Source organism: Vigna angularis, chromosome 10 (assembly GCF_016808095.1).
Source record: "Vigna angularis cultivar LongXiaoDou No.4 chromosome 10, ASM1680809v1, whole genome shotgun sequence".
Classification (NCBI taxonomy): domain Eukaryota; kingdom Viridiplantae; phylum Streptophyta; class Magnoliopsida; order Fabales; family Fabaceae; genus Vigna; species Vigna angularis.
The window spans coordinates 9,150,170-9,264,142 of NC_068979.1; the positions used below are offsets into that span (position 1 = coordinate 9,150,170).

The 113,973-nt window shown below is 33.6% G+C and overlaps 6 protein-coding genes across 8 annotated transcripts; 4 read left to right on the top strand and 2 right to left on the bottom strand.

Annotated features, from left to right (window-relative positions):
• Nucleotides 1-1,031: 1,031 nt before the first annotated feature.
• LOC108335355 (uncharacterized) lies at nt 1,032-4,810 on the bottom strand. Its single transcript, XM_017571359.2, has 5 exons — nt 4,615-4,810; nt 3,377-3,494; nt 2,748-2,847; nt 2,202-2,288; nt 1,032-1,409 (listed from the first exon to the last, which is right to left on the bottom strand). The coding sequence occupies exons 1-5, from the start codon at nt 4,673-4,675 to the stop codon at nt 1,260-1,262; spliced, it is 516 nt and encodes a 171-aa protein (XP_017426848.1). The 5' UTR covers nt 4,676-4,810; the 3' UTR covers nt 1,032-1,259.
• Nucleotides 4,811-14,287: 9,477 nt separating this feature from the next.
• Nucleotides 14,288-18,687, top strand: LOC108335075 (MLO-like protein 10). Of its 2 annotated transcripts, none has more exons than XM_017571012.2 (15): nt 14,288-14,795; nt 15,401-15,458; nt 15,566-15,792; nt 15,860-15,976; nt 16,208-16,268; nt 16,387-16,475; nt 16,655-16,729; nt 16,825-16,913; nt 17,019-17,068; nt 17,157-17,197; nt 17,280-17,453; nt 17,761-17,796; nt 17,891-17,958; nt 18,049-18,109; nt 18,190-18,687. In XM_017571012.2, the coding sequence occupies exons 1-15, from the start codon at nt 14,580-14,582 to the stop codon at nt 18,625-18,627; spliced, it is 1,800 nt and encodes a 599-aa protein (XP_017426501.1). In that variant the 5' UTR covers nt 14,288-14,579; the 3' UTR covers nt 18,628-18,687. The 2 variants fall into 2 exon arrangements, with proteins under 2 accessions (XP_017426501.1, XP_017426504.1); XM_017571015.2 differs by having other exon boundaries at nt 18,163-18,299.
• Nucleotides 18,688-38,128: 19,441 nt separating this feature from the next.
• Nucleotides 38,129-39,284, top strand: LOC108335227 (RING-H2 finger protein ATL8). The gene has a single exon (XM_017571195.2). It carries the CDS (start codon nt 38,539-38,541, stop codon nt 39,190-39,192), a length of 654 nt encoding a protein of 217 aa, XP_017426684.1. The 5' UTR covers nt 38,129-38,538; the 3' UTR covers nt 39,193-39,284.
• Nucleotides 39,285-60,252: 20,968 nt separating this feature from the next.
• On the bottom strand, nt 60,253-64,067 carry LOC108336068 (monosaccharide-sensing protein 3). The gene is made up of 5 exons (XM_017572379.2): nt 63,740-64,067; nt 62,900-63,460; nt 61,929-62,806; nt 61,261-61,448; nt 60,253-60,949 (listed from the first exon to the last, which is right to left on the bottom strand). The coding sequence occupies exons 1-5, from the start codon at nt 63,816-63,818 to the stop codon at nt 60,496-60,498; spliced, it is 2,160 nt and encodes a 719-aa protein (XP_017427868.2). The 5' UTR covers nt 63,819-64,067; the 3' UTR covers nt 60,253-60,495.
• A 32,577-nt stretch (nt 64,068-96,644) lies between these two features.
• LOC108334733 (mitochondrial phosphate carrier protein 1, mitochondrial) lies at nt 96,645-101,120 on the top strand. Of its 2 annotated transcripts, none has more exons than XM_052869900.1 (6): nt 96,645-97,023; nt 97,411-97,760; nt 97,857-97,900; nt 98,452-98,666; nt 98,756-98,880; nt 100,447-100,750. In XM_052869900.1, exons 1-6 carry the CDS (start codon nt 96,889-96,891, stop codon nt 100,463-100,465), a joined length of 888 nt encoding a protein of 295 aa, XP_052725860.1. In that variant the 5' UTR covers nt 96,645-96,888; the 3' UTR covers nt 100,466-100,750. The 2 variants fall into 2 exon arrangements, with proteins under 2 accessions (XP_052725860.1, XP_017426154.1); XM_017570665.2 differs by lacking the exon at nt 100,447-100,750 and adding an exon at nt 100,757-101,120 and having other exon boundaries at nt 96,651-97,023.
• A 5,000-nt stretch (nt 101,121-106,120) lies between these two features.
• On the top strand, nt 106,121-110,698 carry LOC128194374 (uncharacterized). The gene is made up of 4 exons (XM_052869960.1): nt 106,121-107,309; nt 107,628-109,309; nt 109,439-109,826; nt 110,202-110,698. The coding sequence occupies exons 1-4, from the start codon at nt 106,121-106,123 to the stop codon at nt 110,696-110,698; spliced, it is 3,756 nt and encodes a 1,251-aa protein (XP_052725920.1).
• The last annotated feature ends 3,275 nt before the right edge of the window (nt 110,699-113,973 follow it).

Sequence of the window (113,973 nt, forward strand, 5' to 3'; positions counted from 1 at the left end):
GCGATTTCATGTTAATTTATTTATAACAACATAATGTATAATAGAATTTCCTAATTTATGTTCAATAATTATTTCGGTAATTGCTTTACTAGAAGAAAGAAGATTATAGGAAGAAGATAGAGGTAAAATAATCTTTTTACTTGAGCTATGGGGGTGCAAGAAGAAACTATGGAGGTGCAAGGAAAAACTATAGACATGCAGGAAGAATGGCCCCAAATCTAAGTGCTAATATTCCTTTTATAACAGTTTTTCAGCTGTTTTGTAAATGTTGTAAATGGATTGGAACACTCCTAAGTTAATATATATTTTTTATTTATATATATTTTTCTGATGAAGAAATTCGCAGACATATATATAACTTATTATTTTTTTCATTCTTTTATTTTTTATTTTATAATAAAATACTGATATAGATTGATAAATAGGATTCCATTAGAAAAAAATTTCTATGAAATTTGAGAAAAAAATCATAAATAAAATTAATTTATATATAAGTTAATTTGTAAGATAAGTCTTCATATTACTTTTTTAAAATCTTATTTTCAGTTTGTGTGTATCTTAATTTTAACTAATGAAAAACTATTTTATTTTTCTTGTATTTGTTAAAAGTGTATATTAAAATTTTCATTGGATTATTAAAAAAGCATTTAAAAGACTTCATATTAGTTTCATAAAAATACCCATAGATACTGTCAAATGGTCAAGAGTGAAGCAGACAAGCATATAAACGTGGGACAATATTATTGGTGACTATAAAAGAAGAAAATCATAATCATCATATTCTTTCAATTGTTAGATTCATGAATACGAGGTATCTGCTTGAAATGTTAGTAACAATACAAGTTTTCGACCAAAATGAATTATTGGTATAAATTTGTCAATGTCACAACCTGAGATGTGAACATTAAAATAAATCCAAGATTCTGGCATATGACCCCATCCAATAAATACGTTTGCTATAATCAACTTGTGACAACTGCATACATTAATATATTCAATTATGAAAAAGCAAGTTATGATCATCAACTTCACAACCACAATGTGTTTATACTTTATAATTCTTATTTCTCTCACAATAAACAAAAGTTTCCAGTAGATATATCCTGTACGTAAACAATGAACCATTATAAGATGAAATAGTTAAATGAGATAACCAAATTTAACTCCTAAAACTTAAAACCAATAACCAAAGTTCATATTTTCTTGACTAAGAAAAGGAGAGATGATGATATTTTGAGCTCAAATATCATCAAATGATTTCATTGTACTGAAGCTTCCATTTCCTCTGAGTTCACTGCCAATTCATCTGGGTCTTCGTTTGGGCTTACGTCTGACCTCAACTGTGCAGAAACACCATCTATGGCAGAATTTAGCTGCGCTATTTTCTCAGTCAGCACCTTGCGAGTCTTCTGTTTTCATCACACACAAAAGAAAAAAAACAGTAATTTAACTATATTAGTTTGTAAGACCAAATGAGATGACAAGTTAATAGATAAGTACAATTGTCACAGGTTCTTTTTCATCAACAAATGCGTATCAATCAATAATGATATATCATGTCACTCTTTTTAAGGAAAAACAATATCCAACCACACACCATAAACTCGCAGATATGTTACTGAGTCATTTTCTTCCCCAAAAGATGTTTAACACTCCACAACCACTATAGAAACACTTATATTGTATCTCAGAAATGCACATCCCTCGCCCCCCATCTTTTTCCCTGATGTGGTTTCATAGTTACTTTTAGTTTCTGATATATTTCATAATTTATAAGGATTTACCTTCACTACCTTCATAATACAAATATATCAATGTAAATAAGTTATATTAACAATGAATTTAGCTTATTATATCGTGCTTTTTATGTCAATGTGATAGTTTTAATAAAAGTTACTTATGTGTAAGTATTGTCCTCGGTCATGCAGATTTTCTGATTTCATCACAATTCATATTTTGGTCATTGATTTCAGTTGTCGGATATACTCGTGAGCCTATACAAGGCACTAATTTTTGGTAATGTTTTTCCTTTTTCCTTTTTGTGTTGACGGGGGGGGGGGGGGGGGGGGGGGGGGGGGGAGTGAATTTAGTATAATAAATATAACTAGGTTCTTCCTTTTCAATAATAAACATTCAGACACACTCAATGAGAAAAATGTTCAACTTTCAAGTACAGAGTAACAGCAGTGAAATTTGCTGACCTCTAAAGCTTTATCTTCATCGTACACAAATTTTGGAAGTTTCCTCATCAAGTCTTTACGGTCTGCTCCAGCTATTGCCATGCTTATCTGCAAAGTTAATATCACAGAAGTCAAAGATAATCTCTTTCCTGACCTTACATTCAGTAAACAATCTTTCAAGTTAAAAATCGACATATATATATATATATATATATAAAAGACCATTGCAAAAAATTGTTGAAAAGCAAGATAGATTTGATGATTCCAAAGAAAGCTGACATAAATAGATGCATATTGAAATTTGATACACCTATTAATAATGAAGGGTACTACTATCTTGCAACTTTACAAGAAAAGAATGATGGAAATTAAGTAATACAGAATTCAATGTGTAAATGATGTTACGATTATATTCACATCTGATTTGAGCAAAACTAAACTTTGACCTAAGTGAAGTAAAGTACATTCTTCACGAGTTAAGCAGACAATATTACACGATATGGATAATGATAAATCAAAAGAAATAAGAAGAGTTAAAAAGGGAAAATGTTGGTTCTGCAGACATACCTGAGGTGCATAAATACAACCCAATGCTCCAACAATTAGTCCTCCCAATACAAAACCACCAACAAAAATACTTCCACTTATTGATCTTCCACCATCACCACTGTTCTAGCAGAGAGATTAGAAACACTATAAAGTTACACAATGCCAAAAGGTATACCAACTTGTTTAAATTATGCTCAAGCCAATATTTTAGACAACCAAATGAGTTAAATGTAAGGTACAGTTGATGATCACGGCACTGTTTAACTAGAAACACAAAATGAAACAACGAGAATAGCTGTAGCTTAATAATATTTGTGATACCCGATAAAGTCATCTGCTTTTACTATTTGTGCTTTTTACTTGGTTCATTATTCTGTTAGCTAAGGACGGGAAAATAGGAGTCAGTTTCTTTTTATCAATTAGTCATCCATGATAAGGTGGCTCAGATATTGTTTTCTGCTTCATGTACTGTAGGTTATTAAGACAACTGCTGTACTTTTTCAGTATTTAGAAATAGCATTCTCTTTGAAAATCTGCATGTCACTTGTTTTATTTTAACATCCCAAATCATCCTCTAAATTTATACCAAACAGTCATGTAACTCCAACCCCAGAGAAAGAATGCACAAGAAGGTTAACTCATCCTACCCAGCTCGAATAACAAGTGGTTGGTTACGTGATGTTTTAGCTCTGAAAGAGGAGCCTGGAAATTGTTCACCAGAGCTGATTTTCAAGAAGCATTTGTCCATCGGCATCAATGAGGAACCTGACATTAATCTGAGTATTAGATTTCTGGAAAATCATTAAAAAGGGGGTGTTGTTGGATATGTTGAACTTTAATAAGTTACCATTATAATTACAGTAGCAAGGATCAAACACCATTCTTTATTCCATGAATTTTGCTTAAAGGTTTTTCATTAAGATATTTGTCACACGAACAGATATATAAAAATCTCTAAAACCTGTAATGATAAAAAGACCCATATAATCACTGCATCCCCTGGCATCACAATTATGTTCTCCAAAATTATATTAACATATAAACAGACTTCAACACAATTACAAAAGGCAAAATAAAACAAAGAGCAAATATAAACTGATCTTCGAAAGAGGTTACTTGTATTTTTTGGTCTTCGAAGATTTTCTTATGCACAAATTGGTCGTCAAAATGTTGGCTTGCTAAAAAGTTCACTCTACCAATGTCCTATAAACTTTCTAACAAGTTCACATCTATGGGGATCAATTTCTACTTATGGAAACTTTTGGGGACCAGAACAACACATCACACAATAGCATGTTTTGCAGACGAATTATATATTTCTCTAAAACAAAACATAAAAGAAGGCAGCATGCATGTATCATCCACCTCCTCGAAATGAAATATATTTTCAGTATGCTATAGTAGGTTAGAATGAAAAAATTAGCAATGTACATTAGCAATATACACAATAATAAAGTTTAGTTCACATTCTCATCTTCCACAATTTCATTTCACCCCCAAAACAAACATAGACTAACGAAAGAGGAATCTCTCAACACAATCCAACTAAATGAATCTAATCAAACTTTCCCATAATTTGGGAACCAAACACCAAATTCACACACAACTAAAACCATTCCAAAAACACTTATCACCTCCATTTTCATTGAACCCAAAAAAAAAAACAGGGACTCACGGAATATCCGAGAATTACAAAATACACAGGCACACATAAATAAAAGTGGCAAACTTGATATAGTGAACAACCTCAGAAAAATCTAAAGGAAAACAGTGGAAAGTGCAACTGAGAAAAAAAATGCAAGAAAAAAGGGAACAGCTTTTTCAGTTTAGAGTGGTGCCCTTTTGGTATGGAAATGGTAATGATGAGAGTGATGGAAGTGATCACCTGAGAGAAAGTGGGTCTTAGGATTCTTCGGCAAAGCGATGAAGCTTGATAGAGTAGCCATTTCTGCAAAGCCAAAATAAAACTCTGATTTTCTTTCTTCCCTCCTTTCCTCTGTTAGTGTTGATTTGCTTGTCGTAGAAACCAATAGGGACAACAACAGATCCTACTACTTCTAGTGTTGCGCTTCGATATTGTCGCTAGATCTCGTTTTACTTTCGTTATTAACAAGACCGTTAAAGAAGTTGGGCTTTGGGCTCGTTTCTCTCTGCCATGGCCCATTAGTTTACTTTTATTCTGTTTTATGGACATCTATCTTTTTTGTCGTTGTTAAACTAATATTTACATTTCAAATTTTATACAAATAAAATACAAAAAAGTAAAGTTTTTTTTTCTTAAAAAAAGTAAAAATTAACTTATACCAATTATAAAAATGATATTTTATTAATTTATTTCAAAATATCATTTTACCCTATACATAACTTTCGTTTAGTTTATATTTTTTTAAAATTTTTAAAGTATTTATAGAGAATTGGTTAAATATAACCTTAATTAAATAAGAAAAGAAGAGGGTATTTCTATCTACTTCAAACCAAATCAAATCATCTTCTTCACTACAATAACATTGGTATTGTTTTGAAAATACCATTCAAAACCTAATTATTTATTTGTTTTATTTACATGGTGAATTAACGGATAAAAAAGCACTTGCCATACGTTACCGCACACTGATTGCTATAATTAGAATGAAACGTTAAAACCTGAACGAACTGACTGGTGTTGAAAGTTTCGTGGACCATTTTTCATTCGTAAAAGTAAACCTGAAATCCAATAAATTCTGTTTATTTTTCTGTAAATATTTTGAAGAGAAAAAAAAACAAGAGTTTCATGTATATATGTAGGTAATAAAAAAATTCTCATTCAATTTTGAAAAGAATTATCTTCAATATGGACACAAATTAATCTTAATATACTAAAAATAATTTACTTTTAAATTTTTTTTTTAATATGCTGGTGTTGACATGATGATTTAATAATAGTTGACTTCGACTGTAACTAGTCAGTCAAATGAAATTGTCATAGATTAAAATTTAAAAAATCTTAAGTTATTTTTATTTTAAAAGAGTACTTTTTTTTCTTTTTAGAGTATCGAGATGCTTTTCAATTTTTAACCAAAATCTTACCCAGTTATCTTGTCATCTTTTTTTCCGCGGAGACGAATTTGATAGTTAAATTACAAAAAATATAGTTTATAAATATAAAATTTATGGTTTATATTACTTATTATATTTTTTTTTATGATTGATTATTTCCTTAGCACAAAAATGTATAACTTATTATACTAGTATATAAGTAAAAGGGATAGGAGGAAGGTTTAGGGTAAAAATAGTAAAATGAATATATAAATAGGATAAAATTGTTAAGATTCAATGTGTATCTAAAGTCTTTCATAATAATTATAAAATCTTTAGTATAATATGACTATTATATAAGGAGAATGATTTAAGATTAGAAGGGTTCAAGGAAGGTATGAATTCAATATAAAAATAAGTAAGATGGCAAATATTCAAGTAAAAAGACTCAGAAACCTAATAAAAAAAGGTTTTTAGGTTTCAATAAGTATAATCTCTCGTATTGGGTAAAAGTGAGTGAGAAGATTAATAAATAAGTAAAACGGACCAAATGGTTGAGGTCAACCGACTAAATCGTAAGAATAAGACCGATTAACTAAACTGAGTTGTCAAGACTGAAAAGTTCACAAAGAAATCAAGGCCAATAGGTTGAGGTCGAAATGTCAAAATTGAAAAAGTCAACATATAAATTCAGGTTGAATGGTTGAACCCGAATGAATGAGAATGATTTTAAATGTATTTATTTTGCATCATAAAATAAAATTAAAAACATTCATTTATTTCATCAAATAAATGTTTCATTTAATAAAATTTATTTCAAACAATAAGAAAACATTTAAAAATATTTAATAATTAAAATTTATACAAAATAAAAGAAAATGCATTCTTGAAACAATCCTTAAGCCCCTAACTGATATGCATCAACACCATCATCTACAACATTATTTTTTGCTCAAGTATAACACAAGTCATACGATCATTACAAACGACAATTATAATCACAAACATATAAGCATGGGCTAACTTAAAAGAAAACATAATAATTAAACTTATATATATATATATATATATATATATATATATATATATATATATATATATATATATATATATATATATATATATATATATATATATATATATATACATATATATAGTAACATGTCTTAACACGCCTCATTCAATATTTCATTAATTCATACAATAACACATAATAAAATAATAATTACTATTGTATCATCCAACAACAATGAATATGCATGTAGACTCGGCCCAAGAGTGTCAATAATCAACATAACCCTTGCATGTAGCTTACCATCCAAAACCATCTTACCTCTAAAGTTAAAGCCATTCTTCCTTCCTACTACCTAGGAGTCTTCAAATAGAGCTTACTTATGTTGCTTTTCCTTGAACCTTACGGGCAAATCACACAGGTGTCACTTCTCACCACTCTTCCAAAGAGCTTCATCGACAAAATTCACCTCTAGTAACGATATATCAAGTCCACCACTCCCAACTACTCTCCTAGAGACCATAGTTGAAGTCCTCAAGGTCAGCTCCCAAAGACCTCTCAAGGTTAGCTCTCAAAGCCCCTTCACTTTTTGCTAAGGCACATGCCTTCATTCCTTGCTGCTATCCCAAAGACCACAAATGGAATTCTCAGAGTCAGCTCCCAAAGCTCCTCACCTCTTGTTGAGACACATGCCTCCACTCAGCCCAAAAGTGTCATTACTAACAAGATCAATCAGAGCACAAAAAGCTAAAATTACATTCCCATCACCAAACACAACATTTCACACACTTTAGCCACCGAAACTTAGCAAATAAAAAACATACGTTGAAAGCATCCTATTGCTATTTTACATAATAATATTAAAAAACCATTATAATTTTAGAGTTTATAGACATAACTAAAGAAATAAATCTAAATAAAAACATTATAGGTAAGACTTAAGTTACATACTTCACTTTCCAACATAAGGCTTCTAACAAACCATCATAATATTTTAATATAGGTTTAATAGGTTCGGAGGTCCCTATATTTGTGAGTTCGTTTCAATTGGGTCCTCCAATTTTGAAAGTGATCAATTTGGTCCCTAATTTAACAAAATTGAGTCAATAATACCCTTTCCGTTAAATGCAATGGACGACATTAACTTTTTAAACATGTGGTATGTTGAAGCATCCTTCAAATAAAACTGTGCAACCTGCAAATAAAAGGATGCCTCAACATACCACATGTTTAAAAAGTTAACGTCGTACATTACATTTAACGGAAAGGGTATTATTGACTCAATTTTGTTAAATTAGGGACCAAATTGATCACTTTCAAAATTGGAGGACCCAATTGAAACGAACCCACAAATATAAGGACCTCCGAACCTATTAAACCTTTAATATAATAATAATGATGATAACAAGAACAATAATAAATAATAACAACAATAATAATTTAAATACATATTGGTAGTTATTATATATTCTATCTCATGTAAATATTTTTCCTGAATTTTACACGAATAGTTGAGGTTGAATGGGTGAGACCGAATAATTGAGGCTGAATGAGATCGAATTATTGAACCAACATTTCAAGATTGAAAAGTCGATAAAGAAATCAATGTCGAGAGGTTAAGACCAAATGATAGGGGTCAAATGGCCGAGCTGAATTATCAAGGTCGAATGGCCGAGTCGAATGGTTGAGGTCGAATGATTGAGCCGAATGGTTGAGGCTAAATGTATGAATAGACCGGTTGGTTGAGGCTAAATGTCTGAATAGACTGGTTGGTTGAGGTCGACTGAATAAGGCCGAATGGTCATGGCAAATTCTATCTGTCAAAAATAAAAAGTCGACAGAAAAATCGAGGTTGAGAGGTTAAAGCCGAAAGGCTAAATTGTCAAGATTGAAAATTTGACAAATAAATTCAAGCTGAATGGTTAAGGTTGAATAGTCGAGCCAAATAATTAAGTCTGAATGATTAAGGTTGAATGGATAAGGCTAAATTGTTGATATGTTGCTCGGTGACGTCTTCCACTACTACATGATTTGTGATGTTCCTTGTGATTAGTCGGAGATTAAAAAAAAATGCTCACTAAGCCCAATGTTGAGCACCAAAATATTTATGTAGGATCTGTTGAGTACTCTTAATTGTTTGTCTTGAATCTCTTCTATCTCTTGTTTGTTTGGTGTCTAAAATCTCCCATATTTTCAAAACTACTCAAATGATACCGTACTCTGATTTTAAAGTCAGTAGGTAACCAATCACTATAATATTAAATGTTATAATGCATATGTCAACAACTATACATTAAACATTTATTTATAGTAATTATTATAAATTTTACCTTAATCAATAGTTAGGTATTTGTGATTACCATTAGTTGATTTACCAATCAATCAAAAAATGATTAACCAAAATGATCGAAAATTTTATTTATCATAATGATCTACCAATGTGATTGACAAATATAACCAACAAAAATATCGAAGAGAGTGATCAATCCATTAATATATTGATCTGTCTGCGTGGGCCAAAGGTATTTAGCATACATTATTTATCAAAAGACCTAAGTGTAATCACATTTTAACATATTTTATAGAATATTTTAATGCATATTGCTTAGCCGAATCTCAATTTGTTATCCTATATTTAATTGATGGTTCTGAGTTAGTTCTCACCATTTTCGATCGTCGTGAAACTCACGTTTTCTTGGCTTTACCCAGAATTATTAGATTATTAAAGAATAGGAAATGAAAAAAAAAATACACTCCACTATATATTTAGAAACAATTTTTTAATTGAAATCTATTTAAAATATATTTTTTATAGATATCATATACCATTCAACGAATCTCGTGTCGTTTTACAATTTTTATTTTGTAGTGAATAGAAAAAAATGTGTTAAAATAGTTTGAGTTAGATATTAAGAAAAATTAATAATGTGATGAATTCTTCTCCACCATGTCACGGCACAGTTACAGATCTCATTTGGTGAAGTTTGCATCCCAAACAATATTAATTATAAATGTTATATAATATTAATTTACAGCAGATCATTTACCATGTTTAGTTAAACAAAACAATTCAAATAATGTTGCAGTAGCAATTCATTGGATCAAGTGTAACAAATATAAATATAAAAGTCATTTGAAAAGTAGTGACTTCAAGATATACTTTCTATATTTAATGAAATTTTATTTGTAATGGCACGTTTTTTAAATGTTACACAATTAATACTGGTTTTTTTATCAGCACTAAGACTGTAATTTTGAATATATTTTATATTTTTAATTTAATTCTATTATATAGCACATGAGTTGAAGAAAGAGACTACAAACTAATTTGAATATAGTGGGTCCAATTTTAAAAAACATTTATGATCATCATTAAAATAACTGAGTTGAATCTTTGCAGATTTAACAGAATAGTTTTACCAGCTTACCACAAATTTTATTAAATAAATTTCCTTCGAAAGATCTTAAATCTTCATTTAAAATATTTGAATCTTGAAAGAGGCAGTCATCAGAACAAGCTAAACTTATTTTTTTTCACATTTTTCTGACAATTATTATTGACATTTGGGAAAATTTACAAATTAGACTTCTTTCTCTTATGTTTTTCAATAATTATAAATAGTCAAAAGTTTTCTTTTCACATTTTCCGTTTTTCTTTATTTTCAAATAGAAATAAAAAGTTAAACATTTACCTGAAATTAAATTAAAATTAATTTTTTAACGACAAAGATAAATATATGTTGATACTCGAGGTATAAAGGTTATTCAACTAAAATATATTTACATATAACATATAATAACATCTTACATTAAAAATCCTCAAAGAAAGAATGTCATGGATACATTAGAGTAGGACTAATGTCATCTTTTCTTCTTTTTTAAACATGAAAATAAATTAAATTGTGCAAAAAGATATATTAACTTAGTTTTTCTTTTTTTTCTATTTCACATCAATTGACATTTTTTTACTTTAATTTTTCTCTTTGGCTTATCTTTTTCCTTTTGGTTTTTTAGAATATAGAGAAAATAAGTTATTATTTGGTACGACAAAATGAAAACATATTTCTTAACAGACAAGGAGAAAAGAAAATAAATGACAACACAAACACTTACAATATTTTATGAACCACAATAAAATAAATACAAAAAAAAAACTTAAAATGAGTTTCATATCATTTCACATAAATGTGATAATATAAAAAATTACTAATATTATCTTACAATCAATTAAAAATTAAACCTTAAATTTATTCCTAATTTAAATATATTATTCATTTGTAAAAATTTATAACCAAAATTGTAAGACCCATGAAAAATATTTACTTTAATAATAATAATTTTATTACTAGTAGTAATAAATTTCTTTGTGAATGGAAAATATATAAGTTTATAAAATGTGGAAAGATTAATAAGAAATTTTGGTAACTTAATTTGTAGGACCCATAAAAAAAATATTTATAATAGTAAATTTTAGCATTTTATTAGTAATAATAATTTTAATGGATAGAAAAATGTAGATTTTTGGATATAAAATTATAGTAATTCTAGAGGAAGAGCTTCAAATTTTTGATAACTTATTTAGGATTTTTTAAGAAAAGTGAATAGTGAATAGTAAATAGTAAATAGTGAATAGTGAATAGTGAATAGTGAATAGTGAATAGTAAATAGTTAAAAAAAAATATATTAAAATAAATTGTGGAAGAAAACACTCCACGTAGAATGAATGATTCAGAGATAAGAATGGTGAATAAAAAAATAATTTTTTGAATAGTAAAAATGAATAGTAAAAGTGAATAGTAAAAATGAATAGTAAAAATGAATAGTAATTTTTTTGGCTATAAATAGCCAAGGGGGGAGGCTGAAAATTTGCACCAAAATTCTAGAGAAATTGTGAGAGAAGAGAGTTGGAGGAAATTATAGTTGAAGAGGGGAAATTCTGGAAGTTTCTGGAGAACGGTTTGAGAAGAGGAACCTAAGTCTGAAATAGAGGTAAGGGGAGTTATATTTTGTTTGGTATTATTTTGAGTCTTGTATATGTTGTTTTTGGTTGATCTTAAATCTTGAGTGTGAAGTATTTTGTTTCTGTATGATTTTGAATTTGGATGAGAACATGCTTCTGTGTTTAGATCCAAATGTGATAGTTGTAAAATGAGATGTTGATTATGTTATGTCATATGTATGCTATTAATTGTTTATGGATGGATTAGAAGTTGTCTAACCGGCTCTGCCAGATTCAACTTCTTATTTCCCCAAACCTGTCATTATTCTTATTATTTAATTACGTTGTATTCCTGGAAGGATTAGAAGTTGTCTAACCGGCTCTGCCAGATTCAACTTCTTGTTTCCTCAAACTATTTATTGCTTTACTTATTTATTTTATCGCATCTTTGGAAGGATTAGAAGTTGTCTAACCGGCTCTGCCAGATTCAACTTCTTATTTCCCCAGACATGTATTGTTCTTGTTATTTAATTATATTGTATTTTTGGATGTATTAGAAGTTGTCTAACCGGCTCTGCCAGATTCAACTTCTTATTTCCCCAGACATGTATTGTTCTTGTTATTTAATTATATTGTATTTTTGGATGGATTAGAAGTTGTCTAACCGGCTCTGCCAGATTCAACTTCTTGTTTCCCCATGAATTTTTATATTAAGATTATTTTTATGATTGTCAAATATTGTATTCTTCTATGACCATTTATAGTAATATTTTATTATTATTAATTGTTTATAATTATCTTGTATGAATTCTATTATGAATGTTTATTGTGATGTTTGATATGAAATTATGCATTTGAAATATAGTATGAGTCTCGGGGAGAGACTCTATAATGACATGGTATTAGTGTATATGTTGATGTTGAGGGTCCTGTTGTTGGTGGTGATCCTAAAACTCTAATAATTTTCCAGTCTCAATTAGAGAAGGATGTGTTATGTGGTGAGAGTAGTAGGAGGTCCTAGTCTATGTTTATAGACATTAATGGATTAACCTTGTGGGTGATATGATATATTCTATTTGGCCAAAAATTTTGTTGTTGAAATCACCACAAGTGCATGACCACCCGAGACTTCCATCAACATTATATCCGGATAATAGAGTCTAGTATGATAATTGCATCTTGCATGAAATTATGGTGAATGTATTACGTATAATAATAGTGTAATGTTTTCCTTTGAATGTTGCATGGTAACTCACCCTTACTTGTTTGTTTGTGCCGGAAAAATCTTCTTTTTGCGATGATCGTATAATGTTTTTGTTATACGGGAGTAGATGAGAGAAAGACGTCTGAACCAATTCAAGTGAAGGAGGAAGCAGCAGAAAAATGAAGAATATTTTAAGAAGAAGAAAAATAAAATAAAATAAAATTAAGAGTGTTTTATTTATGTGTGAAAATATAATGTATTTCTAGTGTGAACTATGTTACTCCTAAAAGGAGGATTGTAATATTGTACGATGTTTTCTTTATTAATGAAATAAATTTGGGTGTGAGATGTTTTATATTTTGGGGTGTTTTATTACTAAAATAAAACAATGAAATCAAGAGTCGTGTAAAACTTTTTTTTTTGTGTCAAAATCATTATTTCTGTTGCCTGTAATAACTGTCATGATCAAAGTTGGCTCCATTATTATGATGCAAACTGTGAAACATGAAATCAAGATAACGATTCAGCGTTTTTGGCCCTTTAGTGTGTCGTTTTGCAAAATACTATTGAACACGTACCCTCGGCATAAACTATTTTCTGACTTTCTTGTTTTTAATCACTATTAAAACACTATATGAAAACATTGATCATAAAAAAATGGTTGCATACATTTTCAAAGAGGAAAATTTTATGTAAACAAATGGTGTAACGTATTTTTTTATCTATAATAACATCATACGAGCATAACCCCACTTGATCATATTATTTAATTCTCACATCAAAACCCATGCATATACAGAACGTGTAAAAAGAAAGACACTAAAAATTATATCAATTTCAGGAGACAAAGATAATTAATTCAGTCAACTTTTGGAACTTATAATAAACATGGAATTGTTCCAAGAACTTTTGTTTATACTTAATCAATCGCTTGAACTTTTTTTAATAAAGTAGAATAATGATAGATGATATATATTTACATTTATTTAATACATATTATAAAAAAAATAATTATAAAAGATAATTTTTTTTTGTATTTTTAGAAGAAAAAATAAAAAAATAAAAAAATAATATCAAATAAATATTCATAATTTGTATGTATATCATTTTTCATAAAAATAAGAATAAAGTTCATTTGACTGTTTTATTTTATTGATAAATTAAATTGTTCTTGTCAACTTAGTTATGTTCTTTCAAGTTTAAACCAAGAAATTTACTTATTTTTCAAAAAAAAAAAATTGCATATAAAATAATAAATCAGAGCAGAATTTGTTTTAGCAAGAGCACCGAATTTAATTTAATTTTTTTACGATTTAATTTAATTTTAAATATTAGAAAAGACCAACTTGTGTTTATATTTATTATTTAAGGTGATGTCTCTACTAAAGAAGAGAGAGAGACATAATTTGTACTCTCTCTCCTTAAATTCTATAAACCATCTGAAGCTGGCGGAGGAGCCCGCTACTACTAACGGCACATGCTTCTTCTCCGATCTCCGCTACCCTTTTACGCGCCTCTCGTGTTACTTTCATCCTTTTAACAGACACTTATAATCCCTGCATAAAGCCTCTTTCTTTACATCCTTTCCCTTAGGAACACCGACACCTAATTCCCACGTGAAACATTAAAAAAAATTCTTTTTTTTCGCAACCCACTTTTCCCCTAGTTCTAATATTTTCCATGAATTGTTCAGAGTTTAGAAAGCTGTTTTCTTGTGTGGTGGGGGTGCTGCCTTTGTGGTTATTATGGTTTGGAGGTTCGGCCATGGCAGCGAGTGAAAGTGGCAGCAGTTCCAGAGAGCTCGACCAGACACCAACGTGGGCCGTTGCTGTCGTTTGCACTGTTTTCATTTTGATTTCCATAGCACTCGAAAAAAGTCTCCACAAAGTTGGGACGGTACGCAATTAATTAATGAATGAAACTCTGTATCTCTCTTTTTTTAGTTATGGCTTTCATTAATTCTCTCGCTGTGCGTTTGCTATTGAATTCAACTGTCTTTTCTTCGTCTCTTCAATCCGTTTCAGAAATAAAAAATACTGTACCTCTTGCCTTCAATTTGTCTCCTTCAACTTAATTTCTTATATCAATGTTTTTTTTTCTTTATTTTTTATTTATTTCTTAGATCAATGATTAGTAGTTAGCTGTGACATTATGTGCCTTATCACGTTTTTGTGGCTCCCTTGATTTTTATCTGTGAGAAATTTTCAAAACAAGAATCTGAGTTGAAATTTTGTCTTCTTCCGTACAGATAATTGATTTACTCAAAATTAAGAGTTTTCTTATTCAATTTATTGTTATAATAATTCATGCAAGTTTGTTGTTACACAATTTTAAGTAGATGTTTTTGTTCGTTAGGGTTCTGTTTTTTGTTTTAATAGGAGTGAATTTTTCTATTTGTCTCTTTTCCCACTTTCCTTGTTGTGATCAATGATTATGATGGGTGTGCTTTGGAATTCTCTAGTTGTGGTATTCTGTCTCTCACCTTCTGAAAATTTGTTCAGTGGCTTGGAAAAAAGCAAAAGAAGGCTTTGCTCGAAGCTCTGGAGAAGGTCAAGGCTGGTAATGATTAAAGTCAAAGGCTTATTTTCAAGCTTTATTTATGTGAAACAATAATTTCACTTGTCATATTTTAGTATATTTTATTCATTCTTTTTTTTTTCCTGCAGAGTTGATGATTTTGGGTTTCATTTCACTGCTTTTGACTTTCGGGCAGAGTTACATTGTCAAAATATGTGTTCCTGAAAAGCTGGCAGACAAGATGTTACCATGTCCATATAAATATAAGGATGCTGAAAAGGCATCAGACGATGGAGAGAAACATCGTAGAAAACTTTTGTCTTATGAACGTAGATATTTAGCTGCTGATACTACCTCGTTTAAATGCAGCAATGAGGTATAAGTATGTTCCCTTATTCTTTGTTCCCTAAAATAGCTGTTTGTATAATTGTTGATGGTTACAGGGACATGAGCCACTATTATCCGTGAATGGTTTGCACCAGTTACACATCCTCATATTCTTCTTAGCAGTCTTTCATGTGCTTTACAGTGCTATCACAATGCTTCTTGGAAGACTGAAGGTCTGATTGTTACTTTATATCTTTTAGACTAATTCATGTTTCTTCCATTCCTGTGCAAGGATATTAAGTCGGATTTACTCAACCTTTTGCCTTTTGTTCTTGCTTTCGAAATTTTAGTCTAAAAGATTTATATATTTATGGCTGAAATTGATTTAATTTTGAATTTTCGATGAAACTAAATGCCGTTATAGTTCTGTAAAAGTTCCAAACATCAGAGTTTTCTTTCTGCAGATACGTGGATGGAAAGCATGGGAGGCAGAGACTTCAACTAATAATTTTGAGTTCGCGAATGGTATGGTTACAACACTGTGTATGTTTACCTTCGATTTTACTTGCAAGTTTAATCTTGTAAATACCATTATGAAAAAACCTCATGCATATATTTGAGCATTTCCTGTTTATGTGTGCAGCTGCTTCAAGATTTAGGCTTACTCATGAAACATCATTCGTGAGAGCTCATGCAGATTTATGGACAAGGATTCCCATTTTCTTCTATATTGTAGGGTCAATCTTACTAATCTCTAGTCTAATTTTTCTAACAACATTAGGCACCATCATAGGCATTTAATATTTATTAAAGAAACAGACAAATTAGAAAATCAAATTGGTCGCCAATTTTGCATGTCAAATGATGTATACCTTGTATGATGTAACCCATCTTTCATTTTCCAATTTCAGAGATGCTTCTTTAGGCAGTTCTATAGGTCTGTAACTAAGACTGATTACCAGACTTTGCGGAACGGGTTTATCACTGTGAGTCAACACTTCTTGTAGAAGAGGATGTTCTTTTCGTTGTGGATTTACCTTTTCTTCTATATTGACGATGAATTATATATAAATATACATAGGTGCACCTGGCTCCTGGAAGTAAATTTAATTTCCAAAAGTATATCAAAAGATCATTTGAAGATGACTTCAAGGTGGTAGTGGGAGTCAGGTAACACTAACAACGGTAAAATTTACATGCAGCCTTATATTATTATTATGTAAGGTTATTTTTTTCTTGTAGATTTGACATGTGAGCTAACTATGTTGTTGACAGTCCTGTTCTCTGGGCGTCAGTTGTAGTTTACCTTCTCGTCAATGTTAATGGTGAGTAACTTGTTTGTCTTTGGTGTTCTATGGAATTTGTTGATTTTTTAACTGAAAATTCAACTAAGTTCAATAAAATAATTTCCAGGATGGCGTACTACACTTTGGGCAGCCGCAATTCCTGTTGTTGTGAGCATTCTATTCTCTGTGTATTAAATTCTGAACTTGGCTGGCAGGGATCTACAGTTACAAGTCATTTGATTGGTTGCAGATAATTTTGGCAGTTGGAACAAAACTTCAAGCCATATTGGCAAAGATGGCGATTGAAATCACCGACAGACATGCAGTTGTCCAAGGAATACCTCTTGTCCAAGGCTCAGACAAATACTTTTGGTTTGGTCAGCCACAGTTAGTCCTTCACCTTATCCATTTTGCTTTGTTCCAGGTATTCAATGGATTTCCTGTTAGTATTAGAAACTAGAAGAATTTTTGAAAACCATTTTACTGAAACAAAAGAAAAAAACCATATTTTCACATAGAGGCTCTCAAATAAGCCTTCACTTGTAGTTGAATGCAACCTTATCAAGTTCAGGAAAATCATATTCTTTTCTGATAAACTATGAAGCAGCATAGGAGCAATGACATTTTCCAGTTGTTTGAATTTGCAAATTCAAATTCAAATGTATATTTGAAGGAGCTTTATTTCATGTTTTAGAAAAGTTAACCGCTAACTGATTTTCTTACACTTGCAGAATGCGTTCCAAGTAACATATATCTTGTGGATATGGGTAACGAAGCTGACGACACTATATTGACTATTGGCTTATGTGTTTTTGTTGTCTATTTTCTTGAATAATCAAAGAACACTTTCTTTACTTGCAGTATTCATTCGGGGTGAGAAACTGTTTCCGTAATGATTACAAGCTTGCAATAATGAAAGTAGCTTTAGGGTAAACCTTTTCTTCTGAAATTCTCTTTGCTTTTGAAAATATCGGGCAGAATCATAGTTAATTTGATTAATTCTGATGGGTTTTATTCAGGATTGTGATGCTATTCCTCTGCAGCTACATCACCCTCCCATTATATGCTCTTGTAACTCAGGTATACCTACACGTTTTTGTTTCATTAAATAATATACATGCTGTTGATGACAGTAAACATACATGGACATACACACGCAGATGGGTTCAAGGATGAAAAAAGCGATCTTTGACGAGCAAACAAACAAGGCTCTAAGGAACTGGCACATGGCTGTGAAAAAGAAGCAAAGGGTGGTGAAGCTAGGAAAGTTCAATGCAGAATCTGTTGATGGAAGCCCCGCTGCTTCAACTTCAGCAGTGCACCCTTCTGGGCCTACACTTCACCGTTTCAAAACCACCGGCCACTCCACCCGCTCCCAGTCGTACGAGGATCAAGATCATGAATACGAGTCCGATGTTGAGTTGTCTCCTGAGTTGTCCCAAACAGCCAGCTTCATTGTGAGAATGGATCATGCTGATCACCAACAACTACAAGAACATGAACATGAACATTCTGATGAAGAAACCAACTCTAGTGAAGAAGCTGAATTCTCTTTCAAACCTAGTGATCTTGTGGAAAAACCACCACATAGCTTATAATCATATATTCATCTTTTATTGTTTGATTTATATTTAGATACGTCATACGCGGATTTTGTACATTCTTCTTCTGCGTAATTCACTTTCCCCTGTTCGCTCTTGCATTATACATCTGTGTTTTCGAAAATAATTGACACACTTCTATATTTATTTTAATACATATTATAAAGATCAAATAGTCATAAAATAATAAATTTTTATATTTTTAAAAAATAAAAAAATTAATATCAATTGAATACAAAAAATTTAGATATGATAAGGTACATTTCTCATATATAATGCTCTAAGAATTAAAGAATGGATCTTTTAAATAAGGGTAAAAAAGTATTAAGCTTAATTGTATTTTTTATTTATGGGGAATTGCAATTGTAATATTTCATCTCTTATATTATATGTGTATCTTATATTATACATGTGTAAGAGTAAAATGATATATTGCTGTTATATTGAATCTTTGTTAGAGTTAAATGTGTTTTTATTCTTTAATTAAAAATTGGAATTATTATTATTTTTTAAATTTTGATCTAATTTAATTTTTTAACTTTAGAAAATATGAATTTAATTTTTTTTAACTAAATTGTGTTAGGTTATTTCACATTGAATTTAATTATTTTAAATATGTTTTTTTTAAACTTCACATCATGACATTTTAGAAATGGTGGTAGTTTAAAAATAGTGAGATTCAGTTATTTTAATATTAAATGGTTTATTTATAAATAGTTTTGTTATAAACGAGTTTTATTATTTTAACACGTACCATCTCTCTAGAAAACACTTTTATAGAGTTCTGTACCTTATCTCTAAGAGTTCTAACTCCCGAGTCATCTCTTTGAAGATCAGGAAGTACCTAATCAACCATGGCAACGAGGTCTACGTTTCTACACAATTAGTTTCTTCAATAGAGCAAGTAAGTTTTGACTCCTTTTCCCTTTCGTTCTTAGTTTGAGATCATGCATAATGATATTTGTCGCATGTGTTTTTAGTTATCTTGTATGTGTTTCTAGAAATTTCTTGCGTTTTAAGCAATCAGTGAGATGTCTTTAGAGTTTGATAGTATTCTTTTAAGGTAAGGGAAACTAAATATCTAAGTCTAAATTAATATTGTTTTAAGTTTGGTGGTTGTATGTTTAATTACTTGGTAGAGTACTAATTTCAATGTTATGCTATATTAATTCAATGAAATAATGTATATGTTTTGGTATTGTATGATTGAAATATGATGGGATGCAATTTGGTTGTTAATGTGGTCATAAATTGCAATACATGGAATGATATTGATGTTTGTAGTTGATGGTAACGTTTTTGAATTGAGGAGTGACCAAAGTTATGGTTTTAGTAGCTAAAAATGGGGTTTTAATAGTCAAATTGGTGAGACAAAGGTTGGCTTGGTAAATATGGCTCTTTTAGGTCTGTTATGGGGCCAATTATAATCTGTTAAAAGCATGGTTAGTGTGGAAACTATTTTAGAACTAAAGAGGATGGTTCATGGTTGGTGTTTGAGTGATTTTTAATGTAAATGAGAGGTTAAGATGGTGAAATTATGAAGTAAAGTGTTGGAACAAGTTTGGGGCTTATAATTAAGTCAATTAGAACTTGTATGAGCCTTTAGTTTGCTATTTTGTTGTATGGAGTGATATAATTGAGTTTAGGTAGTCTAGAATAGTTGGTTGAGGTTTGGAGTGTTCATTTGAGTTAGAGGTTTGTTCTTAGATGTTTCTCAGCGCCTAAAAGGTTGTATAGAAATCATTTAATACAGAGAGTCATCAAAGTCAGAATAAGAGAGTTTTTCAACCTGTTGCAGCTTCCAAGCCATTTTTCGTGCCTAGTATGGGTATCAAGCTACTATGAAGAAAATTTGTGTTATTGTGTGATTTTGGATAGCTTTTAAGAGTGCTTCTAGTTCTTTAATGTATGATCAATAGTTTCATGTATTGGTATACTATGTAAAAGTGAAAGGAAATGTGTATAAATTATCAAGTGGATTCAAAGTTATGAAAGTTAGTTCAAAGGTGGAACTTCGTGGTGTGGTTTCAAGTATCATGAGTCTGAATGTAGGGAGCTCAGTCTTGGGGCTTATCCTGACACTCTAATGGTCATGCATTCTAAAAAAGAGACGATTGACACATGTGGTGAGGTGAGAGTAGCAGGAGGTCTTAGTCTTAGGTGCTTTTAGTATAATTCAAGGCATGGAACAAACTAACCTTGTGAGTATAGTAGGGTGAAATTCATTGGCAATGACTTTGCAAAGCAGTAGAAGCCACCACAAGTGCATAACCTGCCATAGCTCGACATTCATTCTAAGTCCAGACAGTCCAGTTAAAGTATGGTCATGCGTAAAGTGTTTGGTTGGTTAAATTGTGTTATATGTATCATGTGTGGAATGTTTAAAATATTTAAGTATATTATGAAATATTTTGTATCACTAGCTTACCCTTGCTTTTTGTGTTTGTTAGTCTATGTGTTGTTTTTTCTTTTGCAATGATCACCTTAACCGGTTAGGAAGGAGACATCTTTTCAGTTGACTTAGCAGTTGGTTGAGAGAGAAGCGACATGATAAATAGTTTTTTGTCTTCAAGGGTAGAAGCTTCTACTCTAGTAGTATCAGGTTCCTTGTAAGTTATCATGTATGTACAATTTATTTTAGTAGTTTTACACTATTAAAATGAGATATTACATAAATGTGAAACCCCAAAAATGGTATCAGAGCAATTTGTCCTTAGGATGACCTGCGGGTTGTGGGTTTGTCGTGCCTTTCCTGTGAAGAGTTGAGTCTAGGTGACATGAGTTTTCATGGATTTCTAAGTTTTAATCGTAGAGTTGGTGTATCTAACTGAAAGTTTTGAGAACAGAAAACGTCTTGATAGGTAATAAGGGTGCACACTCATGACTCGATATCAGAGATGTTTTTCCTTTCTTAATTTTGAAGGTTTGGGGAAAGAAAGGGTTGCAGTTTCAGTGTTGTTGTCTATAGTGATTCTTGTCTTGTTCTTGCCTTTGTGGGAGTGTTTTATACTATATAATGATAGAGGGATGCAAAATCAACGAAAATTTGACCTACCTTTATTAACTTTGGTTAAAGCCTTTGAGACAATTTTCCCCCCTCAAAGATAGGGAGGTGTGTGGTGTGTTGGAACTTAGGAGTTAGAAGATAAGAGTTTTTGAGTTTGCAATGGATGAGGAAAGATGTTGGAGTTTAGAAGCACTGTTTTCGTTGGAAGGTGTTTCAAGAACCAAGTTAGAGGATCAGATATCACAAGTTTTGCAAGAGAAGTTGGATTCAGAGTCTAGAATAAAACATAAGGTGTTAGTGTGCACTAGTGTAACAACGTTTGAGAAGACAACATGGTTGTGCATATCAGTGATGCTTGAAGATTTGAAGAAGAAAAATGGTGGAAAGTTTGAAGTTGAAGTTAAAAAGGGAATATAAGGCAAAATCAATCTTTAGAAAAGAATTATAAGGCGAAGAAAAGTTTGAGGAGCAGTTTGTATAAGACAATAAAGTGGATTGAGGGAGAGTTTGGTAAAAGGAATAATTTCCAAGTTGAGAGAACATGAGGTCTTTGGAGAAGAATTAAGTATTTTAAGGATCTTAAGCTAAGTAAAATGATTGAAAGGAGATGGTTAAATTTTCTCAAAAAGTGGATGCATCAAAGTCAAGTTTAGAGGGATGTTTCAATATCAGTGGTTTGCACATAAGGAAAGGTTTGACCTTAGGTGAGGTGAAATATTTCAAGCACAGAATGAAGAGGTACATCAGAAAGCTATTGTTGTAGAAAAGGTAAGGTTATGTAATTAAGAGTACGACGAATGAGGAAGGGAAAAGAAAGGCCTTGAAATAGATGAAAAAGCGCATTTATTGTACAAGCTGATGAAGTGGTAAGCAAGAATGATCAGAGAGTTGGAATTAGTTGAGATGTCCTGTGTTATGAAGTTGTGGATTGAGTTTGAGGTTTATTTCATTAGATGTAGTAGCCCAACTATATCTAATGATTTTCTAAGTGTGATCGAGGAGGAAACAATTGCTAGATCCTAGTCTACAGAGTACAGTGAGACAGTTTGGTACATGTTAGGTTAGAGTGTTTGAGATAGAATCGGATGATAATAGTTATGGGATTCTAGACGACAAAAGTTAGTTGAGAAATAGACATAGAATGGGCTAATGAGTTTATGATGAGTCATAAGATGTGTTGAGATTCAGAAGCAGAGTGTCAATTATATAGATAAAATAGAGTAAATATATTTATTCTTGAAAAAGATTTTAAGTGAAATTGATGATGTTTATTTAATTTTATTAAAGATTAGAATGTTTTTGTAAGAATAAAATAATTTTGACGTCTAATTTATATATTTATTTAATTACATATCACTTTACTTAACTATAATTTTACAATAATATTTATTAAAATAGTTAAACAGTCTAATTACACTAATACAAATAAATGAATCGAGTAGATCTATCTTAATTACACTACATTAATTATATAAAATAAGTTTTGAAAATTAAACATCTTTGATGAGTCAATTCATTAATATATAATGGATAAGTTGAGTTAAAAAATTTATAACTAGAGTGAATCGAATTAAACTTCCTCATTTTAAATTTAATCCATAATTGACTAAGTCTTATAAATCAAGTTGAGTCACTTTAATACCATATTAGAATGGAAGGTAAGTGGATGGTTTCCAATGAAGTGTAATGATCACTTAAATATCTTGGACATTGGTGGGATTGATGGGATAAAGCAGAAAGAAAAAGAAAGGAAACCGTAGAGAAAATGACCATTTCAATGTGCGTTGAATTTGAAGCCAAAATGATAGGTTAAGAATGCATATTCAGATTAAACGTCGACGTTTTCTGTAAAGAAAATGTTCCCAATCTGTGAACAAAATTCTAGTCCTACGGTCATATTATAGATGTTTTTATTGTTGGACATAGTTATGTTGTATAAAAAATATGCGATCTGATAAAATATAAAGTAGCTTTACCTAATGCTAAATGTTTTTTGCAGCTTCTTATATTCGCACTGTGAGATATGAATCTGATAAAATGTTCCAAGTGGCGAAATTTTAGTCAAAGAAACACGGCGGGAGGTGAACTACACAGTCAGAACTGTGTAGTTTGGTGAGACCTTTCTTTAGAAAAAGTCTTCGTCTTTTTACCCGTTTATGTGTCACACTTCAAAGGTTAGGTATTAATACAAATCATACATAGAAATTAATAATAAGAAAATGTATATAATTTTCATAAGCAAAATTAAATTACATATGTTTATGTAACATCCCAAAAATACAGTTTAAAACTATATGATAGAATAATTACATTGAATAATATTACAGATCAGTCTTACATTAAAAGAGAAGTACACTTGTGGCCGAACGACCTTCCAAAGAAAGACAAGAAATTTAAAGCTGCACAGGGGTGCAATTCTGACCGAACGGTTTACAAAAGCCCATACCGAACGGTCATACAAAAGCAAAGGAAAAAAGTGATCGAGCGATTACCTTACTATCAGACTATACTACTGACCGAACGGTTCTACTGTTCGGTCTTAACTTCTACCTCGACTAAGTTTTCTTCTTCCAGCGCTTCTTCCAGCAGCTCGTCTCCTTCTGCTCACATTCACATGGATGATTATTGCAACAGAAAGACAACCGAACGTACAAAACAGACAAGACAGAAAGACATAGGGTAAGCTTATGTAATTCAATTCATGTATATATATATATATATATATATATATATATATATATATATATATCACATAATCAACCAAACAAGATAATTCATCACTCGCTCATGCAAAGCCTAATACTAGACTGTCCGGACTGTATGAATTCTGTGTAGCTACGACGTTCGTGCACACGGGTGATGTAGTAACTGGGATACCCTCAACAGCTACCACCCGAGGTTAGTCCTATCTGTCCAAATTAACCATAAGGACTAGGACCTCCTGCCGTTCCCACACATGACTTACCCTCCTCTACGTGAGGACGAGTAATCACGGAACATCAAGATGAACCGCCAGCTTAGCATGCCCACATTCATACTTTACAAATTCCAATATACATTCATGAGCTATTCTTCCCCGGAACGCTCGTCCATAATCCAAAACATTTCTCAAGATTTAAAAGGATCGAATGTTATTTACAAGGTGAGTCAATTTGATGAACTGACCCATGAGCGTTTAAACTGAACAGCTTAAAGCCTAGACCGAGTACTAAGACTCTAGGCAGAAACCAATGGAGACAGACACCGCAAGACATTCAAATAATAGTACATAGAAGACTCATATGAAGAAATCGAACGCTTATAAATACTTAGATTACTTATAAATTTATCCTCAAGAAAATCGAATACTAGTCAAAGACCGATCACGGTAGAGGTGAACACCATTGAGGTTGGACAAACGCTATTTTCATCCAGATAAATTATAGAAAAGAGACTGAGCGCTTGGTGTAAGACCCAGCACTAAATCGTACGAACGCTTGGAATATAAGATATTATTTAATTAATATTCAAGAACGAACGACTATACTACTACCTATGGACATACTTAAATTTATATCAAAATGCCAAGAAAAGAATATCCTTGGTGGAATGCCTGTACACAAACTGTACTAGACGAAGACGCTCGTCCTCAACATAAATTCCTTCCAAATGAAAGAATCCAGTTCTAAACGAGTCCCCGAGAAAAACCGAACGGTCAAAGACCATTTAGTAACGAACGTACATTATCATAGGGAATTTCATACTTAGAATTATTTATCTAAACTCATTTCTCAACATTTATTTTCATAATTTCATACATTCATATCATAGTAAATTTCCATACTTCATACAATCAAAACATAGCAACAATCATATTTCATATTAATTCAGTCAATTCAACGAACGTACAAACAATCCAAACAAACATACAAATCAAATTATATAAGCTTCTCTTACCTCTGAGCGTGACCGAACGTTCACAGAGACAGAATGCAATTCACACCACTACAAGTCCTTCTACCCTCAACGCTCAACAATTCTGCAAAACTAAACCAAGTAAAATCAAAACACTATCAGAACTACAAAATTTAGAAAGTAAACAACACATGAAACCAGAACTTGGTTTGCATGTCCAGAAAACCGCACGGATGAGTGAAGAGAAGAACTTACCAGCTCAGCTTCACAAACTGATCGGTTCAATCAAAAGCTCTTGACACCGGGAGAGTGGAAATGGTGCCTGAGTGATGATCGAAGTAAGAAATAGTGAGGCTTTCTTAGAGAGAAGATGAAGGAGATGTAGTGAGAAGGAGGAGAAAATGAGATTTTTCAGAATCTGGGGAAGAAGGGTGCATGCAGAGAGAGTGGCGTGAATTTCTGAAAAATCAAGTTTTCCTTCCAACGTCAAAACGAGCGTCCGCTCATCTGCCAACACCTGCCTTCGCTCATCTGAGTGTCGAACCCTTCGCTTGACACATGGAATCCACTAAAACGGCACGTACGTGGATTTGAGTGGTTCTGACAATAAGCTTTTAATAATAATCATTTTCAGTCGTTATAAATTGATAGTTCCTAATTTTTGAAATTATATTAAATAAAATAAGCGAGAGATAGGTTGGATATCCTTATTTGATCTTGTTGGAATTATATAATTTTTAAAAGGTCCCATTTCATTCGAGAGAAACGGGATAGAAATAAAAAAAAACACTTAAGTTATAAAAAATCATACTACTTTATTATTTCAAATAATAGAATAAAAGTGAAAAAGAAAATGTATTTTCGAATAAAAAGTTTATTTAGAAAAGCTTTTTTTATTTAATCTCAAGAAAACATTCACAGCCATCCTTTAAAATACGTGTAATTAAATAAATAAAATTTGGTTATTTAGCAAAATTATGTTATTGATTAATTTCTATAAGTAAGGATTTTGAAAGTCAAATTAAATATGATTGAAAATTCCTTTTATTATCAAATATCCAATCATATTAATTATGTATTTGTTATTCTTATAATCTGAACTACTTTGGCATTGGAGAAGCTTTGATAGTTATTACTAATCGGTTTTTGAAGGACATGACTTTGATTTGTGAGACTAATTGGATATGAACACTCGACTCCATACCTGAAAAGTTTTGGCATCCACCGTGGAGTTGAGAGAACAACTTGTTAATCTCATGGTAACTACAAGAAACATCACGAGCAACATAATTGTGGAAGTAATGGATAGCCAACCTAATATGATAAAGATGATGAGAAACTTGCAAAGATAAATGGAGGAGATGCAAAGAAAGTATGAAGAAGAGTTGAGGACCCTTTGTGTCGAAAACATAGTCATTCCCTAAGAGTAGAGTGCTAAGAATCCTATGCCTCCTGGACCAACTTAGTTCGTGCAAACTAGGTAGCTCGAAGAATAATGCCACATTTTCCATGAGGGCAATTCAGGGGCTAGCAAGGATAACGTCTATCGCAACTATGAATATGATTGTGATGCTTCCATTCACACCAGGAATAATAGAGAAGCCTTTACTAAACAAGTGGACGATGCCCGTTTCTTATAAGTACGATGGTTCTACCAATCTTGATGAACATCTTAGAAATTTCATTATCTCTTCTAGTGTAAAGTCTTCTCCATCTTGCCAAAAGGGAGATACTTTGGCTTAGTTCCCCTTGCTAATGTCAAACTCCATAGATAGCATTGCCATCATCCATTATAAGTTTAAGGTGCAGTTTGTGACTAACTGACCACGTTATCTAACAATCACTGCCTTGGTGAATGTTAGGCAAGAAAAGGACAAATCACTCCAAGCATTTATGGAGAGGTTTGGAAATGTGGCAAGAAAAATAGGAAATATTAGTCGTGAAGTGACTATGCATCACATGATTACGGTCTTATTGTTAGGATCATTCATTGATAGTCTTTGCATGAAACCTGTAGAGAATGTGGATGAGCTGAGGCAAAGGGCCACCGAGTTCATGCAAGTGGAAGAAATGCATAATTTCATAAAACAATGTGAGCAAAAGCCTCGTTTAGTGATAAGAAAGCTAGAAAAAAACCACATGGTAAAGAGAGTGATGCACGATCCAAGGATGCAGTCTAAGGGCCATGATTTTACTAGTATACTTCTCTCAACACACTCCGAGCGAATATACTTGAAAAATCTCTTAGCGTTGAGATAATACCTATTTGCAGGAGGAAGCCCACTTCTCCAAATGTTGATGGGAATAAGCATTCCCTATACCATAAGAACTTCGGGCATACAACAGAAGAATGCACAACCCTACGTGAAAAGATTGAAGAGTTGATTCGATGTGGGGAACTTGAAGCAGTTTGTCAAAACCAAGTGGGTATAATCGAGCCCCCCTCGTATGCATAACCCTAAATGAAGTTTTTCGATGGGAGTCGAGAACATACTGCCGTAGAGAACCATCCCGATGCAAAAGTCGAAGTCAAAGCAAAGATCGATTGCTCAAGGCGCATATAAGTATAATCTCTTGGGAATTTGTGGGAGGCGAATCCTCAACAATCGCTCGTAAGAGTGATAACGTTGTCGTTGACGCAATCAAATTAGTACTACTAAACTATAGCAACTTCAGTATTGCTAAGATAGTAGCCAACAAAATAAAAAGAATAAATTCAACCTTAAGTCATCTCCTAACGAACACGAAAATAATTCTTAACATATTAGTTCTTACAAAAACTATACAAAAGGCTTAATAAAACAAAAACAATAAAGAATATAAAGATCTAAAAGATTAAAGAACAAAATAACAAAATATAGATAAAAAAATAAATTTATAAAAATATTTAAAAAGAGAAAAACAATGATAAAGAAAATAGGTTGATTTCACTCCTTTTCAAAATAGGATTCATCATTGGTTATCTAAATACTATTGTTCAATTAATTATTGTCTTAGATTTTTAAATTAATCAATGTAAATTCTCAATTAATTTGTTGGGGTTCTCGCTCTTAACCAAAGTACATTATTCTTAATTAAAAGCAAGAACTTAGTAGATTAATCATAGTAAATTTAACCAAAGTACATTCTCAATTAAATATTACTACGCCTAATCATGTTTATTCTTTTACCTCTTATATCAAGTAAAAAACTAATTAACCAAAGTACATTCTTGATTAATTCTTTTTACCTCTTATATCAAGTAAAAAACTAATTAACCAAAGTACATTCTTGATTAATTCTTATTAAAGCTTTTACCACTAATCAAAGTACATTCTCAATTATTGGCAAAAACTCATTCAATCACATGAAAGTTTCTAACTTTAATGAGAGTAATTCTCAATTGAAAATAAAAATTCTTGGACTCATATGATTGATATGTTATATAGATTTAACATCATGCTAACTTGTTATAATATAAAAATCATTATTTTTACTTTATTAAGAAGCAAAAGACATAAATAAAAATAAATCATAACAAGAATAAAAAAGAATAAACAAATTTATTCATCAAAAAGAACAAACAAAAGAACAAAACTGCGTTTATCACTAAACGTTCTAACTTTTGTTATGAGGTTATGTCGGTGTCAAAAACGTAATAGGACAACCTATCAATGCCTCATGGATAAGATTTTTCATCACTAGATGGGAGCTGCATGAAAGCTTATATCAATGAAATTACTGTGAGATCTCAGTCGGTCAATAAGCATGAGAATAATTTATAGAAGGTATTTGGACAAATGTGGCGGTATAACATGTAGTTAAGCCCCTACAACTGCATCTTTGGGGTAGGAACAGGTAAATTTTTAGGCTTCATGCTCACCGCTTAGTGCATATAATCAAATTCAAATAACTACATGATAATGCTAATTCTTACCATTATCTAAGCATCATTTTAGTAGCAAAATCAACTCTTCTTTAGCTTATTACTTGCTTAAATCCTCTCTTTTATTTAGTTTTAGTATTTATCTATATTTTGGGCTACATTACGTAAATAATACTCTAATCCCTTGTTTTCTTTGATCTATTTTGATGTTAGGAAGATCCTCCATTACATTGAAGAGCCTCGATGATCCAGGAAGTCATTGATTTAACAGTCATTTTCGCTTAAGTGAGAATAATTTAGCTTAAGCGAGAATGACTATCTTCTCCAAGAAGAATTCTCGCTTAAGCGAGAATAATTTAGCTTAAGCGAGAATTCGGGCAGTATATATACTCACGAGGCAGAAAGAAAAAAGGGTCTTTGGTTCTTTGGAGGCGCGATTTCACGTCTAGAGCTCATGGAGGGCGCGAGGAGCTTGTGGGAACATCTCCTCCTCTTCCTTTGGGTCTCCTTCTTCTTCCATCTTCCATGTTTGTAAGCTTTAGGGTTCTCCATGGAAATGGAGAACCAGATTCATCTTGTTAGGGTTAGATGTAGCCTATGAACTCTTGTGTAATGAATGATTGTTTCGTATTTATAAATGCATTTTCTATCTATTACTAGTATTCTTATTTCCGATCTTAAAGCTTGCATGTAATGGGGACGTTCATGACTTGATTTTGGGGTTTCATTGAGCCAGGGATGGGATATGAAATCTTGAACTGAAACAAGAGTCCTTGTGGGTCATTGAGCCAGGGATGGGATATGATTCACATGTTGTCTTAGATCCTAGTTCTTAATGCGGGTTTGCTTGTTAGATTGTCCAAGGGATTGGAGTTTGATAAGGAAAACCTAGGCTCTTTCACCTAAGGGATTAGGGCTAGAGTGTTTTAGTGGATTGACTTTAGTAAATTGATAGAGAGGAGATGAAATTGGTTAAACACAAGAGTGCATTGGTGAAAACTAACCTTAACAATGTCATTTCATACCATTTCTAGTCTTTTCCATTTCCAAGTGCCTTCAATACCAAAGTCCAACCTTGTAATTACTTGTGAATTTATCTTTTTGCACATATTCTTAAATGATGAGTTGTTCTTGAGTCTAGATGAGTTGTTAATCGCACAATTTTCTAGTATTACGAGTCTCTTGGGAAAACGATACCTGGTCTTACCACGGTTTATTACTTGAACGATTTGGTGCACTTGCCAAAGAGATTAACAAGTTTTTGGCGCCGTTGCCGGGGATTCGTGTCAATACTAGACTTTTGTGAGGTTTCTAACTTATGTAGACTTGATTTTGTATATAGAACTAACTCTTTTGTTGTAAATAGATTTTCACTTTTATTTGGGCTAATTTGTGGCTTTAGCCTAGTTGTGTCTAAGTGTATGCAGGGAGATGTTCACATAAGGAGGACTGCAGCCTCAAAAGCATCATGAAGACCCTGAGATTGAAGGAATTATAGGACACAAGGAGACAACTATGTTGAGCATCACAAGCTGCCCCAAATTCTTCCTCCCTTGAAGATGCTCCAAGTGCTAAGTAAAAGATAAACAAGAAAGGGAGAAGAAAAAGAGAAAGACTAGTCACCACCACCCTTTGATGAGAGGCAAGGAACTCAAGCCTAGCAAGCCAAAGTTGATCAAGAGGATTGAGTGTTTTAAGATTTCAAGGTAGTGGAAGGGCAAAAATGAAGATTCTTATGCTATGAGAATTGATTTGGTGACTAGAAAGTGATTCAAGAAGAGTTGGTGAAAGGAGCACACCAACAACAACATTTGCACTTCATTGAGTAAACCGTCAAGCTAATGACGTTAAACAAGCGCTTTTGGGAGGAAACCCAATTTTCTTACCCTTTTTACTTATGTTTGTGTCATTTTTGTGTCATTTGCATTATTGGTTTATGTTATGTATGTTGTGTTTGGTTGCATTTTCGTGATTTTTGAGTTGTAATGTTGTTTTTGTGGTTTGTATAAGTGTATTATGTTAGTTTTAGCTTGGTTTGTGTGTAAGTGCATTGAATGAAGGTGTAGAAAAAAAAAATCATAGGGTGAGTGGCCAATCTCGCAAGAATCTGCATTATTTTCGCTTAGGCTAAACTTTCTCGCTTGGGCGAGATATGCAGAAAACTGAAAAATAAGTTTTGCTGATATTTTCGCTTAAGCTGAAACTAAGTCGCTTGGGCGAGATTTAGACTGAAAGTTGGGGTGCCACTGGAATATTTTCGCTTAAGCTAAAACTGAGTCGCTTGGGCGAGATTTAGGCTGAAAGTTGGGGTGCTACTGGAACATTTTTGCTTAAGCTAAAACTTTCTAGCCTGGGCGAAAAATTCTTCTGTGAATTTAGCTTAAGCTAAAAGTTTTTAGCTTAAGCGAAAAACTGATATGACGCCCAACACCTTAAAAAACTGGTTCTGCACCTAATTTTTGTTGATTGATTTTGAGTTTTCTCTTGCTTTGCACTCTTTCACACACTTCTTTTGATGTGTTTTTAAACCTTTTTGTGTTGTTGTACCTTTGGGAAGCTTAATTTTAAGACTTCCCTCTATGTTCATGTACTTTTGTCTTTGTTTGTTTTGACTTTCATTGTTTTGTTTCTTTGCTTTCTTTTGCACATTTCTTTTAGTATGTTTTTGGACCTTTCTCTTCAATTGTTGACTATGAGATACTAATTTTACTTTGAGCTTTCTTGTTACAGGATAAGATCTTCCTTAGGAATTAAAGAGTTCAAAACCACCATTGGTCAACCTTTGAGGCATGCCTGAGCTAAGAAACATATGACTTGAAGATTTTGCTGCTCGTGCAGCATGGCCTGGGGGCCAGGCCCCTACTGATGGGGGAGGTGGAGCAGTTGCGGAGTATAAGCTACTGGAGGAGGAAGATGTTACATATGAAAAGTGAAGCTAGTGTTCTACACTGTTGGAGCTGCAAAGAGTCCATTTTGATCGGTTTTTCAGTTTTAATTTCCAGTTCTTATTTACTTTCAGTTTTTTTGTTTTTGATTTCTTTTTGACTTGCCTAGTAGATAGTTCTTTTGCAATTGGTTTGGTGATTCGAGTGAATCATATGTTATCCTTGAATTGAATACAAATCTTTTGTGCTTGCTCTTTATCTATGAAAATTTCTTTGAAAATTTAATTGAGATTATGTGGTTAAGTTTGTTGAATAGAGGTTGTGGTTGCTTGTATATGTTTAGATGGATGCTTGGTTTTAATTGTGATCAATATTCTTGGCATGATGTTTATCAAACTTTGGAACCCTGAGTAAACCTGTGAGATGTTGTGCCCAGAGTTTATTGTTGAGTGCTATCACTTTGAAATCACAGTTGATTTTGCCTGAGTTTCTCTATTTGAACTATTTGCTTGCTTGTTACAAATGATCAAGGCCATCTTGTTCTTCAACCTCTTCTACATTTTTGAGCCTAAAAGCCAATGCAAAACACTTGAACCTTGAAGAAAAACTTTCTCACCCCTGGAACCTTAAGCTTATTGAAAAATCCTTAACCTCCTTACCTTGAGTTGAGATGAACATATATGTTAGGATAAGGAGAATGGTTTAAGTTTGGGGGAGTTTTTGAAATAAGGGAGCATTGAAAAAATAGCAAAATGAGTCAAAAAGAAAGAAAAAGAAGAAAGAAGAAGAAGAGAAAGAAAAATGAATTCATTGAAAAAGAATTGGGAAATAAGTTGAGAAGTGGTTTATCCAATTGTGAAGCAAAGAGAGAGACTGATGCTATATCATGAAGTAAATTGTTTTATCTCTTAGCTCAAGGTGCTTTGTTGTCTAGAAAAACTAATTTTTCTTCTTAGCCCAGCCACATTACAAGCCTTAAAAAGTCCTTGTGATGCTAACTTGCTTGTGAATGTGTTTGATATTGTGAAATGAACGGCAAGTTTAATTTGTGTAACACTGTGATAGTTGAGAGTTAGACACACATCCTTATACACCATTGTGCTTGAGTGAAACACTTTTCTTGGTGAAGGATGGTTCCATGCATTCAATGAAAACATCTTGCCACGTTTGTTGATCTATCAATTACATCTATCTTGTGATTTTAAATTGTGAGCACCATGATTGAAGTTTAGCTTGCTAAGGCCATTTTATCTCTTGAATGTAATTTCCAAGTTGAGCAAGCATGATTGATTTTGTTTATTTGATTGAAACTATGCTTGAGTTGCTAGACTATCGTGATTGAATTGTTTACTACGTGAAGTACTTTTGCTTGAGGACAAGCAAAGTTGTAAGTTTGGGGGAGTTTGATAATGCTAATTCTTACCATTATCTAAGCATCATTTTAGTAGCAAAATCAACTCTTCTTTAGCTTATTACTTGCTTAAATCCTCTCTTTTATTTAGTTTTAGTATTTATCTATATTTTGGGCTACATTACGTAAATAATACTCTAATCCCTTGTTTTCTTTGATCTATTTTGATGTTAGGAAGATCCTCCATTACATTGAAGAGCCTCGATGATCCAGGAAGTCATTGATTTAACAGTCATTTTCGCTTAAGCGAGAATAATTTAGCTTAAGCGAGAATGACTATCTTCTCCAAGAAGAATTCTCGCTTAAGCGAGAATAATTTAGCTTAAGCGAGAATTCGGGCAATATATATACTCACGAGGCAGAAAGAAAAAAGGGTCTTTGGTTCTTTGGAGGCGCGATTTCACGTCTAGAGCTCATGGAGGGCGCGAGGAGCTTGTGGGAACATCTCCTCCTCTTCCTTTGGGTCTCCTTCTTCTTCCATCTTCCATGTTTGTAAGCTTTAGGATTCTCCATGGAAATGGAGAACCAGATTCATCTTGTTAGGGTTAGATGTAGCCTATGAACTCTTGTGTAATGAATGATTGTTTCGTATTTATAAATGCATTTTCTATCTATTACTAGTATTCTTGTTTCCGATCTTAAAGCTTGCATGTAATGGGGACGTTCATGACTTGATTTTGGGGTTTCATTGAGCCAGGGATGGGATATGAAATCTTGAACTGAAACAAGAGTCCTTGTGGGTCATTGAGCCAGGGATGGGATATGATTCACATGTTGTCTTAGATCCTAGTTCTTAATGCGGGTTTGCTTGTTAGATTGTCCAAGGGATTGGAGTTTGATAAGGAAAACCTAGGCTCTTTCACCTAAGGGATTAGGGCTAGAGTGTTTTAGTGGATTGACTTTAGTAAATTGATAGAGAGGAGATGAAATTGGTTAAACACAAGAGTGCATTGGTGAAAACTAACCTTAACAATGTCATTTCATACCATTTCTAGTCTTTTCCATTTCCAAGTGCCTTCAATACCAAAGTCCAACCTTGTAATTACTTGTGAATTTATCTTTTTGCACATATTCTTAAATGATGAGTTGTTCTTGAGTCTAGATGAGTTGTTAATCGCACAATTTTCTAGTATTACGAGTCTCTTGGGAAAACGATACCTGGTCTTACCACGGTTTATTACTTGAACGATTTGGTGCACTTGCCAAAGAGATTAACACTACAACACCATTTTGAAGATGAGAAGCACACAAATTTTAAAGGAAGTGCAAAGGCTTGTTGGTCGACTAACGTCCCTTTCAAGGTTAATTTCTAGATTAGTAGGGAAGTTCAAACTGATCCTAAAAATAATGAAGAAACAAACCTCTGAAAAGTGGGACGATCGGTGCGACCTATCTTCACTAAAGTAAAGACCATATTGGCTAGCCATCTTGTAATGTGTTGACTGGTCACTACACATGAACTACAAGTATACTTGGTGATAACGGAGGAAGCCATAAGTGCACCTTGATTCAAGAAATTTTTGAACAAAAGCTTCTTTATTTCTTTAGTAGGGTCTTGCAGGATGCTAAGACGTGTTACCAACAAATTGAAAAGGTAGCGTTGACACTGTTAACAACGACAAGACGGTTAAGGCCATACTTTTAGAGGTATCAAGTGCTTTTTCGAACAAACCACCCAATTGCAAAGATCTTGAGAAAACTTGACTTAGCCGGTCGATAGTCAGCTGGTTCATGGAGTTGTCAGAGTTTGACACTCGTTTTAAACCCGCAGCTTGGTCAAAGGTCAAACACTTGGCAGATTTTCCTATTGAATTGCAAGTCAAGGCGACCATCAAAATCAAACATGGAAACTTTATGTTGACAGATTGTCTGATAAGAAGGGCAGATGATTCCCTAGTATTCAAGTTTAATATATCTAACAACCAGGTGAAATATGAAGCCTTGATAGTCGGTCTAGCCTTAGCAAAGGATATGGGAGCTTGTAACATTGATTGTAAGATTGACTCCCAATTTGTTGTCAGAAAGATGAAGGGAACATTTCAATTGGAAGATGACGAATTCTTCCTATATCATCATAAAGCTACTCAGCTAATAAAAGACTTTGAAGCAGTCGACACCCAACATATACCTCGAAAGAAAGTGTCAGGATCGACGTATTGTCTAAACTGGCAAATTGAAATGAAAATAGACAATGTCTACCGTGATAATACAAATGCTAACAAAATTTACTTTGGAATACATATTTGCATCAGTGGTCGGACGAGAAGACTAGAAGAAAAAGATCAAATCACTGATGAAAAATCAGGATGAAGACAAGAGAATAAATTTGTTAGATGCATAGAAAAGAAGTGACAAACGTTTAGACATAAACATACAAAAAAAATAGTAATGAAAAAATAAAAAAGGAAATCAAATGGAGAAGTTTCAATTTAAAAAACCTAGTTTGGAAACAAACAAACAAAACTCTAAACAAACTTGCATATTACAAGTTTACACTGAACTTAAAAAAACCTTCAAAATATATAATTATGATTCATGAAATTTTCATGATTTATAGCATTATATGTAGTATAGACTATGATTCGAAATCCTAATTTTAAGCTCCACCTTCTTTACTATACCACAGTATATTATACTTAAACATAGTTTAACTTCAAAAAGTATCTCCTCACTTCACTACTAATTAATTTTAAATCCACAAATCCATTATATATTTATTGTTAGTTAAAAAGAAGAAATTAAATAAATATTGAATTTGACCTATTATGACTAAACATTGTTTGTTTCTTATTTACTTACACCCTCTGCTCTGCTGCATCTTCCTTGGTGCTTCTTCCTTCATGGATCTCTGTTTGCCCATTCCTGAGAAAGCGCCAACCCTTTTCCTTCACCAATGACTTCCCTCCATCATGCAATGGAACTATTAACTCCAACAAATATATATATATTCAAACATCTTTTTTATTATTCGTATTTTTCGTACCGAAGGACACATGGTGAAAGAGGAAACGATGCTGCTTTTTCTGCACTGTCACGCATCCACTGCCCAATTCAGAAACAAATAATGGGACTCACATTACTTCACTCCCTGTCAATCATTGATTTGGAGTTCCAACATCATTAACTATTCAAATAATTATTATTCTTCTGCAACAAATGTTGTGAAGAAGTAAAAGGTTGTTCCGACCTTGCCCCCACCCTCCCCACCCTCGCAGACACTTGCACATGTTTAACGAGTCTTAGTGCCATAACCAAAGTACCAAAAAACAAAAGCCTACTAAAAAACAAACCCTTCAAAAGACGCACTGCTTCAAATTCTCACCTCCTTCCCACTTTCTTTCTTGTCAGGGCTCCAACTTCATGTTACATTATGTTAAGTTACCATATACCCATAGGTTTATAATTTTTGCCAAACATACACAACCCATTAGGGGAACATTTTTTTTATGTCCAATCAATTCCACCCATCTTTTAAAGTGTCTTTCTTTTTCTCCCAGCAAAAAGGGGCAAAAAAAATTCCTTGTATGAGAAACCGAATTTGGCTGAAGAGATGGGGTGGATTAGTGTTGGGATTAGACATCTCTCTACTCGTTAAAACAACACCCTGTATTTCAGGTCACATTTACATCAACTTTCTCTAAAGCGCAATACTTTCTACCTGTATTCAGAATCTATGATCTTCTTCTGATGTTAACATGTACACATATTTCACATACATAAAACAAATCACAAAAACCTATAAATTTTTAATTATTGGATTTGGTTTTAGGGGTAAATTCATGAAATAATAATGAAACAGAGTGAGGAAACTACAAGGGACAGAAAGCTTGAGGAATAAGGAATAGATACGTAAAAATAGGTTTTGTTGAGTGTGTACCTGCAGCGTAAATGTGCAGTGTCAAGTGGGCAGAAAGAAGAGTGTTGTGTTGTGTACTGAGTAGTTTATGTTTTGTTCCAAGAAACACGAAAAGAGAGTGAGAAAGGGCCACTTGCTACTTACAACTATTGCTTATTTTACATTATCAGCACTCTTTTTAAGAACTCTAAACTAAGGTAAACTTGTGGTTTTGAACGCCCACAAGTTGATCACACAATCAGGATGCCAAGATACAGCTGCAAACTCCCACCTTTTAAACCTTTTGCCGCAATTGGCTAAAAATTAATCTTTCTCTTCCTTAATTGGGCTGCACCAATTTTAAATGCCCCAACTCCAGATTCGAATATATTTCCTCCATGCCTTTAAAATTAACTTTTCCCCCTTTTTATCATAAATAATATCTTACTTTATTCTTCAATTCAAATATTAAATACCACTAAATGGTTTTACTTGTAGTCACGTGCTTCGATGCGGGGACTCGCAGTGATCTGGTACAGTACAATTATAGTGATAATTAGATGAGATAAAAAGGGAAAAGAAGTAATATTGTTTTTGAAAACATAGGGCTTAAGGGATAAGGGAAGAAGAATTGGGAAAGGGTTAAGTTATGTGGAGTTTTGTCCCTTAGCTCCTCGGCCACTTGCAGAAGGGGCCACATTGTTGTACCTACCAAAGAAAGAAAGAAGTCCTTCACTTCATCTTTCTCTTTCTATCTTCCTTCTTTCTAGTCATGATCTTGACTCAAGTCTTCTTGCAACCCTTAATCCCTTATCCTCAACCGCACTAACCCCAATATTTTCCACTATCAACCCCAAACCCTCCATCAATGCAACCTATTAATACCTACCTCAATTATTTAACCCTCCCAATTCCTCACCAAACCCAAAACCCAAAACTTCACTCTCTCTTTCTCTTCTTTTTCTCTCTCACTCTTATTCTTTCAATTCAAAACCTTTCTTCTTAACCCAAATGACGCGCATGCTCAGAATTCTCAAATCTGCCGACAACGCCACGGCTGTTGCAGGGGCGGCTCCGCCGCCGGAGGCGGTGGCCCTGGAGTCCGATTTCGTGGTGATTCTGGCGGCTCTCCTGTGCGCTTTAATCTGCGTGGTGGGACTAGTAGCCGTGGCGCGGTGCGCGTGGCTACGGCGAGGGCCGGGTGGAGGAAACTCGCCGCGGCAAGCGGTGGTGAACAAGGGGTTGAAGAAGAAGGTGCTGCAGTCGCTGCCGAGGTTCGCGTACGTGGACAGCAACCCGAGCAAGTGGGTGGCGACGACGGAATGCGCGATTTGCCTCGGTGATTTCGCCCCCGGCGACGAGATTCGTGTTCTTCCGCAGTGCGGCCACGGCTTCCACGTGTCCTGCATCGACAGGTGGCTGGGGTCCCACTCCTCCTGCCCTTCCTGCCGCCAGGTCCTCGCCGTCGCCAGGTGTCAGAAGTGCGGCCGCTTTCCGGCCACCGCCTCAAGAAGCGGCGCCAGCGAGCCCGAATTAAAGTCCAGAGAAGACAGCAATGCTGCTTCGATAAGTAATTGCAGTAATAACAACGGTGATGGCGGTGGAAGTGGTAATCACGCGAATCATCACCATAGCCACCACTCTGACAGTGGGTTCTTGCCGTGAACATAATTTCTGTATTTATTAGTTTTTCTTTTTACTTTTGTACCTTTTAATCCCTTCAAGTTAGTGGATCAAAGAGATCGGAATTCTGGCAATTTTTCTCTCTTCTTCTTCTTGTGTATCTTGCACAGATTAGATTGGCTGGCGTAAGATAATCATGTGAGACACGACGTAATTAACCAGATGGAAAAAGTTGAAAGTGTGAAAGGGAAACACTGTTTTCTAAAAATTAACATTGCATCACTCTTAGGTGGAACTTAGATTCTGTGTTGGTGTCTAAAATTACAGTCATTTTGTTTTTATAATGTGATGGCATAAAAATACTGTTTTTTTAATACCCATTTTAAACTATATTATAAGACAGAAATGCAAGATTGTGTAAGAATGAAAAGTGAAACCCTGATCTTTTTAATATGGAAATGATTGGAGTTCAGTCTTTTTAATAATTTCAGAGAACAAAGTTAAAAAAATGTGTAGGGAAAAAGATGGTTTTCCTCGTTGAGTGTTTTTTTTTTTTGCGCCCTTTTTTATTTATCAGTGAGTGTTACTTTTTTCTGACAAGGATAAGTTTAGTAGGAAAAAGTTGGTTAAATTAAATATTTTATCCAAAACTTACTATTAGTGTTATTTTATTCCTTTTAGGAAGGATTATTATCTTATCTAAGAATTTAATGTTGTAATTGTCATTAGTAAGAGCATTTATCAATTTTGGACAACAAGAAGATCTTTTTTCTACAGTTGAATTTAGATATTTTTACTAAAGGAATCAAATTAGATTTTATGAACATTCACTATTCACGCATTAATTGAGTGATATTTTTCAGAGTTAGATGAAGATATTTTTACCAAATGGGTATCAATTTATCTAATTCTATCTTCCTTGGGATGTTTATTCATTAGGAAGAATTATCGTTCTTACTAGTTACAGATATTACCCATGTGTAAGTTTTTTTCTCTTTCTAGAGTTGAAAAAGTGAGATGAACTTTTTGTTACAAAAGTTTACCCATTTATAATTAATTGGTGTACCATGAAAATGAATTAAATTGTTCCATTGATGACATGATGGTGTCCATTTTGACAATGTCCAGAATCTTCGAGTTGCAATGGTGCGCAATGTAAGGCAGAGCATTGATTTTGTCGTTTTGACGAAACAAAGTTGAAGGTACAAAATACTGTAGATGTCTTATCAAGTACACAATAACAATAGTAATACGTTTTTAATATACAATAAAAACAGTGAAATTTAAACTTAAGACTATCAGGTAAATTTTTTAAAATTTTCATCACTGTGTAACATCCTATCTAAAAATATAAATCTAAACTATAAGTAAGAGTTCTTACATTTACAATAAAATAAAATAGTTACATGAAATAAAGTTAACTTACAGTTATCTTAAAATAACTATAAATTAAAATTTTTACATAAACCTATACTAATACAAATCATAAGAACAGATCAATCGGTTATACAAGAGGTGTATCAACCGAACTGTCATACAAACAGTGTATTATACCGAACGGTCCTATACTAAAAGTAAAAACAAGTACAAGACCGAACAGTCTTATTCTTAGCGAAAACCCTAATCTCCTGTCAGCGCCTGCTCCAGAATATCTTATTCACACTCTGCTCACAACCAAAAGGGTGATCATTGCAAGGACAAAGACGACCGAACAGACAACATGACAAGACATGAAAATAAGGGTAAGCTAGTGTAATTTAATTAACTATGTAAGCATACAATTCATACCAACATATAAACAATCATACATCTACCAAACTCATATAAGCATCTTATACCTGACCACTTTTCACTAAGACTGTTTGAACTGTATGAATTATGTAGCTACGACGTTCTTGCACTCGTGGAAAGGTAATCTGGAAAACCATCAGAATTACCATAGATGGAAACCCAAGCCGCCACACGAGGTTAGCCCTTCATCCCTCACTGTAGCTGGAAAACCAAGCCTACACATGAGTTTAGCCCGATAGCTGGAACCCCAAGCTATACGCAACCAGGCCTCCTACTATTCTCACCACATGCGCCATCATTCTCTACTTGAGACTCGGTGACCATTAGAATGTCAGGATGAATGACAGTTTAGTCTGACCATATTCATACTTTACAATTTCATAACCATTTCTGAGATATTCCTCCTTGAAACACTCGCTCATATCCATATAATACAATCACATCATACTGTAATGCCATCATACTTCTTCATATCCATATAATACAAATCACGTCATACTGTAATGCCATGATACTTCTTCATTTCCATATAATACAAATTGAATAGTAAAACAACACCACCCTTGAGAACGACCGAACAGAAAGATCCACAAATCTTTATGAACAAGACCGGACGGAAAAATCACTACCCATATGATCATGACCGAACGGTCATTTAAAGAGCAAGACTCAAGCATAAGCCGCACACGAATTTAGGGTCGAATACTAAACAACCAAATACTAAAGCCAAAACCCGAGCACTTAAATCTTAGACCGAACCCTTATGATTTAGAACGAATACTATTGCCTTAGATCGATCACTATTGGCCTAGGTCGAACACTATCGGCTTATGCCGAACACTATAGAATTTAAACCGAACACCAATACAGACCGAGTGCTAGTACAAGACCGAGCACTATTAAGATCGAGTGCTGGTACAAACCGAACACTCTTCAAGAAGCCGAGTGTCAGTACCAACCGAACACTCTTCGAGATACCGAGTGTCAGTACAGACCGAGCACTCTTCAGAAGTTCGAGTGTCAGTACAAACCGAGCACTCTTTAAGAAACCGAGTACCAGTCTAAGACCGAACACTCTTTAAGAACCTGAACAGTCATGAACTAGAGAGTCTCTAAAGAGACTGACCTAGTTATGACCGAGAGCAAAACAAGGCCGAACGGTCAACACTAACCATTTCAGCATTCTGCAGAACTTCTGCAGAATTATGAACAACACCCAACATGACTATTTCTAAACACTTTGGCTAACTTCAAATCCTCAAAACTTGAATCATATATCAATTCACACCTAAGCAGATATACTTAAACTTCAAAAACACCAAACTAAAGAGTTTCATGAGAGATTTCACCTCAATTTACACAAAATAAGAACCCAAGGACCCAAAGTCATATTTCTCACTTTTCATACCCTACAGAAGAACTTAAAGGCTCTAACAAGTCTAACTAAACATGCTCAGACACAATTCATTACCTAATTTCATTTTTAGCTTCAACTTCTCAATTTCACTCATTCACTTTCTCCAACCAAGAACATACCGAACATTATATCAGCAGAAACCAAACGGTTCACAGATCTCGATCATACACACAAATCAGCAACAAAATCATTCAATCATACATGCATACATTTAAACAACCAATTCCAATACAGAAAACGTAATTAAATTACTAGCTTCCCTTACCTCTTAACCGGATCGAAGGAAGACCTCTCACTGAAATGGCTATCCCACACGCACAATCACCGCCTACAAATCTTTGGATGGTTGAGAAAACAACATTCACCCACCCCAGAACTAAGAATTAGACCTAGAAGAGTAGTTGATGGACACATGCAAGTTATAATGCTTGCATGTAACAGGAAATGTAGAACTTCAAAGGACAAAGGAATTTAACTTACCAATTCCAAAACAATAACTTGATGGGTGAAAAGAGAGGCTTTTGTCACCAGAAAAGCTTAGGCAGAGCCTGATTGTTGATCAGGTGAAGAATAAGGTGAGAATTTGTATAGAGAGAATGAAGAGAATTGTAGAGAGATGGAGTATAAAAGAAGAGAGAAGAAGTTTATGAGAGAAAGAGTGGTATCAGAAAATGGAATCAATATTTACATCTTTCATCATATAATAATATTATTTTATTACAAAAATATTCGGTTCCATTATTCTCACACACCTGCACACTTCAAACCTTGATAATTTCTCAATTCTTATATCTGTCACTCCTTTCCATATGTCATTTTCAGGATTTCACATACTGTTTTTACTTCTAATAAAGTTATATTTTATTAAAATTAATAAAAAAATATGTAATATTAGCATTATAATTTCAACGCTAAGATATGGATTTTAAGGGTGCTACGTTTTAACACGATTTTTATGTCGTTATGTTTTGCTTATTTAGTAGTGAGTGAGGACGATTAATACTTCAATTTAAATTTAGAGATAAAAGCTTGTTTTTTTTATTAGCTTTATTATATTATACTCTAGTTTGCAAAATAATTACAGTAGTGAAATAAAAAGATCGTATAAATTATTTATAATTGAAGTAGGTGTGCGTACATACTTATGTGTGATTAACAATGAACTAAAACTTAGTACGTTTGATGGGTATATGTTCTTTCATTATCATGTTAACAAAAGATATGCAAATTCCATTTTATCTACTAATCCAATTTTATTCTATATCAATTTGGGTTTAAATTTTGAAATAAGAGTAAGCCTATTTTAATTATGAATTTAAATTATATTTCTAGTAATTCAAATGAAATAAGTGTGTCATGTTTTCATAAAAAAAAAACTATATATGTCATGTATTATTAATATTTTTTTTATCAATAAACCATTTTAAATTGTATCCTCTATACAAAAACTCAGAAAATTAACACATGCATTCGTGTAACAACTCATTTAATTAAATAAACAACTCTACAAAGCGTGACCCTTTTTTAATTTAGTTTGGACGAAAATTTGTTCACTTTGAACAAAAATCACCAAAAAATGAACCTCTATGTAAGACCTACAAGGAATAGATACACATATGTAATACTTGCGCCAAAATGATCTAACCAATACTTACAAGTTTTATTTTAATGGTGTGAATTCTTGTAATTTCTGTAGTTAAAAATGATTATTAATATACATTACTTTCAAAAATTAACTTGCTGAGACGTTTAATTCAAAAGTGATATAATAAATTAACCTGCCCATTAAATAGAAAAGTTTGAAAAAATTTAGAGATAACAATTCTAATATAAACTAATTCTATTTGCTGAATGAATTTTCCTATTGTTTATTAAAACCAAGTATGGTACAGTAAAAAAATCAATAAAGTTGATGATAAATTATAAGTTATATCTTTGCTACACTTTTAGTTAATTATAACTTTTGTGTACTAATAACCACATAAATTAGTCATAAAACTTGTTTTTTTTTTGGGGTGAAAAGGATGTGTTATGCTGTGATCTAAAGGTAAGTGTGATGAAAGAATAGATGATATTTTGGGTGTTGAAAAGTGACGTGAATATAGCATTTAAATGAGTCACGTCTGAAGAGTAATTAGAATTGGTGAGTGAAGAAGTTGAGAAACAAGTTACGAAAAGGAAAGCTGGTATCTGATAACACCGTTTTCTCTTCTCTATTTCTTATATTCTATTCTTTGTCTCCATGTATATGTATGTTAGGATTTAAAATGTAGGTGTATATTTCACCTTGAACAGAAATGAAAATGTATGGTATAATGAAAGGTTAAAAATTTATTAACTTATTATCTTCAGGTTTTGGATAAAGAATAATATTGATCATCGTAATTAACTCATATTTCATTGTGTCTTCGTAATAAATCTGCTTCTGACAGATCCAAGAGTGTCTCTCTTTCCTTTCTTTTATTACACATGAAAACCCTAATACACTTTTCCCTTTTTGTTGGCTAGTGAGCATTAGCTAGTAAGAAATCAAAGAGCCATAGCATTTATGCCCATCATCGGTGACATAGGAAAATCAATGGTATTAATGATTTTGGTGTTTGGTTTGAAGAAAGAAACAAGTGGTGAGGTTCTACTTCCACATCAACCTTCCTTCATTTCCACTATCTCTCGGATCTCCATTTTTAACAGCAAAAGGAACAACAAATCACACTTTCTTTCATGGATGGCGGCAAAATAAATATACATACATGTAAAGGGAAGATAAGACAAAAGGGTGACATAAAGGTGTTATTTTATTTTAGTTATGGCCTTCAAATAAAATAAAGTGAGATGCCCTTTCGCAACAAGATGGTCCTCTTCGCATATTTCCCAATTCGCATCTTCTAATGAGAGGGACTATAACACTCTATTGATGCCATCTTCCGCTCTCTTTTTTTTCAATTTTATTTTGGTGGGCCATGTGTGACTCCTTACTGGGCCCCACACACTGTTTTTCTTACTAGGTTATCCTCTCCTCTCTTCTTCTTGCCCATTCACACCTCACCACAAATGCTCAAAGTTAACGAAACTTGGGAAAAGCATACCCAACTCAATCTCCCCTCAATCCTCCAGATTTGAAAGCACAAAGGTCCTACATATTACACCATTAGCTTTATCGAGTCCATGTATTAAGGAGTCTTTATCTAACTTGAAAGTTGGGATTTTAAAGAGTTTCAAGATCTTTTATATATATATATATATATATATATATATATATATATATATATATATATATATATATATATATATATAGTTATTAAAGATAAATTTAATTTATAATATATATAAGTATAAATTTTATTTTATAAATCAATTCTATGGAGTTAAGTTAGATTTAAAATATATTTCTTTAACAAAATATGAAATCATCAATTCAAGTCTATTTCAATAAAATTTGTTGATGGTAAGGTATATTGTTATAAAACTATCAATCAATATATAATCTTATGCTTAAGAGGTATATGTTTTGACACAAAGAGATAGGTTGAAAGTCTCATATTTATTTAAAATAAAATTAATTTATAATATATATATATATATAAATAAAATGAGTGTTAATCTTACCTATTTTATAAAATTAAGTTTGGTTTAAAGTTTATTTTTTAGTAATATAAAATATTTTAACATTATTTTTAAGCTAAAAAACAATATATTTGTGATCTATTAATATAGCTAAGGATGAAAAATATACCTAACTACTTTTACTTTTTTGTAATCGAGAAGTGATGAGGACTCAATAACTCTTAATAACTAACTATTTTTCCTACTTTTGTTTTCATTTCTTTTCTACCTTTGAAAGCTTTAGCTTGGTACATGAAGGTGACTTAGGAGAAGGTGACATCTTTATAGGAAACTTGTTGGTTTCTATTGTATTGGTGAAAGCAATTACTACCTATATTTTCTCCAACGACGACCTAAAAATGCGTCAAAAATTTCAAACTACTTTATCCCTTTTAAGTGTCTAACATGAGTCAGTTAAAATTGTGGATCCTTGCAATAGTGGCTCTACACTTCTAACCATATGTATGGACAATGAATAAGGTAACTATACCTGAGTACTTCCCTGCTCCTACAAATTGTTCTTTCCTGTTATCTTTTTAAAGATTAACTTTGTTAGAAATTTAGACCACTTCAATTTACAAAAGTCAAGACCCTAACTAGGTTAAACATGAGTTAACCAACTTTCGTGTCAATAAGAACCAGATTAGATCGAATGTGTTTCTCACTTTGTCCTATTTTTCGTAAACATATAAATTAACTATGTGCAATACTACGTTTGGTTTGGTGGTTATGAGCAATAAAATATTGGGATGTTTTCTTCTCATGAGTTAAGTATCACCTTTCTTTTTTCTATTTCAAGTTTTTTAATGCTATACAAAGAATGATTCACTTTGTTTGTCTTCTCGTTAACATTCACTAATACAAAAACATCGTATAACATCGGTGTTTTTTGACCTTTCACGTCGAATTCGAGGTTGACGTCATATCTGCAGACGTTAAATTGACGTCGAACATAGAACAACTCGACGTCAAACAAATTAACATCGAATTTTGTCAATATTCAATGTTAATAAATTGTTTTTTGTTTTTTTTAATTAATTGTGATCATTTTTTATAACTCTACAATACTTGAAAAGCAGAAAAACAAACAAATTTCAATTTTTGGTATTTTACACAACATGAACAAACTATGAACGTCTAGTGTAGTATCAACAACAAACAACAATAACAAACAACAAACAAGTTCAATCAAACAACAACAACAAACATGTTCAATCAAAGAACATCAAACATGTTCAATCAAACAACAACAACAAACAAGTTCAACAAAAAAACAACAACAAATATGTTCAACAAATAAGTTCTTCAAAATGAAAACAAAAATTAACCTTCAAAAGGTGGGTTCGTCAGAATAAAGTGTTGCCATCAATGAGAGAGAAACCAGAATGTGCCTATGAATGACAAGAACATGAAAATAATCGGTCAAAACAAACAAAAAAATCATACCTAAAGTAGTTAATTAACATGCTTTTGTAACAAAGGAAAGAAAGATTACATGTGATGGTCGTCAAACTTCGTTCTAGAAAAATTTGAGCAAAGAAGAGGGTATCGCGCGCTAAGATAAAGTGAATGAATTTTCAATCTTCTGCTCAAATTTTTATTGAATTCACTAACATTTTAATGTCTAACGCTGGGGCATTCAACGTTTTATATACTTTTTGACATCTAATTTTAGGGAATTCGATGTTATATGAAAGTACATTTTCACCTTTACGCCAAGCATTTTTGTAAAATTTACACAATATAACAAATTGACGTCGAATTACAATTCTAAATTACGTCTAATAATTGCATTTACTTACAAGAATGTCACTGGTCATTTTTAACGTTGGCTATTCAGTGGTTGAACATTGAACGTGTGACATCATACGTTGTTTTTTCACTAGTGCTTACAAGTTTTAGCACAATATGATTAGTTTATGTTGGAAATTTTAAAAGTTATGAAAAATATGAGATATATGAAAGATCTACGAAAGATATGTTGTAGGAATTAACTTGTAATATTTTATCATATATATATATATATATATATATATATATATATATATATATATGTGTGTGTGTGTGTGTTTGTTAACGCGTGTCAGTACCGGGTTTTAGTAGACAAAAATATCCCTATATATTATGGATTCTAAATTTTAAAGTTAAGGGTATTTTAATAATTTTCATTCTCAAAACTTAAAAAAAAAAAAGAAATCTCCAAACCCTTGCTCACGTCCCTCATTCCTCTCAACCCTTTTCTCTTTCATCTCTCTCACTCCAACATTTTCTTTGTCATCCTATGTAACCCCAACTGAAAAAAATCAGAAACACTGTTAAACAATCTTGCAAAAAAATGATTTTATAATGAGTTTTCATTTTATAATTTTTGTCTTATCTGATTTTATCCAATTTTCACAAGCATAAAGGAATTGGTAATTGACCTGGAAAAAATCAAGAATACTTGTTGTTAAACAATTTCTTACCAAAAATGATTTTATAATGAGTTTTCATTTTATAATTTTTGTCTTATCTAATTTTATCTAATTTTCACAAGCATAATGACATCAAAGGAATTGGTAATTGGCCTGGAAAATCAGAAACACTCGTTGTTAAGCAATTTCTTACAAAAAATGATTTTATAATGAGTTTTCATTTTATAATTTTTGCCGTATATAATTTTATCTAATTTTCAAAAGCATAATGACATCCAAAGGAATTGGTAATTGGCCTGGAGGATTTTTTTTAGAGATGATGTTTCAACATATGCAAATGATGAAATTAGAAAGGTTAGTGAAGATGATGAAATTGAATAGATCTTGAATGAACCTTTGCCTAAAGGTGAATATGTTAATAACTCAACTCTTTACAAAGGCAAATTGTTTAACGACAAGTGTTTCTGATTTTTTAAATTGGGACTAGAGTAGGGATGATAGAGAAAAGGTTGCAGTGAGAGAGATGAAAGAGAAATGGTTGAGAGGAATGAGAGGGGTGAGTAAGGGTTTGGGGATTTCTCTTTTTTTTTTTGAGAATAAAAATTATTAAAATACCCTTAACCTTAAAACTAGGAATCCATGATATATAAGGGTATTTTTGTCTACTAAAACCCGATACACATTGTTAAAATGTACCAACTGAAAAACAGGCGTACACGCGTTAGCAAACCCATATATATATATATATATATATATATATATATATATATATATATATATATATATATATATATATATATATATATGGGGTTTGCTAATTTATGTAAGGTCGTTTTCTAGTTGGTACATTTTAACAAAGTATACCAAGTTTTAGGTTAAAAAAAATTCTCGAAAAACATACTTTAAATCCAAGGTCATTTTAATAATTTTAAAATTTAATTTAAAATAAAAAATAAAAGATAGTTATTTATTATCATGAGTTTATAGTTGTTGCCATATGTATTAGTTGTTTTTTGAAATAAAAAAAATAAAAGGTAATTATTTTTCATTCATAGAATATTTTTAATTATAATATTTTAGGAATATATAATTTTTATAGCTACACGTGTATTAGTTGTTTTTTAAAAAATGATCAGTGAATCATTAATGTCATCTCTAGGCAATATCTTGATAAGAGATTTCTTTTACAATTTGTATTTATATTTTTAATAACATAAATGATTATTATTTTATGAATCTTCTCCAAAATGGTTATTATTTTATGAATCTTCTCCAAAAAGTTAATTACTAATATCTGATGTGTGAATATATACATATATATAATTTTTAAACATATTTTTGTCATAATTGAATTAAATAATTTCGCATAAATCAGTTGACATATATATGTGATTATTTCAACTAATTTTTATACTCTCATGGATAATTATAAATGTCAACTTTATTTTATTAAAAAAAGTAGTATACAAATCTATATGTTTTGGTATAGTTTTGAATCTCTTATATTTTCTATGACGCATTAGTGCTAAATCTTATAACTATCATGTTCTAAAAAATAAAACAAAATGGTCGATCAACTTTTCTTCATTTGTTTATTTTGTTCATTCATATTTTTGAATATATAAATATATATGGTGCAACCATTATAGGTTAAAACTTTTCATGCATTTGTTTAATATTTTTTTTTCTCTTTGAATGGGTGTTATGAACGGTAAGGTGCTGCTCGTGTGGTTTTGTGTGTTATTGTTGCCATGTTTTTTAGGTTCTTTACGGTGTTTTATAACCCAATATTGTTGAAAGAAAAATAAGTGCATATGGTAGGAAAGCTAATGGTGGGCTCATGGATTAAAAACGTTTTTTTCCTCTCTAATGTATGAAGCTTTAGGAGAACAAATCTTGGAATATATGTTAATGCAGTGTCTTTTGTTGTTTGACAACTATATTAGCATAATGATTATTTTATTGAAATATGGTTAATTCAGGGAGAATTTTATAGTTAATATTCTAAAATCCTACATTTTAATAAGATTTTACATTAAATCACCTACTACACGAATGCTATATGTAAAAAATTATAATAAAATTTTTTATTTATTTTATGCAATCACATTCCTTTCTGAAAATTATATATTCCTAAAAATATTATAATTAAAAATATTCATAAAGTTATGGATGAAAAACAACTACTTTTAATTTTATTTTTTATTTTAAAAAATAACTAATACATGTGACAACAATTATAAAGTAATGAATGATAAATAACTATCTTTCATTTTTTTAATTTTAAATTAAATTTTAAAATTATTAAAATACCCTTGAATTTAAAGTATGTTTTTTTAATAAGGAGTAACCTAAAACTTGATACTTTGTTAAAATGTATCCACTAGAAAAAGACTTTACATAAATTAGCAAACCATATATATATATATATATATATAACTGAAAAATATTTTTAAAATTGAAATATTTTCGAAAAATTATTTCAAATAAAAATTATATTAAATAAATATTTTCAACATTCTTCTTTATTTAATATTTTTTGCTTAATATTGGTTTGTTTGAAGTTGAAATATTCAAATTTGATTTTCCTTCTATTTTTGTGCTTGATTTTCTCTTCTTTTTGTGCTTGTAAATTTTAATTTTCTCTTTCTCCTATGGATTTGAAATTGTTGTATTTCTTCTTCTATCATCATCATCTTCTTTGTCAATTGTGAATTTCACAGTGACATTGGATCTTTGATGAAAGTTAGAACACGAACCTTCGTCTACTTTTTCTACTTGAAAGTCAAACTTCTTTAAGAGATATTCATCTTTTTTTTTATTTTGATTCTTGTTTTATATTTTCTTCATTTGTAGTCGATTCCTCACTCATCATATTCAAAGTAAATATTTTGTTTTTGATATAAAATTTGAATACTTCTAAGTTGTTAGCATATTTGATCACATAAAGTTTGATTTCAAATGAGACCTTAATAACCTTTTTCTAAGGTTTGAACAACACTTAATAGATTTTGAGTAATCTTAGAAACATATAAGACATAAAAAATTAAATTGATGCCAAAATGAGTTTTAATTGAAATTATTCTTGTACCTTTCACAATAAGTTGTTTTTCGTTCTCAATATTTAATTTGAAAATATCAAATTTGTTGAGCTCTTTGAAAAGTTATCGATCATGAGTCATGTGGTTTGTACAACCATTATCTATAATCCAATCTTTTGTTGATTTTTTTGTTGTAGCACATGATGTTGAATTGACACATCTTTAGGATTTGCATACTTTTTTCACATATCTTAATTGACAACATTTATGACATTTTATATTTGGCTTCGACCAAGACCGGTTGGGTTGTTGTATTTGCTCCTTCGGTTGTTCTTGATTATAAATGAGAGCATTCTCTTTAGTATGAAGTAAAATACCTTCAACTACATGATCTTGTTTCATTAATCTTTGTTGTTCTTGTGCTTGCAACACATGTACAATTATGTATAGATCTTTTATGTTTTCAGTCAAAGTAATAAATGCTTCATATTTCTCCAACATCGTCTCGAGAATTATCTCAGTAGGTAGGTGTAGAATTTAGAAACTTTTTTCCTAACAATTTTACCTTGTTAACAACACCTAACAATTTGTTTTAGTATTCTTTAATTGTCTCAAACTTTTTTTTATCAAATTTAAATCTTCTATGCCTAAAATTTTCTCTAAATTCTTTTGAGAAATTTTAGGATCCTGTTAAGGATAATTTGTGAAATATTTGCAAACAAGCATGAGTTTGTTTTTTCCTTCCTTATTTTTTTTTGTGTATTTTGATTTGAGCCACATTAAAATTTTCAACAAAGGAACATCATATTCCTCTACTACTTGTCATAAATCTTAAGATAAGTTTGCATTATTATCAACCATAAATTATAATTGTCATTGTTGACAAATGAGATAACAAATGAGAATTTTCTTTCATCCACTAGTACAAAAACAGCGTATAACGTCACGCGTTCAACGTCCAACCATTGAATAAGGTTAAAAATGATCGGTGACATTTTTGTAAATAAATACAATTATTAAATGTTGTTTAAAATTGTAATTTGACGTAAAAGGATATAAAATGTCGAATGCCCCACTCTTAGACGTCGAAAGGTTAGTGAATTCATTCACTTTATTTTAGCGCGCGAGACCCTCTTCTCTTCTCAGACTTTTCTGAACAAAGTTTTAGGACTATCATATGTAATCTTTCTTTCATTTGATACAAATGCATTTTATGTATGATTGTTTATTTTGACCGATTATTTTTGTGATTTTTTTCTTCATAGGCACATTATGCTTTCTCTGACACCGGTGGCGACACTTGATTCTGACAAAAGATTAGTTTTCGTTTTCGTTTTGAAAAACTTATTTGTTGAACTTATTTGTTGTTTTTTGTTGAACTTGTTGTTTGGTTGAACTTGTTGTTTGGTTGAACTTGTTTGTTGTTTGGTTGAACTTGTTTGTTGTTTGATTGAACTTATTTGTTGTTGGTTATTGTTGTTTGTTATTAAGAAAAATATATTAAGTAAATAACTAATTTTTAAAACTAAAAAATTTCCTAAATGCTAATTTAAGAAAAATATATTAAGTAAATATCTCTGCATTATAACGTGTTTAAAATATAGAATCTATAATTATTATTATATTGATCTATATCAAGTTATATAAAGGAAAAAGTCTGTCATTAGTGAATTGATATTCCAAATAAGTTTGTTGTTTACTTTTCTTCTTCTTCTCGAATATGGTTTTGAATGTAATAAAACATAGATTTTATGTTATACTTAATGAAATATAACACATAAGGAAATAGTTGACAAATTCACTGTATCATCTACCATACACACGAGTAATGCATGATAATAAAGAATCCTTTAAATAGTCAGACAGTTAAATAGAAAAGAGCAACCAAAAAAACATAAAAAGCAGTCACATGGTTCACTTAAAGTGCTAAACTAACTAACTCAAAACTCAAAACTTTCTCTTACATTAAACTCTTGACTTTAAGTTGTATAATAGTTTTAAATAAGATAATTTTAGATATTATAAATGTTCACATCTGACATATAATTACAATAACTCATATAAGTATTATTTATATAAAAAATAACTATTGAAACTAAGTTTCCTAAAAGGTTTAGTTTCAAACGAGGAAATTATAATGGTCTTATAACCTCTTATGTTATGTTTTGAAGTCAGACATAGGAAAAAGTCAAATGATTTTATCAAAACAGACGAACTTGTATCATCAATCCTCTTAAATTTTCATAGGTTTATGACCTTTAAATTAAATTTTAAATTTTATAAATAATTTTAGTTGATAATAAAATATATGTTTATGGTCTTAGTCAACTATTTTATATTTAGGCACTCCTTCGTCTTCATAATAAAAATTCATTGTCGAAATCATAGCGAGAGCCTTCTAGAGATAATTCGGAACAAAGATAAGATAAACCCAAACTAACGCTTTCTACGTCATTGAGAGAAGCATGGTCCAAACAACAATAATTAATTAATATTTAAATATCTATACCTCTCTATCTCAAAATAATAATATATCAACATTTGTAAGATGAAAAATATCTTCCTAGATGTAACTAGAAATCACTAGATTGTTAGAGATATTTGTCTCTCATAATATATACTGTTTTTTTTTAATTAGTTTGATTCAATTTTTATTAGAAACTACCGAAATAAAATATAAAAGATAAATATAATTTAACTTTAATTTAAAATAAATTTTAATTAAACTAAAAAAATTTTAACAGTTCAGTTTAAATGTAGCTTTTGTAATTTTTTTCTATTTAAAAATTAAAAAAATTAAAAACTGTTAAATATTTTATAATGAAAAAGGCTCCAATAAAAAGATATGATATGATTTTGTTTATAGTTATTGTTATATTCATAATTTAAACGTTTTATTATTAAAAGCATAATATAAAGTTGTTATCAAAAGATAAATATATAACTCTAAAGTATAATATAATCATACAATAAAATAACCTTTAAAATAAATATAATTTCATGAGATTTAATATTTGATTTGACTTAACTTCGTTTTAAAATAGATTGCTGCAATTGGAGCCATGAATTCATAATTATTTTTTCCAAGTGGCTTTATCATTAATAATTTCATTTTATAGGCATGTCTATTATGTGTTATACATATCTCATAAATATGCTTGTATAATATAAAATTTAAAGCTTTAGATCATAAAAATAAAAAATAAAAAATAGAAAATACTTACTTTTATCTTAGAAACATATAATGTTATCGACAATCAAATAAAATATTTAGAATGAAATTTAAAACCTTTTCATTTAAGTAAAAATTGGAAAAATATTTTAAAAATTATATGATAAAAAAATAAAAATAATAACTCATAAAATTACCCTTGTAATGAATATAATTTTAAGTGTTTTTCACTGCATGATCCTCCCTTCTAATAATATTATTTTAATCTAAAATAGTTAATATAAAGATATTATGATTTTTTTTCTCAATTAAAATATAAAACGCTGTCATTTTAGTTTTGATCTCATAAATACAAATAAAGTAAAAACAGATTATTATTTTAAAGGTTAAAAGACTAAAACATTTATAAGATTTTTAAGAAGCACATAACAGTTTCACAATTATTAGAATATATCTATAGTATACTATTATTATTATTATATTATTATTATTATAAAGAGGATTTCACTTTTCATATTCATACTTTTTTTTCACTCTTATCATTAAAATAAATGTTTATTTAAATTAAAATAATTATTTATTAATTTTTACTTTTAAATCATCTTTTTTGAAAATGTAATAATTTTTTATTTAATAATTTTTTTAAAATTTAATACTTTTAAACTAAAATAATTATTTACAATAAAATTCTCAAAAGTATTTAATTTATTTTTATAATTATAATAATAATAATAATTTATTATTAAAGAGTACTCTTTCAAATTTAACATTTTTTTATCTAAACATTTTTTAAATGTAACTATTTTTTAAATAAATATTATTTATTATCAAAATAAATATCTATAATCAAAATGTAATATTATTTGTATTTATTTTTATAATTATAATTTTATTATTTTTTGTTATTATAGAAAAACATAAAAAAGATATGCAGATGTTTTTTCACTGAGGGATACTTAGAATTGTAAAACTCAAGAAAATTATATTTTAGATGTAGTGATAGTCTAAAAATCGTTAAACTCAGTTATTTTAATATTCAATGATTTTATTATAAATAATTTTGTTATAAAATCATCTTTAGAAACTACTTTTCTGAAGTTCTTTATCTTTTTTTTAAATAATCTTATTCCTCAATCATTTTTTAACGATCATAAAGTTCTTATGGAATCACAATTGAGTAATATCTATTTCTAAATGATTAGTTCTTCGTTCAAAGCAGGTAAGTTTCTATCTTTTTTTCTTTTTTGTTCTCTGTTTATGATCATAGTTAGAAAACCCCGACACATGTATCATTGGTGTTCATTTCTTGATTCTCTGTCAATTTTTGGTCCTAAGGACTTTTTTCTATCACAATTTGGTTATTCGCAGGTGTTTCTAGAATTCCTTGTGCAGGAAGCAAAGGTGTTCATTCTTAAAGTTTCGTAACTTTGGTGTAAGCTAAGGGAAGCTAGTGTTATATTTTTGATGAAATGATTGTTTGTTAGTTTATAAAATTGATGTATATTGTTGAATTCTGTAAAATGTTTGTTATTGATTTTTGAAGTGTTTTAGAAGATGAATGATGGTTGTGTAATTTTGTTTGATGACATGATTGTTGGTGGACTTGTATGATTTTGCGTGAAACTTCGACATAAATTAACCTAGAATAAATTACTCCAGTTCGACATTCATACTATATCCGAATGAGTCAAGTCTAATGTGATATGATTATGATGTATGTTTATTATGTGTGTAATATAATGTATAATAAATTATTATTGTATTATGATGATTTGTTTTACCATTAGTTTACCTTTGTTTTTTTGTTGTATGTCTTTGTGTATGTTTTTTCTTTTGCAATGATCACCTAAATTGTATAAGCTTAGGGAGGACGTCAATCGTTTTAGCGTGAGGATGAGAGAGAAGCAATAAGATAGATAATGTTTGGTTCGTCAAGAATAGGAACTTTTGTCCTAATAGTTTCAAGTTCCAAGTTCTCATCTGTGTACATCTTATTTTAGTAGTTTTATATTATTAAAATGGGATATTACAAAAATTAGTTTGTGAATGGTACGTCCATTCAAGCTCACACATGCGTAAACATACAAAATAAAAACAAACGGTAAAAACAATATCATGTAATCCGTATTTTAAATAAATCTGGAAAATAAATATGAAACATTTTTCAAGCATGTACATTTTAAATATTTTCAAGCCCTTGAAAATGTAAGAGAAAACAATAGGGTGCAAAAGGTAATTAGCCAAGAAAATTTGTAGAACATACCAAGAACGTCTACACCCTAACAAATTTCTTGTTGCACCCCGTCAAAAATCTCTTAAAAACTATTAAGTGTTGCTCCCTCTACCACCATCTCTTGCTCCCTCCACCTCCCCTTTACTATTTTGCCCTTCAGTAAAATTTTATTTTTAGGGTTATTATTTTTGAATTTTTACCCACTCCCAACCCATCCCACTAATGACCGATTATTAGTCCAAACTTTTCTTTCATTCTAACGTTAGACTTCTTCCTCTCTTCCTCTATTTCTTTCACTATGAGAATATACTTTGTTCGGTGGTATACGTGAAAAGTTGCAAAGGTTGGTGGTGGTGGAAAGAATTGATCAAGCTGTGTTGGTTTTGTCGGGTCTCATTGGTGCGTGCAGTGGTGCGTTCCCCAGGTGCGTGAATAAACCCTAAAATTAAAAAAAAAGGTAAACTTTAAACGGATATGAACATCCTTCAGCGGATGTCAACGTAATCACAACAAATCTCTGTGAGAGGCATCAAACTGTAATTCAACACAATGTGTTGAATTCCCTCGTGGCATGGTCCTAACTTATTTACTTTTTTTCCGTGAGAGATTAACTTCAGTATGGGCCCTCGATCCTACACATCAATATTTAATAAAATTTCTATTAAAAAAAACAATAAAATAAATTTTACTTTTGCACTCACCCGACCCTGTGAAATAGCATAAGCTACATGCTGAACATAGTACATCAGCAATGAACCATCACGTGGACCTCCAAAAAATCCACTGATATCCTCTTGTATGTTATGAACATTCGCATGCTCCTCCTCATCGTCATCGTCGTCAGGGGCCTGAAATGCATCCTCCTGACCATGAGTCTCATACACCTCATATGTCTGCTTCTCAAAGGCTCGCTCCTCAGCATAGGGGTCATCCTCAATAGGAGTTGCACGCCTTCTTTGAGCGGAAGAGGTAGATCTTCTCCGACTTTCGCCCTGCGCCGAACTCTCTCCTCGAGAACTAAAAGATGCACCGCGTGTTCTTGCCATTTCTAACAAAAATATAATTGTTTCATTTAAAAAACCTCTGAATCGTCAAAAATCAAAATTGATTTTTATTCTAAAGAGGTGCAAGAGGCTATGAGCCAGAGTTCATGCATCATTACAATTAAAATGTGTTTTGAATCCACTTGGCTAATAGATGGAAGAACAATCACGTATACGTATTGATATTGGATTGAGCTTTTAACTTTGAAAATTAAGTTGCGAGAGTGATTGTAGCGTCCGTTTGTGCTTATTACATTCTATATTTAATATTGAAAAAAAAAACCCAAAAGGCCGAAACGGATGTGGGATATCTGTTTGGCCTTCAATGGATCTCCCACATCTGTCGACGGAAGTTAGATATCCGTTGAAGACCAAACGGTTATCCTACATCCGTTTTGGCCTTCGCGGGGACTGTTCAGAAGGCACACAATCGAACCAACGGCGACAACAAACCATTAACAGTGACAAAACAACACATATTCAAACCACACAAACAATAATAAACCCTAAACTAAACTACCTAACATAAAAAATGAAGAGAATGGTGAAGAAAACCAACCTGAAGAAACGAAAACAAGCTGCAAAGAACTCCTCCTCCTCCACGCTGGTCGACACTCTAGACGCTCCTCCACACCACGGCGGCGACGCTCCTTCACACCACGACGACAATTGAAGCTTTCAAACCAAAAGAAAAACTGGAAAGAAACAAAGAAAAGAATGAAAGCGGGAAGGTGGGGAGGTGAAGCGGAAATGGAAAATGGGGAAGAGAGTTCCGTGGATGGGTGCTGGGAAAGTAAAATTAGAGTTTCAAATTATTTAAAATAGGATAAAAGTAAAAAACTTTTAACTTAAGGATATAATTGGAATTAAAATAATATGGGGAGATGGAGGAAGTATACGGTGGTGGTGGAGGAAGCAACACCCAAAACTATTTCCTTAATAGAAATGGGATGATTGTCCAGACAATTTTTTTTTTAATTTTTTTAGTTTATTCTGAAAAGTAAATTCCTGAATAAATAGGGTACACAAATGCTGTTCAAGAAAGTACACAAAGCAGGCCACCCAATTGCCTATTGGGCCCCTTCGGTTGGTTGTAAAATTCCTCTTTCAGCAGCCTTACTGGTCCTAATACTCTATATTTTCTAAAAAAAACACATAATTAATTGATATTAAAAATTTTAGAAAAAAATATAAACCAAAATATGTTATCTATCGGTATGAATATATGACTTTATTTTTATCATTTATTTATTGTTAAAATTCATTCTACCAACTTACATTTTCAGGAAAAATCAAACCTCATAAAGTGAAATTCTCTGTTCGTATGAAAATTTATCCGTGGATACTTATATTTGTCATGTGTCATGAAAGTAAAATTATAATTTAAAGCAAAATTGGAAAAAACAATAAAGGAGATACGTGAAGCAACTAAATTACTAGAAAGTAAAGTTTTTTTTTTCATAATATTGATATCGGTGTAAACGTGTGTCCAATTTTAATCAAAGGAAGAAACAAAGTCATTGAGTGTTGGTGAAACAAACACAAAATTTAAAACACGATGTAGACATCTGGAATCAAAGTCCGTCCACCTTAATCCCTTTCTTTAGATAATGAATTTGTGTTAGGGTGCAAAAGGTGTGAAGTATTCTCACAGATGAAATTCGTTAGATTTTCTTAGTAATGTATATAACTTAATACGAGGGAAAATGTATTAAAAATATTATTTTACTAGTAAAACAAATTTATAATACATAAATAAATATAAATTTAATCGATCAATTTTGTAGAATTGAATTGGATTTATAATTTACTTTAAGCAAAGTAAGTTATCTGGAAAGAATTTTTATAAATAGAGTGGCAACAGTTCCAGTCCAGTTGGCTTGCAACATTATGATGAATGCACTGCACTGTTGAACTGGTCTTGATTAAAACTTGCAAGAATTAGGGTAAATGTAGAGCATGATGGAAGGAGACATGAGTGCCGACTCACGTGATCAACACCTCAGACAGTGATGTTGTCTCACCCAGAAAATTCAACAAGTTATAGCCATGTTGTCTTGTGGAGATTACTGACATTTAATTTCAAGAGTTTGTGTCGGTTAAGTTTGTGATATTTCAATGGTGATAGTGACTTCATTTTGTTTTCACCTATTGCTTGTTGCAATGATTAAGGATTTGTTGACTAATTTCATTATAAACACCTATCAGACAAAGAAAATATGGAAAATAGAAAACAAAAATTGCTCTGTAATATGCATTACAGTCTTTTGAAAAAGCTAATATGAAATCATTTTTTATATGAGAAATACATACATAGGTTAAATGACTGTCCTCTTTTTATGGCTAAATATACTTTAGGTTAGTTAATGGCACATGGCAAATGCTAAGGAAAGAAAGGATAAAAGAATACAATACTCTAAATATCAATCATAATATGTATAAATAAATTACACATAATACTCATCTTTTTCTCCCAAAAGCAATGTTGGCATATCCTAAAGCCAAATAATTCCAATTTTCAACCAAATCTTTTTCAATTCGTTTTAGAAGAAATCAAAACCAACTGAACTTATAAACTTATGCTGCTGCTTCTTATGATGATGATCATCTCCATATGCATGAAGGGATCAGCTATTTGATTCCAATTGCTGCAGGATCAGTACCAGGTTTTGCACCAAGAGCAAAAAATTCAATAATAACTTCTAAAGGCATGCCTTTTGTTTCAGGAACTTTGAGGTAGACAAATGTCCATGAAATGATGCAGCCAAGGACAAATAACCCAAAGACACCAGGGGGGCCGAGAAGCTGGAGCAAGGTGGGGAATACTAAGGTCACAATCAAGGTACAACCCCAAAATGTAAGAGAAGTCAGGGAAATGCAGATTCCACGAACACTTGTTGGGAAGATTTCAGCACATATGATGTTTGGAATAACGCCAAAGCCCATGCAGAAGACGCTTTCATAAACCACAACACTGATACAAGTGATTGCAGCATTGATCACAGAATTTAGTTCCAAGAACTGCTTGATTATTAGTGCCAGGAGGCAAACTATCAAAATGGGTATTGTGTACAGCATGATAGACCTGCCATGAGAAAACACATAATGTTATTGTCACCAATTTCTGCATTTCACTCCATCTTTTGTTTTATGAGATAAACAGCTATGTATAGACAAGTTCATGAGAGAATTTCGCACAGACCAACATTTAAGTAAATATTGCACTGATAGGACAGTGTCTACATTAAAAAAAGCAATCCTGTCGAATATCAATGACAGTAATACGACAATGTAGCAAAAAGAAGAATCTAGAAATTGAATAATATTGCTACGGAAACACCTGAAACAGAGACAAGATCAACATGAAACTTAAGCGAAATCATAGATTAAGCATACCTCCTGCCAGAAATATCCATGAGTCTTATTGCAAGAGCTATACAAGGAAGCATACAGAATGTTGTAATGATAGTTACAAGAAAAGAAGCAGATGCAGAACTAAGGCCCAAATTTGATAAAAGAGCTCCTATTTCTGCCTGTTCAAGAATCTGGGGAGCATAGTACAGAAAGCCATTTATGCCAGCAGCCTGCAATGCATATTATATTTTCAAAATCACAAAAGAAGCCAAAGTGTATGTGCAGGTTTTCATAGTAAATATCATTCGCTTCAACTAATTTGAAATTGCTAGGTAAATAACTCCTAGACGCATTATATACTTGCCAATATAGCCATGAATTTCATCAAAATTGTCAGAAAGATGAGATGAGGAAAAGGAATGGAGAGAATGCTAATAGCTTGCTTAGTTTGAGAAGACGTTTTCTATTTCTATGTCCTGCTTGCAATATTATTTAGCAAAAGATTCAATAGTGAATTCATTTTGTTTATGTTTTCAAAAAGATTTGCAACACAAAATGATAGCAGGAAAGGTTTTCTTAAACTGAACTACTCCTAAGATCCTCAAGACATTATTGAGTAGAGCAACTTCAAAGTAAGAATGGATTTAGTATGTTAAACGACACAATATAGTCAAGTAAAGTAATACCACTACAATTCTTACTTATTGTACCTGTTGAAGAATTTGAAGTCCTATGCCAACAACTAATGCACGCTTGACTCCTGGTTCTAGCAGAGCTCTCCATTTTGAGCCTTTTGCCGCAACTTCTGGCAGATGCAACAAATCATGAGTTCCTAGAACTGACTGACTAACAAGAGCAGCAGCTTGATACGCTTCACCGCCATCTATTGGTATGTCATAGCCAGAAGTTGAAACAAATGATGAAACATGCTGAGAGTGAGACACTGCAGTAGGTTCCGCATGCAAATAAACCCTTTGGAGCCCTTCTCTTTTCCCACCCCCAACACCATCAGCTGATTTATAAACCAACTGCCAACCTCCACCAATGTTTGTATTTTTAGGAGTTTCAACCGCATTCCCATGAGCTAAACTACTATTACTTCTCAAGCTGCTTGTGCTCCTCATACCCAACATGTCCTTGGATCCATGAGCCCTTTCACCAGCACCCCCTTGAAATGACATTAGTGGCGCATGCAGGTTGTCATTGGTACCAAAGGGAGAATCTGGCTCTCCCATGCTAAAGATACTGTTGGCATTATGAATTAGCATGCTGCGTGAACCTCCACTCTCAGGGAGATTACTCTCATGCAAACTTCCGAAGAGATTGACAATAGGATCCTTAAGACCAGTACTAGATAGACCCCCAAAGCTTCCTTGCTGAGACAACATACTACGGGATATCAAGCTACCCTGTCCATTCACCGGCTGAGCAACCATTGTAACCCCCTCATTGGGACCATATAACTTTATATAATCTTTTCCAGCTTCCTGGTTAACAAGAATCTCGCTAGCTGGGGCAACTACATACTCTTCTATGGAAGTGGCTTCACCCCCAGGGCTGAGACCCTCAGCCAGCAACGCCAATTCCCCTACACATCAAAGTCAACTCTAATCAATACAAGCAAAATGATGATTCAGTTCAGCGAAGAAAAAACTAACACTAAGCGCAAATTCTGTGTCACCTGAAACATCATCAGTGCCACGAAGCCTTTTCAGAACCTTTTCAGCCTCAAGTAGCCGGCCTTTACTCACAAGCCATCTTGGAGACTCGGGCAGGTAAAAGACAGTCAGTAAAAAGTAGGCAACAGCAGGAATTGAAATAACTCCAAGCATGAGTCTCCAACTTGGTGAGTCAGTCAAGGACATAAAGAACACCATAACGTAAGCCAAAAACATTCCACCAGAACAAGCAAACTGAGTGAAAGTGTTCAATTGGCCTCTGATATCGGCCGGTGCTACCTCAGATATGTAGAGAGGATTAAGAGTAACAGCCAGAGCAATGGCAACCCCATCCACTATCCTCGCTACCAGAATAACGGCAACATTAGGAGCAAAAAACATTACCAGACCACTCAGGAAATACATTACAGAAGATGTTATCAGCATAGGACGTCTTCCAACCATATCGGACACTGCCCCGGAGAATATTGTCACAATAGTACCGGTTATAAACGACATGGACACAATTATCCCTTCAATTGTCGCGTCCACTACGAACTCCTTCTTGATGTAGGTCATACCAGCTGCAAAAGAGTACCAACATGTTTGTTCAATTTAAGTAATGAGATCTAACACACCCTTTCACAATTCCTATTCTAGTTATTTTACAATTAGGGTAATCAATTTTAGCTCCATCCTCCCCATGATAGAGAGAACACAGTATTGCCATGAATTATTATCATAATCCATACATGACATTGAGACTTTCAGCAAAAACGCCCATGCACTATCGAAAAATCACACTATACACAACACAATTAGAGAGAAAGAAGAAATGCATAAATATAGAGTCAAATATAAACCTGCAACAGTTGAATTATCCCATCCCATCAGAAGATTCCCAAGTGTGGCCGCAAGTGCAACAATCACAACTTCCATCATTTTTAATCTCCTTGTCTGAGAAAAAAAAAATCCAAAATCGAAACTCAAACACTCGAACTCAAGCTGAAAGCTTTATAGTCACTCTTTTCAGATCTTCATTCAGAATGTGAAATTTCAGAGCTGATTGACACTGAATGTTTTAAAGAGTGGAGTTCAAAGAATGGGACTGCACACGTTGGACAGTTGGTTGCTGATGAGTACGGTTTTCATCAACCTGTCGGGAACATTGCTTTTGATTTTTCAAAATCACTGCGTATCTAACTAAGACTTAGCTGTACGAGGGAAACACTGTTTTTTTTTTATTCTTATAATTAATAATTAATATTTATGAATTTTAAAATAATATTGTTCGTGTATAAAGAAAACCATCATTATTAATGATTTAAAAAATGTTATTTGATAATATCTTAAAAGTGACAATCGACTATAAATTATTAATTATAAAGTCAAATAGAATGAAGAAACCTAAATTTTATATTATGAACTTCGTGACAGGCACATTGGATCTCTCTGCCACTGATGCACAATGAAGTATCTCAAAGAATATATTAATTATATCATCTTTCTGATGTTTCAGATCCAAAATTAAGGTTGTGTTGAGTGGAAATAAGTTGATAAAGAAAAAATAAGAGAAAAAAATTAATATATTTCTGTTTAAAATTTCATAATACCAATCAGTGTATGAATGTCCATTGCTTCTTCCCCACGTTTTTGTAATGAATCATTATTGGTGATGATTTGATGTGTTTTAGTTTAAATTACTATTTACGTGGTCATTTTTGTTTAAATTATTAATTATATGGCCGGTGAATAAAAAGATTTAGTTTGGATTGTTTTTATAATTTGAAAAGGACAGCTAAAAATGGAAGATATTATATCAGTAGTTACGATGGCATTGAAAGTTGAAAATAGATGAGTCTGTTTCAAACGGTAATATTAGCCAACCACGCGTCTTACAATTGTACAAGAAAAATCAGCCGAATGCATTATCTGACAGAAATTTATAAATTTTCAAATTAAGAAGAGAAAAAAAAAGAAAAATATGGATTTTGTTTTGTTTTCCCTTTTCAAGCATTATTTAGATGTCATGATAAGCACGTTTGGGATACGTATGGATCTTTATTTCCCGTTTGGCACTAACATTTATTTTTATTTAGTTGTTTTAGTCAAATTCTCAATCTGTCATAATTAAGTTGGAGTTTCAAACCCAACGTTTCATTAAAATTAAACAAAAATTATATTTAGATTTCTTTAATAAGTTCAAAAAAGTCTTCAAATATGTTTGTTCTTACTTTCTTGCCTAAAAATTGCTTTTCCTAAAAACAAAAAGATAGAAATTGTTGGTCACGTAACATCAATTTCTTACCAATACGACACATTTCAAATGATCTTAAGACAAATAGATTTACTTTGATTCTTAGGTTTGAAAATTCAGTTTAATCCTTTTAAAAAGTTTAATTTCAATTCCTATAATATTTAAAGTTCAGTATAGATTTTTCTAAGCTTAAAAAGTTTTGAAATAGGTTATGATAAGATTTAAAAATTTGATTTCTAGTTCTAATAAGACAAGGCTTTATTTTTAATAGGTTTAATCCTTTTCGATATCCCTATTTTTGTAGGATCGTCTCAAACAGGTCCTCATATTTTAAAGTCTCTTGGTTAGGTCCTTAATTGTTAAAATTTGAATCAAATTAAACCTTGCCGTTAAATTAGATAGACGGCGTCAAAAAAATTGATTTGTGACTTAGTGACTTGATTGAGTGCTGTTGATGTGGCACATATTGGTTATCTGAGTTGGCTTTTTTATTTATTTATTCATTTAAAAAAAATTAACTTTAATCAAAACGCAACGTTTTGTCTACAAAAAATGTATTTTTTAATTGAATGAAGAACGTTTTAATTATTTGGGGGAATTTGGAAAATTAAAAGGGATTTGAATAAAACCCTAAATTGGAAGACTGAAATCTCATAAATGAAACGTCTGCCTGAGGAGAGCAAGAACGAAAGAAGCTTTCACATCTCCACTAGCGAGAACCAAAGGAAGTCGCTCCTCCATGGAAGCACCGGAGAAGAAAGAAAGCAACCAGAAAAAGGAATTTCATGGAGCACCACTTATGAACGCTGAAGAGCATGACGGTTTGAATTTGACTGACGTGCTTGATTTTGAAGAGATATTAGTCAGAAAAAAAAAGGAAACAAAATATTTTGCAGCGTGAACAAATGGTTTTTGCAATGTGAACGCGATACCAGATCTGCGAGTGAAAGGGTTTTGCCAATCTGCACGAGCTGAACCTGGGAAAAGAAGAAGCTTCTCGATGTGGTTCTCCCACACATAGAAGAAAGAAACCTAGAAAATTGATAACTAATTTAGGGTTCTCTGGTTTAATCATTTGTTAATGTTTTTTATTTAAACATTCATTTCTTCAATTTAGGGATTCCTTCAGTTAAAACGTTCATTTATTCTGTTAAAAATCAAAACATTGCGTTTTGATTTAAAAATTTCACTTTTTAAATATAAAAACTCACGTCAACAACAGTACTATGCCACGTCAGTACCATTTGATCATCTCAGCAGCCCACGCATCAATTTTTTTAACGCTGTCCAGCCAACTTAACGGGAAAAACTCAATTGATTGCAATTTTCAAAATTAAGGACCATTTTGACACACTTTAGAAAACGAGAACCTATGTGAGACAAACCTGCACAAATAAGGATGTCGAAAAGGATTAAATCTTTTTAATATATATATATATATATAGAGGTACAAACACAAAATAATCTTATTGACAGTGGTGAACATGGATCACAGACTAAAAAAAATAAAATTAATTAATAATTCTATTCTTATGTTTTGGCATTTGATTGTATTTTTTGTCTTATACTTTTTTTTAATTAAGTCTTATTTTTTAAGTAGGACTTCATTAAGTCTTTAATTTTATAATAAAAAAATTTAATTAACTTATTTATTTTAAATTGACTTTAAAATAATTTTGAAATGTTCAATGTCAAAATTTAGATTAGTCCAATGTTAAAATCTGAATCATTTTCTATTTAGATTTTGACAATTAGATTTTGATACTTGATATATCTAAATTTTAAAACATAACAAATTTAAATTTTGAAATATGACAGAACTAGATATTTTCCAATGGTTTTCACGCTAATAGACTTGTTAAATCTTTAAAAAATAAAAATTTAATCGAAAAAGATAGAAATACAAAAATAAAAAAACGAATCAACAATCTAAACATAGAACCAAATTATTAATTAAGTTAAAATAATATCTCATTTATAAATTCATAAGCTGATTAAGCACGGTGATATTTAAATTAAAAAATATTTTTTTACTATATTTTAAACTACTGAAATAATCCATAATTACTCTTTCTAAAACATTATTTTAAGAACGGTTTATAAATCATCTCTCTATGTTTAGCATTATTACTAAAGAAGAAAAAAGTCCACACCAAAAACTAAAAATTATAAGTTTAATACATCATTTGGTCCTATTTTGGGGGGTTTGGTTTAAAATAGTCTTACCTTTTGAAAAAATTTAGTAAGGCCCCATATTTTGTTTAAAAATGTTCATTTCGGTTCTTTTCGTGGATGCCGTTAAAAACATAACGGTACTAATGTCACTGTGGCCAAATCTAAGTGAGGTGTTATGTTGGATGATTACGTGGCACTGTGAAGTGAAGTGGGAGTTCTTTTATTAAAATCAAAGAAAATTTCAATCTAAAATCTTAATGTTTTAAGAACTCTAAAGTGGAAATTAGAATCAGAAACCCTAAATTGGGGAAAAATCCCCAATCTTTTTTTGCATTTTTGCCTTCTTTCCTTCTTCACCAACAGTGTGTCGTACATCGAATATGGCTAATCCTTTCACACTTTTAACCCAGTGATCCATGGGTTTTTCCTTTCTCTATCGTGGGTTTCATAAAACCCCAATCTTGATCCATTTTCTGGTGCGCCGCCATGTTTTCTATCGTGGAGCTCTCGCAAGCAGTGGTGATCATTGGAAACATAATGATTTTTGGTTGCGTTCGAAGTGATGGTGATTTTGATTCTGATTTTCTTACAGGTCTGGCGAGGCACTCTGGTTTTGATTCTGATTTACGATAGAGTCGCGATAGTGAAGCTCGTGAGCGAGAACGACTCAAATGCATCTTTCTTCTCAAGATTTGGTGGGGTTGCTTGCAACAAAGTGATGGAGATCCTGATGAACAAATCTGTTTTTGGGTATAGTGGCCTTCGTTGTTCTGATTTGGCCACATAATCATCCAAATCCGGTGGGGTTGCTTGCACCAACTCACTTCACTTCACAGTGTCACGTAATCATCCAGCATAACATCTCACTCAGATTTGGCACCGTAATATTTTTAACGACGTCTAAGAAAAAGACCGAATTGAATATTTTAAAACAAAATATGAGACCTTACTGAACTTCCTCAAAAGGTATGACCATTTTGAACCAAACCTCCAAAAGTAGGGACCAAATGATGTATTAAACCAAAATTATAGTACTGAAACATCATAACTGCAAATATTTTAGTATTTTAGCATTTTGACCATGAAATGAAAGACGATGACTTTATTCTTATGTGAAGAAAGGTTATTCACGGATATATGTTTTTGAATTTCTTTTGTATCCATTTGAAAAACATTCAATAAACACTTTTTTACTTTAGTTATCAAAGTATAGTTTCTTACCTCCAGATATCTCTGTAATTGATTCTAGACTTTCAAGAAACAATACAAATATTTAGCCGTAAAAGACTTTTCAAACAATTTATGACACCTTATAAGTATGAAATAATTGAGTTTTCAAAATTGGATGACTTTCCTTTCTGATTGGATCTTATATTTATAAACTTACTCGATCTCTGTCAATATATATAAATATGTTAAGTAGACTTTTACTTGATATTTTTATAAAGATAATTTATTATTGGTTTAATAGGTTCGAAGGTCCCTATATTTGTGGGTTCGTTTCAATTGGGTCCTCCAATTTTGAAAGTGATCAATTTGGTCCCTAATTTAACACAATTGAGTCAATAATACCCTTTCCGTTAAATGTAATGGACGGCGTTAACTTTTTAAACATGTGGCATGTTGAGGCATCCTTTTATTTGCAGGTGGCACAGTTTTATTTGAAGGATGCTTCAACATACCACATGTTTAAAAAGTTAATGACGTCAATTGCATTTAACGGAAAGGGTATTATTGACTCAATTTTGTTAAATTAGGGACCAAATTGATAACTTTCAAAATTGGAGGACCCAATTGAAACGAACCCACAAATATAGGGACCTCCGAACCTATTAAACCTTTATTATTATATCATAAGATGTCATTTATGTAACATCCCACAAAATATAGCTTAAAACTATACGAAAGAGTTAACATATAATAATATGATAGGACAGTTATCAGATTTACAATAAGAGTTCTAGATAAACAAAAAAAATGACGAGCATTTAGAACTTTATAATAACTACTAAAGTCTTATACAGATTAGAAGAACAAGCCGAACGGTTCCAAAACTACATTTAAACCAAACGGTGGTACAAAATGATACTAATCCTATTGACCGAACGGTCCTAAGGTCCAGCTTCAATATTCTCTCCCTCCAAAGCTTCTTCCAGGAAACCCTCATCCCCTTCTACTCACATCCACAGGATGATCATTGCAACAGGAAGGATGACCGAACGGACAATATAGACAAGACAAGAGAGTAGGATAAGCTTGGGTAATTTAATTAATCGTAATAGTATAAATGAATTCATACAAAATTATAGCATACAATCATCATACATATATTTCCAAGTAAAGACCGAACATATACAGGCAATAACCGACCACTTGACTTGACTTATCCAAATTGTATGAATTATGTAGCTGCGATGTTTATGCACCCGGTGGTGTAGTAGCTGGGATGCCCTCAACAGTTGCCACCCGAGGTTAGTCCGTTATACCTCGCCCAAGTTAACCTTATTGACTAGGGCCTCCTGCCATTCTCACACATGAGTTACTCCTCTCTACGTGAGAATGAGTAATCACAGAATATCAGAGTAAACGTCAGCTAAGCATAACCACATTCATACTTTACAATTCATAACCAACCACGAGATATTCCTCCTTGGAATACTCTTTCATATCCATATTATTCAATTCATATCATACTTTAAATACCATCATACTTAACCATCAATACAGTCAATCTGAAAAATAAAATAAGATCCCATCCTTGAACAAAACCGAAAGAGATATCATCATACCTATGAACAAGACTGAACGGGAGAACACTTCTTAGTGACTAACATGACCGAATGCTATAATCAGGCTAAACACTTTAGTTGAACTGAATACTTATTGTGAGACTGAACGTTTTCTCGCTACTCAAAGGCTATATCCGAACGGTCTTTACTTAGACAGAACCTGAAGAATTGACTAAACACTATAGAACACTTATAATTAGACATGACCGAATACTAAAAGCTTTTAACCGAAACCTAAGAGCTTAGACCGAACACTACAAGCTTAGGCCGAACACTCTTAGTTTCAAATACAAGTACATAATTGGGTACTATGACGAGACCGAGTGCTTAGTGCAAGACCGAGCACTACTGAGACCGAGTCCTAGTACAAGACCGAGCACTACTGAGACCGAGTGCTAGTACAAGACCGAGCACTACTGAGACCAAGTGCTTAGTACAAGACCGAGTGATAACTTTTTGGCAAGTGTACCAAATCGTTCTAAGTAATAAAACCGGTAAGACCGGATATCGTTTCCCAAGAGACTCGTGTCACCAAACAATCGTATAATTTCCAACTAACTTAGACTAAAGAATGCTTCATAATTTGTGTTTTTGTGTAAATAAAGTAAACATGAAACATAATTAATAAAAGTGATCTTAGATACTCAAACACTTGGAAATGGAAAGATTAGAAATGATTTGGAATGGTATTGTTGGGGGTATGATTTCACCTACTTCACTCTTATGTATAGAAAATCACTTCCTCTTCATTAATATGCCAATGTCAATCTACTAAATTACTCAAATCCAATCCCTTGGTAGAGAGAGCCTAGACTTCCTTATTAGACTCCAATTCCTTGGAAAACTAAACAATTATTTCTGCATTAAGAATTGAGATCTTAAGACAACCAAAGGTCCTAGCTCTATTCCTAGATACTATTTCCTTTAGGTGTTTAATCCAAGTCCAGATTTACCCAACATTTTCCAATATCAAGCAAACCCTAAAATCATGTAATGGGTAGCAATTTCACAACAAGCATTAAGAAAAGGAATTAAACACTAACAATCAATGAAAGAGGCATAAATTCATTCAAAACATAGTGGTTTACATAAGATTTCAGTGGCTACATCAATCCCCCAACAATAATGAAACTAGCTCTCCATGAATGGAGAGCTCAAGCTTACAACAATGGTGGAAATGGAAGAAGGAGGAAGACCCAAGGTTGAAGAAGGACTGTTTCCACAGCTCCTAGCTCGCCTCCAAGAGCTCCAATTGAGAGAAATCGTGTTTGGGCAGCAAAAGATCCCAACCCCTTCGCGTTTTAGGGTTAAATAAGCTAGATCTGACACATCAGCAAAAGTCGCGCCCGAGCGCCCTCTCAGTCGCGCCCGGGCGCGAGCCTCTCGGAAAAAGTCGCGCTTGGGCGCCCCATTTCTCACGCCCGGGCGCAAGCTTCTCGCAAAAAGTCGCGCCCGGGCGCCCCTTTTTCACGCCCGGGCGCGACCAGCACACAAAACTGGCACCTGGTCACTTTTCTGTGCAGAAACTGACCCTGGTGCAGTCGCGCTTGGGCGCCCCTCAGCCAGGGGGGGCTTGGGCCTGACTTTTCAGCACTGCATCATTTTCACTTTTTTTGCAGATCTGCTTGCTTCTCATGCTTGGTTCAGCTTTAGACATTATTGGAGACTCTTCCAAGCTCATTATTAGCTACAAAATAAGGGATTATTGATGAAAGCACATCAAAGTAGCCAAAGATACAATTATTTAGAAAACAAGACAAAAGAAGAGGATTTAACAAGTTATAAGTTATAAAGGAGTTGATTTTGCTACTAAATTGATGCTTAGATAGTGGTAAAAATTAGCATTATCACCGAGCACTACTGAGACCGAGTGCTTAGTGCAAGACCGAGCACTACTGAGCTTATACAAAAATGAATAAATAGATTCTACCTCACAACTACAAAACACTTATTACAACTGAGGATAAATATAGTATCTAAGACTTAAGTTATATTGAGTACCTTAACTAGGCTTATTACTAAGTAGAAATAGAAAACTATACTTAGACCGAACGCTTATTTTCAAATATACTAATAGAAGACCGATCAGTCATTAACTGAAATTCTCCATAGAATGAGAATTCAATTAAGACCGAACACACCAAGAGAAACCGAACGATCACAAATGACTCTCGGCGACAATTAATGAATTATGCACAAATACTGCAGAATCATGATCAAGTTCTATTCCTACCCAGTTCACACCATTTATTAATCATCATTTATTAATCATCAACACATATAGACGAACATACAATAACATCGATAGTTCATATCAACCAAATAACTAAACAAAACATCATTCAAACATGCAACCATTCAAAACAAAGAATCATAATTAAATTACAAGCTTCCCTTACCTCGAAACCCAGAAAACTTCTATGCTTCCACAATATTGCCTACACTACTAGTAACTTCTATAATCTCCTACAAACTTCTGATTGGTGAAAATGAACCAATCATAGAACCAAAGACAGAAGATAGATTTAGAGGGGGAGATTGATGAATACATGCAAGTTGAATAGTGCTTGCATGTAACAGTAAATGCATAAATCCTAAAAGAACGAAGAAATTTAACTTACCAACTCCAAAACAACAACTTGATCGGTTTAAAAGAGAGAGCTTGACACCAAGAATACGTAGGTGCTGCCTGAGTGATGATCGAAAGAAGGAAAAAGTAAGAATTTGCAGAGAGAAGGAGAAGAAGTTTAGAGAGAAGGAGAAAAGCACTGAAATTCAGAAACTTTTGGAAAAGGTCGTGTGACTCATGATTTGTAGCTCATTGTCAGACTCCTTCATTTTCTGCACCACCTCCCCCAATAAATTGGGTTGGTCCCCAAGCCATGCTACTTTGTGGCGGCGTTTGTTTTTATTCTCTTGGAGTTGGATGAAGAAGTCATTTCTGCACAAAAGATTGAAAATAAAGTTTGCAAATGTGAGCTCACAATGTATGTATTTGTAACAAACAATCATTAGATCACAAGATCATGAGTTCACAAGGTCAAACGCACACTGAATACACAAGAAAAATCACACAACACAGCCTGGAGCATGAAAAATTTGAAGCAGAAGAGAAAAATAGAGTTGCTGAAAAATCTGGTCTGGTTGGAGCTAGCTGGAGCGCCCCTAAGCAGAGGGCGCTGGAGCTAGCTATGGGTCAGAATGCCAGAAAACTGGATTCGTGCTGAGCGCGCTGGAGCGGCCCTGAGCAGAGGGCGCTGGAGCGCCATACCAGATTGCAGATTTGCAGAATTTCACAACTACACCTACGATTTTTGGAATTTGGCACTTCTTGATGCTCAATTCAGCCCAGATTAACATGGTTTCACTATACAAACTTGATCAAATCCATAAGGATTGAATTTGAGTGCAAGAATGCCAATTTAGGTGCACACTTCCAAAGCTTTCTTCTACAACTCAAGGCTTCAAATTTTACACTTTAAACATACCTAAACTCAACATAACCATTCACAACATACACAATCACACTAGAACACATAAAAACAGATTGAACAATTCTAAAACACATCAGTACACAATAAAACTCAACATTACACTAGTTAACCATTAACAACACAAAAACTACAATTGAAACTAACATGCTCCAAAATAACAAAATCAAATCAAAACATTCTAAAGCAAATTCAAACAATAAAAACACACTCAAATAACAAAATCACACAAAGAGAGAGGGTTAGAAAGCTGGGTTGCCTCCTAGTAAGCGCTTGTTTAACGTCATTAGCTTGACATCATTAAGCTCAAGTTTGATTCTTGATGTTGCAGTGCCTCTTCTTGTCATGACACCAACATCCTCTCAGTAATTTCCTAGTCACCAACTTGACTCTCCTAGAATATGGAGCCTCGATCTCAAGTACTCCATTTATCTTGATGTTCTTGATGACCCATAACCTATTCTTGAATTTCACTGGTTTGCCATGTTTGGGCTTATCGCTTGCTTTCACAAAATTTTGGTGAACTAGTTCTTCTTCCTTTTCTTCTTCCTCTCCCTTTACTCTTGGGGATAAACAACTGAGGCTCCTCTTGACCAACTTGGCAGCTTTCTCTGTTAGACTAGTAATTGTTAAAATTTCATCAGTGGCTTCAATACTAGTCTCTTTTTCATGATTTTGCTGCTCAACTCCAAAGACGTTGAAAGTTACTTCCTCATCTTGGTCCTTTAATTTCACTGTTCCTTCTTCTACATGAATGACAACCTTTGCTGTCTTCATGAAAGGTCTTCCAAGTATGAGTTGTATCTCTGCATCTTCTTCCATGTCCATAACTACAAAATCCACCGGGAATTGGAGTTTATCTATTTTGACCACCACATCTTCCACGACACCATACGGATACTTGATGGATCTGTCCACCAGCTGCAACATCATTTTTGTAGGCTTGACTTCAAGACCACCAATCTTCTTAAGCATAGATAGGGGCATCAGATTGATACTAGCCCCCAAGTCAACGAGAGCCTTCCCTATATCATGGTCTCCAATGGTGCACGGGATGGTGAAACTCCCCGGATCTTTAAATTTTGGAGGAAGAGTCTTCTGCATGATGGCACTGCAATTTCCCTGTACTTCAATTGTTTCCTCATCTAAATATTTCTTCTTGCTGAGGATTTGCTTCATGTACTTCGCATAAGCAGGAATTTGTTGCAGTGCTTCGGTCAATGGCATGGTGATCTCAAGTTGATCAAATATTTGCTTGAACCGAGCCAACTGTTTCTCTTTCCCTTTAGTAGATGGGATTTTTGGGTAAGGGAGGTGTTTCACTATTTCTTTCTCTTTTTGCTTTTTCTCTTTTTCTTTTCCTTTATTTTCTTCTTCTCTCCCAACAATCTCTTGATCTATTTCCTTGCTTGCTTGGATCTCATCTTCATTGCTTCTGTTTTCTTTATTTGGCAGTTGTTTCTTGTAATCAACCCCAACCTCTTTTCCACTTCTTGTTGTAATGACATTACATTCCTCCTTAGGGTTAACTTCATTGTTGGCCATAAAATTCTTTTCAGGTTTTTCCTCGAGCTTCTTAGCAAGTTGACCCACTTGTATCTCCAGATTTCTAATGGAAGCTTCAGTGCTCTTGTGGTTGGAGATGGACACTTGCATAAACTGCTGAAGAGTGTCCTCTAACTTTGAGGTCCTGTCAGATAAGGAGGGATGTGGTTGATATTGTTGTTGAGGTGGTATGTTTGATGGCCCAACTTGTCCTTGGCCCATGCTTGGGTGAGGTCTCCATCCTTGGTTGTAGTTACCTTGGCGGTCTTGATTACCCATATAATTCACCTCTTGGAAATTGGCTTGCATGGCACACTGACCATTTATATGATCTCCACCACATAGCTCACAACCTTGATGTTGAGCTTGCGAAACATTCTGGAGCTCTTTAGGGAGTTGAGAGAGCTTGGTCATGAGAGCTTCGAGTTGTTGGGTCATTATTTTGTTTTGAGCTAACAAGGTGTCCTGAGATTGTAGTTGAAAAACACCTTTTTGTTGGAGTTGAGCCCTTTCATTTTGCACTTCATTGTCATTAGAAGCCATATTCTCTATCAGCTCATGTGCTTCTTCAAGTGTCTTCCATCTGATGTTTCCTCCAGCTGAGGCATCCAACATTAATTTGGTTTGGGATTTAAGGCCCCCCAAAAACATATTCAGGACGGTAGGCTCATCAAACCCATGAGTGGGCGTCTTTCGTAGTAAGCCCTTGAACCTATCCCATGCTTGACTCAAAGTTTCACTACCATCTTGCTGAAAAGATGAGATTTCCTGCTTTCCTTTATTTACTTTTGACTGTGGGAAGTATTTGTTGAGGAACTTGGCAACCACGTCCTCCCATGCCGTGAAGCTATTCTCAGGAAAAGAATTCAACCACACCTTGGCGTTTCCTACCAACGAGAATGGAAACAGGCTCAGCCTTATAGCTTCATCAGGAACATCATGAATCTTCACAGTATTACATATCTCAATGAAGGTGGCCAAATGATTGTACGGATTCTCATGAGAAAGGCCCTGGAACTGATTGTTCTGCACCAAATGGATGAGAGCAGGCTTTATCTCCATGTTGGCGGCATTAACTCTTGGCTTAGAAATGCTGTTAAAGTGAAGAGGCCCTGAGAATGTAGAATAATCCTCCAAGGTGCGTCTAGCTTGGCCATCACCATGACCATTTGGATTGGCGGCCATATCTTCTCCTTCTACTTTTGTTTCTACGGGCAGTTTTCTCAACTTCAGGGTCAAAAGGGAGGGGTTCAGATGATGTTGTGCTCCTAATACGGATTGTGCCCTGCATACACTAGAGACAACAATACTAGAGCACCAAGTTATCTGAAAATAAAAGAAAACAAAAATTATTCACAGTAAAAAGAATATAAGAATAAAGCCTAAGTTGGTTAGAAAAACACAAAAGTATAGTATTAACCACGAATCCCCGGCAACGGCGCCAAAAACTTGATAACTTTTTGGCAAGTGTACCAAATCGTTCTAAGTAATAAAACCGGTAAGACCGGATATCGTTTCCCAAGAGACTCGTGTCACCAAACAATCGTATAATTTCCAACTAACTTAGACTAAAGAATGCTTCATAATTTGTGTTTTTGTGTAAATAAAGTAAACATGAAACATAATTAATAAAAGTGATCTTAGATACTCAAACACTTGGAAATGGAAAGATTAGAAATGATTTGGAATGGTATTGTTGGGGGTATGATTTCACCTACTTCACTCTTATGTATAGAAAATCACTTCCTCTTCATTAATATGCCAATGTCAATCTACTAAATTACTCAAATCCAATCCCTTGGTAGAGAGAGCCTAGACTTCCTTATTAGACTCCAATTCCTTGGAAAACTAAACAATTATTTCTGCATTAAGAATTGAGATCTTAAGACAACCAAAGGTCCTAGCTCTATTCCTAGATACTATTTCCTTTAGGTGTTTAATCCAAGTCCAGATTTACCCAACATTTTCCAATATCAAGCAAACCCTAAAATCATGTAATGGGTAGCAATTTCACAACAAGCATTAAGAAAAGGAATTAAACACTAACAATCAATGAAAGAGGCATAAATTCATTCAAAACATAGTGGTTTACATAAGATTTCAGTGGCTACATCAATCCCCCAACAATAATGAAACTAGCTCTCCATGAATGGAGAGCTCAAGCTTACAACAATGGTGGAAATGGAAGAAGGAGGAAGACCCAAGGTTGAAGAAGGACTGTTTCCACAGCTCCTAGCTCGCCTCCAAGAGCTCCAATTGAGAGAAATCGTGTTTGGGCAGCAAAAGATCCCAACCCCTTCGCGTTTTAGGGTTAAATAAGCTAGATCTGACACATCAGCAAAAGTCGCGCCCGAGCGCCCTCTCAGTCGCGCCCGGGCGCGAGCCTCTCGGAAAAAGTCGCGCTTGGGCGCCCCATTTCTCACGCCCGGGCGCAAGCTTCTCACAAAAAGTCGCGCCCGGGCGCCCCTTTTTCACGCCCGGGCGCGACCAGCACACAAAACTGGCACCTGGTCACTTTTCTGTGCAGAAACTGACCCTGGTGCAGTCGCGCTTGGGCGCCCCTCAGCCAGGGGGGGCTTGGGCCTGACTTTTCAGCACTGCATCATTTTCACTTTTTTTGCAGATCTGCTTGCTTCTCATGCTTGGTTCAGCTTTAGACATTATTGGAGACTCTTCCAAGCTCATTATTAGCTACAAAATAAGGGATTATTGATGAAAGCACATCAAAGTAGCCAAAGATACAATTATTTAGAAAACAAGACAAAAGAAGAGGATTTAACAAGTTATAAGTTATAAAGGAGTTGATTTTGCTACTAAATTGATGCTTAGATAGTGGTAAAAATTAGCATTATCACCGAGCACTACTGAGACCGAGTGCTTAGTGCAAGACCGAGCACTACTGAGCTTATACAAAAATGAATAAATAGATTCTACCTCACAACTACAAAACACTTATTACAACTGAGGATAAATATAGTATCTAAGACTTAAGTTATATTGAGTACCTTAACTAGGCTTATTACTAAGTAGAAATAGAAAACTATACTTAGACCGAACGCTTATTTTCAAATATACTAATAGAAGACCGATCAGTCATTAACTGAAATTCTCCATAGAATGAGAATTCAATTAAGACCGAACACACCAAGAGAAACCGAACGATCACAAATGACTCTCGGCGACAATTAATGAATTATGCACAAATACTGCAGAATCATGATCAAGTTCTATTCCTACCCAGTTCACACCATTTATTAATCATCATTTATTAATCATCAACACATATAGACGAACATACAATAACATCGATAGTTCATATCAACCAAATAACTAAACAAAACATCATTCAAACATGCAACCATTCAAAACAAAGAATCATAATTAAATTACAAGCTTCCCTTACCTCGAAACCCAGAAAACTTCTATGCTTCCACAATATTGCCTACACTACTAGTAACTTCTATAATCTCCTACAAACTTCTGATTGGTGAAAATGAACCAATCATAGAACCAAAGACAGAAGATAGATTTAGAGGGGGAGATTGATGAATACATGCAAGTTGAATAGTGCTTGCATGTAACAGTAAATGCATAAATCCTAAAAGAACGAAGAAATTTAACTTACCAACTCCAAAACAACAACTTGATCGGTTTAAAAGAGAGAGCTTGACACCAAGAATACGTAGGTGCTGCCTGAGTGATGATCGAAAGAAGGAAAAAGTAAGAATTTGCAGAGAGAAGGAGAAGAAGTTTAGAGAGAAGGAGAAAAGCACTGAAATTCAGAAACTTTTGGAAAAGAAGGTGCATGCAGGAAATGACTCGAGGTTTTTGTTTTGAAAAAGTTAATTATATCCTACCGTCAAAATCCACTTGGTCCAATCCGTGCACCCACCATGATCCCACTTTGCTGCTGAATTTAATGACTCTGACAATTTATACATATTCAAAATATTAAATAATTAATTATTACATTATAAGATATTATGTATAATTTTAAAATATTAAATAATAAATTATTGTATCATTAAATATTATCTATAAATATATTGGAGATATTATGGTATACTTAATAATTTCACTTAAAAGTAAAGTCAAGAATTTTTTTAATCCTTTAAGACACTTTTTAAAAATAAAATTGATAGAAACCAATTTTAAAATGAACAATATTTCTAATATAGTAATATTATCTCTACATATTTAGAATAATAATATTATCTCAAGATATTTAAAGTCACATATTTAGAATAATAATAATATTATTTCAACAAATTTAAAGTCAGAATATTAATATCCTTCGTAAAAACAAAAACAAAAGCCGAGATTCTAAATACAAAATTAAAAAAAATAATTCAAAAACTAATTACCTTTTTCCCTTAAGCCTCTATTGACAATTTGATCTTCCACGTTGGGAAACCGTTCAGGCAAAAAAGAAGAGGCAGGCTGTTTCAGTCAAAAATTTAATTCTCACAATCAAATTTTCCGTAAACAAATTTAACTTAAAAATTAAAATTAAAGTAAAAACATATTTATTGACTTAATATGTTATGCTACACTTAACATAAATAAATATTTTTAAATAAAATAAAACAATACTAATAAAATATTAAAATAGTAACAGCGTCAATATAACAAAATCTAAAATAAATTATATTAATGAAAATGAATCTACCCAATAACTAAATTTTAAAATGAAAACATAGGAGCGTACAGAGGTTTAAGTGTTTTTTGTTATAGGTTTTTTAGAATATTTTAGTTATCTATAAGGTAAACAAAAGCTAACTACAATTTTTTTTCATGCGGTTAATGTTGTGATAAATTATACTGGTTTGAAATTGGTTGTTTCACATGTTGAAATTATTATATGTTTCTTGTATTTTGGTTGTTTTAATATTGAGTTCAGAAATTGAGAATATAGTCATTTGAGTAAATTGTTAATTATTATAACATCTGAATTTGTTTTTGAATCATGTAAGGAATACCAATTTGATTATTTGAATAGGTCTTTAGTTCCCCAAATCACATAATTGAATGTGTAGGTTTTTGATAAAGAGAGATACTAGTATGACAATGAGCATAAGCTTGGCTATGAAGGTCCGAAAGCATTTTCGCTCTAGAACGTTGAGTGCTACTCTTTCACGATGAGCAACCATTTTTGCGAATGGTCTGACGTTGAGTGGTGGTTTTCTACCACTGAGTGTTAGTTACCATTATAGGTCTAGAACCCTTTTAATGTTTTTCGTTAAGCAACATGTTGTTTGCTCTAAGCGAAAGATAATGCGAGAGCTCTAGCGCTGAGTGCCAGTCTAAGCCCTAGTGTGATTTTTTGTGTTTTTTAATTCTTTGTAGGTTTGAAGTAGTTTATTTTAGATTATGTGCATGATTATTATATATTTGAGATGAATTATGATGCTTATGCATGCTTGATATGTGTGATGTTGTTTCTATGGATACTTGTGATGTTTTTGAGAGAATTTCAATTTAAAATTTTGTGATGTGATAAAGTTAGTGTATGTTTTGACATATGGGAGTTCCTAAAGTGGGGTATCTTGAACTCTAATAACTATCCACTCTCAAATAAAATAGAATGTTATGTGGTGAGAGTCGCAAAATGTCATAGTTTATCGTGAGTAGTAGGGTGATAATCCTCTTTGTTTAGGACTTTGTAGAGTATAAATATTATTACGTGTGCACACCTACATTGAATACATATGCCAAAGCATGGATCCGGATAATTGAGTCTAAAGTCAACTGTTTATATGCATTAATATGAGTTATGTTTTATAAATATTTAGATTAAATCTTTTGGTACATTAGATTACCCTTTCATCTTTGTTGTTTGTTTGTCTTTCTTATTTGCTATGATCACTTGACAGGTTTGAACACATGAACCAATTTGAAAGATGCTTCTCCTTTGGATTTGTTTTGTCTTGTATAATTCTTTTTATTTTGAAAATTGATGATGTATGTTGGAGTGTTTATGTATAACTTTCTATATAATGAGTATATGTTACGTGATGACTATAATATAATATTTGTATTTATGTTTTATATTCTTGATTGATTATAATCTTTATAACCTTCATTTTATTAATTGTTCACTCTTAGAGTCAGGTGTTATCACACAACCTATTTCCTACTAATAAAGATGTTTGGTTTTATAACGGTTTTACTATTGTATTTTGATATACTATTTCATTATGGAACTAAACCTCATCAACAATAATCATTTTATTATTTTATATTTTACATCTAATATTTATATTTATAAATTCAATTAAATATATATAAAAACTAATTGTAATAAAATTATAAAATTTATTTATCTTAGATGTTATCTTTAATAATTATGATAAAAAAATACTTTTTATCATCATAATAAAAAAATAATTAAATAGAGAATTTTTTTATTAGTTATAATAAAATAAATAAAATGATATTTTATTTTTCATTCTTTTAAATCTATTCTCCAATCCAAACACACATATGTAGTAATTAACTAGTAAATAATGTTTAATATTTATAATGAAATTTTTAATATAAATATTAAACATATAATTAATGAATACTATATTAATATGTTAACATTTTAATTTTTAATGAGTAGTTAATTAGCATTAATTAGGATCTTTCATATTTAATTAATATAACATACAAGGTATTAGCACCATAATGAAAAATAATATACATATTGTTTTATTTATATATACCTAGCGTTAATTAGTTTATTAACACCTATACTTATAATATTAATACAGCACAGCACAGAAGAGTATACATTAATACATTGACTAAGTTGTTCGATATATATATTAAATGCATTTACTTATATTTGTAGATATATTTTACATAAATGCAGTATATTGGTACTTTCAATTTATTATATAACAGTCATTAACTCTGGCGAATGAAGAGGTAATACATAATCATGAAGTTGGTGAAGAGAGTTTAACGAAGGTTCTTGGAGTTTTGTGTGGTGTGAAACATTATGGAGATAGGACTTCGAACTACATGTTTTTCATTTGACGATTCTAAACGTGCAAACAGTACTGGTACCTTCACATGTGACAAATGCTAAATTATATTAATTTAATAATTTAAGATTGATTCGTATAACTTTGCAGATTCTAATTTAATGATTATTAGAATATAAAGTATTAAAGTTATAAGGATTATTTTAGAGTTATTAAAATTAATCTCTCTCTTCTCACTTAAATAAAGACATTTTGACATTTTATTAAAGTTGATTAAATATCATAAAAGAGGAAAAAAGTTTTAACACTGTTGATAGGTTAAGTTTTTGAAAAGAGAGAAAGACAAGTTACGTTCTCTGAAAAAAAAAAAAACTCTGACTTTGACAATTTCTATATCATCAAGAAAACATTAAAGATGAGTAAGAGAAGGGAGAACATTTGACGGGAAGTAACTATACAATGGATCCAGGTAAGTTATTTTCTACTATGTATGAGAGAATAGTGAGTATCATGAAAATTCAAGATCCTATGTTTTTCGTTCAATTGAAAATTAAAGAATTGCTTACAAGTAGTATCAGAGTCAAGTTCGTTTGAATTTTATGATTCTCCATAAATGGTAATTTTTTCAATTTTGTGAAACCCTAATTTTTTGAATTATAAAATTTAGGGATTTTAATTTGCAGATGTTTAATTATTTTTATTGGCATGAAAGAAAATTAGATTCACTCTGATGTGAATCTCAAAGTCGAAAATTTTAAATTTTGATTGTTGCGCATGTCAAAGTAAAGCAAATTTTTTTACTGTTGCATGATTGTTTTTGAATTCACTAGAATTTCATTCACCTTAGAAGCCGCAATTTTTTTTAATTCATTGTTGCATTAAAGCAACTTTAATGTTTAATAACTCCAGTCGCGAATTTTTATATTTTGCCATAAAGCAATTTTATGGTTGCGCACCTGTTGTCACAGTAAAGTACTTTTACTGATGTGTTTATGTTAAATTTTTAACATTGTTGTGCAATGAATGGAAATTCAAATGTGAATTAAAAGTTTAAAGGTTTAAAATGTTTTTAATTTGAAAAGTGTATGTATTGACATGTATGGTATAATTTGTTTTATGAATTATATGTAATTATTTGTTAATCTTGGATGAAGGAAATTCAATTAAGTTGAATTTTGGGTGAGTTATAATTCTAATCAAAATTAAAACTTTAGCAATTCCGCTGTTCATTTAAATTGCTCATGGTATTGTGAAAATTATTCATAATATAAAGAATGTTAAATTATGAATATATATAGTAATTAGTCATTGTTATAAGGATGTTATGGATTATCCAAAGGTGAACCATTGTTTATAATTGATGACATTAAAGTGAGACATTTCATGTACTTAGTAAATATGTTTGTATATCCAAATATAGCATACATATAGACTTAAGTATGATTTATTGTTTATTAAAGTATATATGGAATTTGTCAGTTTAAGAATCACACAAAGGTGAACTTAAATTAATGACTTAAATGATTACCTATCAATTTAAGTGTCACCCAAAGGTGAACTTGAATGTATGACTAGTGTAGTAATTTGTTTGAATCCATTAATTTTATCAAAGCATTAATGTATGAGCTTGTGTATTATTTCCAGCTTACATGAATTTATCAGGTTTGAGCAACAATGTGGTCAAGTTTAATGGGCTCAATTGTGCTGATTGGTCAGAACAAATTCAGTTCCAACTGGGTGTGTTAGACTTGGATATGGCAATTATGATGGATGAAATGCCCGCAGCCATTACAGAGACCAGTACAAGTGATGAAAAGTCTCTTTATGAGGCTTGACATAGGTCTAACAGGCTGTCACTAAACTTGATGTGCATGTCTATGGTAGAAAATGTAAAGCCTTCTATGCCTAAAACGGAAAACGCAAAGAAATTCATGAAAATTATCAAGGAATACTCACAATCAGACATAACTGACAAGTCTATTGTGGGAACTCTTATGAGTGAGTTGACTACCAAAAAGTTTGACTGGTCACAACCCATACATGAACATGTAACTGGAATGGCTAATATAGCAGCAAGATTGAAGTCAATGGGAATGGCGGTGAATGAGTCTTTTCTAGTACAGTTTATCATGAACTCTCTTCCTCCTGAATTTGGCCAGTTCCAAGTGAACTATAACACTCTTAAGGATAAATGGAACTTTCAAGAAATCAAAGCCATGTTGGTACAAGAGGAAGGGAGATTGAAGAAAATGAAAGATCATTCTATCCATCTCACAACTCATGAACGTGCTAGTTTCAGTAAAGTTAAATCAGGAAAGAAGAACAAGAAGGACAAAGCCCCAATGAAAGTGAATAAGGGTAATATCCAAAAGGACCAAAAATGTTTCTTTTGCAAGAAAGTAGGTAGCTTCAAGAAAGATTGTCCGAAAAGAAAATCTTGGTTCGAAAAGAAAGGGATTTGTTTCAATCTAGCCCATAAAAGGAACTGAAAAGTATTTACATATGGGGAACAAAATGAAGGCACAAATAGAAGGAATTGAGACTTACAGATTGATTTTAGACACTGGTTATTGTCTGAATCTTGAAAAGTGTCTCTATGTTCCTGGTTGTGCTAGGAATTTAATTTCTGTTGCAAAGTTGGATTATTTAGGTTTTCACTTTAAGATTGAAAATTGTATTTTTCATTTGTATAAACTTTCGTACTATTATGGTTCTGGTAAATTATTGGATGGATTATATCGTTTAAATCTTGATGTTAATTTTTCTGAATCCCTGTTTAATGTTGAACATGTTGTTGATAGAAATTGTGGTGCAGGAAAAGAATGTTCTGCTTTCTTATGGCATAAAAGATTGGGTCACATATCCAAAGAAAGGATGTTGAGGTTAGTGAAAAATGAAATTTTACCTCAATTGAATTTTGATGACTGGGATGTATGTATTGATTGTATTAAGGGTAAACAAACAAAACACATATCAAAATATCCTGCCACAAGAAGCAGTCAACTTCTTGAGTTAATACACACTGATATTTGTGGTCCTTTTGACATTAAATCTTGGAGTGGTGAAAAATATTTTATCTCCTTTATTGATGACTTCTCACGTTATTGTTCTATATATCTATTGCATGAAAAATCTCAATCAGTGAACGTCCTTGAGGTGTTCATAAATGAGGTGGAAAGGCAATTAGATAGAAAAGTAAAAGTGGTGAGATCTGATAGAGGTGGTGAATATTATGGTAAACCTGATGAGAGCGGACAATGTCCAGGTCCATTTGCAAAGTTTCTTGAAAGTCGGGGTATATGTGCACAGTATACAATGCCCGGTACACCACAATAAAATGGTGTAGCAGAAAGGCAGAATCGTATTCTTATGGATATGGTTAGGAGTAGGGATGGCAACGGGGCGGGTCGGGCACGGGTAGTGCCTACCCGCAAACCGACCCGCCGGATAAAACTGTACCCGCTACCCGACCCATTATCCACACAGGTACCCATTTAAAAAATACCCGCGGGTATTTTAAAACCCGCGGGTACTCGCGGATACCCGCAAAAAATAAAAAAAAATATTTAATACATTTTTAAAATAAAATTACAAAAAAATATATAATATAATATAAATTAAATTAAATATAAATTAAATTTTAATTAAATTAAATTTAACCTAATAAAATATTATTTTATTTTTAATTAAATTTAATTAAAAGATATATAAATTATTAAACTTTTTTAATTTTTTGCGGGTAACGGGTACTCGCGGGGCGAGTAGTATACTACCCGTACCCGACCCGTTTAATACCCGCTATCCGTTATCCGCGGGTAGTAAATAACCGCGGATAAACCCGCGAATAGTAACTACTTGCCGCGGATTTTACCCACGGATACCCGTGCTCGTGGGTAAAATTGCTATCCCTAGTTAGGAGTATGTTAAGTCATAATAATATTCCTTTATCTTTGTGGATGTATTCATTAAAGAATGTTGTATATCTGCTTAACAGGGTTCCTAGCAAAACAGTTTCTAAAACTCCTTATGAACTGGAAGGAAACCCAATTTAAGACATCTTCATGTTTGGAGTTGTCCGGCAGAAGTAAGGTTATACAATCCACATGAAAAGAAGCTTGATGCAAGAACCATTAGTGGTTACTTCATCGGTTATCCTGAAAAATCAAAGGGATATAGATTTTATTGCCCTAACCATAGTACAAGAATAATTGAGTCTGGAAATGCTCGGTTCATTAAAAATTGTCAATTTAGTGGGAGTGAGGAATCACGAATAGTGGATATTCAAGAGCATACTGGTAATGTTTCTATATTTAATGTCTCTTATGAAGTTGTTATCCCTCTTGTTGTATCACAGTCACACAACAAGTTAATGTTTCAATCCCACAAAATGAATATATAAATGTTGAGCCAATTGACAATGAGCAAGTCACAAATGAGCAAGTAATAAATGAGCAATTGATAGAGGAACCACAAGAAACAACATTAAGAAGGTCTATAAGGGAGAAAAGACCTGCTATTTCGAATGATTATGTGGTTTACTCTATTGAACATGAATGTGACTTAAGCATTGATAAGGATCCAGTCTCTTTCAAACAAGCCATGGAAAGTAATAATTCAGAGAATTGGTTGAATACAATGAAAGAAGAATTGAAATCAATGGATGACAATAAAGTATGAGATCTAGTTGAATTGCCTAAGGGTTCAAAAAGAGTCGGTTGTAAATGGGTCTTTAATACTAAACATGACTCAAAAGGCAATATTGAAAGGTATAAATCTAGATTAGCCGCCAAAGATTTCACTCAAAAGGATGGAATTGACTACAAAGAGACCTTCTCTCCTGTTTCTAAGAAGGATTCTTTGAGAATTGTTTTGGCTTTGGTGGCTCATTATGATTTAGAGCTTCACCAAATGGATGTAAAGACCGCTTTTCTGAATGATGACTTAGAAGAGGAAGTTTATATGGACCAACCAGAAGGTTTCACAATAACAGGAAAAGAAAATTTGGTGTGTAAATTGAAGAAATCAATATATGGACTGAAACAAGCTTCCCGACAATGGTATCTAAAATTTAATGATACCATAACTTCATATGGTTTTGTAGAGAACACCGTTGACCGGTGTATATATATAAAGATCAGTGGGAGTAAGTTTGTTATATTAGTTCTATATGTTGATGACATTCTTCTTGCTGCTAATGATGTTGGTATGTTACATGATGTAAAGAAGTTTATCTCTAGCAACTTTGAAATGAAAGATATGAATGAGACATCTTATATGATAGGAATAGAAATATTTTGTGATAGATCACAAGGATTGTTAAGTTTGTCTCAAAAAGACTATATTAAAAAAGTGTTAGAGAGATTCAGAATGGAAAAATGCTCTCCTGGAGTAGTTCCAATTCAAAAAGGGGACAAGTTTAGTCAAATCCAATGTCCCAAGAATGATTTGGAACGAAAGGCCATGGAGCTCATTCCTTATGCGTCAGTGGTTGCGAGTTTGATGTATGCTCAAACTTGTACTCGGTCAGATATCAGTTTTGTTGTTGGAATGTTAGGCCGATATCAAAGTAATCCCGAAATGGATCACTGGAAAGCTGCAAAGAAAGTTCTTAGGTACTTACAAGGTACCAAAGAATACATGCTCACCTACAGAAGGTCAGATCATCTTGAGGTTATTGGCTACTCGGATTCAGACTATGTTGGATGTGTGGATTCAAGAAAATCCACATTTGGGTATGTTTATCTATTAGCTGGAGGAGCAATTTCTTAGAAAAAGTGCAAAACAATCAGTCATTGCTACTTCCACCATGGAGGCTGAATTCGTGGCATGCTTTGAGGCCACGGTTCATGCTTTGTGGTTGTGGAACTTTGTATCAAGGCTTGGCATTATTGACAGTATTGCTAAACCAATAAGGATTTATTGTGATAATTTCGCAGCCGTCTTCTTCTCTAAAAATGACAAGTACTCAAAGGGTGCTAAACACATGGATTTGAAATACTTGTCGGTCAAAGAAGAAGTGCAGAAACATAGAGTGTTAATTGAGCATATTAGTACGAATTTGATGATAACATATCCGTTAACTAAAGGACTACTGCCCAAAACTTTTATTGGCCATGTTGAAAGTATGGGCATTATGGATAAGTCAATATTAACATGATGATGTTATCTATCTATATGGATATGTATAGTTATATGCTTGTACTGTCATGACACCTGTGAATTCAATTAAAGTTATGTTTCTCTTTATTCTATTGTTATCCACATTAAGTTATATACATGTATTATTGATTGTGATAACATGTTATATCTCTTTTAGAGACATGAAAGTTATAAGATTGATTAAAGTTATGTTGAGTTGTTTTGATTATGTGATACATGGAAGGAATCTTGTCGTTTATGACTTTTGCCCATCATAATCCGATCATTTCAATTCATATAAGAATGATGACTTGATAATTCTAATGAATGATGCACACTTAAAGTTTAGTTTTAGATCTTCAAGTCATCACATGAACCAAGTGGGAGAATGTAAAATTATATTAATTTAAGATTGGTTCATGTAATTTAAAGTATAACTTTGATGTACATATTCTAATGTGATGATTATTAGAATATAAAGTATTAAAGTTATAGGGATTATTTTAGAATTATTAAAATTAATCCCTCTTTTCTCACTTCAATAAAGGGCATTTTGGTATTTTATTAAAGTTGATTAAATATCATAAAAGAGGAAAAAATGTTTTACAACTGTTGACCGATTAAGTTTATGAAAAGAGAGAAAGACAAGTTATGTTCTCTGAAGAAAAAAAGAAATTGTGACTTTGACAGAGAAAAACATCCTTGAGAATTTCTATATCATCAAGAAAACATTAAAGAGGAGTAAGAGAAGAGAACATTTCTACGTAAATTCTTTTCTATTGTGTATGAGACAATAGTGAGTATATGAAAATTCAAGATCCTGTATTTTTCATTCAATTGAAAATTAAAGAATTGCTTACAACAAATACATTCATTTGACATTCTCATGTCATTAAATTTTAAAATGGTGCAGTGTGATTATTTGACATTGGAGGTTAAATTCGTAAACTTCCTTATTTGAAACATTTAATTTGTTTCGAAGGTTTTCTCTTTTTCCCATAGTTCTTTTGCAGACACTACTTTTAGTGAGTGCTTATGTGTGAAGGTTTTCGATCATGGTAGTTGTGCATGTTTCCTTTCTTCGGTGAAGGTTATCCATTATTTTCTTCTTCGTCTCTGATTATTCATTCTTTTCGTTAAAGAAGCACAAACCGTAGGTGAAGGAAAAAAAAGGAGATTTTTGGTATTGTGGCAAGGATCATGAAGAAGGTCCAATTCCAGGTATGGGGGAAGCTAACTTGAACTGGTTTGTTTAAGTTGTGTTAATATTTGATGAATCTATAAACATATGTTTCTCTTAGGGTTATGAATATACTATTGTTTGCCACATTTAGTTGTTATATTAATACTACGTCTTTAACGAATAATTTGTAAATAATTTGAGTTTTGAGATGTGTTGACTTTAGTGAGTTTTAAGATGCGATGACTTTAGCAAAGGTCATCCTTTCTTGAAGACTTTTGGGAATAGGACTAGGATTTGGAACTAGAGAAGTTGATAAGTGATTGTTAGAATTACTGAAATTCCCTTGATTCCATGTTTTAGACTTTTGATTCCTTGGTCACTTCTTGTTCATGTTTCAAACCAGCTTGAAGTTGGCTTATTTGGCTTTCTAGTCTTCCAATTTCACTCTCAACCATCAATGGCTCTCCTAAGAGTTCTGTCATCTGAACGAATTGCATAATTAATTCCTAAACCAAGGTCATGAATAAAGCCAAACAGAAAACAACTATGAAATACTTTAAGAAATGTTGGTTGATCTTATTTTTGGTTTAATGAGATCAATTCAAACACTTTATGGAGTTGTTTAATAACCTCAATTACTATATTAGTAATTACTATCTTTTATAATGAAAATGAACAAAAAGGTAGGCTTAAGAGAGCATGTTCTTGAAAAATGTATTTGTAGAGGGAAGCATTAATTTTCACGGACAAGTGCCTTTTTGAAAACATATTCTATTTATTTTGCCTTTTTCACGCAGTTGGCTTCTTTTTTCCTTTTTTGCACCTTTCCTTGTGGTGGCATTTTGGGAGAACTATTTTCCAAATCTGACTAAAAAAACCAATAGTAAGTGAAGGAAGTGGTGCTATTAAGCTTTCTTTTAGTGCATGGGAACATAAATTATGTCAATGGACTTCATTGATGGAAAATTAGTAATATGTCCTCACTATACAAATGTAGATTATACTGTTTAGTAATGTTTTTATATCTTAGCCAAACACCTTAAGAAATAGAAGAATGTGAAGTGAAAAACTAATTATTGCACCAATAAATCTGACCACTTATATCCTTCTTAAGCATTTTCTTGTTGTACATAACGATTGTCACAATAAACCACGTAAGATGAAATGGATAACCACATACTGCACCAAGAAATGAAACCACTTCAAATCATGTTTCTTTTATATTAAATATTCTTAACTGATGACCTACAATTTGTTTCATATCATAAATTATATATCCTTCTTTTAACCTTTTTGTTTTCCTATGTCTTCTTTTCCAATTACCACTATTTATTTATCTGAACTTATATGTAAATGTCATGCTGTATACTTATGCATGGTAAAGGCCATCAACCAGGAGAGGTATAGCGTCTTATCCAAGTACTAATATGGAATACCTTGTATTATTGAACTTGGTCTTCCTCATTATGTGACTAAAATTTGTCCTTTTAATTTTATCATGTGTATACATTTTTTTGGATCTTTGTGGTGACAAGGCTAGTACCTTGTTACATAAAGGTCATAGGTTCAAATCCTATAAGCAACCTCTCTGCTAGTGGGGTTAAGGTTGTATGCAAGTGTTCACCCTAGACCCTACTGGGTGGATGACTTATGCTCTAGTTTTCACTTTTTTACAAAAATTGTTTGGACCCTGGTTAGGGATTTCACATTTTTATTCAAAACCTGAACGTCATATAGAGGGGGCCAGTCTTTCTTCTCTGCCAATATATGAGCTGCATCTTTGAATGGCTTCAATGCATGAATCTCATTAAACATCCATAGGAAAATCATCTATAAAAGCAAAAAGAACATGGTAAGCATCTTCTCCTTGTAATAGGAAAGCAAACATAATGAGTAGATTAACATTCAATTTACTTATGAAGGAAATGCAATGTCATGCACGATGTTCCACATCCAAATATAATTCTAATTCTAACCAAATCTTTTCATTCAATGAATGTTAAGAATGCATATATATTGGTGGCAATTGATAATTACAGATGAACTAAAGGCTTGAATTATTCACATCAGACATCAATGAACTTATGTAACATCCCAAAATACAGTAATAACCATAATTTAGAATTGATTACAATTAACAGTTAAACCATGCAGTCTTACACTACTACTAATAATTTTCCAAAACAAACGTGCTTAAGTACAGAGATAAATACCATACAGCAGTATTTCAAAATTTAAAAACGAACGGTTTTACAAACATTAACCGAGCGTCCAAAAAGCTAAACAGAAAATACTAAAGACTAAAACTTAACGAGCGCTCTAGGGCTCGGCTTTAACCTCTACTTCGACCAGATTGGCGTCCTCCAAATTTTCTTCTTCCAGTGTTTCTTCAAGCAACGCCTCTCCGTCTGCTCACATCCACACGGATGATCATTGCATAGACAAGGCAGACGTACAGGTACGAACGACAACACAAGGAAAGAACACAGGGTAAGCTTATTGAATTTAATTCACAAGTCATACATACACATCAACATATCAACATTTATAATAATATCACAATACATACTATCATTCAAAACTCTCATAAGACAGACCGTCCGGACTGTATGATTCTATGTATCTACAGGCGTTCTTGCACCCAGGTGATGTAGTAACTGGAAACGTCCATCAGCTGCCACCCGAGGTTAGTCCTATCAGTCCAAAGTACTCAAAAGGACTAGGACCTCCTGTCGTTCCCACACATGACCTGCCCTCCTCTATGTGAGGACGAGCACTCACGGAACATCAGGATGAACTGCCATCAGTAGCTTTACCATAGTCATACTATACAATTCCCAATATTCAATACAAGAGTCGTTCCTCCACGGAACGCTCGTCCAAATTCCACAACCATAGTTCCACCTCAAATACTGTTCATTCTCAATAACTTTCCCACTTAACATCATTTTCCTATCCCATTTTAGTTTCATAAAAAGACGAGCGTTCAGCCCCCTTCATAATGAGGACGAACGTTAACATGATACAGAGAAGTTCTCGTTTCTGAAGGAAAGGAAACGAACGTCCTTCCAAGAACGGACGTTATGACCACTTGAATCAGTTAAATGAACTGATTCTAGAACGATTCAAATTATACTTGGAATAATTTAAGTACAATAACTATAGATCGAATCCAAATTGATAAATACACCGCAAGGCGTTTAGATGCTGATACCGAGTACGATTTAATAAAAGAGACTAACCGCCAGTCAATGACCGAACGCGGTAATAGATATTCATTAAATATTTGGACGAACGCTATTTACATACATGTGGTAATCAAGTGTAAGGACGAGCGTTCGGTATAAGACCGAGCGCCATTCTTAACGAACGCTTTGAGTCGAGACCCATCGCTGACTCGGAATATTAATAGAAATAGAAATTTATAAGATAACCATAGGGAAGAGAATTATTTAGAATTGACTAAGTATATAAATGTGTATTTTTCAAAGTTTCTCAATCTCTCACATAACACTCAGAGCACCTACGTTTGGCCGAATGCTCAAACGTAAGACTAATATAAGAGGGCGTTCGTCCTAACTCAGTATTCTTTCCAAATGAAAGAATTCTGTTTTTCAAGGGAAGTACTAAATACCAAACGGTCAAAGACCGTTCGATAACGAACGTTCATTTTCATAGCTTTTCATATTTCAAATCTCACTTACAGTAAACTCATTTTTCAGTATAAACTTTCATACATTTAACTACTCATATCATGGCACATTTCATAAATTCCATATATCATCTCATCATCCAGATCATATACCAAAGATCAATTAACACAGATTTCATGCTTCATAACTCATATAATATCATACAGTACAACACATACACATGAATTAAACTTAATAAGCTTCCCTTACCTGGATCAGTAGTGAACGAACGTCCTAACGTGCAAATCTGGATTCGCCCACTATCACTTCTATCCTCAGACCACTCAACTCTTGCGAACTAAAACCATTTACAGAATCAAAATTTGATTCAGATAAAGAGAATGCATGTAACCAGATGTGGTTTTGCATGAAACCTAATAATGAACAACTAAGGGACGAACTTACCAGATTCAAAACTTGAACTTGTTCGGTTTGACGGAAAGCTTAGGACGTCTGGATTACTTCTACGGTTTCTGAAATTGGATCGGAGAAGAAGAAAGTGAGTTATGATAGAGAGAAGATGGAGGTTCTAGAGAGAAGGTAGAGAATTTGGGAATCAAGAGTTTGGGGAAGAAGACGAAGCATACAGAAGAGTGGGAAGAGTGTTTTTCAGAAAATCAATTTCTCTCCCCACGTAGGACGAGCGTCCATTCGCCTGCTGCCACTTGGATTCCACTAACGTTTTCGAATGTTCCAAAGTGACACTTGGCGTTTGCATGCAGAGTGGGTGTGAGTGCGTTTTAATGACACTGCACGTGTGGCGCGGTGCATTTAATGGTGCTCAGAATGTGGGGGTTTGGGTGCGTTTCTTAATAAAAATCTGAATAGGGTTTTTAGGCATTAAGGACATGCTTTGACAGGTGGAAGCTGTTTAAGTTTTCAAGACCTCACAACTTACATAATCCTATATTTGGTTATATGTCTCTAAATTTTTTAGCCTTATCCTAGAGTTTTTTCTTTCATGGAAGAATCAAAACAAGATGCACAATATCATTTTAATCATATCACTGGTCATTGTGAAATCTCTAATATACATCAGCATTAGTCTCTCAATAACATCAGTTCAATATTAGTTAAGTAATTAAAGATAAAAAAAGAGAGATTCTTTACACCCTACCTCTTCTGTAAAAAAAGCACAGGGAGTCCTTCTTTGGTAGCTCTAATTGCATCAAACATGTCTTCAACTTCACTCCTTATACTATTGGCATACCATTTACTAGCATAACCCTACAGAGAGATCGAGGGACCAAAGTTGAAGGAGAAGCATAGATAATGCATAAACAAGGAACCAAAAATAATAATATCTGACAATAGATGGATTCATGCATAAGAGCATAGAGTGGATTGGTATCAAAAGATAACCACTTCTCAAACTGTAGAGTGAAAATTGGCATTAGATATTCGGAAGGAAACTTGAAATTATGTATTCATAATCACGTAACAACAAAAAATTTTCTTACAGAACTTAGGAAGTTATAACTTATTTTCTTTGGTGTCCTTGGAACCAAAGTAGGATTCCACACTCTCAAACCTAAAAAGGTTAGTACAAAATTATTCAAAAAATTGAATTGAAGAGAATTTTAAAATAAACAAGGTAATACTTACAAATAGTGCAACCCATGATTCATCTGTCTATCTGTCACCAGATGTAGGGAGGGACAATACACACATAGATCTCCACACTTGCTTGATATTATCCTCTTTGGGTCAAGCCCTCACGAATTTGCTTTTGATATCACTTCAAAAGGCCTTTTACTAAGGAAAGTGTCTTATATGTATATAAACTCATATCCATCTTTTGTTTTATTCTATGTAGGACTTTGTTTGTATCCTAACAAAATGTACTCCAAAGAAACCAAATACACACACGCTGGAACCAAATACAACATGCAATGTGAAGCCAAACTACATGGGAACCGAATACAGAAAAATGGAACCGAATACACCATGTTTTTACTCCTGGGAAACCGAATACATACATAGGGGAACCAAATACAGCCCCTTTGTATTTATTTGTATTGTTGGAACCGAATACGATTGTCGTGTAATCGAATACGCCTATGTTATTCTTCATCTTCAACCACTCCTCTTCATCTTCTCCGTGTTCAAGGACTTTGTTCTTTATCTTCATCTTCAATATGGTCATCAACCTCGACCCATCTACCATAGACCAGCCTCGTTCTTGGTCCTCATCTCTAATGAACATCCCTACAATCTCAAATATGTTATTTGCATGTGATATTTGAATGTGGTATTATAAGATAAGTCAAAGACAAACAAGACTTTTTAAACGTGATATTATAAGATAAGTCAAAGACAAACAAGACTTTTTAAACACAATTCCTCTAAATCTCAACACATTGATAGATAATGAAAAAGTTTTTCACTCTTCAAATCAGGCTACATATATGTTTTAAAACAAACACACAAATCAACTCAAATATTTGTTTGCAAAACTTACTCAAGAGTTAAATCCTTCATGCAAACACAACATTAGTGAGATTTAGCATGTGTTTATTTAAAGATAATTGATGTATAAAAATGAAATAAGTAAACAAAAGTTGATTTCCAAACATTAATATCGTGGACCCACTTTATTGTTGTGCACTGTTAGGAGACACAAGAAGAGACTTGTTCATGCTTCTAGCTCATTCTTTAACCATTTAATTGACGATATAGACCACACATCTCGCAGGATTTGTCAAAACTAATTATAAAATTGTCTGAAACAATTATAGTTATAATAGTCTTTAAGTTATTGCTAAAATTATTATACAATTGTTGAGGTTCCATGATAAGGACACTGCTCAATTTAACTCTATTTATGAAATAAGGATATACTTTTATTCTTATATACTTAATATTAAAATTATTTTGATTCTCCAATATGTAATTTATTTTTATTTTAAGTATTTAATAAAATATTTTTATGAATTGGGTATTTATTAAATTAGAAAATTTTGTCTCAAATTGTAAAAAATATTTATTTTCATTATATCTATGTTATTAGGTTGATTATTTTTATTAATTTTTATTTTTTATTCTATAACAATTTATATGTTTTTTATCATACAGAGAAATTTCCTAATAGTAAAAGAAACTTAATATTTCATTCTTCAACTGTCTAACAGATATGTGATAATTATAATTGATATACATAAAATAGGAAATATTTAAATTAAAATATTTAATTTATTAAGTGTTTCTAATATAAATATTATTTATTAAGTCATCTAAATGAAGATCAATAACAACACTTAAAATTTATTTATACTGAAGACATTAATATTATACTTTTTATCCTTGTTAAGTTTTTCTTTTATGTCAATTAAATTAAGGATATGATAAGGTAATATTATTTTAAAACTTTATTAATACAAGAACAAGAAACAATTTAATAAAAAGAAGCTACAGAATTATATGATTAAGAATTAAATTCGACTTTTAAAAAATTCCAATTTTGGGGGGTATTTGCGAGATGGACTAGCTTCTTCGGAAAGGCCAATGAAATTCCAACTAAACAGGGTATAAGGTTTTGTATTGGGTTTTACATCTCATTGGAATCAGATTCAAACTGCTGCGTGTCCCTCTGACAACCTTAAGTTTTGTGTCTTTCTCTGCCAGAAACGCATGAAGGGTCGAATTGGCTGCCCTTTTTCTCCTTAGTGGCTGGTTTTCGAAACACGTGTAGAAGAAAAAATGGGGTTGGGGTGCGGGTTTTATACTGAAGTTACCAACTTTCGTCGTTTTGGGGGGCTTTGAGAGAGTGTCATGGTCATGGAGGGAAGAGCCAGTGAGGATTTAACGCCCAGGTATTATGCCCTTTGTGCCATTGGAGGAATGCTCAGTGCTGGCACCACCCACCTTGCCATCACTCCTCTTGATGTATTGAAAGTGAACATGCAGGTGCTTTTCAAATCGTTTTGTTCACTCACTTTATGCCACAACTCATGTTTTGCCATGTTTTATTAGGGCATTGAAATTAGTGAAGTGATTAGTATCTTACGTTTTATGCTCACAGATATCTCAATAAATTGGCCTCCGATTCTTGTCACATACTTAGCACACAAAACAAATGGGGAAATTTGGGAAGTTGAAGTGGGAACCACTTTACCGTTTTGTATCACTTTTGTTACATCATAGAAAACGAAATACTGAAAGGTTGAATTTTTTGGCTGCCCTTTTGGGATGATAGTGGAATGAGTTGTGGATTGTTTTCTCATTATAGTGTGTGGAATAATAGTTGTTGATTTGATCATATTTGTTGATGGGAAATTATTTTGTTAAATGTAGGTGCACCCAATTAAGTATTACAGTATTTCCTCTTGCTTTAATACCTTATTGAGGGAACAAGGGCCTGCAGTCCTTTGGAAAGGTTGGACCGGCAAGTTCTTTGGCTATGGGGCTCAAGGAGGGTGCAGATTTGGTCTCTATGAGTATTTTAAAGGGGTTTATTCAAACGTATTGGTAGACCAGAACAAGAATTTTGTTTTCTTTCTCAGTAGCGCGTCCGCTGAAGTGTTTGCCAATGTAGCTCTATGTCCATTTGAAGCTGTTAAAGTGAGGGTTCAAGCACAACCATGTTTTGCTAAGGGCTTGTTTGATGGCTTTCCAAAGTTATATGCGTCAGAAGGCACACGAGGGTAAAGAAAAATTCTATACTTAGTTTTTACCTGCTGGACACTGGATTTAGGAGATGATTATGATTATTTATCTTCTATTCTATCTACTACTTGCAGATTCTACCGTGGACTAATTCCACTTTTGGGTCGAAACATTCCATGTAATTTTCATAATCTCTTGTTGGTTAATTCTACACTAGTTAGGGTAGTTTAACTATATTTTGAAATTAAAGAGACATCAGTAATATTTTCACATTGATATTTTGGATGCCATTCTGTCTTGTGTAGTCTTCTAGCATATAGCTATCTTCCAGGAAATTACTGAAATTTTAAGACCTTGCTTTTCTCAGTGGTGTACGTTCCTGTATCTTTATCATTCAGTTCTAGCATAAAAAATATTTCCTTTTCTTTTGTTAAATCATGCTATTACGTACAACAAGGTTCAAGTAACTATTTGACTGGACTGGCTATATGCATTGTTGCGGGTTGATTAATAGTGTATGAGAGATGCATTGTTGATCAAAAAAAATAACTGACTTCTTTCAAGCTAACCATGCCGAGTATTCAAATATGCATTGCAGCCATGATCTTGTAATGATTAATTTTGTTCTCTTGGAGTAGCACGACAATGAAATATGTATTGATTAATCTTGTTCTCTTGTTCATAAATGAACTGAATATTAAGTATTCTGCTTCCTTTTCTTTTGAGCAGTTTCCATGGTTATGTTCTCAACATTCGAGCATTCTGTTGATTTTTTGTATCGAAATATGGTTAAAAGAAAAAAGGAGGACTGTTCAATAGGTCAACAACTTGGTGTGACATGTTTAGCTGGGTACGCAGCTGGGTCTGTTGGTAGCTTCATTTCTAATCCTGCTGACAATATTGTATCTTCTCTTTATAACAGAAAGGCTGATAGTCTTGCACTGGTATTTGTTTCTTTTCAATTAAGTTTATGATACTTCCTTCAAAGATAGGATAGATCAAACTTAATTCGCGTCACTTATTCGGTGTGCAGGCCATCAGAAATATTGGGCTAGCCAATCTATTCACCAGGAGTCTTCCCATTAGAATGTTGCTGGTTGGTCCTTCTATAACTTTGCAATGGTTTTTCTACGACACCATCAAAATTTTAGGTGGATTGTAAGTTTATTACTCCCTGTACTTTTAATATTCAGTCGTTTATACTGTAGTTTCTTCTGTTTTTGTGATGTCATTTTGAATCTGCCAATTTTGCATTTTAAATCATGTTTATATTTTAGTATTTTACAATTTACTCTCTATCTGGGCAGAAGAAAATGAAAAGAGCAAATCGGAGAAAGATATATATAATCAATAAATTAACGGGAAGTGCTATTTTTCACTCAAGGAAGCAAATTTGTCTTAAGTATCTCTAAATAATTACTGATTACAAAGCCCAAATTTCAGATTTTGATTCTTTTGTTCAAGATAGTCAAAATATAAGAAAGCCTTAAAAGTTTGGATCTTGATATTGTTACACAAACCATAATTTCCTTTGCTTGCACCTGGTATTTGAGTCCAACTTAGGGGAGGTTTGACTGTATGAAATTTCAGTTGTCACCAAGGAATTGTTCTCATTTGTTATGGGGAATCATGTTCTTGCTTGTGCATGCATTTGTATTTCATTATTTACATCTATATTTGTATCAACCTATATTTTGTTTTCTATGCCTTTTGGTTTTGACATAACCACATGGTCGTGCTATTTTGTCAGAATGATTGAATTATTGCGTTAATGTTTTTGCTTCAGAGAGAAGTAAACATCATCTTAACACCAGTAGATACCTGAATACAAGTGTCTAAATGTAGTGTGAAAAACATAAAGCAAAAGTTTTTTAAAAAAATGCTTTAAAAATAAAAATAATGGGCACGTCATGAAGTGGCTTTTAATGGATAACAATACAAAATATTATTCTCTGATGATGAAGTTATAAGAATAATAAAGAAGGAAAGTTAAAATATTGGTAGAAAGAAAAGAAAGATAGCATATTTCAAAGGAACTGGGAAGAGGGATAACTGATTGAGAACAAGGTTGGTTTTTAGGAAGGGTGGAATTGTAGGACTGAAGAAAAGGAAATTAATTCAGATTTGAATCATTTTTGGATTGAACATCTCTTGTTGAAAGTGAAGGGGAAACTTTGGATGGGAGTCATCTCTCCTATTCCCCATTCTTTGCTAGGAAAAACTAAATTCTTTCTTCTATTTGCTACTAGTGTATACGTGATTGTATATTAGCTCAAGTGTTTTAGCTTCTGTTTTTAAGAAACAGATTAGTTTTGCCATCTTTAGTTAGCTATGCCAGCTATAGTTATGTTGTCCTAGCTGTTATTTTGTTATAGGCAGTTACACAAACTACTTCTAATCATTGTACTATAAATACTTGAACTCTGTTCTTGAGAGATTTAAGAAAATCAATAACAGAAAACTTTCTTTTTCAATTCTCAGTTTCCGTAAATTCTTCATTGTTAACCTGGGTTACTAACATTTAATATTGGTGTAGAGAGTGAATAAGTGTTTAAATCACCTGATCTGTGTATGACTTACCATTTAGCATTGAAAAATATAAAAAGGCTGTGTGATAATTAAGCAGGTTGATGTGCCAAAGTTGCTGTAGTAAGAAAGTAATAATATTGTAGATAAGATATGGTAGCAAACAGAATTGTTGAGAATGAAAAGCATGTCTTGCAGATTTCTGCACTGGCCTTAGCTGATGCTGCATAATCGAGAAGACTGTCATCTGATGATAAGTTTGCAAGTCATCAACTGCTATGCTTTAATATTATAGAGATTTTCTAACTTAATCCTTGCTTTTATTCTGTTCAGTAGTGGTTTTTATGTTGTTCTGTTTCATAAGATCAGAACCAACCCACGCACTTAAGACTTTAGCTGTCTACAAGTATGTTAATGCATCTTGAGGATCTGAAAGCAATGATGTTCTGAACTAAACGTTAACTTCAATTCTCTATTTTCTGAAATTTGTTTTTGTCTATCATTGCAGGCCAACTAGTGGTGAAGTTACAACTGATACGAAAGGAGGTGGGAGAGCCTAAGATTAAGAAAAAAACAGAAATTTGCAGTCACATTTTCAGGCTGACTTGGATGATTGCAAGTCATTTTATACTATGTATAGGATTATTTTTGCGGTAGCTTTAGCTTACTGTCACCATGTAGTCTCTTTTAATTTTTCATCATAGGTTTTCATTGATGTCTTTGATATTTGCCTTTCTAAAAGAACGAGGAGCTCGTTTATGTCGTTAAGTCTACTTAGCATACTGAGAGTTGTGTAATAAAAAGAGAAAACACAGATTTAATACAATACTTGTGCTGCCAATTTACCATTTAAGGTTTTATTTTTACTGACACCATTTTATCCAACCTTGGATTCTATTAACTACATATCAACATTTTCTTGTAAGTGGTTCCAAATCTTTTCTATTATGTTTTGGTATTTAGTGCTGGAGGGGACAATTCTGATCCCATGAGCTAGTATTTGGATTTAAGACCAAACAACCAATTCTAAGATGTTATATCAGTTAATCCTTGTGGTTGTTAAATTTATCACACCACCTTTATCCAAATTTATTGAATTATCTGGAGAAGTTTAATCATGTATACTTAATTGAGATGTGTAGTTCCAGAAGTAAGAGAGGCAACTGTATGAGTTAACTTGCTGAGTTGAGTTAGAGATAGTTCAAATTATAAGATTTGATTGTTTTCATGTTTTTACATCTAAGGAGAGAAGAATCATCAATCACAATCTTTTAATACAACTGTCGAATTTGTCTGTGAAACTATGAGCAACTGAATCATAAATGAACTATTATTGAAGGGGTAGGAAACAGCAAGCTCAATGCTCACGAGCAGCGTAAGCAGTAGCTATCTGATAAATGAGAACCAGAAATGAGGAAGCGCTTTGTATAGTCACCATTCATCAGATGTCCTTCAAAGCTCAGCATGATATGGTTTGTTATTGAAGGGGCAGTCTCACTATCTGCTGTGTGGACATGTACTTTCACTGTTATGTCACTGTCACGTTCACCTTCAACAACACGTTGGGTTAGCCCCACTTAGCTACCATATTTTTGTAACTCTAGATTCGTCATAATGTCCTGCCATGCAGTAGCAGAACATCGGATGATGGTTTCAAACGCTGTCATTCTCAACTCTTCAGACAATAACAAATAACTGTACAAACTTTATGTAGTATTCTACTGTGGCCCAAGAACAGTAGTAACATGATTGCTTAGTGAAACTGTTAAGGTGAACTGGTTCGTGTGATGTGAATGAACAGAGGATGACTTCATGATCACACAACAAAGGGGATCATTTTTAAGGTTGTTGAACAACTAACACAAGCAGGATAGTGTTATGTAGTGTGTCAACAACAATTGATAGATTACTTTATTCTTTAGCCATTCAGTCAGGTATTCGATTCTGAAGGAAGAATTCACGGGATTCATCGTAAAGTTGTTTCTGTTTTTACTTTACTTTAATAGCTTTTTCACGAAATTGCTACAACAAAACAGTTATGAATCCGTATCAGGGTTGTTCTTGAATCACGGCAACTTTCTATAGATAGAAGCATAATAACACAATATCCAAAGGCCGATTATTCTTCTGTGAAAACACAACCAAACAGACCACTATCTTACCACGTTGTCACTCTTAGATTAAGGACACGAACATAATAATTTCGTCATATAAAAATATTAATGATATAATAAAGTGTATGAATAACAGTTTTCCATAAACATATTACTCCTACTTTTAGTTTGTTAATTAATGTCAGAAAAGTACTTGTTAGTATTGTGGCTTTATTCATTAAATAAGCATATTGTAGAAAGTGATTGAGTGATAGGGAATAAAAAAGTGATTAACAGTTATACATTTGCACATAATCTTCTGGCAACCAACTGGGAAGATGCAGGTTGAAGAAATAATCCACCTGCAACTTAATTAATTAAGACTTAAGCAGACCTAATCTTCAAACTTCAAACTAAATAATGTTATCCACAAGCTTCTAGATCTCAATGTTTCCTATTACATTTTATAAAATCATTTTGTTTTTATGATCTGCTGCTTCGTTAACTTTAAGTCTTTACAAATAACTATCATTAATATCAAATCTCTCTTTAATCATTTTTTTTTTCATCTTGCATTGAAAATAAATGTAATTCAATTAGTGTCGGATGGAGTCGCCACCTAAGTGTTTTTAAATGACTATGACTAGAAGAAGGGTCGTTCGAAGCTAAGATTAAAGAAATTTAAATTAAGTGAAAGTAAGGTTTATGGTTGGATAGAGTTGTATTCTTATTTTATGCTTTTTTTTAAATTATATTAAACTTTTTCACCTAGTTACTTTTGAGTTTCAATGTCAGTATTTATTTTATTTAATAATTTATTTTCGTAACCAGCGTTTTTATATTTTAAATTACATTATAAAAATTCTTTAATATAATATATGAGTTTATTATTTATATTTTTATTTTAAAATTGAACATTTTTATACAAGTATATAAGGTAATATGTGAGACCCTTGATAATTAGCCTCCTTTAATTCTGACACCTCACCCTTAATACACTCCACGTCATCCCCAACCATTTAAAACCCACTCTCTATTCTGATCCCATTTCTTCTCTGTCGTGCACGAAGAACCACGCCCATCATTCTCTGAAACACGCGCACGTCATACACTCAGTGCATTAAAAACGCACCAAGCGCTGCATGCACGCATGCCACTTGTCACTTTGGAAGTTCTGAAATCAGCATGAGGGTTGCAGGTGTCCGAAAATGAGACGCTCGCTCGTCTGGAATTGGAAGAAACAAAAGTAATTTTCGAAAACCTTTCCGCTCACCTGCATCACTCGTCTTCTTCCTCAGAACCGAACCTTCCATTTTCTCTGATCTCTCTCTAAAACCAGTTGCCTTTCTCTCTTCTGTAACTCATCTTTTTCTCCTCCGATTCACTTTCCAGAACCATAGGAGCGTTCGTCCAGCTGTGATCTTTCATTTGGACCGAACAGAACTTGGATCGGAACTGGTAAGTTTTCCTTTCTACACGTCGTCCTCTCTGGTTTCTGCGAACCAAACTCTGGTTGCATGCATGAGTTCTCGGTCTGAAGTACGTTGATTTTGGTGTCTTAGTTTCACGTAAGAACTGTCGAGAGAAACCTGGGTGTAAGACGTGGTTAGAGGAAACCCAAAAATCTTGCTGTTGGAAGTACACTGCTATCCAGGTAAGGGAAGCTTATATGTTTAATTTATTCTGTAGGTTGTATGCTCTGAGTTGCATGTATGAACTGTGTGAAGTTTGAGCTGTTATGGATTGTTCACTGATATCTGATATGATTCTGGTTTTTGATTGATCTGTCATGAACGAGTACTGCATGTATATATTATATACGTTGTTGTTGAATTTGATTTAAATGTATATTGATATGATGATGTATGAAAGGAGTTTAGTTATTGAATAATAGGAATGTTTAAAATGTTGAGATCTGTATGGTGATGATAATGGGAAATAAATCTAGAATGAAAGTTGTAAAGTTTATAAATTTGAAATCTGGAAAATTCTTCTAAGGTTGTCTTTGATAGTGTTCGACCTCATGTCGAGCATTCGTCCTTGATTGACGTTCGACCTTCTGTCGAGCGGTTGTCTTTGATAGCGTTCGACCTCATGTCGAGCGATTTCCTTTGATGGCGTTCGACCTCATGTCGAGCGTTCATCCTTGATTGGCGTTCGACCTTCTGTCGAGCGGTTGTCTTTGATAGCGTTCGACCTCATGTCGAGCGATTTCCTTTGATGGCGTTCGACCTCATGTCGAGCGATTTCCTTTGATGGCGTTCGACCTCATGTCGAGCGATTTCCTTTGATGGCGTTCGACCTTCTGTCGAGCGGTTGTCTTTGATAGCGTTCGACCTCATGTCGAGCGTTAGTAGTTGATTACGTTCGACCTCATGTCGAGCGATTTCCTTTGATGGCGTTCGACCTCATGTCGAGCGTTCATCCTTGATTGGCGTTCGACCTTCTGTCGAGCGGTTGTCTTTAATAGTGTTCGACCTCATGTCGAGCGTTCGGCTTTGATTTCGTTCGACCTCATGTCGAGCATTCGTTCTTGAATATGTCCGACCTCTTATCCAATGTTCGTTCTAAATCGTGTAAGGTCTCCTATCAAGCGCTCGAACAATTGAGTGATTTTCTGATATCAAATAGCGTTGTCCATACAGTTAATTAATGTTCGTCTTTTTATAAAAGTGGAACATAGAATGAAAATGTGAATTATTGAAAAAGTTAAAGTGTGCGAACTATTTAAGAAATGAAGTTGTAATATTGATATTTGAACGAGCGTTTCAAGGAGGAACGACTCTGGTTTCTATATTGGATATGAAATTTGGTAAAGTATGACTGTGGATAAGTTAAGACTCGCTGTCCATCCTGATGTTCCGTGATACGCCTCTTCAAGTAGAAGGGGGTATTCATGTGTGGGAACGGCAGGAGGTCCTTAGTCCGTAAGTTAACATGGGCGACGTAAGAACGGACTTACCTCGAGTGGCAGCTGTTTGGTGTATCCCAGTTACTACATCACTCGGGTGCAAGGACGCTTGTAACTACACAGATTCATACAGTCCGGACGGTCTGTCTTATTATACGTCTTTGTATGTTTATTATTTGATGAATCACTTGCTGTATGTGTGTTTTGAAATGTAAATGTATGTGTTGATTGTATAAATTAAATATTATAAGCTTACCCTTGCTTTTCCATTGTGTTGTCTACTGTCCATGTATAATCCGTTTTGTCAAAATGCAATGATCATCCGTTGTGGATGTGAGCAGATGGTGGAGCATCCCTTGAGCAAATGCTGGAAGAAGAAAATTTGGATGAAACAAATCTGGTGGAAGTTGATGTGAAGGTCGAGCCTTAGAGCGCTCGTTAGAATAGATCTGTAAACGTTAATGTAGTTAAACGTTCGACCAAGTATTTTGTAAGGTCGTTCGACTTAAGCTGCTAAGTTAGGTTTTGTCGTGCGTTGTTTTATACAGATTGGGAACGTCGTTTCAGATTCTCATGGCCTGCGTTTATGCGCCTTCTTTTGTACTGTAGTCGTTCGGCTTTTAAATCCTATTTTTAATGCAAAGACTGTTTATGTTACTGTTAATTGTAATTAATTCCGGATTATGGTAATTACTGTATTTTGGGATGTTACATTAGTGGTATCAGAGCAGTTTTGTTCTCTTAAGGACGTTGTAGGGTTATGAGTGCACTGTGTTTTTGCTGTGTACTTGTTGCATGTTTAATGAGTTATTGTTGTTTAACTCTTGGACATAACTAACGCTCGTTTTTCTCTGTATCCAGAGAATCAATGGCACCTAGATTGCCTCCCCCTCCTCAGCCGAGTGAACCTGATGCTTCCAACAACTCTAGATTGTTGGAGAACATCATTGAGAGACTCCAACAACAAAATACCACATTGATGGAACAAAATGCCGCGTTAGTGCAGCAAAACCAAACAGCCATGCAAGGTTTGGAAGCTTCACGTGCTAGCTCGGAAACAACTCAACGTCAGCTGATGGAGATTCTAGCAACAACAAGGCACACTGCGGGAGCGTCTTCTTCCAACGCTGCCCCGCCTGCAGCTGAATGGAGCTTGGAGAGTTTTCTCCAACACCATCCGGCTAAGTTCAGTGGGAAAGGTCTCCCAGATGAAGCAGATCAGTGGTTAAGGGATATCGAGAAGATTTTCAATGCCAAGAGATGCCCAGATGAGAATAGATTATCGTACGCGGAGTATTTATTGACGGGAGAAGCAAGTCATTGGTGGACGAGCGCGAGAGCCATTCTCGCAGACGCACGACAACCGGTCACTTGGGAAGTGTTTAGGGCCAAATTTTATGAAGAATATTTTCCGGACAGCGTTCGGTTTGCGAAGGAAGTAGAATTTCTACAACTGGTTCAAGGAGGTATGTCTGTTTCCGAATATACCAATAAGTTCAAACATCTCGTCAGATTCAATACCATGGCCACAAGTGAAGTATGGCAGTGTAGAAAGTTTGAAAACGGATTGCGGAGCGACTTGAAAGTGTTGATATCCAGTTTGTGTATCCGAACGTTCCCTGCTATGGTTGAGAGAGCCAAGGTCCTGGAGAGGAACATGGCAGAAGCGGAACGTCAGAAGAGGTCGCAACAAGTGAGTCGAGGACCAATCGTGTCCAGGGGAGGTGCTGTACAGAGGAGACCTCCTTACGCTCGTCCGAATCAGTCTTCCCAGACGAGCGGATCTCAAGTAGTGGTTCCTGTCGGACAGTCTGGACAGGGAGGTGTAGTTTGTTTCCGTTGTGGAGGGCCTCATTATAGGTCTTCCTGTCCTCAATTGGTGGGAGTAAAGCAGTGTAATCGTTGCGGAAGAAACGGGCACTTGGATCACGAGTGCAATATGAGTGGGCGTGCGGTGATGAGGCCACCCAATGCTGGAAGGAATCAGGCGAGAGGAGGACGAGCCCAAGCAATTGGGCGAGTATATGCTATAACGAGCGCGGAGGCAGCGAGCTCAGGTAACCTTATAATTGGTGAATGCATGCTGTATGGTAAACCCTGCTGTGCTTTGTATGATTCGGGGGCAACGCACTCCTTCATCTCGAAGGCGTGTGTTGAAAAGCTGGGATTAGAAGTGAACGAGATGCAGTTTGATCTGGTGGTGTCGACCCCAGCAGCTGGTGAGGTTAGGACGTCCACTATGTGCGTCAAGTGTCCTATAGAAGTAGAGGGACGTAAGTTTAAGGTTAGCCTCATCTGCCTACCTCTTCAAGGTTTGGAGGTGATCTTAGGAATGGATTGGTTGGCTGCCAATCGCATTCTTATTGATTGTGGAGCGAAGGAGTTGGTCTTCCCTGGTGAAGAAGAAGAAGTTCTTTCAGTGACGCTCGGTCAGCTGAAAGAAGATATTATGGAAGGCGCCAGCTGTTTCCTGATTATGACTCACGAGGATCAAGGATCCAGAGAAATGGTGGAAGGACGATCATCCACTAGAAACGGTAATGGACGGTCGGTTGTAGACGAGTTTGCGGACGTTTTTCCGGAAGAGATCCCTGGACTTCCCCCTCAGCGTGAAGTGGAGTTCACAATTGATTTGGTGACCACAGCGGCTCCCATCTCGGTTCAGCCGTATAGGATGTCGCCTGCGGAGTTAGCTGAGCTAAAGGAGCAGATTGAGGAGTTGATAGAGAAGAAATTCATTAGGCCGAGCGTTTCACCGTGGGGAGCGCCCGTGCTGTTAGTGAGAAAGAAGGATGGCAGCTCTCGGTTATGTATTGACTACAGGCAGTTGAATAAGCTGACCATCAAGAACAAATACCCGTTGCCAAGGATTGATGACTTGTTGGATCAACTGCATGGGGCAACGGTGTTCTCTAAGATTGATTTGCGTTCGGGATATCACCAAATCAGAGTGAAGGAGGACGACATCCAGAAGACTGCTTTCAGGTCACGTTATGGGCACTATGAATATGTGGTGATGCCTTTTGGGGTAACGAACGCTCCAGCCGTGTTCATGGAGTACATGAACCGCATATTCAAGCCTTATTTGGACGAGTTTGTGGTTGTCTTTATAGATGATATTCTCATCTATTCCAAGACCGAAGACGAGCATGAAGAACACCTTAGACTGGTACTTGGAGTGTTGCGAGAGAAAGAACTATATGCCAAGTTGTCTAAATGCGAATTCTGGATGAAGGAGATTCAGTTTTTGGGTCACGTGGTGTCGGCTGGAGGCATCTCAGTGGATCCAGCGAAAGTGCGAGCGGTACTAGATTGGGAGAGTCCGAGTTCGGTCACGGAAGTACGCAGTTTTGTTGGACTGGCGGGCTATTACAGACGTTTCATTGAAGGTTTTGCTAAGATAGTAGCGCCGCTAACTCAATTGACCCGTAAAGATCAGCCTTTCGCTTGGACCGATCGTTGTGAAGCCAGTTTTCAGGAGTTGAAGGTGAAGCTGACGAGCGCCCCGGTGCTGGTTATTCCGGATACGTCTAAACCGTTTGAAGTCTATTGCGACGCTTCTCATCAAGGTCTGGGATGTGTTTTGATGCAAGAGAGGCGAGCGGTAGCGTATGCATCTCGGCAGCTGAGGATTCACGAGAGGAATTACCCAACGCACGACCTGGAGTTGGCAGCGGTCGTTTTTGCACTGAAGATCTGGAGGCATTTCTTGTATGGATCCACGTTCCAAGTCTTCAGTGATCACAAGAGTCTCAAGTACCTCTTTGATCAGAAGGAGTTGAATATGAGACAGAGGAGGTGGCTTGAGTTCTTGAAGGACTATGATTTCGAGCTGCTCTATCATCCCGGAAAAGCAAACGTGGTAGCGGACGCTCTAAGCAGAAAAGTGGTGCATATGTCGTCTATGTTGGTACGCGAGCTGAGCTTGGTAGAGAGTTTCAGAGATCTAAGGCTACAATTTGAGTTAGAATCAAGCAGTATCAAGTGTTGTACCCTTAGCATATCTAGCGACGTGTTTGATCGGATTAGGATGAAGCAACGCGAGGATGAAGAGCTGGTGAAGGTCTTAAACGCACTCGGTACGGATCGAGCCAAGTGGTTCAATACGGGAACGGACGACATGTTGCGTTACATGGGCAGAACGTGCGTTCCGAATGATGGCGAGCTGAAGCGAATCATACTGGAGGAAGCTCATCATAGCCGTCTTAGCATGCACCCTGGCATGACTAAGATGTATCAAGACCTCCGGAAATCGTTTTGGTGGCCTGGAATGAAGGGTGATGTCGCTCGTTTCGTGGCATCATGTCTAACCTGTCAACGAGCGAAGGCAGAATATCAAAGACCTGGCGGATTACTTCAACAGTTGGAAATTCCCGAATGGAAGTGGGATAGCATCTCCATGGACTTTGTGACTCATCTACCACGAACGGTTAGGAATCATGATTCAATTTGGGTGATCGTGGATAGATTGACTAAAAGCGCTCACTTCTTGGCCGTGAATCTGAAGATGTCCATGACAAGTTTGGCCAAGTTGTATATCAAGGAGATCGTTCGTCTTCATGGAGTGCCTTCAAGCATCATTTCTGACCGAGACACAAGATTCACATCTCGGTTTTGGCAATCATTACAAGGCGAGTTGGGGAGCAAGTTGCAGATGAGTTCAGCATATCATCCACAAACGGACGGCCAGTCTGAACGTACCATCCAGACGCTGGAAGATTTACTGAGGACGTGCGTCCTAGACCACTTGGGCGCATGGGATGAAGTCTTGCCACTGGTGGAGTTCACGTATAACAATAGCTATCAGTCGAGCATTGGAATGGCGCCATTTGAAGCTCTCTATGGAAGGAAGTGCAGAACGCCACTTTGTTGGTTCAAGGAAGGAGAACACGTGCTGACTGGACCCGAACTCATCCAGCAAACAACCGAGAAGGTTAAGTTGATCCAAGATAGATTGAGGACGTCCTTGAGCAGGCAGAAATCCTATGCGGATAGAAGAAGAAGACCATTGGAGTTTACTGCAGGAGAGCATGTGTTCCTTCGACTAAATCCAGTCACTGGTGTAGGACGAGCCATTCGTCCAAAGAAGCTGTCTCCCAAGTTTATTGGACCCTACCAGATATTGAGGAAGATCGGACCAGTGGCGTACGAGCTTGCGTTGCCACCTCAACTATCCAACCTTCATCCTGTTTTCCACGTCTCTCAACTTCGAAAGTATATAGCAAATCCGTCACACGTACTGGAGTTAGAAGACATTCAACTACGTCCAGACCGAACGTTAGAACTGCATCCAGTCCGTGTTGAAGATAGCCGCACCAAGTACTACAAGGGCAAGGACGTTCGTTTGGTGAAGATGGTGTGGGACGCTAAGACTGGAGATTCAACGTGGGAAGTGGAGAGTGCAATGAGGGACTTGTATCCGCAACTATTCACGGGTAAGTTCTAAATTTTCGAGGACGAAAATTTTTGTAGATAGGGAGAATGTGAGACCCTTGATAATTAGCCTCCTTTAATTCTGACACCTCACCCTTAATACACTCCACGTCATCCCCAACCATTTAAAACCCACTCTCTATTCTGATCCCATTTCTTCTCTGTCGTGCACGAAGAACCACGCCCATCATTCTCTGAAACACGCGCACGTCATACACTCAGTGCATTAAAAACGCACCAAGCGCTGCATGCACGCATGCCACTTGTCACTTTGGAAGTTCTGAAATCAGCATGAGGGTTGCAGGTGTCCGAAAATGAGACGCTCGCTCGTCTGGAATTGGAAGAAACAAAAGTAATTTTCGAAAACCTTTCCGCTCACCTGCATCACTCGTCTTCTTCCTCAGAACCGAACCTTCCATTTTCTCTGATCTCTCTCTAAAACCAGTTGCCTTTCTCTCTTCTGTAACTCATCTTTTTCTCCTCCGATTCACTTTCCAGAACCATAGGAGCGTTCGTCCAGCTGTGATCTTTCATTTGGACCGAACAGAACTTGGATCGGAACTGGTAAGTTTTCCTTTCTACACGTCGTCCTCTCTGGTTTCTGCGAACCAAACTCTGGTTGCATGCATGAGTTCTCGGTCTGAAGTACGTTGATTTTGGTGTCTTAGTTTCACGTAAGAACTGTCGAGAGAAACCTGGGTGTAAGACGTGGTTAGAGGAAACCCAAAAATCTTGCTGTTGGAAGTACACTGCTATCCAGGTAAGGGAAGCTTATATGTTTAATTTATTCTGTAGGTTGTATGCTCTGAGTTGCATGTATGAACTGTGTGAAGTTTGAGCTGTTATGGATTGTTCACTGATATCTGATATGATTCTGGTTTTTGATTGATCTGTCATGAACGAGTACTGCATGTATATATTATATACGTTGTTGTTGAATTTGATTTAAATGTATATTGATATGATGATGTATGAAAGGAGTTTAGTTATTGAATAATAGGAATGTTTAAAATGTTGAGATCTGTATGGTGATGATAATGGGAAATAAATCTAGAATGAAAGTTGTAAAGTTTATAAATTTGAAATCTGGAAAATTCTTCTAAGGTTGTCTTTGATAGTGTTCGACCTCATGTCGAGCATTCGTCCTTGATTGACGTTCGACCTTCTGTCGAGCGGTTGTCTTTGATAGCGTTCGACCTCATGTCGAGCGATTTCCTTTGATGGCGTTCGACCTCATGTCGAGCGTTCATCCTTGATTGGCGTTCGACCTTCTGTCGAGCGGTTGTCTTTGATAGCGTTCGACCTCATGTCGAGCGATTTCCTTTGATGGCGTTCGACCTCATGTCGAGCGATTTCCTTTGATGGCGTTCGACCTCATGTCGAGCGATTTCCTTTGATGGCGTTCGACCTTCTGTCGAGCGGTTGTCTTTGATAGCGTTCGACCTCATGTCGAGCGTTAGTAGTTGATTACGTTCGACCTCATGTCGAGCGATTTCCTTTGATGGCGTTCGACCTCATGTCGAGCGTTCATCCTTGATTGGCGTTCGACCTTCTGTCGAGCGGTTGTCTTTAATAGTGTTCGACCTCATGTCGAGCGTTCGGCTTTGATTTCGTTCGACCTCATGTCGAGCATTCGTTCTTGAATATGTCCGACCTCTTATCCAATGTTCGTTCTAAATCGTGTAAGGTCTCCTATCAAGTGCTCGAACAATTGAGTGATTTTCTGATATCAAATAGCGTTGTCCATACAGTTAATTAATGTTCGTCTTTTTATAAAAGTGGAACATAGAATGAAAATGTGAATTATTGAAAAAGTTAAAGTGTGCGAACTATTTAAGAAATGAAGTTGTAATATTGATATTTGAACGAGCGTTTCAAGGAGGAACGACTCTGGTTTCTATATTGGATATGAAATTTGGTAAAGTATGACTGTGGATAAGTTAAGACTCGCTGTCCATCCTGATGTTCCGTGATACGCCTCTTCAAGTAGAAGGGGGTATTCATGTGTGGGAACGGCAGGAGGTCCTTAGTCCGTAAGTTAACATGGGCGACGTAAGAACGGACTTACCTCGAGTGGCAGCTGTTTGGTGTATCCCAGTTACTACATCACTCGGGTGCAAGGACGCTTGTAACTACACAGATTCATACAGTCCGGACGGTCTGTCTTATTATACGTCTTTGTATGTTTATTATTTGATGAATCACTTGCTGTATGTGTGTTTTGAAATGTAAATGTATGTGTTGATTGTATAAATTAAATATTATAAGCTTACCCTTGCTTTTCCATTGTGTTGTCTACTGTCCATGTATAATCCGTTTTGTCAAAATGCAATGATCATCCGTTGTGGATGTGAGCAGATGGTGGAGCATCCCTTGAGCAAATGCTGGAAGAAGAAAATTTGGATGAAACAAATCTGGTGGAAGTTGATGTGAAGGCCGAGCCTTAGAGCGCTCGTTAGAATAGATCTGTAAACGTTAATGTAGTTAAACGTTCGACCAAGTATTTTGTAAGGTCGTTCGACTTAAGCTGCTAAGTTAGGTTTTGTCGTGCGTTGTTTTATACAGATTGGGAACGTCGTTTCAGATTCTCATGGCCTGCGTTTATGCGCCTTCTTTTGTACTGTAGCCGTTCGGCTTTTAAATCCTATTTTTAATGCAAAGACTGTTTATGTTACTGTTAATTGTAATTAATTCCGGACTATGGTAATTACTGTATTTTGGGATGTTACATAATATTATCAGAATTAACTTGTTTTATTGATATCTCCAGTTTTGTATTAAGTTATACTAAACACAAGAAAATATTTGGTATTTGGTCTGTTATTTTATTCCATTTGAATTGAAAACGTTTTAAAAAATTTTGTGAAAACAAAAAGAATTCACAAATTTGTTTATTCTTATTGAATTATTTTAAATTTTTTACTTATACTAAATGTTATCGAAAGTAAATTGTTTTATATTGTTTTCTTATTATTTATTGAATATTCAGAGATTATTCGCATATTCTTTTTTAGTCATATTTCTACTTTTTAAAATTAATTAATTTAAAAAGTGTTTACAGTTTCACTAGTTGTGAACTTGAATTTATATTCAAAGATAAATATTAAACATTTAAAAACCAATTTAAAGTTATGAATTCATGAATCGGACTTAATTTCAGTCCTTCTCAGTTTAAATGTTATTGATAAATACCATTATATTTCAGGTGTCACATGTGATTTCTATCTTTTTAATCTTTGTTTTGATTTTATTTTAGGAATTTTATAATTTTTTATTTTAGTTATTCTT

Bases quoted from the DNA above. Each gene is read 5' to 3' on its own strand.
- LOC108335355 (XM_017571359.2), bottom strand. From the start codon at position 4,675: ATGGCTACTCTATCAAGCTTCATCGCTTTGCCGAAGAATCCTAAGACC. The intron at 3,495-4,614 runs GTGATCACTTCC...GATTAATGTCAG, and splicing joins TAAGACCCACTTTCTCTCAG to GTTCCTCATTGATGCCGATG. The intron at 1,410-2,201 runs GTCAGCAAATTT...TGATGAAAACAG, and splicing joins ATGAAGATAAAGCTTTAGAG to AAGACTCGCAAGGTGCTGAC.
- LOC108335075 (XM_017571012.2), top strand. From the start codon at position 14,580: ATGAATTGTTCAGAGTTTAGAAAGCTGTTTTCTTGTGTGGTGGGGGTG. The intron at 16,914-17,018 runs GTAACACTAACA...TGTTGTTGACAG, and splicing joins AAGGTGGTAGTGGGAGTCAG to TCCTGTTCTCTGGGCGTCAG. The intron at 17,959-18,048 runs GTAAACCTTTTC...GGTTTTATTCAG, and splicing joins ATAATGAAAGTAGCTTTAGG to GATTGTGATGCTATTCCTCT.
- LOC108335227 (XM_017571195.2), top strand. From the start codon at position 38,539: ATGACGCGCATGCTCAGAATTCTCAAATCTGCCGACAACGCCACGGCT.
- LOC108336068 (XM_017572379.2), bottom strand. From the start codon at position 63,818: ATGATGGAAGTTGTGATTGTTGCACTTGCGGCCACACTTGGGAATCTT. The intron at 62,807-62,899 runs GTGACACAGAAT...TTTGATGTGTAG, and splicing joins TGGCACTGATGATGTTTCAG to GGGAATTGGCGTTGCTGGCT. The intron at 60,950-61,260 runs GTATGCTTAATC...TTCTCATGGCAG, and splicing joins ATGGATATTTCTGGCAGGAG to GTCTATCATGCTGTACACAA.
- LOC108334733 (XM_017570665.2), top strand. From the start codon at position 96,889: ATGGTCATGGAGGGAAGAGCCAGTGAGGATTTAACGCCCAGGTATTAT. The intron at 98,667-98,755 runs GTATTTGTTTCT...TTCGGTGTGCAG, and splicing joins AGGCTGATAGTCTTGCACTG to GCCATCAGAAATATTGGGCT. The intron at 98,881-100,756 runs GTAAGTTTATTA...CTATCATTGCAG, and splicing joins ATCAAAATTTTAGGTGGATT to GCCAACTAGTGGTGAAGTTA.
- LOC128194374 (XM_052869960.1), top strand. From the start codon at position 106,121: ATGGCACCTAGATTGCCTCCCCCTCCTCAGCCGAGTGAACCTGATGCT. The intron at 107,310-107,627 runs GTAACCTTATAA...TTGATTGTGGAG, and splicing joins CGCGGAGGCAGCGAGCTCAG to CGAAGGAGTTGGTCTTCCCT. The intron at 109,310-109,438 runs GTGAAGGTCTTA...ATCATACTGGAG, and splicing joins AACGCGAGGATGAAGAGCTG to GAAGCTCATCATAGCCGTCT.